At 41.1% G+C, this 122,196-nt stretch overlaps 3 protein-coding genes across 9 annotated transcripts in view; all 3 read left to right on the top strand.

Annotated features, from left to right (window-relative positions):
- The window catches only part of trip12 (thyroid hormone receptor interactor 12), a 37,673-nt gene extending 35,518 nt beyond the window's left edge, over positions 1–2,155 (top strand). For all 7 annotated transcript variants that reach the window (XM_061681130.1, XM_061681136.1, XM_061681135.1 and 4 more), the window contains exons 39-42: positions 121–234; positions 305–399; positions 474–577; positions 690–2,155. In XM_061681130.1, the coding sequence (XP_061537114.1) occupies positions 121–234; positions 305–399; positions 474–577; positions 690–886 (510 nt within the window). In that variant the 3' untranslated portion in view covers positions 887–2,155. The remainder of the gene's footprint in view (positions 1–120; positions 235–304; positions 400–473; positions 578–689) is intronic.
- Positions 2,156–5,835: 3,680 nt separating this feature from the next.
- On the top strand, positions 5,836–41,158 carry dner (delta/notch-like EGF repeat containing). The gene is made up of 13 exons (XM_061682640.1): positions 5,836–6,274; positions 25,531–25,869; positions 25,958–26,052; positions 27,838–28,001; positions 29,118–29,266; positions 30,169–30,322; positions 30,979–31,092; positions 34,363–34,596; positions 37,738–37,860; positions 37,935–38,048; positions 38,455–38,586; positions 38,687–38,933; positions 40,152–41,158. The coding sequence occupies exons 1-13, from the start codon at positions 5,993–5,995 to the stop codon at positions 40,261–40,263; spliced, it is 2,259 nt and encodes a 752-aa protein (XP_061538624.1). The 5' UTR covers positions 5,836–5,992; the 3' UTR covers positions 40,264–41,158.
- A 1,085-nt stretch (positions 41,159–42,243) lies between these two features.
- pid1 (phosphotyrosine interaction domain containing 1) lies at positions 42,244–67,746 on the top strand. Its single transcript, XM_061681564.1, has 3 exons — positions 42,244–42,412; positions 53,141–53,287; positions 65,201–67,746. The coding sequence occupies exons 1-3, from the start codon at positions 42,383–42,385 to the stop codon at positions 65,699–65,701; spliced, it is 678 nt and encodes a 225-aa protein (XP_061537548.1). The 5' UTR covers positions 42,244–42,382; the 3' UTR covers positions 65,702–67,746.
- Positions 67,747–122,196: the final 54,450 nt, after the last annotated feature.

The raw sequence follows: 122,196 nt of genomic DNA on the forward strand, positions 1-122,196 counted from the left end.
GCTATGTTGTGCTGCATAACATTTACAGTTCTCCGTTACTGTTTGGGGGGAATTTGCTGTTTCGGGGATTCATTTTGCCTCCGTTTTGAACTAATCAAGCCTGCTTTTTCTGTCTGCTAGTTGGTGGTGTACTGGACTCTCAATGAAGGAGTATCAAGACAGTTTGAATCTTTTAGGGAAGGCTTTGAGTCAGTTTTCCCCCTTCATCACCTGCAGTATTTCTATCCAGAAGAGGTACACGCGCACACAGCGCTCTTCACTTTCACACTTACACATCTTTAACTGTGCTCGTCTCTTCCTGTAGCTTGACCAGTTGCTGTGCGGCAGTAAATCGGAGACGTGGGACGTCAAGACGTTGATGGAGTGCTGTCGGCCAGATCACGGCTACACACATGACAGGTGAACTTGAATCCATCCTGCTCATTGATTGTCCTAATGTTTGGGACTTAACATTTGACCACGTCACCCTACAGCCGGGCCGTGCGGTTCCTGTTTGAAGTGTTGAGCAGCTTCGATGCTGAGCAGCAGAGACTTTTTCTGCAGTTTGTCACGGGAAGCCCAAGACTCCCTGTTGGAGGTGAGTCGCCGCGCACACACATACACGTCCTCCTTGGGCTTCAGGGTCCATAAAATGAAGAAGCATGTCTGTACTGTCAGCACCAATCACTCGACCACACTGTATCACTCAGGTTTCCGCAGCCTGAACCCCCCTCTGACGATTGTGAGGAAGACATTTGAGTCTACGGAGAACCCAGATGAGTTCCTCCCTTCAGTTATGACCTGTGTCAACTACCTGAAGCTGCCTGACTACTCCAGCATTGAGATCATGCGAGAGAAACTGTTAACGGCAGCTCGCGAGGGCCAACAGTCGTTCCACCTTTCCTGATCTCTCCACATCTCACATTCAGATGCCTTCTTCAGCGACTGAAATCATGACTTCCCTTCTAAGTTTTTTTTGTAATCACACACATTAAGGCTTCATGTACAGCCTTCTTGTTAGAGAAGCAGCTTGCAGAAAAAACTTTAAATATATATTTGCTGCCCCAACTCTCAAAAAATATTTAAAAGAAATAAAAAAAAAAATAGAAAGGTGTTCCATGACACAGATGTTAAAACAAGAGTTAAACCTATATCAGTAGTTGAGTAATGTTAAAAATGAAAACATCTGGGTGATATTTTAAATTGCATTGCTGTGTGATATTTAAAAAAAAAAAAAAAAAAAAAAAAAGAAAAGAAAAAAAGGAAAAAAAAAAAGGGACATCTCCTCTCCAAAGTGGACAATGGGGGTGCGAGTGGAGGGTGGGGAGGGTCCATCAAGCAAGCTAGGTTTACTTTAGCTCCAAAGATCATTTGTACAGACAAATTTGCAGACTTTGCTCATTCTATACATTTGATGGAATAGCTCTTTGTTTCCTCCATTTGTCTATTTGCATTTCTTCCTTATTTTGTTGCCACCCCAGCCCCATTGTTTCCAAGCCGTTTGTGTGCACGTTGACTCTTGGTCAGCTTCCCTTCCCGTTCGTCCTCGCTTAAATCGCAGTTGGTTGAATGTGGGTAGTGATGACCGCATATTACCATTTTCTCCTCCCTACTTAAGTTGGATTGTATTCTGGCCTCCACCTTTACAGAGAGCTTCAGCTCAGATAAAAAATTGTTACCAATGTGTTGAGCTGGTTCAGGTTTTGCTCTTATTTTGCTAGCGTTAGCGTCTTCATGTCGGGCCCTACCAGATTTGTAGGGTTATCTCGAGCAACCCTCAACACAAAATGTAGCTGGGCACAAAATTTTGACTGGTCTCATTTTATTGTTTAATGGCCAGATAGCATTTCAAGTTCATTTATGGAGTTCAATTTATATGCAGTTTCACACCCTGTTTGAGGTGAGAATGTCTGCGTTTCTTCTTTTTTTTTTTTTTTTTTTTTTTTTTTTTTTAATTTTCTATATGGTCTTTATTTCTTGCTGTAGGTATTTTTTTTTCTTGCACTGCTGGCTTGGAAACAAAAACTGGTGTTCACCTGCAGTCCGTGGCCAGGGGAGGGCGCCACACTACTTTCCTGGCCCAATCGTTCATGTGCTGGTTTCTAAGATCTGCAATAATTTACCGCATCAGGTTCATGTTTTTACCTGAACATAAATAAAGTAACTGTTTGACTCATGTTTGGTCATTGCGTCTGTTTGTTCTTCCTGCTCTTGCCTTATTGTGTTAGTGGAGCCTCCACAGTCAAAATGCCCTGAAAGTGGGACAAGTCAACCAACATTTTCTGGGAAAGACTGACTATTGCCATGGAGGGTGAACAGTTAGGAACAATGTCGAATGAGTGTTGTGAAAATATTGCCAATAAAGTGCACATTTTTACTGGCCAACCATGTTTCTATTAGACCAGGGAGGGCCAATATATACGACCCAGACTTTTTTAGTCCTACCTACTGAGCATCTTGTGATTTTTGCCCCCCCCCCCCCCCCCCCAATAAATTTGGTTGGTCAAAATGTCTACATTATCTAATTTAATAATTGATCAAATTGTTTCTTGGGAAAATGGTCAAATGAGAGAGAGATGACACAAAGCTGATTAAGCCTGTCAGCTCCTCTAACATCGTGCTGTTTTAGTTTTTTAATTTAGTGTCTACCGTATACATGCCTCCGCTTGCCCAGTTCGTGGTTTGCAGCAAATGACTGCACTGAAATGGAGCACTTTTCCGGGCAATATGAGTGGAGCGCGGTTGTAAAAAAAAAAAAAAAAAGCTCACTAAAAATATTATTTTGCGTTTCTGTAGCATAAAAATAAACACAGTAATTGCTGTGTAAACGAAAACACAAAACTGTGCCAGCAGCTGTGTTGGAGGTCACGAGCACCACCCACTACTCCTCTAGTCCTTACTGCTATGTTTTTATTGCTTTTGTGTGTAAGTTAACTTGCTAGTGACCCAGCGATATGGTTTGCGAGAACTTTGATCCACTTGATTAGAACGTTGAGCGTCGTAACGCTGCTGCCGTCATATCGAAGCGACGGACCGCTTTGTTGTAATGCTGGATTCCAGCAGTAGGGGGCACCAAATATCGAGGATTACAATTTTAACACTAAAGGCTTTTAAAACAAGTGGGAATATAATACCACAGTTTAGGCGTAAATTCTTGAACAAAATACAGTAAGAACCACATATTAGGCCAAACAAGTGAAGAAGAAGTCAAGAATTCTGACCGAGATGAACGCGGCCATCCTGCTAACACCAACGAGCTGGTATGCCGAATTTGTAAAGAGTCGCGGTTGTGCTGGAGCCTATCCCAGCTATCTTCGGGCGGGAGGGGGGGGGGACCCTAAACTGGTCGCCAACCAATCGCAGGGCACATACAAACAAGCAACCATTCGCACTCACATTCACACCTAAGGGCAATTTTTAATCTTCAATCAACCTACCATACATGTTTTGGGGATGTGGGAGGAAACCGGAGTACCTCCGGGAGTACCCGGAGAAAACCCACATAGGCACAGAGAGAACATGCAAACTCCACACAGGCGGGGCCGGGATTTGAACCCCGGTCATCAGAACTGTGAGGCAGATGTGCTAACCAGTCGTGCACCGTGCCGCTTGTAATTGTTCTTAAAGCGGATGTACTTGAATTATTAATATCTAATATCACTATATCAGTGGCATAAAAAATATGAACAATGCTATCGTTTGTCGTGATAGGTTTTGGGAAACTATATTGTCTGAAAAAAATCTAATCATATATTGAGAGAGCAATGATAACACAAAAATATTGTACAGTGTAAAAAATTTAGTAACAACTGTAATAAAAATCTGTACGATAGTGGAACAGCGAAGTAAGAACCGTGATGTAGCGTAGGATTACCGTATCTGTATTCCATGATGATAAATTGCAGGGACTCATTGTTCCCGGGTTGGGTCTCATTGTTTCCAGACATGTGCATCCTGGGACACATATAGTTTCAAGTGTAAAATGATCTATGTAAATGTGGAATATCTCCTGAAGAAAATGAATCAAGTTAAACATATTTTTTCTGGAGAGAACTTGTGTTTGGTACAAAAGAGCAAATGATAAACAATATTTTATGGACAGATGAAACAAAAACACAGCTTTTTAGCAATGCACACAAACAGTATGTTTAGAGATGGCGCCATGAAGGCTTTAAGGAAAAGAACACCCTGCCAACAGTCAAGCATGGTGGAGGATCCATAATGCTCTGGAGCTGCTTTGCAGCATCTGGTACTGCAGGCCTTCACTGTAAAATTGCGGCATCGAGTATTGGCGGCCTTGACTGTATCGCAGATATTATGATATAAGAAAATTATCAAGAGATTTTAGAGCTAAATGTCTTACCCTATGTAAGTAAACTTGGTTTGGGGAGAGGATCATGGGTCCTCCAGCAAGACAAAGACCCAAAGCACACATCCAAAAGCCTGATCTCAATCAATTTGAAAATCTTTGGGGGGAGCTGAAATCTGCCATTTGGGGGAAAAGAACCCTGCATATGTTCAAGAGCTTGAACAAAGTGCAAAGGAAGAGTGGGAGAAAATTCCACCTGAGAAGTACAAAAAGGTTATAAATGGACACACGAAACATTTTGAGGCTGTCATCGCTGCCAAAGGGTGTGTAAGCAAATATTAAGGAGGGATGCCAAAATTGCTGCACATGCTATTTTCAGTTTTTGTTTTTCTTTGAAATGGTAATATCTGTGGCACGGTGGACGACTGGTTAGAGCGTCAGCCTCACAGTTTTGAGGACCTGGGTTCAATCCCCGGCCCCACCTGTGTGGAGTTTACATGTTCTTACCGTGCCTGCGTGGGTTTTCTCTGGGCACTCCGGTTTCCTCCCACATCCCAAAAACATGCATTAATTGGAGACTCTAAATTGCCCGTAGGTGTGAATGTGAGTGCGAATGGTTGTTTGTTTGTATGTGCCCTCCGATTGGCTGGCAACCAGTTCAGGGTGTACCCCACCTCCTGCCCGATGACAGTTGGGATAGGCTCCAGCACGCCCACGACCCTTGTGAGGAGAAGCGGCTCAGAAAATGGATGGATGGATGATTTGAATTAAATTGAAAAAAAACATTTTTTTATTTGTTTAAATGTAATTTCTTTGGACCTCCAAATAAAAGATGAAATGAAGGGGTGCCAATAATGGTGAGCACGACTGCATCTCATTTTTAGAGGTGCAACGATTAATCGACAAGTAATTGATTATCAAACTGATAATTATTTTGATCGTCTATGAATTGTTTCGAGAGCTTGTTTAGCTTAAAATTGTGCAAATACGCAGAGTTTCAGCCTCTCAACAGGAAATAATAATTATATGTATTGTAATAATAAATCAGATTGATTATTTTGTGTTTCATCCAAAAAAAAGACATTTGCAAACATCTTTTACTTTGGAAAACAATTGTCAAAATGTTTGCCTATTTTCTGACATGTTACAGACCAAACCAGTAACTGGATCATAATCAGTTTATGTTTGTACATTTTCTGCACTCACTTTGAAATAAGCTTCTGTTTTAATGTTCTTTGAATTCAGGGATGGAATTTCTGAAATGTGGTTTTGAATCCGATTAATTAATTAATAAAAAAAATTATCGACGGATTAATCGATGATTAAAATAATAGTTGCAGCCCTACTCATTTTCTCCTCTAACCCTCCTTGGAAGGCGGCCTCCAATCAGAGCTTACGCTTAATGAGAAGGGAATTCGTCACTGTGACTTTATGCCAAGAGAGGGACTGTGAATGTGAACGGAGGGGGTGGGGTGCGAGTGTGGGTGCTCGTGACGTCACTGACTCAGACACAGTAGAGAGCAGAGCGCCCACCCTCTTCCTCTCCATCTGTTCTCCTCCTGCATCCCGACCTTCTCAGTCAGCCGGCTTTCGCTGTTGCCTGACTGAGCCCAGCAGAGGCTCCACATTCGGGCAGCGAGCCTCTTCACACACTTTCGGCAGAGCCAACACTTACTAGAAGACCAGACGAGTACGAGCATCAGGATGAGCTCGAGATTCACGCCTCCCCCGTTCCTCCTCCTTCTTCTCCCCTCGCTCCTGAACTGCGGCACCGGCGCCGTCCCCTCCCCGTTCCAGCTGGCCCCGGACACCCCGGCCCCGGCCGAGCCCACGCCGACCCGGGCCGCGCCTCGGCCGGACCCGTGCGAAGGACGACCCTGTCTCAACGTGGGCTTCTGCCTGGCCCTCCCGTCTCCAGGCAGGCCAGAGGACACCTGGGAGTACACCTGCGTGTGCAGTCAGGGCTTCACTGGACGTAACTGTGAGGTCAGTCCCTAACTTGTCTTCATTTCGGCGGAAAGCAATGGTGAAGAATGCTGAAGTTTTTGGTGGAATCAGACAAAATAGAATAATTTTGCCTTTCTTATTAGAAGAGCTCGTCTCACTTACCAGGTGTTCTAAGTAATCAATTATAACACAGGGGTGTAAAACTCACATTGTTATAGTTTCCCACAGAGTGCCACAAGCTTATGACTAAATATCATATATATGTAGCCTATAATCCACATATTATGCACTGTATATATACGCAATTGGCCTTGCATTGCAGTGGTGTTATATAATTATTTTTTAACAACAAATTGAATTTAAAATCAGAAGTCATGAGTAAAAAGCAAATATTTAATTATTCAACTGTTATTCAATTTATGTTAAGGGGTGTAGTGGGAAAAAACGTGTGTAATATTTGTAAAAAGTGAAGAAAAACAAAATTTTTAGTACAGATTTCCTGCGCAAATGAAAAGACAAATAATTTTAACAGGAAAATTGAAGTGGAACTTTTATTTACTGGTAGTTTAGTGGGCCCCAAAAAAATGATGTGGTGGGCCAGATCTGGCTCCCGTGCCTTGGGTTTGACACCTGTGAAGTATAGCCTTCTTGAAGCTCTCTAGTTGATATGCAATATCAGCGATACTAAGAGTATTACGAATGCAGTATTTCATTATGTTTTGTCCTGAGCATAATAACACAAACGTACTGTTTTGAACAAGATTCTGTTATTGGGATAAACGTACATCCATCCAGCGGGTGCTTTGCAAAATGTGCATTTGTGCTGTAGAACGGGATAGCTTTTTTTTAGCGGGAGCATGTGGCATTACTGAGACGTGGAGGCAAGGGCAGCGTTGCTGTGGCAACAGGAGGGAAGAGCGGTAGCACACATGCACACGCGGAGTTTGTGGGTCTATGCGTTTGTGTGCGTGGAAAGACAATTTGCATCGTGTCAATGTGCGCACTGGTTTGAATTGTTTCACATTAGAGAGAATAAGCCAACAAATTATATTTTAAAACACCCAGAGTAACCAGATAATGCCAAAATGGTTATGTTACAGCCAATGAAACACTCTTCGTACTGTTTCTGCTTTTCCTTTCAGTTATTTATTCCTCTACTTTCTTCATTTTTACATTTCCTTGTCAGTGTAATGCATTTGAAAAAAATCTAGCAGCAGATATGGCACTGGATGTGGCATTGTGTTTCCCAGCAATGGAAATATACATATACATCTCGAGCAGTTTTCACAGAGAAGCAGGAGTCTATGCAGGCTTTCTTATCATGAGAGGAGGACTACATCCAAAATTGTCAGCCTGTCGCGCACAAGATGCCGTTGGAGTGTCTTTACCACTGAATGATGTGTACTACATCCGAGGACACAATTGTCCAAACCTATTGTTGTCATCGAGGTCCTCTTCTGAATTGCCGCTGTCCACTCGAGCTCGCGGTGAACGGCTGCAGTGAGTGCAATACAGTAGTCAGCTGTGTCTATGAGTCATGCCGAGGCCAAAGAGAGGATCCAAGAGCAGCACAGAGGATGAGTCTGCTGCAGCATGACGGAGGGGAAGCTGCAAGGGGAATGGGTGAACTTTAGCTGACTCACCAACAGGTGGCAGCCATAAGCCCCCCTTCGGATTTCCTTGAGCTACTGCATGCGACATCTTGTTTTATTGGAAGGTGTCCGCATGCTTGTCTATATTGAGAACCAGCAAAATGGTGTATTTAACAAAGGAGCCCACGACAAGTTTCTCAAGATTTAATTGGCCGTGTTTATGTGACCTGGAAGTTTGACAAGACTATCAATCAACCAAGACATATACACAACAACAACAGCTAATAACCGTTAGCTACAGTACAGTCAAATCAGTATGGTAGCTAACGTTAGCAATACATCTAAGGGTTATTAGCTGCTAAATTGTTGATAAACTGTGGACCTGTGCGGTTCTAACATGTTACTAGCATAATGTTCCAACATCACTTCTTCCTAGTACACCATCGACAACGTATATGATAGATACTTACACTTCCCTAAGGCGATCGTAAATTGAATCTTGCATTCTTGTCGCTGGCTCTGCTCAGTGTGACGCAAAAAAAAAAAAAAAAAAAAAATTTGCTTAAAATGACGCATTCCTCATAAAGCCCGGCCACCCGAGAGGTTTGTGACAAAAAGAAAATGCAAAAAAAGTCAGGCAACGCACGCACAAAGATTGGAAGTGTGCACAAAACCATGAAGCCCACATGCGAATATCATCATCTTCTTTTCCTTTGGGCTTGTCCCGTTAGGGGTCACCACAGCGCGTCATCCTTTTCCATGAAAGCCTATCTCCTGCATCCTCCTCTCGAACACCAACTGCCATCATGTCTTCCCTCACGACATCCATCAACCTTCTCTTTGGTCTTCCTCGAGCTCTCTTGCCTGGCAGCTCCATCCTCATCATCCTTCTTCCAATATACTCACTATTTCTCCTCTGGACGTGTCCAAACCATCGAAGTCTGCTCTCTCTAACTTTGTCTCCAAAACATCGAACCTCGGCTGTCCCTCTGATGAGCTCATTTCTAATTTTATCCAACCTGGTCACTCCAAGAGCGAACCTCAACATCTTCATTTCCGCCACCTCCAGCTCTGCTTCCTGTTGTCTCTTCAGTGCCACTGTCTCTAATCCATACATCATGGCTGGCCTCACTACTGTTTTGTAAACTTTGCCCTTCATCCTAGCAGGGACTCTTCTGTCACATAACACACCTGACACCTTCCTCCACCCGTTCCAACCTGCTTGGACCCGTTTCTTCACTTCCTGACCACACTCACCATTGCTCTGGACGGTTGACCCCAAGTATTTAAAGTGCTCCACCCTTGCTATCGCTTCTCCCTGTAGCCTCATTCTTCCCCCACCAGCCCTCTCATTCATGCACATATATTCTGTTTTACTTCGGCTAATCTTCATTCCTCTTCTTTCCAGTAGCATGCCTCCATCTTTCTAACTGTTCCTCCAGCTGCTCCCTGCTTTCACTGCAGATCACAATGTCATCTGCAAACATCATGGTCCACGGGGATTCCAGTCTAACCTCATCTGTCAGCCTATCCATCACCACTGCAAAAAGGAAGGGGCTCAGGGCTGATCCCTGATGCAGTCCCACGTCCACCTTAAATTCTTCTGTCACACCTACAGAACACCTCACCGCTGTTCTGCCGCCCTCGTACATGTCCTGTATTATTCTAAAATACTTCTCTGCCACTCCAGACTTCCGCATGCAGTACCACAGTTCCTCTCTGGGTACTCTGTCATAGGCTTTCTCTAGATCTACAAAGACACAATGTAGCTCCTTCTTACCTTGTCTGTATTTTTCCATCAACATCCTCAAGGCAAATAATGCATCTGTGGTACTCTTTCTAGGCATGAAACCATACTGTTGCTCGCAAATACTCACTTCTGTCCTGAGTCTAGCCTCCACTACTCTTTCCCATAACTTCATTGTGTGGCTCATCAACTTTATTCCTCTATAGTTCTCACAGCTCTGCACATCACCTTTGTTCTTAAAAATGGGCACCAGTACACTTTTCCTCCATTCCTCAGGCATCTTCTCACGCACTAGAATTCTATTGAACAAGCTGGTCAAAAACTTCACAGCCACCTCTCCTAGATGCTTCCATACCTCCACAGGAATGTCATCAGGACCAACTGCCTTTCCATTTTTCATCCTCTTTAATGCCTTTCTAACTTCCCCCTTACTAATCATTGCCACTTCCTGGTCCACCACACTTACCTCTTCTACTCTCCCTTCTCTATCATTTTCCTCATTCATCAACTCCTCGAAGTATTCTTTCCATCTAGCAAGCACACTGCTGGCACCAGTCAACATATTTCCATCTCTATCCTTAATCACCCTAACCTGCTGCACATCCTTCCCATCTCTATCCCTCTGTCTGCCCAGCCTGTATAGATCCTTTTCTCCTTCTTTAGTGTCCAACCTGCCATACATGTCATCATATGCCTCTTGTTTGGCCTTTGCCACCTCTACCTTTGCCCTGTGTCGCATCTCAATGTATTCCTTTCGCCTCTCCTCGGTCCTCTCAGTGTCCCACTTCTTCTTAGCTAACCTTTTTCCTTGTATGATTTCCTGTACTGTGAGGTTCCACCACCAAGTCTCCTTCTCTCCTTTCCTGCCAGAAGATACACCAAGTACTCTCCTGCCTGCTTCTCTGATCACCTTGGCTGCAGCGGTCCAGTCTTCTGGAAGCTCCTGCCGTCCACCGAGAGCCTGTATCACCTCTTCCCGAAAAGCTGCACAACACTCGTCCTGTCTCAGCTTCCACCACATGGTTCTCTTCTCTGCCTTTGTCTTCCTAATTTTCCTCCCCACCACCAGAGTCATCTTACACACCACCATCCTATGCTGTCTAGCCACACTCTCCCCTACCACTACCTTACAGTTGGTAACCTCCTTTAGATTACATCGTCTGCACAAGATGTAATCCACCTGCGTGCTTCTACCTCCGCTCTTGTAGGTCACCCTATGTTCGTGCCTCTTCTGGAAAAAAGTGTTCACTACAGCCATTTGCATCCTTGTTGCAAAGTCTACCACCATCTGTCCCTCCAAGTTCCTTTCCTGGATGCCGTACTTACCCATCATTTCTTCATCACCCCTATTACCTTCACCAACATGTCCATTAGAATCTGCACCAATTACGACTCTCTCTCTCTCTCTCTCTCTGGGATGCTCAGAACTACTTCGTCTAGCTCCTTCCAGAATTTCTCTTTCACCTCTAGGTCATATCCTACCTGTGGGGCATAGCCACTAATCACATTACACATAACACCCTCAATTTCAAATTTCAGCCTCATCACTCGATCTGATACTCTTTTCACTTCCAAGACATTCTTAGCCAACTCTTCTTTTAAAATAACCCCGACTCCATTTTTCTTCCCATCTACACCATGGTAAAATAATTTAAACCCCGCCCCTAAACTTCTAGCCTTACTGCCTTTCCACCTGGTCTCCTGGACACACAATATATCAACCTTTCTCCTAATCATCATGTCAACCAACTCCCGAGATTTTCCTGTCATAGTCCCAACATTCAAAGTCCCCACATTCAGTTCTAGGCTCTGTATTTTCCTCTTCTCTTTCTGCCGAAGAACCCGCTTTCCACCTCCTCTTCTTCTTTGACTTCGACCCACAGTAGCTGAATTTCCAACGGCGCCCCGCAGGTTGACGGCGCCGGTGGCGGACGTTGTTAACCCGGGCCACGACCGATCCGGCATGGAATTCTTTGGATGAACGCTCATATTTGTTTGGCAAGGTTTTAAGCCGGATGCCCTTCCTGACGCAACCCTCTGCATTTATCCGGGCTTGGGACCGGCCTACAGTTTGCACTGACTTGTGCCACCCATAGGGCTGCATTATGCGAATATCATCATCACGAGCGAAAAACATTTTCATTGCAAGTAATAACATCCATTTTTTTCGCTTGAATTAGATGATATCTCTCAGTGTCTTATTTTTTGCTCGCAATTCAATAAGTCTTGTTTGATCGTCTTGTTTTTTTGTTTGTGATTTATCAAGTTTTTGGCGAATTCTTTTTGGCACAGATCGGATTCCATAGATTACCAGTTGCAAATGGAAAGCACGTTACATAGATTGAGAACATTTGCTGTCAACCTGTTCCCATAAAGCAAGTGAATACCTGTTGTCCGCTGCTGTAACATGATGCAACAACATCTATCCCGGTTTTATTGCGATTGAGCTCACAGCCAACACAGACCTCAAGTCGAGCTCAAGGGGAATCATTGATTTTTTTGACTCCCTCACCTCGCTTTCTATTCCTCTGCTTGTTCCTTCACCATGGAAACTGGAACAGCAGTCAATTGAGATTTGCTGAATGACCTGATTGGAAGAGCACCGTGCTGCTTTGCATCAGCTCTCCTCTGATTGATGGATGGTTCAATGAGGGAGGAAAAAAAAGATCTAAAAAAAAAAAAAAAAAAGAGAGAAACTAAATATGTCGGTCGGAAAATACATCTCCAAAATTGCACACAACTTTGGAATTGGCAGGGCTGTCAGATAATTTTGTGAATCCTCAGTTTGTCGAGTGTCGAATAATTATAGTTGCATTATCCCTACATTGATCATTAAAGTAAAGATGATTGTGTTTGGCCTTAGCCATTGTATTGTGGAGCATTTCATAGCGTGCAGGCATGACAGTGTTTGTCTTGAACGTCCTTTTTGTTTTATCATCAGACCTAGTGTCAACTGTTTTAATGTCAATTTCCATGTTTGTTTTCTGGTTTTAGCGATGTCTTGTTGTTGGGTGTTCACAGCTACCAGACCTTCTCTGTCCTCAGTCTCCATCTTATTAATTATAAAAATGACATGATAGACGGTCTGACGACATTGGAGCCCTCCATCTTGAATCGAGTCCAGGGAGCTGTCGCAACGTCATACGTTCATTTTTCATTATGAGAACTGTGGCTTATTGCAAAAATGTCCAACTGGACACTATTTAAAGTCACGTTTAATCTCTAATGTTATTAATATCTCCTTTGCTCATCGTGTTTTGTACTGGGATTCATAATTTTGGGTAAAATGTGTCTTGCTGAGAGCTGGAGCAAGAAAGTGTTCAATATAAATTGTGTGATTTACATTACAAAAAGCACAGTACCTTTTGGCCAGTGGCCACATCATCACGACAGGGTGCATTTTTTTTTTCTAGAGTTAAATTATTAATTGACTGCTTTACAAGTGCTGCTATATAAGAAATATTCTCATAAAACAGAAAAAACACTTTGGTCCTAAACCACTGCAAATTAAAACCTCAAAAATAAACATTGAGTTAAATACATGCGCATAGACCACCACAATATGTCCAACTGAACTTTTGTTTTTTCATGCATCCCACATAGATGACAATTTGTGATCATCCCTTCATCCCCGTTCTCACACGCACAGCAGCATGATTGCCTTTCTGTTGGATTTGCGGTAGATTTTTTAAATACATTTTATACTGAATCACATTCTACTGTGCAGGTGTACCAAATAGTCTGACCACTACGCGCGTGCGCACACGCGCGCTGTGTCCTATTAAGCGGAGCTCACAGTCCTGTTGTCTCTTTGAAATATCTCGCTTGTTAGTGAGTGGACTAAGACTATTGAATAAGAAAAATACTACCGGTATATACATCACTCTGTGGGACCCGTTGACTTTTTATAACAAGGGGATGTGTCTTCGGTGCTTGCTTTACTACACAAACCTTTTTTCCCCCACACAAAACAAAGGTCAAGAACAAACTAGCTAGGGGTATATAATAAAAAAGAAAAACAGATATTAATATATCTTTTTTTTCTGAGAATGTGTAACAGTGTTGCATTGGTTTGCGTGACACACGGCATGACAGCTCAAAACAGTGGAGAAATATGAAAAATAAAACCGAGGACTTGCATAGGTCTACCCATGGCCAATTAGTGTGATGATGTCATTTCTGATGAGTCATATTGCTCACTTTTTTTTCCACTTCCTCGCTAAAATGTAACCGTGTTGCACGTTAAGAGACACAACTTCAGAGCATAATTACTACAATTTTAAATGTCTGTGATAAAACAAAATGTCACAATTACAAAGAAGACATATCATCAAAGTCATACAAAAAAGCAAATTTCAAACTTATTTTACATTTGGATATGTAAGTTGGTCATCATGAGGGAAGGACAAGAGAAATAGAAAATGCATGGGCGGAAACATTTTCAACTGTGGTACAGTGGTGGTTCGGCATTCACAAATTCGGTTTTTGGGGGCAGGAACCGTGAGTGGCTGAAGGCCGAAGCCATGTCTAATATAGAAATAGTGCTTTGGTGCCCTCTGGTGGCATCCTGGTGCCAAGCAACTTTGTTAAACAGGGGAGGAGCTTCATTTAGTCAGGTCAGTCAACTTTTCTGTAATAGGGAAAAAAAAGTGCATCTCGCGGCATCTGTATTTCAATTTCTCACAGATGGTTCAATGTATACAGAATACATGGTTTCTTTGTAAGAAAAAGCAAAGTGAGGCAACCACAGGTGGTGTGATAAAAGTGATACCTGTTGTTTATAACCCTGGCGGTACCATTGAGAGAGCATCTGCGTTCCAGGGAGTAAAAAAACACCGCTTTGAGCTCTCATTGCAATTACTGTTGCGCCGTTGTATGTGTTAGCTTTATAGAGGAGCGAGCTGCTGGATAATCATTTCCATTTCCCACATCAGCTGGCCTTTTTATCTTTAAGAAGTTCAGGAGGAGGAGGAGGGCTTGGTTTGATAGTTCTAATGCATATACAGATCCAGTGCGGCAAACACAAACACTTTATGTTCCTATACTTTATTAAAATAAGAGTTCCAAAGTCATGATGGTGTTGCACTGGAGAGCACAGGTTGTATTGTTGCTGTGGTGACCACATATCACCTACTTTAGTGCTTTTTAATATATCAATTTATGTTAGCACTAGCATCATTTAGCATTTCTATTCTATTCATTAGTGTTTTTTTTTTTAGTACACAGTTGTATTCGGTTCAGACATTAAAACATGGAACAAAGTGACATTTACCTCAAAGCACTGTTGCACCAGATTACATTTTCACATAGCCACAAGCCCGCCTGACATGTTTGCGCCTCATTACAGCTCACATCGCATTATGACCATGTTCCTAAAAATAAATGGCTAGTTTATTTTCTTAACATTAAATAGTACACGGTATAACATCTAATATTTCATGGATAATGTAAAAACAATGACTTCTTGGTATTTGTTGTCATGTTTCATCTTGTTTTTTGTTTTTTTTCTGTTCCCAGTCCGGAAAATTCAGTTAAATCAGCTGCTGCAGCCCAGCATTATTAATTTTTAAAACAACGCAGGCCCAAGGCATAAGCAAACTAAACCCTACTTGGCACCCCGCAACCACTAAGGGCCCCCTAAGAGCAATTAACAGTCAACAGCTGCTCTGCGTAATTAGAAAGAACAGAATAACAATTAAGGTACATGTTTGGATTAAGGTAATTTATTCATATTTATTTTCCAACCAAAGCTTTTGTACATTTTTACCTAGTTTTAAGACCCAATTATTCAACTTGATGTCTGCTTTAAAAAAACTCACTTTATTTCGGGTACCTCTGCTCAGTTATTTATTGATATTTATATAAGTACTAACTTGACATTTTGTTTTTATTGTAAGCTTTTAAGTATTTTTTACAAATTGTTTTTTTCATATTCCTGCTATATTAAAAAAAAAAAAAATTAATAATGTGATGATTTTTTTTTTTGTCCAGTAAATGCTCAATATACTGGTTTAGTTTTGTTACTTGTAGTAGGCCTATATGATATGCAGTATCCCATGTAGTGCTACCTTTTGAGATAAACAACAACATACATATTGGTAAAGCCATGTCAGGCTGATAATATGTGAAGAACACTGCCACGCCTGCACAACGAGTTTATAGTAGGTGTATGAGTAATCAATTAATATTTTTGGCAAAACAAAAGAGGGCACCACAATCCAATTTTGCCAAAATATGCCATATTTATACATCTGCACGTTTTATCTGCTTCACTCATTGTGAAGGAAGCAGGTTGTCCTCTTGCATCCTGGATGAAGGAAGCCATCATGTTAAATATGCAGTTTACCAATCAATTTGTTACACCACTAACACCTGAAAGACAAAAAAAAGTGCACACAAAGGCACTACATATTTTATACACCTTCAAGCAAATAATAATAATAAATTAACCTGCATGTTTCAAGGTAAACAGTTTTTGTTATTGTATTTGTTTTCCTTCTATTGGTATTGTAAGTATATAATAATTTGTGTAGTGCTATAGAAAGATAGAATAGTCTTCGCTTGCAGTAATGACCTTATATCAACATGTCTTGTTTTTGCTACTGTCAACATACTGCAAATTTGTGGATTAGTAAGTGTGTTTTGAGATGTTGTTGTTGTGAAAATTCCTTTTCATCTCTAGCTTTTTTTTGCAGATTCTTGCAAGTTTTATGTGGTATTTGGAATTTTTCATCATTCCATTGGATAAAGACAGAGCTGTTTGAAAAAAGAAATGGTTTCTCAGTAGCCGATGTCTCCAGTGGGCTTGTTTTCAGATTCACCGCTTGTCTGTAAAGTCGATCTTACAGTATATTACTTTAATGAAGCCAAGTGGGAGACAGGCCAGCACACTATGGGATGGTGGTGCACTGCTTTGTGTCCCTCATATCTCTCTGCTGCAGAGAATAAATGCCAGCTAAATCCATCAAATCCCTTTAGGACCAACAGAGCAGCTCCGGCGGAGAGGCAAGCGACGAGTTGTCTTCAGCTGCAGGCGCTGCTGGAGACACAGCGATTAGCTCGTTTTAACATCTGCGCTTACGTGGGAAGAAGTCTGTTGGGGGTTGGGTTGGAAATGTACTTATCAGAAAGTGCAGAGATCCAGTATGAGGTTTTGGTAAAAAGCAACGTAAGCGAAAAACAAAACAGACACTGAAAATTATGTAACAACATAAAATATACAATATCAGAAAGGTATCCGAGACATTAAGGTGAAGGCCCTGTGGTCGTCCATCCATCCATTTTCTATATCCCTTTTCCGAATGGGTCACGAGTGAGATGGAGCCTATCGGAGCTGACTTTGGAAAGAGGTGGAGTACACCCTGTAATGGTAGGAACCAAAACGGTGATGAAAAATATAAAGTCACTCATAAATGTTTGAACTACCATCGTGGATGACATCTCATGAGACCTTAGTGTACCTTACAAGACCTCATAGGATCTATCTATCTATCGATCTATCTGTCTATTCCTGTGGTAACCTCTGATGGTAAGTCACACCAGCAATCCAATAAAACTTAACTCATGAGAATAAAAAAATGTTAAAAGAAAAAAAATGCAACAAATAAAAGCATCTGCTTCCTGACCAGTCGTTGCACTCCGCCTTCGACAATCAAGATTATCGTTTTTATATTTTGTAATCAACAGTGGTAGTTTTGCACGTGTATGAGTTAAAATGTTACTTAACCACTGCTTGCACATGTAATTAGTTTTTTTTTTAGATAACAATCCTCAGTCTGAACTTAGTCAGTTTTACATATTTTTTTTCAAATCTTTACTAGTAATTTGTGTGTCCTCACGTGGGTCTATTTTCACAAATGATTGACCAGTCTAAAGTGTTATTGGAAAGTTAATGCAAAGTTAATGTCTCACCAAACATGCTGTTTATTTGGTTTCCTGAAACGTGATGGTTTTGAAAATGCAAGCATTCCGCCCGACGCCCGCATTATTCTTCAAAATAGCAGAGACAAGCTTGCCTAACACCCAAATTCAGTTGCAACTTGGTAGTTAAGTGCTTACTGAAAATTCATGGATGCTTAAGTTCTTTCTCATTTATTTGTTTTAATTTCACACCAACCACACACAGCTGTGCTTGCGCATCCCGGGCACACATTGTGTGGTCGAGTCACAAACACAAACTCAGCGTTGACCTTTAATTGAACATTTTGCACCTCTTCAGGCACCAAGCTGTTGCATGAGAGTCACGGTGCGCGTCCAGTGGACCCTTACGTTATGAGGCCCAATTAGACGCAGCATGCCCCTGTTCTCCTTCCAAGATCTCCATGGCAACAGACTGATGACCAGCTCTGAGCCAAAAGATCAACATGTGGGGAATACATAACACTAAACAGAAAGTGTCAGAGCATGTCACCTTGTGCTGGAGAAAAACAAAGGATATGTCCATGTTTTCCACACGGGCTCGTCAGCAAGTCTGCTTCTTTTTATGATTCCGTTTTCCTCAGAAATGTTCCTTCATTCGTTCAGAATGAAGGAATGCCTGTGATTGCCTGACTGCTTAATGAGCAGCTATTAAGAGAGGAGATGGTTTCTTATTACGTTTTGCCTGACAAAGGTTGAACAGGATGTTCCACTCTCCCTAGTGTGTGCCTGAGACTAACTCAAAGTGGCAGCAGGAGCGTCATCGGACCCATTTTTAGCCGGTGAACGATTGTTTCTAATCTCAATGCATGCCATAAAGCAAATGTGAAAAATATACGAAAGATCTTTGATTTTGCTCCAAAACACTTTTTCCTCCTTAAGCCAGCATGCATTGAGTCACATCAGATCACATCTTTTCTCTCCATGAGGATTTTCAGTCGTCTGTTGCGAGTGACATCTGAGTCTGTCTCACACTGTAATGTCCGCTTTTTAATTCCGCCTCAAATAATCCATCCATCCATTTTCTATACTGCTTGTCCTCAAGAGGGTCAGCTGGAGCTAGTTTGAGTTTCTCTTCTCCTCTTGACAGAACATTCTTTTGTATTTTTTCATCCCAAATTCTTGACTGGTTAGAACAGAAATTTAGCATGACGTTTTATCCGCATCTCTGAGTTGCTTTTTGAAGTCGTAAGGGCTTATTTCTCTGTGCAGAGTGTACCGAACACTGAGCATTGTCCCATCCATGGTGCTTATTTGTGATAAAGTCACAGAAAAAAACATACACGCAATCTTCCCAAGCTTCACGAAAATAGCATTGCTAGTAATATTAAGCGTTAGCCACAGGTGCTACGTTGGTATGACTTCATAATGTAGTGTTACAATAACACCCGGTTTCAAATAATATTTTTGGGAATGATGTCATTAAGGGCCAGCGCTCTGGCCATGTGAGGACGAATTTGAAATCTGATTGGTTAAAGAAACAGTCCCAATGCTAATGTAGGAAAATTTACATCGGCCAGCGCTGCTGATTCTGAAGAACCCGTGCAGATGAGTGTGACGTGGAAGAAACTGATTCAATTTTATTTATTGGAAATAATAGAATTTTAGTATGTAAATGTCACTCAGTGCTATTGATAGTGTTTAGACCAGCAGAGAGAATCTGGCTGGCCCTGACCACTGACCACAGCCTGTGATTGACTTGCGACCAATCCAGGGTGTGCCCCGCCTCTCGCCCAATGTCAGCTGTGACAGACTGCAGTGCTATAGAAAATGGATGGTCGGACGTTAATGCAGTGTGAAGATAGTAAAACCTGTCGTGTTTCATGCGTACGTCTTTGTAGCACTTAGCAAAAGTATGTCAGGCTTCTTATCTCCACAGCAACAGAGGCGCTATTCGAGACCCAGTTAGTAAAGAAAAAGCGCAGCCACTGAGTGTTCTGTACAGAACATAGACGCATCATGTAGACAGATGAGGCTGCATATGGGAGATGTGGCACCATGTTATTTATCTGCATCCACTCCAAGAGCATTTTCGAACAGAACAGTGTTTGTCTCCATGTGTTATGTAAAAAAAAAAAAAAAATTCTAACAAGTTTATCCAAAGCCGTACAGCAGCAACAGTGTCCAACAGTCCCTCGGTTTTATACTTAGAGCCGGAGTGTCACACTCGTCTTCATTATGGGCCACATCGTGGTTACGGTTTCCCCCTCAGAGGCCTGTTATGACTGAAACCATATACAGCGGAACACCGATGTTCGCGGGAGATAGGGACAGGGACAGAAATCCATGGATTATTGATAAAAACATGTTTAACCCAAAATATTCTTGAATAAGCAGGGATAAACCACCAGTATGTGTTTTTCAGGTTGGCTCCACGGGTGCCAAACTGCGACTATATGGGGGTCCACTGTAATTGTATACATAATCGTCTCATATAATTACAAATACACAAGAAATGGATGGATAACTAGTTTTGAAATCAGAAGCTAATAAATCGATTGTTCAACTACTATTCAATTTGTTTTAAAAGGAGGATTGGTAACAAAAAAATGGTTGTAATATCTCTTCTCAGGATCATGGATGCACGTGATTTTGCTTTCACGGCCCACATAAAATGACGCAGTGGGCCAGATCTGGTCCCCCGGGCCTTGGGTTTTTACATCTGTGACTTAGCGGGTATGAGTAGAGGCTCGCACACAACACATCAATCACTCTCCTATCACTTAGTATGCTCTTTGCATCCTTCCACCCCTCATTATCTCCCATCAATGTTCCCATGTTAATTTGAGCATTTGGCATAGCGGTGTGCTAGTAGTTGTCCTGTTTATTGCTCGTTTGTTCGACGACAGCTCAGGGACCTTGCTGGAGCACTTTTAAGCGTCCGCTGCCTGTGTACTAAATTATGAATGACACATCCAAAGACATGAAAACACTAAGCAAAGTTGAAAAGACAAGAAACAGCTTCTCGAGCATGTTCGTTCCTGTTATCGCTGAACTGCTGCCTCATTACCATTTACTCATGCTTCGAGGCAAGCTTGAAACCCATCAAGGTGCTCCGGCATGTTTATGTGAGCTCTACGGAAGCAGATGTTTATTTTTTATTTTTATTTTTTAAAAAAAAAGGAGTTACTCCTTGAAGCCACTGGGCCAGAAGGCGAAGGAGTTAGCGAGGGAAGGGATGATGGATGCTTTGAAGTGCAAAAGATTCTTTAAATAGACACAAACATTAAAGGCTTGCAGACAAAAACACTCTTTTCTGTCCGGGCAGAACACAAGCATTGCACTGGGTTACTGTATGGTACCAAAATGACGATGAATATAAAGCAGATGGTGGCAGATTAAGGAGGAACGTTTTAGAAAAGGATGACTGTGTATTTATTGTTGGATTCATTTCTGCATGGGAGTCGTTTTGGGAGCCAACTGTTATTTATCGTCTCTTGGATTTAAATCATGTAATAGCTTGTTAAAACAGTTAAAACAGTTGGATATTTGAAGCTTTTGCAGTCACGTCTCCTGCCAAAGGAAGCCATATTTAAGGGTCACATAGCAAAGCTGTTTATTGGCGCACTTGGCCGCAGTAAATAATGTGCAGTTAGAAGAAGCATGAATTGTTCTATTCTGCGCCATTTTAACATGCCAAGTACCAGTAGCACATGTGGCGTCTTTGCCTTCTGTGCTGTGGAATAACAAAATATCGCAAATTATTTGCTGAACTTTGTCTATTTTGCAGGTTCGCTGCTTTTTCTGCCACTCGGCATCGGGGGAAACAAAAGAAGTGTGAGACACTATCACCTCCGCCAAGCACAAAACCGTATGGATGAGAAGTACTGTTTTAATCACAGAGGATAGGAAGCAGATTAGTGACTGATTTCAATTCAAAATGTCTGTAGTTTGTTGTAGAATTGAACTTAATACACCGGACCCTACAAAATCAAACTCCAGCAAATTGCTACAATTTCAACCATAATTGTGTGGAAAAATAAGGTCAAAGGTCCGACAAGATTTGGAGTTCAAACCGTGATTTCACGCGAGACATCGGCAAATCTTCTTCATTGTTTGATTTTCTTTGTATTGGAAGACGGCGGTCCAATACACTGCCTAACACTTTTAATAATGTGCATTCAGTCTCTATAAATATTTGAAATCAGTCACCAACTCTTGACTGAGATAGAAACGGTGTAAATTGAGTGATGAATTTTTGTATGTGTGTGCGTGTGTGTGTGTGTGTGTGTGTGTGTGTGTGGACAAAAGGGATGGCACTGCATCACAACGCGTTTATTGCTGCCCGGTTTTCTAACTGACAGACGTAATAAATCATTTTATGATGAATGTGGGCCTGAAATACTGTCAGGATATTGCCTGAATTGTAAACCTTCAAACCAATATATTACACGACCGCAGAATACTGATGAAAAAAAGAAGAGAACTCTATTTTCTCTTTAAAAAGTTAACTTCACAGTTCCCTCATTGACAGAGATGAATATCACTTATATCTCATTTACTGCCAGTCCTCCATGTTAACATGGATTTTTTTTTTTTATTCAATGGGCGTCAATGGCAGTGAATGAACTGTTTTTTTTGTTGTTGTTGCTTATTTGACTTAACTACGGCCCCAAAACATTTTATTCTATTTGAATATATTATGAGAAACAAAACTTTTCTTTTGTTTTCCTTGATGAGTGTGGCAAAGATCATGCTTCCGTGTATGCTTGCATTGGTTCTCACTACGGTTTCAGTGCTTCACATTCAGGGTTTAAACCTCATAAGAGCACAAATGACAACATTGAGGGATTATTTCCGAGAATGATTTTGGCGCTGTTATGAATTAAATATTTTGTTAGAGCTGAATTACAGGAAACTCATAATGCAGTGTGCATTTCGGATGTAAATTACTACTGGCAATATGAAAATTGAATTAACATAATCTAACAAATGCCTCACTGATTGATTATGTAATTGCAGCGCATTTGTTGTAATCACCTAGTTCTTAAATTAAATAAATCAAATTATTAGGAGTAGAATTCGAAACTAGCTGTTGTCGACAATCTTTGCATTTATTGATAATTAACCCTTATTGGGTCCCTTTAACGACATTATACAAATCTATATTATACATTATTATTATTATTATTATTATTATTATTATTGTGACTGACCAAGATAATTAAGGATCATGTTCTTGTTTTGATTAAGAAAAGCAAGAAAAAACCCAAACAAAACAACTATGTATTTTATAATTGGGATAAGCTAACTATCTGTCCATCAGGGACAGAAATCAGTTTCACTTTTTTGTTATAGTCACACCAAAAACAGCAGAAAAGGAAAACGCATTTTGTAATATCTGATATTTGAAACAATGACTGAACAGACAACACAAAACAATAAATTGAACGCATTAGTTCAGTGAGCACATTTCAACCTTTGTTGGTTTGCCTCAGGCAAAGTGTGGCTCATTAATCTGATAATATATCTTATTATTGTAGTATTACATGGTGCTCCGTCATGGTCGCGTTGGCTGCACACATTTTTAATTTTTTTTTAATTGTGTGACAACATTTTACATTTTACATGACATTTTCGGCAGATGATAATATAACTTTTTAAAGTTACAGTTGCTGTAGGTTAATTCAAACTTCAGTAAATATCAATAAAAATAAATCATTAAACAATTTGAAGTAGATGTTCACCAATAAAATTATATTAATGTTAGTTATGGTTCATATGTAGACCAATTTTTTTTATTTTTTATTAAGCCATCATAAAAGTTATTCTTAATTTTATTGCGTGCAGAATAGATTTCATTCAGCAAATATACAGCCAGCAAGTCTATTAGGCCAATTTCGGGCCAGACACGTTTGTTTAATCCAGCGAGTCTCTATTCTTGTGGAGGGGTAATGGTATAGTCAAGCGGAAATGGTAACAAATAGTGGTTGCAAGTCAATTACTTCACAAAGTGGTGTTCAATCCCTCACTAAGAACATTGTTTATTTTTAAGTTGCTCAAGGTATCACTGCTTTCTCCAATTAGCATTCAACTTCCTGCCAGCAAGGCTAATCTATGCAGTCTCATTATAGCTTTATCCATACTGTGCCCTTAGGGATGGCAGAAACTTTACAATTATATTTGCAGTGTGTTTGGGAATAGAATAGAACAAACCTGTATTTTGAAATTTTGGTTTTTCGTCAGCAAAGGAAGAGGACAGTATCAACACAAAAGAGTATTAAACACACACACACACACACACACAAAAAGACACACATACATATTACATTTACAGCACAAGTCAATAAGGCTGAGCAGAAGAAGTAGCAGCAGAGTATGTGGCACTCAACTGTAGTAGGAAATATTATACAGTACATGAATAAATAGATGCTATGTTTCTGAATGTGAGTGAATGTGAGTAGTAGGAGAAATAGTCAGCATCATTGTAAAGTATGGAGCAAAAAACAAAAACTATACATGCATAAATAAATAGTCTTGACAGTATATAAAGCAAATGAAAATAAAAAAATAAAGGCAACATTAACAACAGTTGAAAGACAGGTATATATGACTAACAATTTATGAAGAGAATATTATTCTATTGGATACTAAATATGTTTGAACAAAAGCAACATGAATAGGCAGCGGCATTGTATGTAAACACTACACATGTATAAACAAAATTATACATTCACTCCATTTGTATACGGTGTTGTGATAAATTTATTATAAGACGTACATGAAAGTTTTCATGTATCGTTTGCGGGGGGGGGGGGGGGGGGGGGGAAATCCATGTTTTGTTTCTAATGTGTTTTGAACGTTCCTCAAAATGGATAACAAGGTTACGTTCACATCTCTTTCTATCTGTTCCTCATCACACCACATGCGGTGAGATCTAAGTAGCGTTTTTAAATCCACACCACACACACGCACATGAAAAATAGAAATAAATATTGAAAAATGTTTAGTATAGTTGTCAATTTCATTTAAAAAAAAAAAACCTTGGTTTTGTCATACGAGTGTCCAGAAAAGGCCCCTCTGACAGCGACCTCTGTTTGACCTAGTTTTGTATCCACGTTGTCCATATTTGGCTAAGGCCACACCCCCTTTCCTCTGATTGGTTGCCTCCGTGTAGAAGACCAACATGTGAGAGCGCGCTGACTCGGGAACGGAAAGGGAAGGCGGAGCTCTTCACCAGTGACGTAGATAAGCTTGAGAAATCCGAATGATCTGATTTCACGCCTCTATGTAGAAAACCTTTGTCCTCTTTTCACCTTCAACATCTAAACAAGAATATTTTCCTTTAAATGTACTTCAATATTGATGAAGAAAAACAGCATGATGGCTGTCAGGAGGCATCTTTCTCATTGCGCTGTGTGTGTGTGTTTGTGTAATCCCCCATTACTTGACATGTGATTCAGCCAGTAGCCCCAATTGTTATCATCTGTTGGAACACCATAAACATTGAAATCAAGTGAGATTAAAAGGAAAAGAAGAAAAAAAATTCACAAATTGATGGGAGTCAGCGAATAACACCAGTGGTCACCCAACATATTATATGTAATGCTTCATTTATATGCTGTTCAGACTTCAGAGTCACGGACTGGTTTATTCACATCATTCAAATTTGTGTGAATCTCAAAGTAAATGATGCACGCCATGGGTAGTATGCACTTGCCAGTGCAATGAGGTGATAGTAAGAAAACGCAAATCAGAGCGTATACAAAATGAGTAGAATAAAATAAGTAGCTATATGATTTTCTTTCAGTTTTGCTCTGTTTTGTCTTTTCTTGCTGTCTGTTGTTTTGTAGCAGCTTTATAACATCGGGGAGCATAATGAACCGTGACAGACTGGACCACAAGCACTTTTGTTCTTTGCTGTTTTTAGGGAACACTTTTCCAGTCAACCTACTGTATAAATATAAAAATATACTATTTCAACTTTTATTGGAAATACTGACCAAATGTACAGCTCGGTAGGCAAAGTGATGGAAGCTGAAGATGATGTTTTTGTTCTGCCTCTCACCAACAATTCTATTTATTCCCCCTAATTTCAGTTTTTCACAGACCCGTGTTCCAGCAGTCCCTGTCTCCATGGAAACTGCAGCCTGCGCAACGGAGAAGAAGGGGGAGGGCCGGCTTACACCTGTGAATGTAGCGAAGGCTACGAGGGCCCGAGGTGCGATCAAATCGCACTGGGTGCGGCTGAATGGGAAGCTGTCTCACCATCCGCTCCTGAACTGGCCACCCCCGTAACCTCCACAACTTCAGCCGCCACGCAGCCACCACAAACAAGCAGCGTGTCCGCCAGCACGACACCGGCAACCCCCACCTTGCTGCCGTGGCAACCCAAAACTGGTCAGCGGCTTCTGATAGTGCCGTGGGAGGCGGACAGGGTGAGACAAATTGCACGGGCAATTACTAGGTCGTCCTTAACTTGAGGGTCTATAAACACATCATTATCTGGTCTTGTTTGTGATTTAGGTGACCGAGGGTCTGCACTGTGTGAGCCCAGAGCTGTGCGAGTTGTCAGCAACACTGACTTTATCTCTGGAGGTGCCAGAGGAAACGGCTGTGAAGTAAGAGTGACTTCAAGTAGCTTTTCAGCTCGTCCTTCTATCCTAATTTGTACTTTATATGACCCCCTGTACCTCATAATGTGTTCGTCAGGTACGTCAGCATACTACAATTTACAGTGGTTACATCCTCTGTATATGTATGACAGTCTGGATATTTCCTATATACTTAATAAAGATTTTATGAGGTGACACTTTGAGCCCGGAACGATCTCTTACTGAAAACTTCGACCTTGGAGGTTCCACTGTATTTACTCATGCAGCAGTATCCCATCTTTTCAGCATGCACGCTCAGAAACAGCATTACATCCCTGTAAGTTCAATAAATTATGCGGAAGAGTCAAGGAGATGTCCTTGATGTTGCCTCTCATTACAGATAGTGAGCCAGTTCATGGTTGGAGACGGGGAGCTATGAAGTAAAAGTTAATCAGCTGAGACTGCTTTGTTTTTGTCCAATGCGGTTCAGTGCAATTCCAGTTAGATGAATTGACTCTTTTTTTTTTTTTTTTTTTTTTTTTTTTAGGGTGAAGGTTAGATCTAAACTCTTCACGGTATACTGTATATTCAATTAGATTCTGTGTTATTCACATATACTTTGCTCGAATTAGTTATTTCAAGTTTTTAGTTGGTGTGGGTTTTGCAGGACTTGTTCCAATAGAAACCGATTGTATGATTGTATGACTGATTGCAAAGATTTGGATTCAGGTTCATGGATCATGTATGTAATGGCGTGTCATTGTGACAGTTTACTTTGTATTAGTAGCGGCAAGATGTCAGTCAGATCTGCTCCTAACAAATGAGGGCAAACGGACAACGCACGCTTGAGTTCACTTCTTTGCTTTAGAATAGAATATTAATTTTAGAATTTAGAATAGTAATGTTTATCTTCAACTTAAAAGTCACAAAACTCACATCTTGGTGATGTAAAGTGTCACTCGTGTCACTCTCCACTTTACTGCATCGCTATACTCGGCTGACACTGACAGCAGTGCTACTGCTACTGGCAAGAGCATCATTTTACAGTATTACATTTTTACAAGGCATGAAGTTGAATCAATAAGTCAATATTCTACTGTGATTGAAGGTTTTTCTTTTTACAATTCTATCGTAAAATAAAGATTTATTCGTCATATCAATTCTTCATAACATTTAGGCCGGCCTACAGGAAAGAGATGTTTATTTGTTGGCCATATCCAATATTGTAGAATAATTTATTTCTTGTGTTTAGGTAATAATGCTGAAGATAAAACACAAAATCACAGGCTAAATCACAATGTCAATATTTGTTTAAAATATCGCAATTAAGAGTATTTTCCCATTTCTTTCAGCCCCACTCCTGATTGATGACTATATCGTTATAATTGGCCCCACATCGTTAAAGCTCATCGGCTTCCCAGTGACGAGGACTAGCTAAGTGTGGCGAAAGCTTTAGCCACATAAACGCACGTGATGTTGTGGCTAACTACAAACAAGCGTGACTAGGAGATTTCTATACTGTTTAGCCACATTGGCGTCGAGGTTTCATGACCGAGTGCCAACCCTGTCATGCCATGCATATGCACTGTACATATACTGTTTTTGACTTGAGCAAATTAGGTATATAGAATATACTGTATCATAAATTGATACCATGTGTGGACTGTTCGACTATATTAGTTTGTGAATACAATTGCTACACACTTTTGATGAAATCCATTATATGCTTTCATTGAACATGCCAAACGGCTCAAACCTGTACTATTTCCTTTTTCTATAAATCGCTCACAAAACGTACTCCTGCTCCAACAGGCTGGTGGTGAGCGCTGGTGGAGCTCCAGCGCTGTGGCGTGTGAATGAAGAAGGCTTCCTGCGTTCTTCCTTTGTAAATGGGTCGGAGATGTGGTTCATGCAGTCCTCCAATGGGCTGGTGGTGCCTGACCACGCGTTGCCTCTGGGACAAAACTACTTCCTCAGTAAGATGCTCCTATCACTTCAACTTAAAAAAGAGAAAAGGCATTGATGTAGTAGAAATGGGTGACGTATACAATGTCCAACAACTACCTGACCCAAAATAGCTCATGAATTGGCTTAACCAGCATTCACATGAGTGGCACAAGATAATATGTAACACTGCAGCAAGGCAAAAAAAAACTGTGCACTATTCTAGTGAAAGATTAGCTGACCTCTCTGTGTTCTACAGAGAGTACCTGATGCTGTTCCACAAGACAGCCTGTCTGCTGACCTTCATGTCTGATCATTGTGACAGCACAGCCTTGGTTTTGCCTGACAGATAACATGGGATTAAATGGACATGCTTAATTAAGAGGGGAGGGGAAGATTGAAGGTCAAGTTAGAGGACACATATGCAGCCACATAGCTGGATGGAGGAGGCGTGCGCAAATGACCAAATTAATGGTTTAATATCAATTCAAACGTGCATCATCGAGGCGTGACTGTACTCAACCTCACACACAAGCACGTTGAGTGGAGAAAAATGTGCAAAGTCAGCAAAGAGGGAGCCGCAATGACATTGCATTTCGGTCTCTTGTCATTGTATTCGATTTGTCTGCTCGAGTGAGCTGCTGTGACTGTACACTTTAGACACTGTAATCTGGATTGGCAATCATTAAATCGGAAGCAGAGCGCAACTACGCTCTAATTGGTCGAAGCTCGCGTCGTATTCGTTCCGTCATTGGTGTTCTCACAGCTGATTGGCTGTAAAAACGACACTGATGTTCACGAAGGGGCTATTTTTATCCAAGTGCCTGAGTAGCCGTCAGTAGTGATTGAAGAAACTGTAAGACATGTTCTCAACTTAAATGCTCTGAAAGAGATAAGGTACACACTCTATTTCGGGCGTACAGAGACAACTAGTTATGCAGGAGTTTCTGTATATACTGTACATTAGGGGTGTCCAAACTATTCCCACTGAGGGTCACGTTTAAAAAAATTGAAAGGATGCAGGGCCACTTTGATATGATTCATCCAGCCATCCATTTTCTTTACCGCTTATCCTCACACCTTTTGTTTATTAAGAAAGCTTCAACAAATCTGATGTAGTATGTGACGACAGTATTTCTCCATGGTAGGTGTGATCCAGGTGGGTGCCCCCACAGCACCAGAGGTCACCCTTCGTCTCAACCTGACGGTGAAAGCTAGCAGCTGCGTGGAGCCTGGCAGCAGCTTCAGTGACCCCCAGTGCTCGGGTAAAGGCAAATGTGTCACACAGCCCTCTGAGGTAAGACATGAGAAATATAATGTTAAGATTTAGACTGTCTTTAAAATGCATTGTTTTATTGTATTGTTGTTTTATTTTATCGTCGGCAGCAGGGTGGCGTAGTAGCGAGCATGTCGGCCTCACATTCAAGAGGGTCTGTGTTTGAATCTCGGCTCATGTAGTCCCCATGCTTTGCGTGCGTTTTCCTCCGGTTCTCCGGCTTCCTCCCACATTCCAAAAACGTGCATGCTTGGTTCATGGAAGAATGTAAATTGTCCATCTCTGTGAATGTGAGTGTGAATTGTTGATTGTCAAAATGTGCCCTGCAATTGGCTAGTGACCAGTCCAGGGTGCACCACGCTTCTCGGCCAAAGTCAGCCGGGATCGGCTGCAGTTACCTGCAGTTCGAATATGGGCAAGCATTAGAGAAAACGGTTGGATGAAAAAATTGCGGCGGCACGGTGGGCGACTTCAATCCCCGGCCACGCCTGTGTGGAGTTTGCATGTTCTCCCCGTGCCTGCGTGGGTTTTCTCCAGGCACTCCGGTTTCTTCCCACATCCCAAAAACATGCATTAATTGGAGACTCTAAATTGCCTGTAGGCATGACTGTGAGTGTGAATGGTTAAAAAGTAACTAAACTACAACTAAAAAGTTGCGCCGATGCTCTTCTTGGATATTTTTTTTCTCTCTGCCCCTGACTGATTTCGGCTGATAGCAATATTTATCATACCCTGCGTGAGACAGATCCGCCCCTAAAATGAGCCGAGTTCACATTGTCAAGAAATATGCTGCAAAAATACAGTATGTCTGTAGTTCTTGATCTTTGGGGTAAAAGCATGCTGCAGACATGTTATTAAGCCACCTGGGAAATTATTTTAGAATTAATTAATTCAATTTTCTCAAATGTGTTCCATGTTTACAGAGCACCTTCTTTTGCGAGTGTGATGACAGCTACACCGGAATCTTCTGTGAGGAATTTGATGCCTGTCACCACCGCCCTTGTCGTAACAATGCCACCTGCGCTGATGTTCGGCAGGGAGGCGAAGGACACAACTTCACTTGTACCTGTCAAGCAGGTGTGCGCGCGTGTGTGTGTGTTCCTTTTAGGCTGATGTTTAGCATCGTGAGACATGTCTATCGTCAAAAGACGATATAGACCTGTATTATATGACAAATTGACTAAACCAAGGACTAAAAGAACAGCGCGCTTTGCTGAAGCATTGATCTTATCATTCCGGTATATCATATATATGGTATACATTCCTTTTACTAGTGCATAATGCTTCTATTTATTACTCGAATGGGCAGAATCAAAATTTCCCATTTAATTTAATGAGTGCCAAACATTATATCCACTGTAATGGCAGTATTAGAAACCTTAGTGTCATGCAAAAGCATCAATTTCAATAATTCACCATGCAAACTTAACTATTAGTACCTCTTTTAAATATGAGTAGCTGGCTTTGTTAACACTACACTAACCTGAAGGTAATTTTTAGCAGCAATACCAGCTCTTGGTATTTAACTCAAAACTTTTTGATGCCGTGTACACTGACCTAAAATAACATTGATGATTTCTTTTCTCATTGTTGTCATATGTTGTTATCAATGTCAGCATCATGCTAATAACTAAATCTCATAAATCAGGAAGTGTTGATTCGTTTTGAGTTACTTCGACAAGTATCTTTTCAAGGCTTGCAGTCAATTGCTGAGCTGACTGTATGTCTATTAGGTTACGAAGGGGAACGCTGCCAATTACTGGTAAACCACTGCCTCTCTGAGCCCTGTGAGAATGGAGCCACTTGCTCCAGCAGCTTGGCCGGGCCTCATTGCTTCTGTCCTGAAGGTAACCTGCACTGTTGCATGCAAAAATGTGTGTTTTTGACACGTTATGTGAGCCAAAACAATGGGTGAAAGAATGCAATTGTAACTTGTTGTTACTCTGCATTCTGACTACTGTTGAAAAGCCTACAAGGTACCTAAAGCAGCGTATACGCATACGGATTTTTAAACTCTTTTTTAAATGTGAGTGACCACACATGTGATGAGGGGAAGAAAAAACAAAAAACAAAACAAAACAAACAACAACAAAACTTTATCTCTGTGTGTAGTACCACGACTCACCTGTGAGGGGCAGCATAGTGCCACAATGCATCCAAACTGCCAGGAAGTACAAAGAAGAAGAAGAATAGTAGTAGTAGTTGAAGAAATATAGTAGAAGGTGAACTACAGGTAATTGTTAGCTTGTGTGGTAGCTACTTTCATTTTCTTCTCCTTGTCATCTTTATTGTGATGAATGACTGAGACATATACAACATCCATCCATCCATCCATTTTCTGAGCCGCTTCTCCTCACTAGGGTCGCGGGCGCGCTGGAGCCTATCCCAGCTGTCATCGGGCAGGAGGCGGGGTACACCCTGAACTGGTTGCCAGCCAATCGCAGGGCACATAGGAACAAACAACCATTCGCACTCACAGTCATGCCTACGGGCAATTTAGAGTCTCCAATTCATGCATGTTTTTGGGATGTGGGAGGAAACCGGAGTGCCCGGAGAAAACCCACGCAGGCACGGGGAGGACATGCAAACTCCACACAGGCGGGGCAGGGGATTGAACCCGGGTCCTCAGAACTGTGAGGCTGACGCTCTAACCAGTCGCCCAACGTGCCGCCAGATATAAACACACTCAACACAAATTTACGATTGTCGACCACGACTGTTTTCTTAGCAGGTCAGGGGGGGACAAACATCCTAACACGCGCCACACCACAGCATCATTGCTCAGGATAATCTTTCAGAGACAGCTTTTGCTGACTTTCATTGCAAGGGAGGGGAAAACCTCAAATTTGGACTGATTGTCGCTATGTGTGTACCCCGTTTAACACTCAGAAGTGCTCCCCAGTATTAGAAAGCTAACAATGATCCCGTTTTTGATAGTGTGATAGTGTGCATTGAATATTACTCTTCACCAGCAGCTCTTTCTTTTGTGAAATTAAGAAATATTAATTTTTCTTAAAGATGCTCCGCTGTTCCAGCAAGTATGTGCTGCATAACTGTGCCACTGAGATACTTCATTTAAACCTCCTTCCTCCATCCTAATTAGAATCCATACCCTCAACGACCTGCATCAGGCTCTCTGAGGAAATCTGTGACAGCAAACCTTCTGCCGAAACAGCACTTCTGAAGAACACACTGTGATGTGATTAATGCTCAACTCGATAATGAGACGCACGCATTCGAATACGTAATAAGACAGTGTAGTTGACCATTTCAAAGTGTTTCATTCCAACCATAAGTTGTTTTGGGTCGGTTCGGGTTCTGATTAATTCATGCGATGCTCTGAGAAACAAGGCTGCACCTCTTTCATGCAGAGAAATTCAGTATATAGCTTTGAAAGGTGATTTACGATTTGATGAAGCCAAAACTAACCAACACATCACTAAATCCTTATTTTATTTTAGTTAGATTAGTTCACTCAAATTGTTATTAGATTTTTTTCCCCTACAGTTGGATAACTGTAAAGCAGTGTTTCCCACCCGTTATTGAGCCAAGGCACGTATTTTAAATGATAAAAATCTCACAGCCAGAGGTGGGACCAAGTCATCGCTTTGCAAATCACAAGTTAAGTCTCAAGTCTTTGCCCTCAAGTCCCAAGTCGAGAGAGGTAAGTCACAAACACACAAGTCATCGCGACTCTGCAGTGCTCATTTTACGACGGGTAGTTTTGTAAACTTTCACGAGAGACAACATGGCTTCTTGGGTAACTTGATACTAGCGAATGGGGCAGTGCCAACAGTCAAACTACCTGGGCTTCCTCCTACCGTCTCGCTGTCGTCAGGTGCCATGTTCGGCTGTGACATTACGTCACCAACAACGAGGGTAAGTTGGCTCGTGTGCTTATGTTTATGCTTACAGTCCACAATAACCATTCAATTTTGAAGTTAAGGCTCCTAACGTGATTTTATATCGTATAAGCTCTTACCCCCTCAGTATGTTTGATTCCTTTTGGCGCCTCCATTCGACACGCTCACAGCATCTGAGACCTGAGAGGTGGCCCTTATTTTTCAAGTTTTAAAACCTGATTTTATCTAATTAGCTATTCATTCAAATTTGGCAGGCTTGTTAACATTACTCTTCTCTGTGGTGTGTCGAATTTACATGCCATTTTTTGGGGCCTGCTACGTGCCACTTCCTTCCATCGTACCTATACTTACATGGACAAAAGACCAAATGTGTGTCACTATGATGATGATGATGATGATGATGCCTCCAGTCAGAACCAGTAGGGCGGGGGAGTGAACGGGCCAGCTATATTTAATCTGTTAATGTCATTTAATATAGGTCGGTTCGGCTGCCAGCAGCAGGAAGACACACAATATTCTGTGCTCTTGTCACAATGAGTGCATGCTACGCCTTTTTCAGCTATGCAACCTACAGATTGAGTACTGTCGAAGGAAGTTCATCTCAAAGTGGTGAGAAAATAGCTCACTTGGAACAACGAAGGCAGAAGGAGGAACACAAGGGATTAAAGCACTTTATTCAACAGCTTCTGTGTGTGCGCGTGTGGGCTGTGTGTTGGTAGTCGTATAGAAATAAGAAAAAGAGAGCTGGGTTATGAATTGTGAGGTTGACAGAGCATAGACAAAGGAGAAGGATGGGGTTTGCCTGACCGAAAATAGGACGCTTCTTTTGGATCCTGCAAATTTCTCTTGCCATTGTTTTGGTCAATGATAAAAAAAAAATATCGTATTGTAAAATTGTATTATCATATGAGTGTATATTGACAATATAATTACATTACATTATCTGGAAAACCCCAATTAAGGCCACTAATATTAGGTATGCACCAAAGTGGTTCATTGAGCTAGCAAAACAAATCAATAAACATAAAGGCTGTAGAAAAACAGCTAAAATGTGACTGCAAATGTTTGCTATGGGACTGTTTAAATGTAAACCTTATCAATAAATGTTTGCTTTGTATGTGTATGATAATGTACATATTTTCAGTTCTTGATGCAAGTTGTCACATAATTATTTGTTGTCGAAAAAGAAAAAGATGCAATTTTGCCTCCTGTTCCTCTTTGGAACCTGCTCTTTCCCTCAACCCTTTACTGCAGGATATCAGGGGGCCACATGTGAGCAGCAGGTGGATCCGTGTGCTTCTCGGCCTTGCCACAACAACGGAACGTGCTACTCTCAGGGTCCCAGCCCTCTGGGCTTCGGCTGCAGCTGCACATCGGGTTTCACCGGCCCCACGTGCGCCCAGTTGGTGGATTTCTGCGCTTTGAACCCGTGTGCCCACGGAGTATGTCGCAGCGCGGGCAACAGCTACAGGTGTCTTTGCATCCCAGGTGAGATGCACTCTCAGTATCACATGCACATGATGCCCTTTCGTAGTAGCTTCTTTTTGGCAACTGTCAATTACCATCTCAGCTCACAATCAACCTAACATGCAAGTATTTTGGAATGATTGTCTTCTCAATTAAATTTATAACCAACATGAAGCTTAGTTCCTGTTTGACCAGGTATCGGTTAGCTAAACTGTGAAGGTAATGTACCTTCGCTGTCTTTTTGAGTTTCGTAGTGACGACTCGTGACTGATGAGGTTACAGTAGATGTATTTGTGTCTCTTATTTGCGAGTTGCAAACCTTGCATGTTTCCCATTCTGTGTTTTTGCCCCCCCCCCCCATTTTTATAAAAACAAAACAACAACAAAACTTAAATCCCAACGTAAGAATCTTCTTTCTTCATGAGGTTACCTCTGCACTTCGCCTCATAGCACATTGGTGAGTTGCCAGGTTTGTGGACGCCACACAAAAAAATAACATTTCTGTCAAAAGCAAGTGCTTAGTAATCTTGAAAATTCAGATTTTTTTGGTTGCTTTTTTTTCATGAATACCAAGTCAAAGTCAAGTCGATTCTTTCACAAGTTTAAGCAAAGCAAGTCGCAAGTTCTAAAATCGACGACTCGAGTATGACTTGAGTGATGTGACTTAAGTACCCCCCACTCTGACAATGGCTTTACCTGGGAGTTGAGGTATGCAGGGTTACTCGCAACACGGCCTATATGTAATTGTTCAAATTCTTCAACTAAGTCCTTCATATTTTACCTTGTTGTTCTTTTGACCTTCTTTATCTTCCAGCCGTTTACCTCACCTCATTTCTCTGTTGTCTGGGTGAAGCGGCCTTACAAAGATGCGCGTGTGTGTGTATGCGCGTGTGTTTGTGCATGTGTGTGTGTGCGCCTGTCCATGTGTGGTAATTCATTGTGCAGGTCTATTGCTGGTTGAGTAGAATTGTGACCATGCAATCAAATGCTAGTCTACTATGATGGGTAAAACTGGTGATTCGAAATTAGCATGCCCGATATCACGGGGAACACACAAGCATGGCAACAAACGCACGCACGCGCACACACGCATACACGCAGACACACACACACGTCTGAGGTACATGCTGTCCGGATTGTATCTATGGTTGCGATGTTGCTAATGTGGATCACCTATGTGGAAGGATCCATCCTCGACTTTCCTGTAATCCATCAGGTAATCAATGACATGCAGCCCCCAAGCTTCCCCTCTGAAAGTACAACCCCAATTCCAATGAAGTTGGGACATTGTGTTTAACATAAATTAAAACAGAATACAATGGCTTTCAAATCATGTTCAACCTATATTTAATTGAATACACTACAAAGACAAGATATTTAATGTTCAAACTGATAAACTTGATTGTTTTTAGCAAACAATCATTAACATAGAATTTTATGGCTGCAACACGTTCCAGAAAAGCTGGGACAGGGTCATGTTTACCACTGTGTTACATCACCTTTTCTTTTAACAACATACAATAAACATTTGGGAACTGAGGACACTAATTGTTGAAGCTTTGTAGGTGGAATTCTTTCCCATTCTTGCTCGATGTACAGTTTCAGCTGTTCAACAGTTCGGGGTCTCTGTTGTCGTATTTTACGCTTCATAATGCGCCACACATTTCCAATGGGAGACAGGTCTGGACTGCAGGCAGGCCAGTGTAGTACCCGCACTCTTTTGCGACGAAGCCACGATGTTATAACACGTGCAGAATGGGGTTTGGCATTGTCTTGCTGAAATAAGCAGGGGCGTCCATGAAAAAGACGTTGCTTGGATGGCAGCATATGTTTCTCCAAAACCTGTACCTTTCAGCATTAATGGTGCCTTCACAGATGTGTAAGTTACCCATGCCGTTGGCACTAACACAGCCCCATACCATCACAGATGCTGGCTTTTGAACTTTGCGTCCATAACAGTCCGGATGGTTCTTTTCCTCTTTGGCCCGGAGGACACAACGTCCACAATTTCCAAAAACAATTTGAAATGTGGACTCGTCGGACCACAGAACACTTTTTCACTTTTCATCAGTCCATCTTAGATGAGGTCGGACCCAGAGAAGCCGGCGTCGTTTCTCGGTGTTGTTGATAAATGGCTTTTGCTTTGCATAGTAGAGTTTCAAGTTGCACTTACGGATGTAGCGCCGAACTGTATTGACTGACATTGGTTTTCTGAAGTGTTCCTGAGCCCATGTGGTGATACACATTTACACATTGATGTCGGTTTTTGATGCAGTGCCGCCTGAGGGATCGAAGGTCACCGGCATTCAATGTTGGTTTTCGGCCTTGCCACATACATGCAGTGATTTCTCCAGATTCTCTGAACCTTTTGATGATATTATGGACCGTAGATGATGAAATCCCTAAATTCCTTGCAATTGTACGTTGAGGAACATTGTCCTTAAACTGTTCGACTATTTTCTCACACACTTTTTCACAAAGAGGTGAACCTCGCCCCATCTTTGCTTGTGAAAGAGAATTCAGGGAAGCTCCTTTGATACCCAATCATGGCAACCAGCTGTTCCAAATTAACCTGTTCACCTGTGGGATGTTCCAAACAGGTGTTTGATGAGCATTTGTCAATTTTCTCAGTCTTTTTTGCCACTTTCCCAGCTTTATTGGAACTTGTTGCAGCCATAAAATTTCAAGTTAATGATTATTTGCTCAAAATAATTAAGTTTATAAGTTTGAACATTAAATATCTTGTCTTTGTAGTGTGTTCAATTAAATATAGGTTGAACATGATTTTAAAATCATTGTATTCTGTTTTTATTTGTTTAACGCAGCGTCCCAACTTCATTGGAATTGGGGTTGTACAAAGTCTTCAAAAGACAATTGACATTTCACTGGCATTTAAGTGAAATGACTCAAGAGGCCCTAACTGGGTTCCTCATTAATTCAGCCCCTTCCCCAAAAATATGTTCGTCATCACCCGGAGAGGATTGCACAAACCTTCAGGGGCAGTATCCACTAATTGGAAACGGATTAAAATAATGTGTATTGCTTCATTTTAGACAGTCGTATGCTTCTAACTTTATGGGAACTGTTTGGGGAAGGCTATTTTTAGAACTTAAGAGCCCAAATTTAAGACAGAGTGTTGTTTTTTATTTGTGTCCTATAAAGGCTACCACGGCTTGTACTGTGAGGAGGAGTACAATGAGTGTCTGTCTGCGCCCTGCCAGAATTATGCCACCTGCCGGGACCTCATCAATGCCTACGAGTGTGTCTGCACACCACAGTTTGAAGGTATGCCATTACACATGATTGATTTTATTCCACGAAAAGCGTCACACTAATTCTTTATTTGTGTGTTTGTGAAGGTAGACACTGTGAAATTTACAAGGACCCGTGTCTGAAGATGCACTGCCTCAATGGAGGTCACTGCGAGAGTGCAGGACTGAATGCTTCCTGCACCTGCCCACCTGGATACATGGGTGAGTACTGCTACTGATTGGTATTAGCTAGAAATTGTGGGTAAAACAAAACCCTACAAATTAGTATTTTGTATTAATGTTTGAAATATTGATAGATTGATTTTTAGGTAATTTGATAACATTTTCTTTAGTTGAGCCCAAGACTAAATGCTTTTTAAGCTCTGAGCAAAGATGTCAATGCCATAGTGATGGTTAAATACGGTCAATAAATATAATGGGATAAAAGTAAAAAGTCCTCAATAATGTTCCTAAGCACCCAGTAAAATGAGGAATGCTCAAGTTTGGTCCAATTGTCGGTATGTGTGTACCTTTCTTATGTGTTTACTTCAAAGAGACAATTAATAAAAAATGACTTTCCTTGATAAGAAAATAGAAATATGAAAACAGCAACTTTCAATCCATCCAGGGGAGCGGTGTGAGGTCGACATCAACGAGTGTGAGAGCAACCCTTGTCATCACGGGGGCACTTGTATTGACCAATCACACGGCTACACCTGTCACTGCCACCCTGGGTGGGTGGGGCCTGGCTGTGAGATCCGTAAGTCAGCCTGTCCCCACATTTTTTTTTACAAATCAAGTATTATGTAAATAAAAATAAAAAAACAGACACACGTTAAACGTGTGTGTGTGTTTTCCAGACCTGCAATGGAAGCCGCCGCACTCGGAGGAAACTCTGACCAACATGCCCCGCCACTCCCTTTATATCATCATTGGAGCGTTGTGTGTGGCCTTCGTCCTCATGCTCATCATCCTCATCGTGGGCATCTGTCGCATCAGCCGCATCGAGTACCAGGGCTCGTCGCGACACGCCTACCAGGAGTTTTACAACTGCCGCAGCATCGACAGCGAGTTCAGCAACGCCATCGCATCCATCCGCCACGCCAGGCCAGTCTTTGCGCTTTAGCCACTTTAGCGACTGAATTGGAAAAGTGTGGTGCAATTGATGAATGGAATGTACAATCAATGAACAACAAAGCTTCTGAATTCTCAGCTGCCTGAGGTCCCTTGCCCTGCTTCTATTTGATAGTTTTATGAATCAGTTGTTGGCAAACGAGGGATTATTTTTGTTTATTTATTTATTTATTTTTAACAGAGGTGGATATTCCGACATAGTTTCAACAAAGCTCCTGAAGCCCGAAGTGGTAGGTCAGCAAGAGGCGGAGGGGGTGTGCTGGTGACTGGCGGTAGTGACACCTCGCTGGTCACGGATTGGTTGTTTTTTTTCGTCGGGCGCAGTGCCTCCTTAAAAATCAGATTAGAGGAAGATGGAGCCAAAAACAATAATAATATTCAGATCATTTTACGAATGTACAACTGTTAGGTCAGTTGCACAGGGCGGCCATGGCCTAGTTGGTAGAGCGGGTCGTCTGGTCACTGAAGGGTCGGTGGTTTGAATCCCGGCTCTGACTGTCTGCTGCCGAAGTGTCCTCGGGGAAAACCCTGAACCTTAAAATTTCCTCCAGGTCAGTGTTGTAAATGAGAAACTGTTCTCAATTCCCTTACCCGATTAACCAAGAAATAAAGACTGACAGTTATGACAAAAAGTGTTTATTTTGGTAACATTTTTAATTGCAAACTCTCCCTTTTAGCTAACATGCATGTTTTTGGAATGTGGAAGTCGGACCATCTCGGAGACGAGAAGTCCATAGCCGCGATTTGAACCCTGAACCTCAGCAACGTGAGGCAGACATGCTAACCACTATCCACCATGCTCCCCTGTTGCCATTTTATTATTTCAATTTGTTGTCAACTTAGCGGGTGTGTGTGTGTATGGCTTTGTATCTCAATAAGTTCCATTTGCAGTTTAAGGATTTCACAGTTTATCTGTTTACCATGACTGGTATCCTTCTGTGGTGGAATCACAAAAGCTTTTTTGGCACCCCCCCCCCCCCCCCAAAAAAAACCACACTGCTCACAAAGCTGAAGTCTTGCACGAAAATGTATTGGTTACACATGGTCAAACTCCAAGCTCACTGTGAGTTTGAACAACCTTTTGTTACCATATTGCCTCAATCCCAGAACAAACTGAAGATGGTCTCCATGGCAACACTGCCTGTGATGATATAATATATAATATTGATTTTTTTTTTCTTCTTCTTCCAGATTTGGCAAGAAGTCTCGGCCTGCCATGTATGATGCCACTCCTATCAGCTATGAAGACTACAGTCCTGATGACAAACCTTTGGTTACACTCATTAAAACGAAGGATTTGTAAAACATCGTTGCGCCCACGTACACGCACACACAGGCTTATATCGGGAAAAGTCAGTCTGAATGTAAAATGTGAGGAAAAAAAAGATCCCAAAATATATGATCTGTAGTTTAAAAAGAACAACTATGGAATTTGATACATCTATTTTCCTGTTAATGTTCATGCTAAGGTTTTATTGTAGCATAAGCGCAGCACTGGCACAGTATACTGATGAGGGCCAAGAGTGCCAATAACCTCTAGTACAAAATAGTGATGCCTGCTCACAACTATCTGTCTGCTGTCAGGGCCTGCAAACCTGACAACAGTCAGCCAGATCAGTGCAGGAAATAGAAGTCACTGCATAGGCTGAATATTTTTATATCTAAAGTCAATTCTGCGGTAGGTTGCCTTACTTCGTGCATGGTTATTAGATTTGATGTCCATCCCTTTCGTTGGTTGCTATTTCCCCTGCAGATGTATTACTCTGTAAAGATTGTGCCAATTATTCTTTCGTGGTTGGTAGACAAATACATAGGCCTACATGTGTAAGAATATTAGTCACACACGATTTAAGGGAGATTTTTGTTTCTTTTAGTAATACCTATTGTCTTTGTTCCTTACATGCAAGTTTCTCATCAGTGTATTAATTGTCGAGAATGTGCATTTGCTAGAGTACTGTGACCCTACCATCCTGCTTGTGTGTACTTTCGTGAACTGTAGGGTAGACGGTTGGTATGATTGTAAGAGCACAGTTTTTTTTCAGTGTACCTGTTCCTGTTATGGAACACTAACTCCCACCAAGTATCGATCGTACAGAATGCTTCTTTGCTGCAACGACTTGTAGATGTGGATTAAACATGTTACTTATATTACCTACGTTAAATTATGTAAAGATTAAAAGTGAACCATATTCGTCAAACCTGATGTCTTGAGTCACCTGTCACACACCAAAAAAAAGAAGAATAGTTTTTACATTCACTGAAGCTTTTTGCAAGTGAACTTCATGGTTTACTTTTGCATATGTGAGGACAAGGCTACTGGTTAATGTGAATATGAAATTAGTCAGATAACAACTTTGAATGTTGACGTGAATGTCTACATCTTCTATTTCCCAAGGTCGTGCACACCAGACACAACAGTTGGTTGTGGGAAAGACCTTTTATGGAGCGTTAGTCATGGGAACGGCCTCAGCGACCTCAGGCTTGGTCCAGATGTTCCCTGTGTAAACGGCCTTTTCTGTGGGACTCAGCCCACATTTGAAGAAAATTCAAATACTGTATGTTGTCCTGACCTCCGAGTTGTTGTTTGATGCATCCACAAAATGTAGAAATTATGAAAAGTGAAGATCTCGGATCATACTTAAACTGAAGGAATAGTAGGCTACCTGTTTTGATCACTTGGCACAAAGGGGAAAAATGCATACAAAAGAGTTTTCTTCTATTATTAACTTGCATAATAATTGTACTGAGAAGAAGAAGAAGAAGAAAAAACAGTGGACACGCAATCAAAACATCTCACTGACTTGCAAAAAAATGCTCAGTTAATTAATGATACCATTTGAAAAAATACACCAGAATTGTAGCCCATGTGTTTTTTTTTAATGTCGTGGTTTAGGTTGGGACAAAACAAAACTCATTTTCCACGTAAAATATACTGTAACTAACAACATCAAACAATTCTCTCAAATAAGGTGAACGTTGAAAGTGCCTTTTTTGACAAAGTAAGGAGTACAATGTCCAAATAATTGTTTTCAAATGTGAAGAGTGAAAGTAAAATGTGTCTGGTAAATAAACACTCAAAGTAGGCACAATCTACTTATGTACAGTAACTACTTATTCTTATTTCGTTACGTCTAACCACTGATAATCAGGTAAAGAAAAACAGCACAACTGACACACACACATAAGAAGCGTGGAATTTCCGGAGGTCTTTGGACGCAGCACTGCGAGGCGACATAAGAGACGAGCGGCGACTGCCACCTGCTGGCCAAGGACGCAACTGCCGTCAGGCGGAGCAACACATCGTTGGTCGCCGACTGGTCCAGGCTGAAGGAGGGCAGACAGGCGAGCAGATGTGAATCGGGCTACGACCAGAGAACAAGCTGTCGTCAAGACGGAGAGGAGAGCCTTTCATAACCGCTAATATGTGGCAACCAGCGTCTGAGCGACTGCAGGTAGGACATGGCGGCCGGTGAGGCGTTTACTGTCGACAAGGAGCCCAAACATGAAGATTGTGCTGTCTTTTTTTTAATGTAGGCTGATTCCCGTTGTGATGTGTGTGTGTATGCTGGTTTCTTCCTGCACTTTGACTTGCTACATATGTTTTAAACGACTCCATGAGTATCGACAGCCACCTTTAAAACGTTTAAAATGAGTCCAAAATGACCAAATTGTCACCCGCCCCCCTCCCAACTCGCCGCTTCTACGTCTTTGTATTTGGTGATACGTTTACGTGCAGCTACTCACAGTTCGCAAAAATGTGCACGTAGTTTATCCACGACGAAACCCACGCTGAATGTCCTACCCCCCCCCCCCCCCCCCCCCAATACAAACATTTCAGCGATTCCTAAAATAGTCATATTGGTACACAAAGCTTTATTATTATCCCCCCCCCCCCCCCCCCCCTCAAATGAACGTTATAACCTCAAGTGTGCAAACATGGGCCTTTCAACCTCAAAACGCCAGATGGATGTTTTTCATTCCTGTGTGAAACGGCAGAGAGGTGCCTGTGTAGGAAATGTAAAAAAAAAAAAAAAAAAAAATGCTCGTTAATGACACGTCGTTTGATAAGCGGGGGCCTTTCTTCGCGTCTCCTGCAGACATAATGCTCTCCAGATGTGGCCCTGTCGACTGGCTGCCAAGTCAACTTGCACAATCCTCTCTTCTGCCCATACATCAGCAAGATACAATGACGAATTATTAAGAGTTCCGTTTTCTTTTTAAAAAAATGATATATTTCAGAGTGAGCTGCACTGTGTGGCCGTTGTAAATGACACCATTATGCACATCTCCTATCATCCCTAATTTATTAATCGGCCCTCGAAATGGTTACACAACTAACCAGACATGCGTCGCCTAGCAACCGCATTCTTCTATAACTTCACGGGCTGTCATGTTTATGATGAAATCATCTTTTCTTGAGTTTAGAAACTGTGTGGACCTATTTTAAATGTTAATATTATCATGTCAAATTGTTAAAATGAGCTAATATTAACGATGGCTGTCGAAAAAAAGAGACCACTGCAAAATTTACTTTTTGATAATGTTGACATTTATACAGTAGTTATATGTTTGAGTAAAATGAACATTTTTGTTTTAGCACATCTATGAAACTCAAGGCCCAGGGGCCAGGTGCGGCCCGCCACTTCATTTTATGTGGCCCGCGAAAGCAAATCATGTGCGACTATGTCATGTTTCTTGCAAAAAATCTGTTCCAGAGTTGCTGATTGTCTTCACTTTTCATAACATTAATATTTTGCTTTGACCAGTAAGTAAAGATTTGAGATCCAAGAGCTAGATGATGGCAGCTCCACTCACTTCAAAACAAGCAGCGGTTTAGTAGATAGTGAACACTTCTTTAAAAAAAAAAAAAAAAAAGAAGAGGCTTCAAGCTGTTTATTGTCACTCCCAGTTGAAGTTTATGGTCAAATTTAACATAGAACAAAGAAAATTATAAGTTGTGTCTTTAAAATAACCACATCACTTTGAAAGTCTGCTAGCTTAATGCTAACACACAATGCAAAACGCCATAGACGGGCTAACAAAAAAAGGATATTTTTGAAATCAAAGAGCCAATGTTTGTGTTAACAGGACAAAATTAATGTTTTAAAAAGTTGCAGGTCACTGTAAATAAGTGTAATTTCCCCCATAATAATCCAAATCGATATACCGCATTTTGAAAAAGGGCTCTCCAAAATTTCTTGGACACCATTTGAGGAACTATGGTACTGCAGATTCTTTCATTATGGCCTCCTTTCTAAAACATGCTTATATAGCGGTAGCAGTGCTAAATACAAAGTTATGCAGCGTTTCCAATTAAGAGCATCTAAAGAAGGGAAGAACCATTAGACCCACATTATAACTAGGTGCAGTAGCAGGCTCTTGCCTGTTGTGTACCCATGGCGATAGCCCTAGTTACATTGGTATCTTTCACATCGGTTTAGTCAGGGTTGATGGGGATTTCTGCAGAACCATCAAGTAGCTGGTTGGTCTCGATTTATTTAGATCGTTTAGTCTTTTTTTCCCGTTTTCATTCGCTATGACGTACATCTATATTCTAACTGGCTTTGCTCCTCTGTTGCCAAGGCAACATCTGATTTCTTGCTGCATAACAGTCTCATGTTTAAGCAAGAAAAAGAGATAGATAGCGACAGCAGGGACAGGGTGAAGAGATGCAGGTTGTGGCAAGAGTTTCTGAGAAAAGACAGAAAACTGTTACAGGATCCATCAAAGTCAGCATGTTGGAGTACCGGTATTTATTAATCTTTTGGATTTCCCTCCATTTTCTTTATCTTTGAAAAAAAAAAATTAAAATCATCATCCTCCTGCCATCCTACACTAACTAATCTTGGCACAAGTGCACACTCGGATGAACACAAAAACACACAGACAATGTTCTTTTTTGAAAAGCCCTGTGGCGAGCAAGCGTGTATTTTTCTGTGTCAGCAACTCTTTCTTTAGCCTTGGTTTCCACGTTTTGACATGTAACTATGTGTGACTCTTGACAAACAGGCCTTTGCTGAGAAAAAACAAACATAGCTCAACTGATTGGTTTCTATTGTCACCTGCCTTTGCTTTTTATTTTGTACGTATGCGTCCTTGTCTTTATTTGCCCATCAATTGTGTATGTTGTCGTTATATTGAAAAGGATTTAAAACAGTAACAAAATGGGATGCCACTATACACATGCAGCTGCAGTGTCCCTATAAATAAAAACATATGTTCACATTGGGTCATTGGCAAAGCATCTGTCAATGCTGCTAATCCATCTCTAATTTTCTCCACATGATGATGCATCAGAAAGAAAAAAGAACCTTGAGTTAAAGATTTTGGTCAGCTCTTTACTCTGTGTCTTCAGTATGGTGTGACATGACATAGTATTTGCAAAAATAACCTCAAAGCATGAAACTTAATCAGTCATAATTTGTGGTATTTTGTTCTCATTGTTAAATGGTTCTGAAATACCGGTAGTCTGTTCTGCAGCACTTTTTGGCACCGTTTTGTTGTGATACCGACTAGACACACACCAACATTACGGAGGAATACAAGTTGTCTGTCCGTCCATTCATCTAGCTCCTATACCGCATATCCTCACTAGGGTCGCGGGTGTGCTCATCTGACTTCAGACTGGTTACCAGCCAATTGTAGGGCAACCCTTGACACTCACATTCACACCTGAGGACAATTTAGAGTCTTCAATGTACCTAACACGCATAGTTTTGGAAGAAAATCCACAGGGAGAACATCCAAACTCCACAGGAAGGCCGGGTCCCGGATTCAAACCCCCAACCTCAGAACCTTGAGGCTGATGTGCTAAAAACTCAGCCGACGTGCCTTGTCAAAGGCGTCTTCTGCTCGTATTGTGTTGTTAGTGGGGCTACAGTAGTTTTAGTACTATCTTATAGTCCAAAAATGGAGGGATTCATAGCCCTATTATGAAAATGTGGAGATAGAAAAACATTACTGGTTCCCACTATTTATTTATTATTATTATTAGGTGTTCCGGGCACGTCCCACCGGGAGGAGACCCTGGGGATGACCCAGGACACGCTGGAGAGACTACGTCTCTCTGCTGGCCTGGGAACGCCTTGGGATCCCCCCGGAAGAGATGGATGAAGTGGCTGGGGAAAAGGGAAGTCTGGGCGTCCCTGCTAAAGCTACTGCCCCCGTGACCCGACCTCGGATAAGCGGTAGAAGATGGTTGGATGGATGGACTATTATTATTATTATGTTCTTTTCTTTTTTTTTTTTTTAGGCCCTTACTAATATCCCAAATAACAGGTGTTCACTCTTAACAGATTGTGCGCACTGTTGACAACAGGTGTCAATGTGGTGTATACCGATGTATTTTAAAAGAGGGTTATGCGCTGTAGGTTAGACTGATGGTTTTCACCATGGAACATTTTGGAGCGGACCGCAAGTGCAATATAAAGTTTGAAGTGATGGAATGATGAGCCTCCAATGATGTGAGAATTGGGATAAAGTTGATCTCCCTCAGTTTTCAATGTATTTCCTCTTGTAAAATGTCCTAGGAACAGGCAGATTGTGACACTGTCAATTCCTCCCCTGCAACAGACTGCAGGAGAGCATCCTTCCATCCTCCCATCCATGGGTAACTTTTCCCTCATAATGGGTAGCTCTGTCCTTCTCTACCTCTAAATATTTTTGTTTGCTCAGGCTGGTGAAGAACTGACGATTGTAGAAATAGCACGACCAAGAACATGATGGTGCTAGCTAGTCAGTCGCACAGATTGGATCTGATCAGGCTCGTGTGTCCAACGCAGTGTATTGAAACTGCAACTGACGATTATTTTGACAATTGATGAATCTGTCAATCATTTTTTAATTCATTGTTAAATCGGATAAAACAATCTTTTTTTATTTATTTTTTATTTCCATCACTTTATTCAAAAACAGGACAATTCAAACTGAATTGATCATGATTCAGTTCATGGTTTGGTCCGTAACCTGTCAGAAAATAGGCCAAAATGTTGACCATTGTTTTTCCCAAGAAAAATCAGATGCAAATGCAAATGTCCTTTTTTGATTAAACACAAAGATAATCATTATGCTCTCATGGATGATTACAGAAATCAGAGAATATTAACGGTTGAGAGGCTGAAATTCCAAAGATTTGGACAGTTTTAAGTGAAACCATATCTCTAAACTCTTGATCGATGATCAAAATAAATGTTGAATAGTTTGATAATCGATTAGTTGTTGCTTAATTGGCTAATATTTGCACCTCTACAGTGTATATAAGTGGGGTGACGATAGGTGCTTAGTGGAACATCATAGTAGCAAAGTAGCTCTCCAATGAAATAAGCAACATTGCGCTATGGCACAGTTCTACATGCTGACATAGTGACATTATCCGTAAACTACAACAGCTGCTTAAATTCCTGCACATTCCTCCATAACACAGAAGTGACAATTCTCTGTTAACCAGTCAAAAGACGGCTACATGTCGAGTGTCACCCTACAGAAACCAATCACATCCATAAATACATTTTCGAACGTGCTTGTCCTCATTAGAGGCACATATAGACAAACAACCATTCACTCACATTTACACCTATTGACAACTTAGAGTCATCTGTTAACCTGGAAGCATGTTTTTGAAATTTTTGAGTACCCGCACAATGCAGGCATGGGGAAAACGTGCAAACTCCACACTGAACCCAGAAGCTCTTGAGACGCTAACTTCTGTTCCACCGTGCTGCCCAAATAGTGACGTGCAATAGCAGTACTGCAAAAACGTACCTCAACAAAAAGCCTGCTTAAAAGTGGGACAGTGTGGGTCGGATGTTTCGGAAGCCTTTAGATAAGGAAACCGACCGAACAAAACTAAAACCAAACTGCTTGGTGGAAATGAGGCTTTTGTGTCTACTCTTGCAGCCACGCATGATATTATAGACTAACCCGGCAAGAATTTAGCGTAAGTGCAAGTGTGTAAGATTCATATGCAACTATTGTAAACAGGCACAGTTTAAGGATGAACCAGCCAAAAACCTGAACCAGATTTTCTTATTTTCTTACGTTTGGGAGCATGGAAGCACTATTTTCAGTAAAACTGTTTGTTACAGTGACCACAGCATATTCACTCATATTGAGTGAATGTGGTAGAGGTGGATTACAACCCCATGCTTCTAACCTTGAGATCGACCTGGGAAACTCTTTCCTCTACTGTCCCGTTCCCTGAGGGGGATAAAGGATAAACCTACCATCTGTTACTGTTAAAGTCATCACTGCAGGAGGCAGAAGAAAATACTCTGAAAGATTGCATGCCTGTTCCTTCCTTGAAGAATGTCATCCGAGTTCAGTGTCTGCATTTTAGGTGAATAATTTCCTTTACTAGTATGCATTCCTATGTTCGTAGACATCTTTGAAACAATACTTGTCTTGTTGACTCTTTGATCTCACAAGTCAGCCAAAATGGTCTCACACCACTTAGCTTGTTTGCTGCTTTAGAAAAAAATATTCTGAGCCAAATAGCGTGGGGTATAATTTATTAGGAGTTTGGACTCCAGGATAAAAAATATAGGCTTAGTCATAAAACATGATTAATGGAATTTTCTGAAAAGGCACATGGTTTGGCACTTCAAAGCCTAAATTAATCTTTCCTAATTCCAAAGATTCACACAAATCATTTGAACACAGGCAGCAGTTAAGTCAGTGTGAAAAGTCAAGCATCATTTGCATCAGTGATGGCAGACATTAATGTGATGTGGTAATAGATTAACAGTGTTTGATGGCTAAACTTGAAAGACGACGAACCCATTTGAATAAATACCGTAATTTCTCGTGTATAATGTGCATTCCGCCCCCGCCCCCCCCCCCCCCCCCAAAACAAAATATCTAAAGTTGATAGAGCGCATTAAACATAGGTATAAGGAAAATGAAAAAAAAAATTGTGTAAATGTATACCAGTACCCAGGGGGGGTTGTGAAAAGGTGCACTTTCATTCCAGTATGATATGTAATGTCTAACGTTACAAATGTGTATATATATATTTTCGCCGGTCACCCCATCCATGAAATTCAAAATATTGGAGATTTTGTTCTTGATATGTTCAGATGGGAATATAATTAGAGATGTCCACATAAATTAGGGTGACGAATGGTCGCAACTTTGTGACATTAAGCAACGTTAAGCTTTTTTACATTGAAGCATGGACTGTCCCGACATGAACGATAAGGAAATGCGGTGTGCATTATGCATAGGAAGAAGGGTTTTCCTGATTTTTGGGGTCGATTTTGGGGGTGCGAATTATAGCGACTCCAGAGCATATTATTCATGACAAATTATGATAATACATACAACAACAAAAAGTACATAATACATAAATTAGATTTGACCGTTGAAAATAGTTGGCTGGATCTTCTCATTGATAATCTTATACTGACTGCGTGAAGTCATTGTGTAAGATTTTGGATAACTTCATTTCTATTCAGACTCCCATTCCAGTAAAAAAAAAAAAAGGGTAAACTGAGCTGAATGGGACCTGTAAATGTTGGGCACGTTTCCGAAAGACACGACAGCCAATAAATCCATGTACGGATGGAGGACCACAGAAAACCCAGAGTTTGGGCCACCTTTGGAGTTTTGGACTCAATTTACAGTTGTGAAATATTGTTAAGCTTCTCCCAGTAGATTTCTCAGGGATATACAGTGTTGAGTAAATTAGATTTGGGATCACATTTTCATTTTACAGTGACACTTTGATCAGTGTGGATTAGGCACCTGAAACGAATTCAGATTACACAAAATAGTTGCTGAAATGCAAATCTCAAAACAGAGCTTTTGTGTTTTCTAATCCTGGCTGAGGTTTCTGAGGTTTCCTTGTGACGCCAGCCATTGTGTATTGTAGCGTGCAGACGAGACCCTTGTCTCGCAACCAGTCCCGCGCTGGTCTGACAATGGAGTCTGTCACTAACTCCAAGTCTGAATCGAAAAGAGAATCAATAACTGTCATCACTTGATGAGGGGACATTGGGGATATGAGAAATGCAGTTAAACAAAGTCAAAATATGATGAATACAATTCAGAGTGGCCCTCCACTCATGCCTTTTGCTCCAGGTAGGGGGTGGGCAATCTCTCCTCCCTTCAGTCCGTGCCCGGCTCGACCGCAGGAATGTGAGCCGCTGTCAGGAAGCTGTAAAGTGCTGACGCGGAGGTCAGCAAGCATTTACACACATGTGGATTTACTTTCACAACTTTGTCAACTTTTTTCTCCTTTTCCTCCATCTGCTCCTTGCACTTCTTTTTTTCTTGCTGTTATGACACGCGAACTTCCTTTATGTTTTTTTGTTTTTTTTTAAAAAAAAAGGTCATTGCACGGTGAATGTGGCTTTGGCCCTAGCACTGGTCACAGGATTAGGCATATTGTTTTTTGTTATGAGGTGGTAAAAGTGCTAAGAGCAATTCCTACTTTAGCAGATAAATACACATATTTGTACCTGATCTCATGATTTGTTTGAGTGTAACCACCACTCACAGCATTGACTGCTTGTAGTGTTAGCATTCAGTAAGTTACCTGTATATAGTATCATCATTGGTTGGTTGACCAATGGCACATATGGTACAATGCACCAAAACCTTTAAAGATATTCAAATGATAGTGTTGGCATTTCCAACCAACTAATAGAAATGGTTGATGCCAGCTAACATGTGTTGACAGCCTTTGCTCTATGCATTTTCTTTGCATTGTGCACATTCAACAGAATTAGTCTTGAGTGAACAAAATAAAAAATTACGGGTATAGGTGGTGTTTTTTTCTGATACTTTCTCAGTTAATAAAAATAAAAGAAATAATAATCAATACTGGTATATCCATTGATTCATGAATCAATTCATTAATGGTTTAATTGCAGAAACTGTTATGGCCGCCTTTGTCCCAAGTTCTCAAACCAATTCTGGCGGAGTGTTAGTTAGCTCACTCTACAGTCATTGTGAATAACACCTCATAGGATAGATCATTCTTTTGGTGCAATAGTTACTCCCCTAAGGTCTGTGCAGCTGTTTCAAAATACTTGATTTAGCAGGGCCAATATATAGTGTAGGTCACACTGCAAAAACTACAGCCAAAGACTCACAGATGTACTGTACCTTCCATTGGCAGACAACTGACAGTTGGCTTGGTGCGGGACCTGTCTGAACCAGCTCAATATTGTATATTAGCGCAGTATGTTAATTTTTGTTGACATAGTTTTTTTGTGAGGATTATTAAAGAAACGGAATACAGAAACATTTCAAGTAAAATTTGAGTTTCTTGGCAAGCCTTTGTTGTTCCCCTGAGAAAGATTGACTTTCTCAGGGGTTTCTCAGGGAACGGTTTTCGCCGAGCTTTTACCAACAACCTGCTCAAGTTGTGTTGCCTTCAAATGAGGTCCTTCAAGATGTTATTGTTGTTTTTGATAAGAGGCAGGATTATGCAAAAAATACTTAATCAAAGGGTGGGGCAAGAACCTATTACATTTTGGTGCGACGCTGGATAAAGATGGAGGTGTTTTTATGTTGCAACAGTTCCCTTGATTTCACTTAATAATTCATGAATTTGAATGCCAATAATCAGTGTGTTCAATCAATTAGTGATCCAAATGAGGCTTTCGGAAAAGTTCTGCACTCAAGTGAGTGCCATTCTATTCTGGATTAAGCTTTACAGATTTTTCATCTTCTATTTTTTGTAGTATCGGTTTATTTTCTTATTTGACTTGTTGCTCTGACCATTTCAAGAAATAATTTCCACGAAGAACAGACACGGGGCCTGTGCCATTTAGTTGGGCCTGGCCTCAGGAAACCGTCTGGAGGAGCAGAAAAAGGCAGCTTGCCTGTTGTATTTTTACCGCATGTGCAGCACTCGCTTTATCTGTTCTTCATGTTCCACTTTCTGTTGCAAAAGCCTCCAATCTGCTAATGTTGTGCAGTGGACATTCGGAACCTGCCCAGAATTCATTCCAGGAGGCACCTTGACCCCTGATTTGTTGTCAGAAGTAAGAAATTATAGAAGTTGACTAACATTTTAAACTAACATTTTATGTGAGTGCAACTACAACAACAAAACAAACAAACACCATAACTGTTGTTAAAGTTATAACATGATGCAGCTTTCGTTATCCATCCTTTTTAGTTTTGTTGTCCTGACCATTTTCCTCTTGGCCTTATCATCACAGGAACACAAAAAAGTTTGTTTTTGATCAGATGATGATTTGAGCTCTGGATGGATAGATAGGTTAGACTGAAATCCCCGTCGACCGTGATGTTTGCAGATGACATTGTGATCTGCAGTGAAAGCAGGGAGCAGATGGAGGAACAGTTAGAAAGGTGGAGGCATGCACTCGAAAGGAGAGGAATGAAGATTAGCCGAAGTAAGACAGAATATATGTGCATGAATGAGAGGGGTGGTGGGGGAAGAGTGAGGCTACAGGGAGAAGAGATAGCAAGGGTGGAGAACTTTAAATACTTGGGGTCAACCGTCCAGAGCAATGGTGAGTGTGGTCAGGAAGTGAAGAAACGGGTCCAAGCAGGTTAGAACGGGTGGAGGAAGGTGTCAGGTGTGTTATGTGACATCCTCTGCTAGGATGAAGGGAAAAGTTTACAACAGTGGTGAGGCCAGCCATGATGTACGGATTAGAGACAGTGGCACTGAAGAGACAACAGGAAGCAGAGTTGGAGGTGGCGGAAACGAAGATGTTGAGGTTCGCTCTCGGAGTGACCAGGTTGGATAAAATTAGAAAGGAGCTCATCAGAGGGACGGCCAAGGTTTGATGTTTTTGAGACAAAGTTAGAGAGAGCAGACTTCGATGGTTTGGATACATCCAGAGGAAAGATAGTGAGTATATTGGTAGAAGGATGATGAGGATGGAGCTGCCAGGCAATCGAGTTCGAGGAAGACCAAAGAGAAGGTTGATGGGATGTTGGTGTTAGAGAGCAGGATGCAGGAGATAGGCTTGCATGGAAAAGGATGAAACGCTGTGGCGACCCCGCAGGGGACAAAAGAAGATTTGAGTTCTTGATTCTTGTCCTTGAAAATTTGAATTTCAAGTTTTTAAACCATGTAACCATGAACAGGGTCAACTGTGTTATTGGTTATATTTATTTGGCCTCTTGTTGGGTGGCAAAGAGTTGTCTAGTACACACTGAAAGTTTTTAAAAAGCCTAACCTTTTCCCTCTTTCTGATCAGCACTTTCAGAGCATGCTGAAGACTAAGCTGAATGTGCTGACGCTGAGAAAGGAGCCGTTGCCCACGGTGATCTTCCATGAGCCCGAGGCCATTGAACTTTGCTCCACCACACCGCTTACGAAGAACAAAACCCATGCTGGATACAAGGTAAAATCACATGAAACCTTATAATCGCCAAATCCAGTCTTTTCCCTGAATACTAAATCTATAATAGTATTACTCCAGTCATAATCCAACTTTTCTTCTGGACACACTCGTTCTATTCATTTCCACAATGTACTTTATCAAACCTGCTACTATACCTGGCTATTACAGTCTGATAATTTAACATGCTTTAATGTTGAAATATTTGTTCTTGCAGTGTAGACACAGTGCTCCACGCAAGTGACTCTGACACAAAGACGCATATGAACAAATACTTCTTAGCAATTTAGAGGCCAAAATAGACTTCAAACAACATTACCTCAAACTTCCTTAAATTCAAATGTGGACATGAAGTGAAAGTCAGCAGGAAAGCGCTTGACATGCACCGCACACACTTACTAATGAATGTACACAGACTGTCATTGTGATTTTAAGTCTGTGAAAATATTGCTTCAAATCAGATATGGATTTTTAAAAAACATATATTCTGAAAATCCGCAGTAGAAACCTTTTTGTGTCGTGACTTCACAAAGTAGTTTGCTTCCATTTTTAGTCCAAATTCGGACTCCAAAACACGATGGCCCAAACTACTTCAGAAATGAAAGAGATGTGAATCTTCACCGTAATTCTTCATTATTCTTCATTACTTCAGCTGGCTGCACCTGCACATTGTATTGGACCTGTTATGTATATAATTTGGCAACTGCTGTTTTTTTAAACGGCGGCACGGTGGTCGACTGGTGAGAGCGTCTGCCTCACAGTTCTGAGGACCGGGGTTCAATCCCCAGCCCCGCCTGTGTGGAGTTTGCATGTTCTCCCCGGGCACTCCGGTTTCCTCCCACATCCCTAGTGAGGAGAAGCGGCTCAGAAAATGGATGGATGGACGGATGTTTTTTCACACTTGCTGCTTTATTCGCTTTGTCAGCAAGTGTAATTATTGACGATATTTTCCCGACAGCCTCCCTTTCTCAGACTGCAGAGCAGAGTCGACTTGGTTTTTGAGTGAGTAGGTGACCGGCGGCGACTTGTTCCTGTTGGCCACTTTAGCTCTTCTACATAGGCACTAATGTTATCAGTGTTAAAGGGCAGGATTATTATTTGGCACTTTTAACACTCAAAGTCAGTGTTATTCATTGACGTAATGTGTCAAATATGCCATTATTTATACCCAAATTCAAATAATGTTTTTAATAAGCAGAACTTTGATGTCGCAAAGTCATGGTAGTGTGCACATTGTATCACATAGTTGGCTCTCATTGCCATGAAAGAAGATAAATATTGACGTGTCGCCTAGGTGAAGGCTGAACATAGCTGGACTTGATAGCCTCGTGTGAATCCCAACATCCACTTGTAGCCTCTGAGCTCACGGCTCTTTCCAGCATTGTAGAGGATGCCAAGCCACGTTGCCGTGGATACCACTACCACTATTTAGCAGAGCACCAGTCACATAAAAGTAATCTCTCCCATCTGTTTGCGAAACCTCCTAAAATGCGAACTGGTCTTCCTCACCGCCTTCATCTGTTGGCAGGTGTAACATCCTGTCTGAGTCACTACCTGCCTGTCTGCATATCTGTCTGCCCATCTGCCAGAGTGTCTCCACTTCCAGACATTATTGAAATGAGAGAAAACTGAAGAAACAATAGCGGCTTTGCTCTCCACGCCGTCCGCCCTGCTGACATTTATACGCTACAGTACAATATGACACCATTTATTATCCTGACAGTGTTTTATATTCTCTCTTATGCCTCCTTCATCCCCTCCTCCTCCACTTAGTTCCCTTCGAGCCCGCAGTGTCAGTTTGCAAACAGAAAGGCTGGCTGAAGACTGCTGACACGATGCCAAAGCTAACAGCTAGCATCGATCAAATGCCACCTCTCATCTGGCTCGCTGCTGTTAAAGCAGTCCACTTCACATCCATTGAGACACACTGTGATCCTTGTCACTTTGCAGCTATGTGAGAGTTGCAGTCAGAAACTAAGAGTAATATAGACCAGTTTGATTTGGTCAAATGTTTTTTTTTTTTTTACTCCTTTAATTGTCAAACTTGGTTTGATTGATTTGCATTACTCTCGACTTTGTGTCTGAAGTATAAATAGGCTGAATGAAACATACATTCAGTGGTCACTGCAGTATGCACATATCTGTGTCACTGTGCCACATAAATCTGTCAATGGCAGCTCCAGTTCTTCCATGGAAACGTCTGGTTTAGTTGCCCATTCAGAATGTACAATCCTGATTTGGCTTGTATTGGCGTCATGTATTGACCAGTTGTGATAGATGTGTTAGCTATTATTATTATCAATTAATTCACCAAAGGAGCGCCACAACAACGTTAAATGGCAAGTATGGTGAATTTTATGACTTTTTATTACACGCAAAAAAAAAACAAGAACACTTTGTATTTAAAAGACATGCTTTGTGTCCAGATCCACCCTTTCAGTACCAGAGTCCCAATGGTAGCTTGGCAAGAAGTGATGCTCTCCAGTTAGTTTGTTATTTTGGTAACTTTCACATTTTTGACAATGAAATAAATTACAAGCTAAACTAAACCATACTGGACCGCTTGGTGGGGATGTGGTTTACCACCGCACATTGCCAACAGCCTTCCAATGAAACATCAATCAACTTGTTCAACATTTTCATCCATTCCACGGAGGATAGGCCTGCTCACTGACCTGAGGTTCTGGACAAAATAGATTTTGGAATCACAAGATGCAGTATCCTGATTGAGAGTGTCACTCTACTTGAGTGACATTTGGAAGTGGAAATAATTGTCATACCTCAAAAAGACTCATCGTCATTTGACTGTTAAGCAGCTGATTTTATACCACTCTTAGCCATCAGCTTGGAGCCTGCTGTTGCTGCCATTTTCTACTTGACATTCTGATTCCATTCACTGAGCTGGACAAACAATTATCTGTAGTTCACAGGACAAACGGTGATGGCATGCAGCTGATTAATGGCCTCATAGATTGGGGGTGAAATAATTACAGCTCACAATATCTTAAAGATAGAATAGCCCCAAAAAAAATGCACTTTTGAGCATTAGGTTCCTTGTGTGTAATAAATTATGCAACAAACTATTTGTCCACAAACGTTAAAGATGCAAACAAGAAATGTGTATATGTCTTTACCTGGTCACCAATCAACTTACCTAGAAACTACACACAAATTTGTGGGTTAGACCAAAATGTATCTATAGAGTAAAGACATTATGGAGGGTACCATTACTGGAATAGTATATAGATTCCCTATGCTATAGCTGACTGTATTTAAGATGTGTATATAAAAGCTTCTTTCATTTAGACTGAGTTACGACTGATTTGACCTAAACCAAAACACTCAGACTAAGCTTTGCTCTTCACACATACACTCTATTCAATGTGCGCGCACACACACACACACACACACACGTAAACACACATACATGCAAACACACACCGCTCACATTGCTCTTCCTTCTTTGCATACCTTGGCAAGTGGAGCCAGCTGTGCTGTGCTGATTCAATAAGTTTACAGGAATGTTAACAACCTCCTCAGGAATGCTGCATTCCCAAGCCGTGGATTCCCAGTCATGTAGGGGGATCCAGACAGGGGCCTTCTGAGGGAAAATGTCAAGATCACCTTAGTCTCTGACAGTGCAACATTTGTGTTGTGACCTTTTCGTACACTGGTTGTGCCAATTTTCCTTTAAGATATCCAATTAGCAGTTTATCTTAGGCTGTTTAAACAGTATACATGTCACTTTGGTCTTGTGTCTGAAGTGGTCATTGCAATTCTAGCGATGCAGTCTGCCACCTTCATGTACAGTAGCTACAGTTAGTTTTTCTTGACCTTCTGTATGATGTTTGGTGACACCAACACTGCTAGCTGCTGTCAGAAAAAAAGAGAGCTGATTTCAAAATATTTCTGTACTGGTACATTCCATTGTTAAAAATTTTATTGGTTACGAAATAGTTGACTAACTGTCCATAATATAAAATTTTTGGACAATGGGAAGAAACCAACAGGCTTTATCACAACAAATATTTCCTTCTTACAATCAAGGAAATATAAAACATATGTGACTTTATATTACCATAACCATTTTGCCTGTGTGAAATAATCAGCAGTTAAAGCTTTAGTATGTAACTGTTGGCGCACCCCCCAAGCTCGGATTCTGCATCACAACAAAAGAACAGATCCGTCGCTTCAATATGACGGAGGCAATGCGTGTTATGCCCCTTATATGTGATTCTACAACATTTTGAAGGACATGAGTAATTTCCATGCTGTCATAGCCGTGCTGTCATGTGCAGTGCCGGGCCAGTGCGGGAAATGAGTAAGGCATTCACTAAATACGAATAAAAAAAATAAGATACTGACAAATACAGCAAAATGTTAGAGAAGCTGAATGGCTTAATCAGCATTGTGTCATCTCCTCTCATAGTGGCTTGGGTGAAATTGCCTCTTTTTTTTTTTTTTTTTTATAACAGAAAAGTTGGGGATTATAGCTTTAAGGCGCCAACCAACACATTTGTGTTTCAAGACTTTCAACACGTGTACTCTGTACATTCCCTTTTGGAAAAACATACATGATAATAAAATAATGATAAAGTATCAGATACTCTTGACACTGAATAGTTGTTTGTTCTCTGGCCACTGTGTGTGAAATTGCCATTGCTGAAACATCCTTCAAATTGTAGCATGTTCCCAGATTTGATCCTATACATGGTTTTGTCAAAATCTCCTACCTCCATTTTCTCATCTCAGTCCTTTTTCGCTCCTCTGCTGTGTGCACAAGCCTCTCTTCAGGGTCAAGTATTTGCTCATTGGTTCCCAAACCTCACCTTTCCCCCCCCCCATCATTTCCTCTGTTCCTTCTCCACTGATAACTGAAACAGCTGTGCTGCACCTTCCATGCCTTTGCAAAAGGCCAAAATGTTCCTGTCTCTCCTCCTCCCAGCCAGCTCACAGGACTCCGGATGTTTGCTTTGTCTCCCTCTGTGTATCCGTTGCTTTCTTGTCATACTTTGCATTTGTCATCATCATCTTCACTTTCCATCTTGAAATAACAACCTTCACTCACTGTCCTTCCTGCCCTGCATCTGAATCTGCCTGTATGGTCTTTGTCCATTATTACTAAATAAATAGTTATTTCTCCTCATATTTCATGTGGTCTCTGGAAATGTGAGTATTGAAAAAATTAGAGGATTTCTAGTTCATTTGAACTGTGACAAGGATGAACTGTCATAACTAGTGCTCGGACCCGCACCCTGAAACCCCATTTGCTGTTCGCATTGACAGAAACGAATGACTATAGCAAATCACGATCGAATCGTTACTTGTTGTACTATTCTGAAATTATAGTCCAACAAATGAAAAGTCCAATTAAAATATTTGATAACTATCTGTTGAACCGGTAAGAGAGTACACTGGCACATTTTGACTGTTGCGTTTTAGCTGCCGTGTCTCCGTACAGAAAAGTTTTTGTTTTTAGTTTAAAATGGCTTACTTTAACCAGGATCCCTCGCTGTACCTTGGCTACAGGTAGAATCTGGAGTCTGTTTTCCTCTCATCAATACCATAAATCCTCGTGAAGAGGAGCAAGCTGTCTCCTTTACAGCTAACCTGCTGGCTACTTAGTCTGCTGGCTAGCTAGCCTCTTTAGTCATCTTTCAAACTCTGTTGAATAAATGCTTTCCCATTCAATCTGCAGTGGTCGCCCTCTTCAGCAATGGCTCCTTTGCAGCTTCCATTGTGGCACGTCTATGTTATCTGTGCAGCTCATTGGAGAGCTAGCCTAAATGCAAGTGGAGACCCCTTTTTTTATGGAGATCTCAGTGAAACTACAATGTGTACATGTGCAGAAGCGATGCATATTAAGTCAAAATGGCGGCGGTCGTAAAACAATGGAAGCGGCAGCATTGCAGCACTTGTCAGAATAATAAAGTAAGAAGTATGTTATTCTTTGAGTTGTTTTTATTCAAATGTGAAGGTTCTTATTTGGGATTAGTTTTTTTCATGGGGATTCGTGAGTCAACATGAATCACCTGAATCAGAATCAGAATCATCTTTGTTTTCCAAGTATGTAAAAAAAAAAAAAAAAACAACAACAATGAATTTGTCTCCAATAGTTGGAGCCAAAATATACTTTTCGGACAGAAAAACACAATGCGGAGAGTCATTGAGCAATGAAAGGTTACCGGTAATGCTGATCCAATGATAACTGAAGAAGATGAATCACCTTCATTGTCATGAACATGCATGGATGCACACAAAAGTTGTTCTCTGCATTTTACCCATCACAGTGAACACACGCACTTGTTAGTAGAACACACTGGAGCAGGGGGCAACTGAAGCACCCGGGGAGCACTTCAGGGTATCAGTGTCTTGCTCAAGGACACCACAGCTGTGAGTCTGGGGGATGTTGGCAGATGGTCCGGTCAGGGTCTTGAACCTAGGTCCCCCATGGTGGCAGGTGATGATCTTAACCATTGGGCCACAACTGCCCCTGTGCAAATGATGCATAGTCCTCAAGCCAGTATCGGTCAACAACAGATATGCAAATAGTGCAGAGTGACGAGACTACTACAGCGAGTGCAGGAATAATATAGTAGTGTCTCAACAGAGATTTGCAAAATTGGCAGCATGTTACAACGGAATTGTAAGTCAACTGTTTAAGTGGTTGATGGCAAGAGGGAAGAAGCTGTTGGAATGGTGATCAGGATGTGGAGTTGTCCAAGACAATTTTGCATGCTCTTGTCTTAGTTCTGGCAGCATGCAAGTTCTCAAAGGTGAATAGGGGGGTACCGACGATTTTTTTTCGGCAGTCCTGACTGTCCATTGCAGTTGGAGTTTGTCCTTTTTTGTGGCCGCACCAAACCACATAATGGATGAACACGGGATTGATTCAATGACTGCTGTGTAGCACTGCCTCAACAGCTCCTGTGGCAGGCCGTGCTACCTCAGAAGCCGCAGGAAGTACATCCTCTGCTGGGCCTTTTTGAGGATGGCATTAATTGTTGGTCTCCCACTTCAGGTCCTGAGAGACTCTAGTTCACAGGAACTTGAAGGTCTCCACGATTGACACAGGGCAGTTGGACAGCGTGAGGAGCAGTGTGGGAAGGATGCTTCCTGAAGTCCACAATCATCTCTACAGTCTTGAGCCTGTTCAGCTCCATGTTGTGTCGGCCGCACCACAGCTCCAGCTGCTCAACTTCCTGTCAATACTAAGACTCGTCACTGTCTTTGATGAGACTGATGACTGTGGTCTTGTCTGCAAACCTCAGGAGTTTGACAGCTGGGTCCATTGAGGTGCAGTCGTTCGTGTAGAGTAAGAAGACTAGCACAGAGAGGACACATCCTTGGGGGGCCCTGGTGCTGATGGTGCATGTGGATGAGTAAGTGTCCCCCCAGCCTCACCTGTTGTGTCCTGCCCGTCAGGAGGATGTAAATCCACCGGCAGAAGGCAGGCGAGACGCTGAGCTGGAGAAGCTTGGAGGAGAGTAGTTTGGGAATGATGGTGTTGAACGCAGAGCTGAAGTCCACAAACAGGATCCTCGTGTAGGCCCCCACGGCGTCAAGGTGTTCTAGGATGAAGTGCAGTACCATGTTGACTGCGTCATCCGCAGACCTGTTTGCTTGATAGGCAAACTGCAGGGGGTCCAGCAGGGGTCGTGTGACGCTCTTGAGGTGGTCCAGCACGAGGCGTTCAAAGGACTTGATGACCACTGATGTCAGGGCGACTGGTCTGAATGACTACAGACCAGAGATTGCAGGTTTCTTGGGGACTGGGATGATGGTGGAGCATTTTAAACAGGATGGTACTTCACACAGTTCCAGAGATCTATTGAAGATCTGGATCCACAGAGACTTTAAGGCCGGATGGGGACACTGATTCGTTCGTAGCTCTAGTCATAACCATTATCAGTAATGACTCTGCTTTACATGCACGATTGCAGTTGCTGTATTCCATCCATCCATTTTCTGAGCCGCTTCTCCTCACGAGGGTCGCGGGCGTGCTGGAGCCTATCCCAGCTGTCATTGGGCAGCAGGCGGGGTACACCCTGAACTGGTTGGCAGCCAATCGCAGGGCACATAGAAACAAACAACCATTCGCACTCACAGTCATGCCTACGGGCAATTTAGAGTTTCCAATTAATGCATGTTTTTGGGATGTGGGAGAAAACCGGAGTGCCCGGAGAAAACCCACGCAGGCACGGGGAGAACATGCAAACTCCACACAGCTGGAGAAGCTTGGAGGAGAGTAGTTTGGGAATGTTGTTGTTTCAAATCTTAGCCCACGAGCCTCGCGGCCGGGGATTGAACCCCGGTCCTCAGAACTGTGAGGCTGACGCTCTAACCAGTCGTCTACCGTGCCGCCCAGTTGCTGTATTAGTTTATTTATTTATTTATTTTTTAAATATTGTGTCTATTTAATTCAATACAGATCGGTGATTCAATACAACAGTCATGTATAGTATATTGTGTTTTTGTATTTGTATTCAGTTTTTTCTTATTCCTCATTGTGTGTTGATCTATCAACAGTATCTTTCTGTCTGTCTGTCTGACTCTTTGTCTGTCTGTCCTTCCCTCAATCCAATAATCCATCTCTCTATTGTATTATGCTATGCCTGCTGGATATAAATAGTACAGTATTTGTTCCAATTTTATAATGAATTATGATGTATGTCTGTGATTTACGCTATATCATTGGAAGACAATTTTTTTTTAATGAAAAAAAGCAGACTGTAATGCCTGTTCTACAATGCATATCATTTAAGTTGACTGCAAGTCACAATGTACAATGTGAAATGGGTGGATCAATAAATGTATTCAATCGTCACAGTGTGCAATGTAACATTGAATTGTAGTTACAACTGAGTGAATTTAAAGTATGTGCCTGACCACAGTTTTTGAGTTACGATGGCCGATTTTCCCCGTAATTGCACATCTATTTTTGTTTTTGTTTTTTTTTTGTTTAAGAGAGAGAGAAAATACAAAAACACGACAGCAGAAGTACTGTATTTTTCCTGGTATGTCCACAGAAGGGATTGACTCGTTAGGTAGCGGCGCTGTGTATTAACATATAAACCATCCAATGATTGCATAAACACTGATTGGAAAAAGTTGTCAAACAGAAACAAACACCACAGAACAGAGGAAGAATTTATGCCAACTGAGTGTGAATACACGTCCATGCGCGCAAAGTCGAGGTGACATTTGTTTAGTTTCCTTGCCCCTCAAGGATGCCTGTTTTTCTGAACATGCTCCGTTTCTCATCCACTTTGCAGCGCTCAAGGCCCCCTTACCTCACAGTGTCTTCATGCTGTCTTGAAATCACATGCACTCAATGTTTTAACTAAGTTCGACTGTTGCAAACTGGAAACAATTAGCTAAATGAGGAAGTGCAAAACAGTATAGAGGATGTGAGGATAAATGAAGTGAAGAGGTGGGAGGTGATGTGTACACTGAAGAAACCAATATAAGCGAGAGTGGGAAAAGTTATGAGAACAGGAGGCAACAGAGGAGAAACACATGGAAAGTTGAAACAAATGGGAGGACTCTTTAGCTCGCTGAGATGATTTAAAGATGCATGCCTGGCCTTCAAACAATTGGAGGACTGCCGATGTGTGCTGGTTGGTGATGGATTTAGGGTATCAACTTTAGCCAGAACTTGTGATGAAAGCTGCAGTCAAGCGACTTTGTGGTTTGAATCACACAAACTCCTCCAGCAGAGGTTCCTGTTGTTTTTAACTCTGAATCATTTGCTTTTTCCGTTACGATTTGTAACTTCCTGACACACACACACACAGACACTTGGAAAGACTTGCACACAATAGCTGCTAAACTGTTTTCTTGACATGTTATGCATAGTACGACATAACGTGTCAAATATATTTAAACTAATTCCAATGATATTGCAATACTCTGCTGGACAATTTCCCTCAACACCTAAATTATGCTATTCATTTTAATCTGAAGTCTCATTATTTTTACACAGTATTTATTTTGGCCTCGACATAATATTTTGGAAGTATGTGGCACATTAGATAGCCTTTTCTTGTGCTTGTATTTTGAATGCCAACACAATGAAAAAAAGCAATGGTCGTACTATATTTTTTATAGTTTAGTTTTGGCTCTGCATTGTACCCTAATTTAGAAGATAGACTTCATTTTGACTCATAGTAAGTCGTGTGAATTCACTCATCTCAAACATTTCCCACCTACCTTTCGCCTGAATTAAGAATATTATTCATAAGGTAAATTAAGTGAAACGACCTCGAACAGAACCAACTGAGACACGGACCTGGTTCACATGAGAAAATGAGAGCAAATGTCTGGGGAAGACAACACCAACTGCATGTTTGACCTTCAACCCTGCAAATGAAAAGCTCAAATCAAACTGAAAAGCAGACAATCTGAATGAACTTTAAACAAGATATTCAATATCAAAATAAGAACCTAAGGAAATCAGCCCTCATCTGATCATTGGCTCTCTCATCATGGCTTCTCTGTCAACGCTGCTGGGCATGATTTATTTCATGTGGCCTTGAAAGCCTTTGGAGTGTCAATAAGGCAAATGATTGTCTTTTACCAATTTTGAGACATTGCATTGAGCTTTCACATTTGCTGTACAACTTTCAACTCATACATATACAAACTAACTGGCAGCGACTGCTAATCCACACATCCTTCTATAACGTTCAGTTCCTCCCTTGAAGGTAGATTTTTGTTTACCTGGAAAGTAGTGTAGTAGTTTCTGGCAAAGTATTATATGATGTTATTTATTTAGCAAATGGCTAAAGTACTATGTTTTAATCCAATCCTTGGGGTTAATGTATTCCTGCTGTCATGAATTTTCATACTTTCTGAGATTTTAAGTTAGTTTCTTCCTTGTTCATTGGTTGACAGAATCACACACCCAGCGACTGGCAGGTTGTTATAAATGCTTTCTTGAAAGATCCTATTCATTTTAAGACATGGTGGAGAAAAAGGGGTTTGCCCTGGCAGCGGCAGACTAAACATAACCTGTGAAAGCAGGAAAGCATGTTTTGAATAAAACCAGACACGGGTGTCTGCTCTCTTTCATACATGCTGTCAGTCTGACTTACAGTAGAATTGTTTTCTTAACATGGACATTTACTGATTTAAAAAAAAAATAAAGTAGGATAGCCTCTTGAGATGTCATCATCTTGTTTTTAAGGTGCTCCAAAATATGTAATATTTTTTTTTGTTTAAGGGAGAACAAAGACTTGCAGGTTTACGCCAGATGTCCATCCAAAGTATACAATTTCATCGTACAATACAGTAAAATTACATGTGCCATCTTAATATCCTCACATCATCTACAGCTATGTGTCAAATATGATACAATTTTGAAAGAGAGAAGTATCCCCCAGTTCCACTATAAACACAGACGGGAGTAAAAACTATTTGAATATTTGGCTCGTCAAAGGCTCCTCCTCTGTGTATTTTTATAAAGCCATAAAGAGTAGTGTAGCAAAAGGGCACAAGTGAGCCATTATTGCTGGGCTGTTCTCAGACTGGCTGAATTAACTATCTCAATCTCCTCAGTCTGTTGCGGTCCTGGTATGCGGTGTTGTTTTTTATGTTATTCTATGGAGGCTGTTTCAACCAGTGTCGAGCAAAATACCTTTTCTCTCTGGGTATGAGCATAGACGGCCTTCCATCTGCGAAGGGATTTTCGTATTTTAAGTTACTTTACCTTAAGTTGATCTATTTAGCGTCTTCCGTAACCTCTTTATGCCTTCAATATTCATACTGGCTTCCGGAGACTTGCAGCAGTTTGAGTTTGTTTGTCAAGCCTCCCAAGATGTCTATGTGATTACATCTGGTTTAAAAAAATGCATTTTTGTCATCTTCTTGAAAATGATTAGTCTTATTAATGCAAAGTAATTTTGTTTCCTGCAGGTAACCTACCTGGGCAAGGTTACTATTTCTGGGACCAACTTCTTGTCTGGCTGCACAGAGTCAGCAGTGGTTGGTCTGGTGGAGCATCGTGCTCTCACTCACCAGCAGGGTTCATGCCCCCCTGGCAGCTCTCTACTGGAGATACGGCCCTTCCAGGTACGTCTCCACCACCTGGATGGGCACGGGGAGGCCTCAGTAACCATGGACACCTACCAGGTGGCACGGATTGCATATTGCACAGCCGATCACAGTATCCGACCCAACGTCTTTGCCTGGATCTACCGGGAAATCAACGATGACCTGACCTTCCAGATGGACTGCCACGCCGTGGAGTGTGAGAGCAAGCTGGAGGCTAAGAAGCTAGCGCACTCAATGATGGAGGCTTTCCGCAAGACTTTCCATAGCATGCGCTGCGATGGCCGCATCCACAAGAGTGGCTCTTCGGATGAGTTTGCTGAGGATTCATCTATTCCAGAAGACTCAACCCCAGACGATGGTTGAACCGACGCTGATTGAACCTCCTGATCCCCATTCTTACAAAACAAGGGGTGAAGGGAAAGACGGACAGATTAGCTGCTATCTCACATTATCCCCTTTTGCGTTCATTCTGACCATTAGCAGACGCTAAGAATCAACTCAACTGGTATAGTAATACTTCAAAGATTTATTGTCCAATGAAAAAGCTCCCTTTAGGTCTTTGTGGGTGAAGTCATGCTGAAGAGATTGTCCAGATATTTACATTACCATTCTCCACAAGGGTCAGTCTTGCACCCAGCAGAGGCACTTGTCTGTGGTTGTTAAAGCTTTTCTATCTATGCAACCACAAACTACAATGCCTGATCTTCAGACCTGGTCTCAAGAAAGCCTATTATTACTAGGTAGGGACACAGCAGAAATAGGCCTTTGACTATTTTGGGCCGCAATCCAGAGTTTATAAGACTGTTGGAGCGCATTGATTCTATGTGCTTGCATAATGACTAGAAAACCTTCATCTTTGATAAAAGCAAACAAGGGTACACCTGAGTATCACCATATCATCTTCATGGTACCGTCTGCAGCTCCCCCAAACTACAGGTATTTACTCATATGGTACTTACAGTAGGTATGTCAGTACATGTAGGACATCCACAGAAACGTAGGTAGATGATCTCAATAGGCTGATAGCTGGAGCTTGTCTCTGAGATGTTAATCATTTATGTCAGATTTTTTTTTTTTTAAATACCAAATTTCAGGCTTAACAGTGCCTGTCAGATTATGTGCCTCAATTTCATCTGCATTTGTTTTGTCTAGGACCTGATTAGTACATGTGGCTGAATGTGTGTGCCATCTTACTTTGTTTATCTCTGTGGTTAGAGATGATTGTGTACAGTACACAAGTGCTTGTAGCCTGTGTAAAGTAGAAAAGGATAGATGCAAGAGTAAAATTAAAAGGATACTGTGTGAACAGTTTGAGGTGAGGACTTCCAGCGGGCAGTCGAGCAAGGTACTGTGACAAATTGTGGCCCTGTATGAGTCTTACCATGCAACCAACTGGCCTTCAGAGATAACTGCTCAGGTCTCCTGGCCTCTGAATGTTTGAAGAGTCCAAAAGACTGCTTCTTCACACCACAGTCCCCTACGAGTTCCTAATGCCATCAGAGACAGCTCTAATGGAGCGACAAAAGACAAAATGCCTGTTTAAAGCTACCCACCTCCAGGACTGACAGGCATCAGAGCTGTATGCTACTCTTCTTTTGTTGGGACTGTGACTGTATTGAACAGAAGATCGGTGGATTTGGTCCTCCCACCATGGATTTCAACAGAATGATAACAGATTTGTTACACATCCTCACAAGCACCCTGGAAACAGGACCTGGCTCAGGCAAGGCTCCCACAAACGGTTGGGTGAATCAAGGCTAACATGCACACACTCAGCCATACATCAAATTCTTCATACTGTATGACATGCACATTGCATTGAGCTCACACTTAATAAGCTCATGTAAATAAAATGTATCACTTTCCAAATATTACAGCATAAATGTTGATAAATATTTTAAATGAATAAAAGCTGAGAAATATTGTACGATAAAGAAAGTGTTATAAAGCCTACTGTGAATCATAAGTGGAGAGCCTGATATAAGTGGTTTGTGGGTGCGTGTGTAAGTGTGTGTGCGCGTGCGTGTGTGTTCGCCCGTGTTAGATGAGATTGAATGGTTGGAAGAGATGTGTGCAGAATCGAGGGGGAGAAAACTAGACATGTCTGAAAGCTCCGACTTGCTTTAAATGTTTAAAAAAATGTTACTTAAGTGTTTTCTATAGTGTCTGCAAAGATCAAGAAACAGTTGCATATAAAGCATTTACAAAGACCTGTCGTGTGATGGTGACTTTCTGATTCATTGTTTTTCTTTTTTAACTCCGCTTGGTGTGAAGTGGATTAGTAGATACCCTTGTTGTGGTTGTCATGGTTTGGGTTGTGTTGAGTTTTGGTCCATGTTTGTCGTGTGCTCATTTAGTTATTGTGTCCACTCGTTCTCGTCAATCTACCTTGTGTCGACCAATCAGCTCTCTCCAGCCACTCGTGTCTTGTCCAGGTGTTCCTCGTTGTCTCGTCAATCTGTTTGTATTGAGTTCCCTGGTTTCTTTCAGTTCATTGTCATTGCAGTATGTCATTGTGATATGTCATTATCCCTGTCTGTTCTACATCTTATTCACCAGTCATAGTTTGTTTCTCGTTTTAGGTTTATTCAAGTGTTTCTTCGTTACTTTGGTTATCTGTTGTGGGACTTTGTTTAGTTTGCTTTATCCATGTTCCTTTTTTTGGGGGGGGAATTAAATAATTTTTTGAGACTCCTGCCTTGCCTCCCTGCATTTGGGTCCTACACGTTTTTGCTTTGCCTTCCTCGCCTTCGAAAACCCCAACCATGACAGAATGAACCGACCAAAACGGGACCCAGCGGGAAGAACACGGCGTCACCCTGGATGCCACCAGTCTGCCTCCCAGCGCCCTCAGCCTGCCAACCATAACTACCCTCCTCCAGTAAGCCCTATTGTTCCTTCTTCTCTGTCCTTTTCACCAGTGTCCTCACTTTTCCTTTTCCCTACCATTTTACCTCCACGTGTTTTTTTTTTTTTTTAGATTCAGATTATTCTGATTGTGAAGATGGCCCGATTTAGTTAACCTCCTTTTCCGATTCTGACTCCGCCAACGATTTTGATTTTTCCCCATTCCTTCCTGAGTTTTTCCCGTCCTAGTCAGTTTTTGGCACGTCTCCCCTTTTCCAAGCCCAAGTCCCCTCCCTCTGACCTTTACTTGGGCACCCGTTTGGCCATCTATCCAGGACCACCGCGTGGTGGCCAATGGATTTGCCCAAGTAAGAGTCAAATTTTGTCCTCCTGTTTTTTTCTCCCTGTTCCTAAGTCACTTAACTTTTCACCAGTTCCCACACCTTGTTCCATGCCTCCAATTAAGTCACGTCCATCCAAACCTGCCACCTTGTTCCATACCACCCGTTTTTCCTCAGTCACCTTCCCGAGTCCCTGTGCACTCTGCCCCTCGTACCCTCTACTCCCAAACCTCAATGGCGGCAGGCTGAGAAAGCGACTGCAGACCCCGTTCCGGCGCCTCGGCAGCTGCGCCAGGCTCCTGCTCCAGCGGCGCTCGTCTAGCGCCCGCCACCAGACCCTATTGCCTGGCCCCTGGGTTACCATTGGGTTCGGCATCATGGCCATCCGCCTGAATGGCCCTGTGAAGACTGTGGTGCTTGGCGTCCTAGCCGACTTCCTGAACTGTCCAGCCAAGCACCTCACCTTGGGTGGCCTGGACGGCCACCAGACTGACCTGAGGGGTGGTTTCTGAACCCCCCTCCTGACCCCCTTCCACCCACCCGGGATTGGTGACTTTTTAGTTGTCTTTTGGGGATCGTCTGGGATCCGTTCCTTCAGAGGGGGGTACTGTCATTGTGTGTGTTTTGGTTTGGATTGTGTTTAGTTTTGTTCAATGTTTTCCAGTGTTCCATGTTTGTCGTGTGCTCATTTAGTTATTGTGTCCCTGTTCTTGTCTACCTTGTCGACCAATCAGCTCTCTCCAGCCACTCGTGTCTTATCCAGATGTTCCTCGTTGTCTCGTCAATCTGTTTGTATTTAGTTCCCTGGTTTCTTTCAGTTCTTGTCTGTCCATTGTCATTGTGGTGTGTCATTGTCCCTGTCTGTTCCACAGCTTACTCACCAGTCATAGTTTGTTTCCTGTTTTAGGTTTATTAAAGTGTTACTTTGGTTATCTGTTGTGGGACTCCTTCGAAAACCCCAACCGTGACAGTGGTGGGGAGAATGACAACAATCTGTTCCCTTATAGAAGAAGCCAATATTCTGCAAAATTTGATGTACAATGTCAAGTCACTGATCAGCATCTGGCACATACAATTTGCATAATAACCGCATCTGATTCAATTTGAATTTACTGTTATGTTTGCATATACAGTAGTTAAGCCCTGAGCTTTTATGATTTTCTTTCTCGATCGATAACCCCAAACTTTTATCTTTGGGAAGTGAAAAGAATAATCTCTTTGGTTTATACTTGAGCACTAAAGAATATTCAAATGTATTTTATCCTATACTCTCACCATATATATTTTTGGGTTTTTTGTTGTTTTGTGAAAGCTCTTTGAAAGTACCTTTCAAATCCATTGTGTTGGTCTATCAAAAAACTAATTGTCCAAATATTTTTGGGTTTAACTGCATATAAGAACCATATGTCATTGTCAGTGAATGAATGCTATGTGATGTGCTGGAGCAGGGAAGTTAATGACCAAGTTCAACCGTGACCAGATTTTGGCCCCTCATGTCATTTATATGTAGCATTCATTCATAAACTGCTACTAATTTGGGTTCATTGGATGTTAGTTTCATTACATTGCAACAGGGATTTTTTGTTAAGGGATACAGTAATTTCCTATCTTTAGGAGGGACCAATTAACGTCTACGAGGTGTTCGTTGTCAATTTGTTTAGCCAGGTGTCTATCTTCTAATAACAGGCAATCAAAGTAAAGTGGAGTGACGAACATTGACCTATCTTCTTTTCCTTTCGGCTTGTCCCTTTAGGGGTCGCCACAGCGCGTCATCCTTTTCCATGTTAGCCTATCTCCTGCATCCTCTTCTTGAACACCAACTGCCCTCATGTCTTCCCTCACGACATCCATCAACCTTCTCTTTGGTCTTCCTCTCGCTCTCTTGCCTGGCAGTTCTATCCTCATCATCCTTCTACCAATATCCTCACTGTTTCTCCTCTGGACGTGACCAAACCATCGAAGTCTGCTCTCTCTAACTTTGTCTCCAAAACATCGAACCTCTGCTGTCCCTCTTATGAGCTCATTTCTAATTTTACCCAACCTGGTCACTCCGAGAGCAAACCTCAACATCTTCATTTCCGCCACCTCCAGCTCTGCTTCCTGTTGTCTCTTCAGTGCCACTGTCTCTAATCCATACATCATGGCTGGCCTCACCACTGTTTTATAAACTTTGCCCTTCATCCGAGCAGAGACTCTTCTGTCATATAACACACCTGACACCTTCCTCCACCCGTTCCAACCTGCTTTGACCAGTTTCTTCACTTCCTGACCACACTCACCATTGTTCTGGACGGTTGACCCCAAGTATTTAAAGTCCTCCACCCTTGCTATCTCGTCTCCCTGTAGCCTCACTCTTCCCCCACCACCCATCTCATTCATGCACATATATTCTGTCTTACTTGGGCTAATCTTCATTCCTCTGCTTTCCAGTCTATGCCTCCATCTTTCTAACTGTTCCTCCATCTGCTCCCTGCTTTCACTGCAGATCACAATGTCATCTGCAAACATCATGGTCCACGGGGATACCAGTCTAACTTCATCTGTCAGTCTATCCATCACCACTGCAAACAGGAAGGGGCTCAGGGCTGATCCCTGATGCAGTCCCAAGTCCACCTTAAATTCGTCTGTCACACCTACAGCACACCTCACCGCTGTTCTGCTGCCCTCGTACATGTCCTGTATTATTCTAATATACTTCTCTGCCACTGCAGACTTCCGCATGCAGTACCACAGTTCCTCTCTGGGTACTCTGTCATAGGCTTTCTCTAGATCTACAAAGACACAATGTAGCTCCTTCTGACGTTCTCTGTACTTTTCCATCAACATCCTCAAGGCAAATAATGCATCTGTGGTACTCTTTCTAGGCATGAAACCATACTGTTGCTCGCAAATACTCACTTCTGTCCTGAGTCTAGCCTCCACTACTCTTTCCCACAACTTCATTGTGTGGCTCATCAACTTTATTCCTCTGTAGTTCCCACAGCTCTGCACATCACCCTTGTTCTTAAAAATGGGCACCAGTACGCTTTTGCTCCATTCCTCAGGCATCTTCTCACGCGCTAGAATTTTATTGAACAACCTGGTCAAAAACTCCACAGCCACCTCTCCTAGGTGCTTCCATACCTCCACGGGAATGTCATCAGGACCAACTGCCTTTCCATTTTTCATCCTCTTTAATGCCTTTCTAACTTACCCCTTACTAATCATTCCCACTTCCTGGTCCACCACACTTGCCTCTTCTCCCTCATTTTCCTCATTCATCAACTCCTTGAAGTATTCTTTCCATCTATCTAGCACACTACTTGCACCAGTCAACATATTTCCATCTCTATCCTTAATCACCCTAACCTGCTGCACATCCTTCCCATCTCTATCCCTCTGTCTGCCCAGCCTGTATAGATCCTTTTCTCCTTCTTTAGTGTCCAACCTGCCATACTTGTCATCATATGCCTCTTGTTTGGCCTTTGCCACCTCTACCTTTGCCCTGTGTCGCATCGCAATGTATTCCTTTCCTCTGTCCACAACACTCATCCTGTCTCAGCTTCCACCACATGGTTCTCGGCTCTGCCTTTGTCTTCCTAATCTTCCTCCCCACCACCAGAGTCATTTTACACACCACCATCCTATGCTGTCTAGCCACACTCTCCCCTACCACAATTTTACAGTCGGTAACCTCCTTCAGATTACATCGTCTGCACAAGATGTAATCCGCCTGCGTGCTTCTACCTCTGCTCTTGTAGGTCACCCTATGCTCGTGCCTCTTCTGGAAAAAAGTGTTCACTACAGCCATTTGCATCCTTGTTGCAAAGTCTACCACCATCTGTCCCTCCAGGTTCCTTTCCTGGATGCCGTACTTACCCTTCACTTCTTCATCACCCCTATTTCCTTCTCCAACATGTCCATTACAATCTGCACCAATTACGACTCTCTCTCTGTCTGGGATGCTCAGAACTACTTCGTCTAGCTCCTTCCAGAATTTCTCTTTCACCTCTAGGTCACAGCCTACCTGTGGGGCATAGCCACTATAATCACATTATACATAAGACCCTCAATTTCATGTTTCAGCCTCATCACTCGATCTGATACTCTTTTCACTTCCAAAACATTCTGAGCCAACTTTTCTTTTAAAATCTCTACTCCATTTCTCTTCCCATCAACACCATGGTAAAATAATTTAAACCCTACCCCTAAACTTCGAGCCTTTCCACCTGGACTCATGGACACACAATATATCAACCTTTCTCCTAATCATCATGTCAACCAACTCCCGAGATTTTCCTGTCATAGTCCCAACATTCAAAGTCCCCACATTCAGTTCTAGGCTCTGTGCTTTCCTCTTCTCTTTCTGCCGAAGAACTCTCTTTCCACCTCTTCTTCTTCTTATTCGACTTCGACCCACAGTAGCTGAATTTCCAACAGTGCCCTGCAGGTTGACGGCGCCGGTGGTGGACGTTGTTAACCCGGGCCACGACCGATCCGGTATGGAATTCTTTGGATGAACGCTCATATTTGTTTGGCAAAGTTTTAAGCCGGATGCCCTTCCTGACGCAACCCTCTGCGGGCTTGGAACCGGCCTACAGTTTGCACTGGCTTGTGCCCCCCATAGGGATGCATTGCAATCAAAGTAAAGTGGAGTGACGAACATTGACCTATCAGACTCCTAATTGGGCGGGGTCAAAATACCGCGAAGACAAAGAAAAATTGTATCAAGGTGATGCGGGAAGAAGTAGGAGTGGCACGAAGGCTACGTTAGGGAAATTAGTTATTTTAATATTTTTCCTGCCTAATTGTTATAAATAAGTGTACATAATTGTATAAGAATTTGTCTTGCCGATGTTTTATATGAATGTGATTTAATTGACTGTGTTGAGTACATGTTAACATAATGTGCTATAGGATTTGACTATAAGTAGTAATGTGATAAGATTAAAAGAAATAAAAATAACAGTCTGTTAAAATGCAGAGTCTGGTTGGAATGGCCACTTCAATCACAGTAAGAATTAAAAAAATCGGATAATGGGTTCCAGAGAAATTTTGCTTTTTGAATGAACAGGAAAAAAAACCTGCCTTTTTGGGGAACGCTTTTGTGTGACATCACCTATTGAAAATCTGGTCAAAACAGTTTAACTTCTTTTTTTTTTTACTCAACATATCTATGAAAACATTCACACTCGAATGTAATTTGCCATGATGAATTTGAATTTGAGCTCATTGCTTATAAATATATATTTAAAGTCCCTAATCAGCATACATTGACCGAACGTTTGCCAAAAGGGATGGTCTATATTTATTTCAAAAGGAAAATAATGAAGCTAAGCTATTCAGATGTGAACATAATATTTGAACCCATAATGTACTTTTGAAAATACAGAAATTTTAGAAAATGTTCCATTGGTTTTCATGATAACGGGTTTTGCAGTAGAATGATGTGGTTTCACGAGTAATGCGATTTCTCAGGAAATGGGATGCATTGGGCTGAAACTTGGAGAATATATTTTAGGTGTTTGAAGTTCTCATTTAATGTTTTTGAGAAAATTCCACCAAGATGGGGCCCCACTCGTCACGTTGCTACTGTAAGTGTACGCATGGGGTTTAAAGCTCGCATAACAGTACATAGCTATTTATACAGCTGGCCTGGCCTCTCTGCATCCTAGCCCGAGTCATAAGCCTTGGGTGGTAAGTACATGGAGATCCCATAGTTATATTTTATTAGCCATCACCAATTCACCTCCCATGCAAAGGTGTCAAACTGGTAAAGATGGGTGTCACAACCATGCTGTATTAAAATGGAATTGTGTGAGGGGGCTATATAGACATAACCACTTCAGGTGGTCTGAGTGCCCTGCCTAGCTCACAATCATAATCCCATGGTGTTTCCCAGTCCATTATGTTTTAGGGTAAAGTCAGTCAGTTTAGTCAACACTGTGAGGCTGTTACTCATTCCTTCCATTCCATCATTTTATTGTGTTGTTGATGTTGTCGTCTGCCAGAGTGCGACAGCCCCTCTCTTTCAAAGCGGCCACATCAATAGCTAAATAACAAGCTGCTTGCTGCCTTTATGGCTGGCCATCATTTTGCAGTTTAACAGCAGCAGAGAATTGGAGGCAAAATGGATGCGGGCGTGATCATGTCCGTCCAAGGAAAACACTGCCCCCTTCTGGCAACCTGTGCAAATGTATCTAGTGGGCTCTCTTGAACACTGGCTGGCTTCATTGGGTTGACAGTACGGAGAGATCAAGAGAGATGTTCTGCCTTTACAAAGATCATAATCAGTTACGATCGAGACTGTCAATTCCACACCGTATCAGTATGTAATTGTGGTATTAGTTTTCAGGGTGTAGAACTGTGCTAAATAAGCAAAAAAACAAACAAAAAAACCCATTAACTATGATGCAGTGCAGTTCTAACTGTATACCACTGCAAATTACAACCACAATAATAAACTCGCACTGTAATTCTTCAAAATAATTAATATAACATTTCAGTTATTGCCTCTCTCCAGACTGAGCCAACAACACACATTGGCTTTTTAGATAGCAAGTAATTCAATATCTAAAAGCATCTGATGTGTTTATGTAGAGGTCAGGCAGAAAATTGACTTTCATTACATTCTTTGCTCATTTTGGCAACTAATATGAGAGAGACAAAAACATAGACTCGATTAAACGTGATGCATTAATCTTCATTTAACAGAGCAAAGTGGTTGCAATGTTCTGTAAAAAAAAAATAAAAAAAAAATTGTGCATCAATCGCAAGTACAGTAGATAATTTGAGCACAATAACAGAGGTTTTATAATTCCCAGTCAACAAAACCTTGTGTTGCAACTTCCTTTTTATATTCCCCTTTACACCGTACGATCGGCCTCCACTGTGCCCCTCTGTCGAGCTGACCCATTTCCAGCATCAGCACAGGGGGCCCCAGAAAGAGGCCACCCGACCGACGCCTGCGTATCTGCCTCTCCACTGAGGCGTCAGTCAGCTCACAATACAACTCTGTTACAGCTCCAGCAAGACGCTCTTCCCTCCCACACAGTCTCAGAAAAATCCTTCCTTCCTTCTGGTCAAAGGCCAAAAGTCTTTAAGGCCCAGTTGGGAATGAGAGTAGTTTAATTGACTGTCTCACTCCCTATCTTAGCTTTCGCCTACTCCTCAAGGTTGAGTAGTGGGCCCACACTCTTTTAAGTGATGAAATGACATATAGTTCTGTGTGTGTAGCGTGTAAACTGGACTCAAAAAGATTTTCTCTTTCAGTCTTTGCTGAAAAACAAAACGGACTTACTGGAGTGCAATGGCATTTTTGTCTTCTTCAAAAGAGCTAGTACTGAACATGTAAACTCACAATGCTGACACATGCTGGAGGTCATAAAATCATAATTAAAAAAAAAAAAACGTTGTTTATCCCAGAGAAAGGCAACCTTGGCTTTTTGCTTTCTGACAAGTGAAGTATTTCCTGTGATCATAAGCAGATCTCCACTCTTACTTCCTGTGTATCCAATAATAATAATACAAAGCCTGTCGCACCACTTTATCTAGCCCAGTAAAGCAATTAAAGTGTTCACTCCGTTTCTTGCTCAATGGGTTTGATCTTTTCATGCATTTCTTCCCCTCCTCCCCCACTTTTAATAGATATTACTTTTTATTTACAACAAATCCCTTCACATGAAGTGAGCTATTGCTATACACTTAATATTGGTGTGCCACAATTTTCCATAACTTCTGATTTCAAATTCAGTTCATTATGTGTAACAATCAATTGTTTATATGAAATATGTTGAAGTGACTGTACATTTATACGGTTTTCATTGTCATAAGAGCCCTCTGACGAAAACCATAACTATGATGTTGCCCATGACCAAAATGAGCTTAAAACCCAGTAGTACAGTGGTTAGTACTGTATTCATAGTGCAAAATGTATCAGGGGTTGAATCTGTCCTGTCTTTCTTTCTTTGCATGTTGTACCTGTTTTTTTTTTTTTTTTTTTTTTTTTTTTTTTTGCCGCCTCCAACATTCCTAAAACATGCATGTTCGGTTTATTGACATATTAAATTGTGTGAGTATCAATCCAATCCATCAATTTCAGGTTCTGTGTTCAGGTTCACAGCGTTGGGGAAAACGCAGAATTGCTTCAGAGATACTCATGAGGAAGAAAAAACATACAGCTTGCTCAAAAAAAAAAAAAAAAAAAGAAAGAGGGCAAGTGAAATGTGAAGACGGCTTATGTGGTTGAACATCTTGTATACAGATGTTCATAAGACATTGGGGTTATCCACTTTTGTCATGTTTGGCTGGCTGGTCCAAAAAGCAAACACATGGCCACACACATCCCCACGTCTGTGGAGGGGGGAACAAAAACCTTTCACAAAAAAACCAAAAACAAAACTATGAGACTTCATAGTTGATGTGAAGACATACTGTTTGTCCACTTGGTGTCATCATAGCACAGCATGTTGAAGCCTTTCTGACTCAAGAAATGTACACTTATTTTGGTGAGAGGTGCACAAAATGGAAGAAGACATGCCTATCAAAAGTATAACCATGACCTTTGTCTTGCTTTCCCAATCCTTCACAATTGTGGCATTCCTGTTGGTATATGAGACATGAATATATAATCAAGGATAATATGCAAATGCCAAAATCTTTGCCAAAGCACAAAGATTTGGTCACAGTATGGAAGAGACATGGGAAAGTCAAAACAGTCCATTCCGTGATGCTAGTTGACTTCGAAGTTATTCTCCATCCATCCATTTTCTAACGCTTATCCGAGGTCGGGTCGCAGGGGCAGTAGCTTTAGCAGGGACGCCCAGACTTCCCTCTCCACAGCCACTTCATCCAGCTCTTCCGGGGGGATCCCGAGGCGTACCCAGGCCAGACGAAATACGTAGTCTCTCCAGCGTGTCCTGGATCGTCCCCGGGGTCTCCTCCCGGTGGGACGTGCCCGTAACACCTCACCGGTGAGGCGTCCAGATGCCCCAGCCACCTCATCTGGCTCTACTCTGAGATCCTCCCGGATGACCGAGCTTCTCACCCTATCTCTAAGGGAGAGCCCGGACAACCTGCGGAGGAAACTCATTTCGGCCGCTTGTATCCGGGATCTTGTTCTTTCGGTCACGACCCACAGCTCGTGACCATAGGTGAGGGTAGAAACGTAGATCGACCGTTAAATCGAGAGCTGTCAATCTCCCGTTCCATTCTTCCCTCACTCGCGAACGAAACCCCAAGATACTTGAACTCCTCCACTTGGGGCAGGATCTCTCATCCCCGACCCGGAGAGGGCACGCCACCCTTTTCCGACTGAGGACCATGGTCTCAGATTTGGAGGTGCTGATTCTCATCCCAGCCGCTTCACACTCGGCTGCGAACCGCCCCGGTGAGAGTTGGAGATCACGGCTTGATGAAGCCAACAGAACCACATCGTCTGCAAAAAGCAGAGATGCAATACCGAGGCCACCAAACCGGACCCCCTCTACGCCTCGGCTGCACCTCGAAATTCTGTCCATAAAAGTTATGAAGAGAATCGGTGACAAAGGGCAGCCTTGGCGGAGTCCAACCCTCACCGGGAACGAGTCCGACTTACTGCCGGATATGCGGACCCAAACTCTGACTCCGGTCGTACAAAGTTATTCTGTTTCCCCCCAAAAAATTCCCATAAATTAAGTTAATTTGTTCTGGGCTTCAACTCTCACTATCATAAAACCTACAAACAATGTTTTGAGACAAAAATTAACATTCTTAACTGTCATGCACATATATTTGACCAATGTAATATGAAGACAAAAGTAAAATCTATGTTGGCTCAAATTTATTTGCACACCTAATTCATCAGTGGAACATCGTGGAGTTTGGTCTGTGTTAGAGATGAAATTGTATGAACATTTCATATCAGAATAATAATGATGAAAATGATCACAGTTATCCAGAATGATCACAATACAATATTGGAGGCTTTGTAATTATCCATCCAGCCATTCTCAATACCGCTTATACTGTTCACGTCTATTTTATGTGACCTTTGGCTAGAGGTTGCACTGTATGTTTTTGTTAACGCTCAAAGTCGGGACTCTCATGTGTGGTGGAATTTGTTTCAATCAATGCATCTTTGTGTTTTTATGGATTTGAAAAAAATATGTTGTTGTTTTTTTGTTGACTTTGTTGGAATTTGGTAGCAACATTTTGGAATATTATCTTATATTAATTATTGTAAAGTGAGGTCAATGAAGGCGCTCAATGCTGCCCTGATAAAACCTTGTACGCGTTTTAAGATGTCACATCTTTAATTATGCGAACATTTCCTTTCAATCTGTAGCACATAGTCTATCCTGCAGCCAGACAAATAGATTTATGAGAAAAGGGAACCAATGAGTCAAGGAACGTTTTTCCATTGTCAGTTGGTGCCACAATTAAAAAAATAGAAATGAGTCATAAGGATTGAATAAAAATGAAATGCATGTGTGCAAAGACACAAAGTTGAAATGATCACAGGTTGTGTAACCTTTAAACAGAATATCTGACCTCTTTAGTTTTCTTTAGTTTGAGGGCCATTCACCACACACACTCAAACAATAAAAATGTAGGAGACCGCCTGTCCTGATTTGCCTCAAAACCATGCAGATTCAAGAAGTGCTTTAATGTCGACTCGCTTTCAGTCAACTGCACCTTTTTATACCCAGACCACTAGATTTCTCGAAGAAGTCAGAAACTAATCAAGCATCAAAACGCTCGACTTATAGTGTGGCGCCCTATGTGGTCTCGATAAGAGTATGAAAGGGGTGAGCAAAGCATGTGCTTCCGTCTGGAGCCTCTCAATCCTCACAAACACTCCTGCAAATTCACTTGAGCAAAGTCATTTCATTTGGAGGAAGTCAAAAATGTTAAAGTTCCTCCTTTGCCTCCAGTCTAGAGAGCATCGTGTCGATCCCGTGCTCGCGCTGATAGCGTGAAGAGAAATCACGCGTAGCTGCTGGCTTCGAAGGAGATAGCTAAACGTGGTGGAAAGAGATATACAGAAAGAAACCCACAAGCAAATATTTCCAAAAGATAAGTTAACATGTCCCCCGGAGACGCATTATGATTGGATGCGTTACACAGTAAAATGTAGGTTTGGCATCAAAAGATGTGAGCTCAAAATTTCGTCTTTTATTACCAGGCCTTTACATCTGCGGATGATACCCAACTTAGAATACAATATTATTTGCAATTGAACTCCATTTAGGTGAGCAACAGTATTGAAACACAGACAACAGAGTGAAGACTGAATATTTAGTTGCAAGCTGCATCAAGCCTGTGAACAGCTGACATTATTAAACTTGCATTCTACTTTTGGGAGGCTTTTCCAGGCTTTCACCGCAGTTTTTCAGTTCTTAGTTTTGGCGAGTTACTCCCATCAGTCTCCGGAGCAGGTAAAATACGTTCTCTATCAATCTGGAGATTGACTTGCCTAATCTAAAACCTCCACTTTCACAAATGAGCTTGTATGTTTAACATCATGAACACATCCTCCCCCCCACCCCCCCACCCCTCAAGGCTTGAGCTTTTGATCAGTTAAATTAGCCAGTGGTGGGTGGGTTCCCTCTGGGGTCCACAGAAGCCTCAATAACATCCCAAAAAGATTTTTGTGTGGTGAATTTCCAGGTCTGTAAAACATCCTCATACGGCTGACAAGCGTAGGAGCAAAGAATACTTCGAGACACAGGCTACATTTGGGCTAAATTAGGTTTATTGAACTTGCCTTTGTGTCGTAACAGCTGTTTTCAACGTCAGATTCGTTAAAAAGCACCCCAAAAATTCTCGGGTCACAAGCCTATAAAATCTGATACCTGTGGGTGTACTCTTAAGGAGCGCCCCACAGCCTCACTGAGTTGGTTTGAATAGCAAGCTACTCCCCTTTACCTATCGTCGGCGTCACGTTTGTCCACAAAGTTGGCTCTCTGTCCATGAATCAGCCGTACACCCAATGGCGCCACAGAGAATGGCGATGTTATCTTGATGTTACCATGGCAGTCAATCTCCCTAATGCATTCAAACAAATCCTAATCGAAATTGGCAGCAGGTATTGATTTGTTTCCACGATTCAAAATGCGAAATACATTTCAAAAGAGGAGCATGTCATGGAAGAATCATCATTTCATTCGACCGGAGATGATTCCCTGATCACATCAAACTAAGCTCCATGCGCATAAGCAGATTCAAACAAAATGAACCCAGGCAATTTTATTATTTTAATCAGATACAAAGTAACCACAGTGCATTCAAATACAATGGAGCTACTAATTAACCTTCTCCCAGGCTGATTCCTTCAAAATGTCATTGGAAGAATGCATGTGCCTTTTTGTTGACAATGTTCATGCCGTTGAATATACCATCACAAAAAAAGTGACAAGGCAATAGCAATAGCAGAGTGTGAAGTCTTGCCGTACTCTTTCAGCTTGGTCGACGACGAAAATGCTCACGCCAAGTGGTAACAACACTCAAGTCCTCCACTTGCACCCTTGGCCCCATACTAACCCTCCTTGAAAGGGACGTTTTAACTTGGTGCCTAAGGACAGCCTTACATCTTTTAATCGCTTGACTCGGCGAGGAGTATTCCCCAGTGGATTTAAAACCACGCTCGGGCAGGCTCTGAAAAAAATAAAATAAAAATGGCCTTGACATATTCCAATACATTTGCTCACATGAAAAAATGGATGGGTTCATACAAAAAAATGCTATCTTGTAAATTGCATATCCAATCTAGATGTTAATACCTGCAAATATAAGACGAAGTCTTGGTCTGTCTCTTGACTCAAATGTATTTTTTGATTTCAGTCTAAATAAAAGAAATTCGAGCGAGATATACAGTATGGTGTAAGTTAAAAGGAAGAAGATTTGGAACAAGGGTTTGAAACGTCTCAGCATCGCATCGCAGGCTAGTCGGTTACATTAGATTTGATTGATGAAAGGCCCCAGACAGGCTTACACAACACTCCCGTGTTAAAAAAAATAAAGAAATGACAAAGGGGCACCTTGTGCATCACGGTCAAAAGGGCAGCTGGCCGGGCACCTAAAGCCACACCCCCCCATCTGCACATCGCTGATACTGTGTATATATGTGTGTGTGTGTGTGTGTGTGTCGAGGATCCCTTGGAAGTCGATCTCAACAAAATTACACAAACAGCTTTTTTTTTTTCTTTTTTTTTTTTTTTTTTGAATCGTTGACACTAGTTTGTTTAAAGTGCATGAGGAGTTGTGTCCTGTGTGTCCTTCAAAAACATGGACATATTTAACTCGGTTAATAGTGTCGCAAACGCGTACGGTTGTGGGATAAGCGGCAGGATGAGAGACGCACCAGGGCTCCTTCAACAAAGCAGAGTGAACTTTACTGCCCTATACTATATGCCCTATACTGTACAATATCACACAAGTGAGTGAGTCAGCCTATTAATTTGGGGGTTTTAAATGACATGCAGCAACATAGTATAATATCACAAACTTTGAGGAAGTTGATTTTTTGTGAAAAAATGCACAAAATGAGATCCTGCACATAATGTTGGTTTGCTGTTCAGCAGTTTTGTGCCATCTTTGAATGGTAATTTTTAAGCACTAGAGCCCTTTGCACTGCTTTTAACCCTTTGTTGTTGGAGAGTGGATCTTTCATACATGCATTTGACCTTTAATTATATTAAGACACTGTGATGTTTATTAGTTCAATTAAAAACTATCCATCCATCCATCCATCCATTTTCTGAGCCGCTTCTCCTCACTCGGGCCGCGGGCGTGCTGGAGCCTATCCCAGCTATCTTCGGGCAGGAGGCGGGGTACACCCTGAACTGGTTGCCAGCCAATCGCAGGGCACATACAAACAAACAAACAACCATTCGCACTCACATTCACGCCTACGGGCAATTTAGATTCCGCAATTAACCTACCATGCATGTTTTTGGGATGTGGGATTGAACCCCAGCCCTCAGAACTGTGAGGCAGACGGTCTAACCAGTCGTGCACCGTGCCGCCCAATTTAATATTATAATGATCATTTAAAGTTTGATACATTTATTCAGGTCCTGGGCTGGAATAGCAGTTGGCAGGTGACTATGCAATACAAATGTTGTCAGAAAGACAATAATTTATGAGATAATAGTTTAGTAATTCACAGGAAACATTTTCCAGTTTATACAGTAAATGTGGAACAACCTAATAGTCATATTTCTGGACTCTATTTTGAGAAACATGCTGTATGTTTGGCAGCTCTATATAACACATATAACACGCAGCTCTATATAACACTATATAACGCTTGGACAATGTTGGATCACTTTACTAAATATCACCACATAAATTTAAACTGGATTTAAAATGATCATCCCCTCAACTGCCTACTTATGAACGGTACATGGTCTCTAATTGCTGTGGAATGGTGTGGCACGTTAAACTGTGTTTTAAGCATTGATTATTTTGTTTCTCCTAGCATTTTGACAACAGCAACAAAAAAATAAAAAAATAAAAAGCTTCTCCACATTTTTTTTTTTTTTGCCTGCCTTCAATACAGCTAAAATCCTTCACATTTTAAAATGCAGCATTCTTGTTCAACCCCGTCATCATCAGGCACTCTTTGTCCCTCATTTGGCTATGATCAGTTTTCTTTTCTTTTTTTCTTTTTTTTCACACAGCAGCAACAAAAGCATGGAGACAGTAGTTAGATTCTGATTGCATTTTTTACATTTTGTAATGCGGCGGCATTTTGAGCAGCAGCTGAGAATCTTTGATGCTCACAACCCCCAGCTGCTCTGAGCATATGTAACAGTTGGGACTAGCTTGAGGTCATCAGCAGTATGTGCGACTGTGCTTAACCTTCCTCCACTCGCTCTCTCACCCCAAATGTTCCCACAGTGGATTCCATTCAAGACAAATGTAGAGACCCGGTTAAAAGATTACCACTCTCGTAATCCACAACAGGTAACATGACCAGAAAATATGAGGAAAACACCTCAATCACTCATTGTGATCACTGTGATTAGTTCAAAATCAATAAGCATACTGCGGTGGCCCAAGAATCAAATTAAATGTATTGATCTTTGTGTTTTTTTCCCCCTGTTTGTTTCATGACTACATCTTTCATAATCAAAATAGTTTTAACATCCTAACATTAAATGCTTGTTTTGTTGAACTCAACTCAGCCCAACAACAACAACAACATAATTAATCCATTTTCGATACACTTGGGGTTACAAGGTAACGGATCCTACTCGAGTTGACTTTGGATGAGAGTTTGGGGGTACAACCTGCACTGGTGACCAGTCAGTCATGGAGGCAACCATTCACACTCTAATTCACTCTCAACAAGGGTTCTAACAGATATAAATCCAAATTGTGACATGCTATCACTGATAATAATAATAATAAATATATACATAACAGGCGACACGGTGGACGACTGGTTACAGCGTCTGCCTCACAGTTCTGAGGACCGGGGTTCAATCCCCAACCCCCTCCTGTGTGGAGTTTGCATGTTCTCCCCGTGCCTGCGTGGGTTTTCTCCGGGCACTCCGGTTTCCTCCCACATCCCAAAAACATGCATTAATTAAATGTGGATGTTAATTGAAAAACTCTAAATTGCCCCTAGGTGTGAATGTGAGTGCAAATGGTTGTCTGAGTTACCTTGTGCCTAAAGTGTCTGATTTTTCACTGTTTTGAAGCTTTCATATACTTGGCGATTCTTTTTTCATTTGAATTTGGCAGGCTTTTTAACAACACTTATGGCGGTGTATCAAATTCAGATCACGTTTTTATTTTCACTTCACAGACTTTAAATACTGCAAAGGTCTTAGTAGTCCTGTTGGGCCTAAAAAAAAAAAAAAAAAAAAAAAGACCACCATGCCCTTAAAAAACAATGCTGTGACACACAACACCTTACAGTTTAATGCAACTTACTTTCTAGTGGGGTGTTGCTGCTTAGCACCCAGTCTACACAGCAGGGATTAGGCACACCAAGACATACACACAGACGCACAAGCCCACTACCCTAAGCATCAGTGTGAGGGAAATGCAATCGAAGCAGCAAGTGAGCAAGAACAGGAACAATTTACAGAGGCCCAACATGAAGCAGTCTAAGCCAGACTCCCCGCAAAGGAAATGGTTTTGCGCCTCATGATGGTCGGTCGATCCGTTCGAGAGTAAAGATTTCCGCGCGACCGCGTCCTACTAAGCGATGTCTCCAATTCATTTAGTTTGCGATGCCCCACACATCGTCAATGCTGTTCATATGCCGTTGTGCTCACCGAAGTGTCTGGCGAGTGGAGTGACTCCGGCTTCGTGGCAGGAGTAGCGTGTGGGATACACATCCCGGCTGTTTAATCTTAATGATGTAACCTCATGATAACAGCAAGACGTCTGGCGAGGTCATACTTTAAAAGCGGATCCGATAAATAGGACGGGCTAAGACCCTGAATAGTTCTTAAAAACAGCAATGGATGCACTTTTGATTCTGAGCTATAACTCACCTAACTGTTTAAGTCCTGAGGATTCATTGGGTACTTTTCCTTTCACATGTAATGCTTCCTACAGTTTACAGAATTGGGTGTCATTTGGGAGAACACATTCACACTCAATTAGGACTTGACGAGTCAGATGTTTAGCAGGGAAATACTTCCTCCTCCTTTTCTGCCTGCTTTTTCTTTTGTGTTCGTTTGTTTATTTCTGTTTGTACTTTCCTCTGACTCTTTTGTCACATTGTGTTATTTAAATGACCTCCAGTGAGTTCATTTCCAAAGAGATTTTCTTTGGTCTAAATGACCTACATACAGTGAGTTCATTTTCAGAGATTTCCTTTGTTAGTTACCTTTTTCATAGGCTCCAGCTCCTCGTGACTCTTCACAGGATAAGTGCTAAAGAAGATGAATGAATTGTCATCATGTTGTGGCTGCTCAGAGTCAAATACAATACATGCACTCTACTTTTTTCCTGTTTGTTTTTTGTTGGAGACCAAACTGTGCTGACAGGCTCATTTCTATCAAAGCTGTGGGACCACCTGTCAGTGCAAATACATCAGATGTCAAAAATGTGAGTCAGAGGAGTGCACATGCTATTTTTCTAGAATTGCATTTATTTATTTATTTTTAATTTTTTTTTTTACAAATGGAATTGGCTTCTATCAATGGTTACCTAGGGCCGGACTTGATCTTGTATTGATTTTGAGATTATGAGACTGTTAATCTCAACAGAGCTGCTGCCCAAGCAGACAAACATGATTTTGAGACGCTTCAGTTCATCGACTTCGGCAAAAAAACATCCACATCACACCAATGCTTCGCAAATTGACATCCTCTGACTTTGGTGCTCAGGTTGAATTCTGAGGTGCCATTTATTTTACACTCAAACGCAATACTCAGCAGTAGGTGAGTGACGTTGCATGGATATGTCAATACAGTGTAATGTGAATTTCTACCGGTCCACTATTGGGGAGATTACAGTCTCGAGAGGCAACTGGGTTTATACTGGGCAATAATAATGATTCCTGGAGCTTCCGCAAACTGACACCTGACTGTCTTCCTTGTGAAGTCGACTATACATGAAGTAATATTACTCAATATCACACCATAAGGTGGCTTGTGAGACTTCCTTAATTCACCCCAAAGTTTGGGATTTTCTATTGAACTTCATTTTCATTGGATGAAGTATATGTATTAAGTCGTATTCTGTGAAGTAGAAATGCATATTTGTAAAGCTTCCACACATTTTATAAAATATAAATGAATTGCAAGCAAAATATTTGAGCTCGCTGACCTGATGGAGAGTTTTGGCTAATGTTAGCATTTAATAAAGCACATGCTGAACCTTCTTTTAGCAAGTCGACTGTGTATACTTTTAAAAAAATATATTCAGATTTCTGACAGTTAAATCAATTGAGATTTCACTCGGACAGAGTGGACATGTTACGATTGACAACATTCAACTACACATGAAAATGATGTTTATTCTGCAACTATCCACTGTTTCAGCCTCCATTGAAGAAAGACACAAAGCTGGTCTTAATGTTACTAAAAACCTTTGTGTTTTTTCCTTAAAGGGGCAGTTACCCCATAATGACAAGGTGGACAGCAATTTCAGTGACACATGTTCAACATGATTGTTAAAATAGACTATAAAGGATCAAAATGACTCATTCTATCAAAAACCTGCTGTGTACAATAATACCAGGGAAGCATAAAAAAAAAAAAAAAAAAAGATTTGGTATCATTTAACCACTTATTACACACATTGTAGTTAGCCTGGCAGTGTGTGGGATAAGCCAAAAATCCCATACATCCAATGACAAAAACCCAAAACAAACATACAATGAAGGAAACACATTTTTACAGACTTAGAATTGTACTGGTATGTGTGCAAATATTTGGCCACTTACATTAAGATTGCAGAGTATCATTATTGCGCTACATTTTCATGATGAGGACACCAAAGCACTTTATAGTGCTATTGACCCATATAAGTGGCAATAAGCCAAAGATGAGTGATGAAGTGCGATATTTATATACATTTGGAACAAATTTGCAGTAGTAGTGTAAAAAAAAAGTCTTTTTACAGTTCAGCATCAGGAACGTGTTTTTTCACAGCTATCGCTGTTTGTTGTACATATACATTCAAATGCAGAAAATGCATGGATGGATGTTTCGATATGTTGAAGGGGATTTAACTTTCATTTCCACACAATAATGGCAAATGGACAGTGAATCATTTTATGCTATTGTCATCTTATGACAATGTGTAGCAAGGTAAAATTGTTTCCATCATGCTCACGATGTCATCAAAGCAGCATTTACATGTTATGTTATAACCATCTCCATCGGTCAGTTTCTGGGCTAAATTAGCTACCTGAATCTGAGCTGCATGGATCAATCAGACTAATTTTATAAGAAATATACCTACAATCCGCCATCATTTGTGTCAAACATTAAGTCCCAAGGTTTTTGCACTTAGTTTATTCAAACAAAGTGGCATAATTATGTGAAAAAAAAATCCAAATAATCATAAAATAGAAAGGATTTTTATCAGCCAGCTAGGATAATCACCTTAAAAATACTGCTAATGTTTGCAGGAAAGTCAAATGTAATCTTACAACATACAATATAGGCTACATACCATCCCCTGCACAATATAAAAGATGTGGTCGCTTGTGCCGTAGTCCCATGATTTTTGTTTCTGCTTACATCTATATGGGTGATGTGGTTGCTTCTGTTCTTTTTGTGGCCCAGACACTGTGACTACTCTCAGGAGGTGCAAGGAACCATGTAGACAAGAGTGATAATGTGCCAAGTGTGAGGGTGTGTCTGTATGTGTGTGTGTTGGGGTGGCTGGGTGGGGGTGGGGGGGGGGGGGGGGCGGCTAAATGGATGACGAAGGGAAAGGAAAGAGCACGATAAGACCGGTGCGCGAGACGGATGTGAGTCTCTCGTGTCTGAGAAATCCGCCGGAGTAGAGAGACCGCGAGGAGAGGTGTCCCGCTAGTAATCCTGTTAGAGGGGCCAGATGAGGTTGACGTTGATGCTGCCACCTCTGAGGAGATTTTGCTCCATGCTTGTCAAAAGGTCTGCAACACGCCTTAGATTTCCGCTAATTGAATCCTTTTTCACTTTCACAGTCGACCTGTTTCTTCTGTGCTTGTGTTACCCCGGTAATTTACTTTAAAATTAAGTCAATTTGTTGGTTTCATCACTTCAGCGTACAGTATGGCTGGAGAAAAACAAGCAAAAAGCTTGGAACTAGGCTACATTATGTTTGAAAAGATATTTAAAAAAAATCCTAGATTCACTGATTGGTTGGTTCCTTTCTTGGCCCTATATATATTTTTTTTTTATCCAATATTTAAATGAAAACAAATTCTGTTCCATTCCATAAGAACACTTTGAACTTTCACCAAAATGGATCATCGCTGCACATTGTGTTGTTATCAACTGGAGCATTTCCCTATGTATTTTATTATTGTAAAAGGACAGCAAGCTACTCTTGTACATGGCTGCGCCCATGGATTTAAAGAGCAAATATGTTACGATGATAATTTACACAGCGACTAACCGTTGAACTCATCCAGAGTGGATCAAGAAAATAGAAGCAGACATGCAGCAGTTCACTCCCCTTCTGCCCAGAAATAAGAAACACCAACCAAAAGTCAGTAGCAGCACGAAAACATGTCTATCAAGTTGTACCCGGGGATATGAGTTCATGGAACATTAGGGTAAATGGAGTGTTGTTTTGGTAATTGGTTTCCATACCTCATTTCTCTCTATTTGTCTTTTCACCATTCTGTCCGCGCTTAAAGGGTGTGTCTGTGTGTGCAACACTGCCGAAGGGATGGTTTCTGAGAAAATACTAATTTTGTGAGTTGGCACTATCCCTTAGTATCAAGATAAATCTATTTCCAAAAGAAGCTGGTGTTGGAGCCTGCATGGACCCCATCAGTGTATGTTTTGGGATGACTGTGGCCTTATCATAGCCAGCCGAGGAGCCCCTGGATCCCCTGGCTCATCACCAGGAAGCAGATTACCTTCTTCCTGAATCTTGTCTTTGTTTCCTGACGCACAGAGGGGCTTGCAGTGATGAAAGTGTTGGGAAGTCAAATCTTTCTGAAAAAGATCCACTTGGAGCCAAGCCTTGAATGATTTATTGTCTTAGTGCTGATGGATAGCCTCGTTTCTCGGAAACTACCGGAACATGACTTATGTGCACAGTTCATAAATGTTAGGATTGCATCTTTTTCTATTGATTTTTTTCAATTTGTGCTGAATTAAAATAGATTTCAGGTGTATGCAGAAAACCAGGCCAGAAATGTGCGCGCACGCCACTTTTAATTCCAAAACTGTGGCTTATACAAACAGACTTGTGACAACGTCTGATCCTAACCCTTTCGAAGGCATTGTGACCCAGTGACTTAAATGGAAATGTCATAAAATGAAACCAAATGAATCACAAACATTTATTTCAGTTTCATGTCAAACAAAGAAACCATTGACCTGCATCATCCCTAACGGGATGGATCCTTTGTGCTCATATACAAGCAATCCAATTTTATTTGTTACAGCCTACAGGCTAAGTATGATATCGCAGTCTAGAATGTAAGCCTACCTTTGATTTGCATGATTATCTTTAGTGAGGTGAGAGGGAATGAATGTGCTGTTTGACCTTTTGTGAGTATGGCTGTTAAATTCTATCCTGTGGTCTGGTGAATGCTCAATAATTCCTTCTGACTAAGATGGCCTTCTTAATCCATTTATTATTATTTTATGGAACATTGCATCATTGCACTTGGGCCCAAGATAAAGCCATTTTTCAAAGCCCGACCCTCTCGACCTGTCGCAGTTGATCTTCAATAGAATAGTTCAAATCCTTTCCAACTTTGGTGTTTTGCACTTTTGTTTGGTGTTTTGCACTTTGGTCCTTCACCATACCCGCCCCATGTCAAAGTGCCACTAGTGATATGCGGGCTTCCTCTTGTGCAAAGTACAGCCTGTGGGCCATATCTGGTCCAGCCACAGTCTCTAACCCGCAGTCTCGCATCTGCAGTCTTTTATCACAGATGTTAGGAAATTACACAGTTTGTTATGAAATGGTATGAGAAAGACACAGGTGAAGTGGCAGGTCCCTCAGAATTGCAGACGAAATAAATAACAGTATTCTACGGTCCATTTGTTCTTTTACAAAGAGTCTTTGCCTAGAATAGGATTTTTAATCTGCCTCGTTGGAGTGTGCATTGTCTCCTTGTGACTGACTGCTTCCAAAATATATGGCTTGAGGAAAGGTCGTGGCCTCTAGGCTGACATCAAATTGCTTTGAGGAGGGGTGGGAGTCTTGTGGGAGTCTGGTTAAGATTGTCTTGTGCCACAATTCATCCCCCCCCCCCCCCCCCCCCATCATCTTGTCTCTTTTTACTTTCCCTCTTTGAGAGGCTTCTGACTATACTGTAATATCGTGTTCAACTGTAAATGATGTGGAGATGCTTGACCGTGCTCATCTGATGTTATTTTTAATAGTGAAACTCTAAGATGCAACTCCTGCCGTTACTCTGAATTGATTCAGAAATAATAAGAAGCTCATTTTCATTTTCTTGAAACTGATAACGCTAATATTTAAACAAATATTCAAATTGTCTATGATTGAAATCAGTGTTTAATGCTACATCTTTTTCTTTTCAATATTGAGGTAATAATATGGAAGTATTCCCCCCCTCCCCCCCACAAAAAAAATAAAAATCAATAACTGCAAATATATGCATTGTCTAATTAGTGGATGGATGGAAGTTGGATGGATTAGTTGTGTGTTCCTTCATGAATTCTTTAGCTCACTGCTCAACTGCATGCTGCCGTTCATTAATATGCACTGTGGAACTACAGTATGCGTGGTGGAAAAAAGACCAGAGCCGCAGCAATTTCATTTCCTAAGCAAAGCCTTTGAGCAGTTCATTTCAAATGCCCTCCGACCACAACTCAATCTGAATTGCATTTGGATGAAGAAAGTGTCAAGAGAAAAAGAAAAACGGGACGGTCGATTTGCCATCAGTTAAATGCCAAAAATGACACAGTAACACTGAAAAAAATAAAATGTCATGAATACCTGATTTCCCCTCCAGTGTGTATTCAATCTCTATAAACAGTGGGTCAATCTTTCCCTTCAGTCTGGGGTCGCAATGCCACTGGTATCCCTCATATTTTTGTTTGCTGCCTTGGCCCTACCCAACGAGCTCCACTCGTTACATGTGATTGTATGCAATGAACTTTGTCAGCTCTGCACAAATAGCTGTGTAAAAATAAGACCACGAATGAGAGCGCATCTAGGAAAGGTTGTCAGGTTGTTTTCAAATTTATGTGGCTCCAGTTAAGAGTGGGAATAAAAATGGCAAATTCAAAATGACAATAAAAGTTTCCAGCTTCGTGGTGACCCTCAATAGGCTAAATGGTAGACAGAAAAAAAATGGATGGATGGATGATAGATGATCAATGCAGGGCTCTCGTTTGATGTGCGTGCCGCATTTGAGATGCGCAAAAATGAGCAGGCACGCATAAATTAAGATCAATCTGCGATCAAACGCTATGGATTATACTGCCGTGGTGCTGGAAATCCGTCGTATGAATTTATGTTGGGACCCTCCCACACTCCCTCTGATGAGCCGCGTGCGTGCAAGCTTTTCAATGCGGGCACAAAGTACTCAAAGCTAATCTTTCTGACGACGAGCCGGTAGCTGTACAGTTACGCAAAGTTGAGCGGCATACATTTTGGATGCATGCCAGGTGAACGCGGGCATGCTGCTCACACCAACAAGCTGGCATGTCGAATTTGTATGAAGTCGCAAAGAAAGACAACGCAATTTAAAATCTCAATGTGACAAAATCCATTCTTCAGCTGGGTTGACAGCCAATCACAGGGCACATATAAACAAACGACCACTCACACTCACCTTCACCGCTATGGACAATTTAGTCTTCGGTGAACCTACCATGCATGTTTTTTTTGGGGATGTGGGTGGAAACCGGAGTCCTCGGAGAAAACCCACGTAGGCACGGGGGAGAACATGCCAACTCCACACAGGAAAGACACAAAGAATCGATTTACCACAACGCAGTTTCTCTTCATAACAGTGACTGAAGATAATTCTGTTTCAGAAGCAAAAACAAATTACTCCACTTTCTGCCAAGGCCCGATTCGTGAACATATCACATTAATGATCCTCAAGTAACTGCTTTAAAAATTGTCATATTACGGCACTACATATTTCTCGATGCGGATGTGGAGATATACTCAGTGCAGGGATGTATCGATTCTTGTGGTATACAGGGCCGTGGCCCCACCCCAAAATCCAGAAAAATACCTTATCTCTAACAGGAAGCTGTTACATCAGCAGTTTTTCAAAATAGCTACATTATATCAACAATATTTAATTGCTTGATGGATTGCTTTCATCGTGTTTAATACATTGCAGTTGAGGATTTCAAAGTCGAATTTGCATTCTTCCATTTTACTGTATGCGCCCCTCGGAGGAAAATGTTTGGAAGATCCTGGCCCATCAAATAATTACGAATAATATCTGGCGATTTACACTAAACCTGAAAATGAGTAATATTTTGCACACCCAATTGCAAGCTTTGGCCCTTTTAGTTTGCTGCGCTTAACAGACTAACTCGCCACACAACAACAGCGGTGATAGTGGGGAACTGCGCAGACTGAGCTGTTTGCGTTTGACGGGCAAGCTGATTCACATGGAAGCGTAAAGGAGAGAGTTTGTGGAATCAATGACCTTTAATTAAACGGATATGGCGAGTGAACAATGCAATAGATCACTCGAGCTGCTCCTCCATCTGAAGATAAACCAATCACCTTGTCTGGTATGCAGGTCAAGCAGAGCGGAGGGTGACTTTATCTGTTTCTGTGCGCGTGCACACACACACACACACACACACACACTGCAGCTTAATGGAAAGTGCTTGTACAATCCATTAAAAGATTGAGCCTCATGCACAACAAAGAGACATGCAACTTAAGTGTAAAACAAGAAAGAGATCATTTTGGAAAATGAAGTCCTTGCTATACAGTTTGATTGGTCACAGAATCTGATGAATGGCAGCTAATCAGTGCTCCGTGATGGAACTTGAACACGACAAGTGACTCATTTTAAACGTAGAGAAAAGTCACCCTTTTGTGCCCCCTTGTTTCTTGAGCCATTTTCTTGACTCTCTAATTGGATCCATTTGAATTGTATATTTTGGACTATCTGTCTCAACCTGAAGCTCTCCACTTTTATGTTTCCCAATACTGTCTAATAATAGCAGGTAGCAGCAGAGAACAATTACCACCTGCCACTGTTGTCAGTCAGCAAAGGAAATGCCATATCGTTATTGTTCCGTATTCAGACTGTTCTCTGAACGCGAGTAGGGGGTTGTATGAGTGCTCGGGAGAATATAGCAAAATAAAATATGGTGAAAGGTCAAAATTGTCTTTTCTGGCTCCCGGTTGATTTGCCTCCTCACTCAGGAATTGAGAAAACAACAAACGTTGCTCGAGTGACTCACTATGCTTTAAAAGGCGATTAAACTCCATCTTTCCCACTCTCCCCACCCGGCAAGTAATGGGGCTAGCTCCCTACAGATCCAGGACATGGTCATGAAATGACCTGTGGTGAGGCCATCATCTCTTTTAGGTGGAAGGAGGCCATATATTAATATTAAGATGGAAATCTTCTAGTTTGCCATCATGTTGTTTTTGAAAACATCTTTCTAAAATAGAGGCAATATTGTGCTAATGTGCAAGCAGCAGGTGCATCTCTTGACCATTACTTATTATCCCCATGAGAGTCCTACAGTATATATGGGATAGCAGCTACACTGAATGACTATTGAGTACTTTCAAAGCGATCAGCGTCCTCAAAGGCAGAGATACCCTGCAGACTGCTTATTTCACGGCCCATGTGCATAGTTTGACCGAAGCCCTCAGGAGTGAAGAGTCTAATGTTATGTGCAGCTGCCTCCTTCGTCGACTGTAAACTAGGGCCCTGTTTGCGTGTATATATATATATTTTTTTTTTTCACGGGGACACATTTCAAATTTGACAGCAAAAGAAAAAAAACAAACCAAAAAAAAAAACCTCAATGTGTTGACAATTTCATGTTTGTTGTATTGCCACCGATGTAGTTTCGCATTGTGTGACCCTTCGACATACCGTTGTACTTTTGTCCGCAACGCGTTTTTGTCATTAGGGTTACACTTGTAGCTATAACAGCTTCAACTCTTGTGAGAAGGCTTTCAACAAGGTTTAGGAGTGAGTTTATGGGAATTCTTGCCCATTCTTCCAGGAGCATATTTGTGAGGTCACACACCGATGTTGGACGAGAAGGCCTGGCTCGCTGTCCCCTCGAAATCAACCTGAAGGTGTTCTAACGGGTTGAGGGCAGTCCAGTCAAGTTCATCCATACCAAATTCTCTCATCCATTTCTTTATGGATCTTTCTTTGTGCACCGGTGCACAGACATGTTGGAACAGGAACGGGTAATCCCTAAACTGTCTGTCCAAAATCTGTTGTGTTTCTTTCACTGGAGCTCAGGGGCTGATATTTTGGATATTTTTAACTTTGTGGGAACAGTTTGTGGAGGCACGGTGGACGACTGGTTAGAGCGTCAGCCTCACACTTCTGAGGACCAGGGTTCAATCCCCCTGCCCCGCCTGTGTGGAGTTTGCATGTTCTCCCCGTGCCTGCGTGGGTTTTCTCCGGGCACTCCGGTTTCCTCCCACATCCCAAAAACGTGCATTAATTGGAGACTCTACAATTGCCCGTAGGTGTGACTGTGAGTGCGAATGGCTGTTTGTTTGTATGTGCCCTGCGATTGGCTGGCAACCAGTTCAGGGTGTACCCCGCCTCCTGCCCGATGACAGCTGGGATAGGCTCCAGCAAGCCCGTGACCCTAGTGAGGAAAAGCGGCTCAGAAAATGGATGGATGGATGGAACAGTTTGTAGATGGCTCCTTCCTGTCATACTAAACCTTATCGATTAAGAATGGAATGTCATTTAAATTCATATCTGAGTCAAGGCAGGTGAGTGAATCCTGCTGACAATATACTGTATTGTGTGTGTGTGTGTGTATATATATATTAAGGCTGTAACGATACACCAAAGTCGCTTTTTAATAAGTATCACGATTTCAAACCGTTTGTCCAAAGTTTGATACATGATTTGATTTGTTGACTGGGGGGGTGAAAAAAAAAAATAAAAAGAAGAGATTGCGATTAAAAAAAAAAGTCTATTTGTTTAGGACACTTAGTTATACTTGATTGTAAAACAAATAAAAATAAAAAATAGACTCCAGTCTGTGGCGCAAACCAGAAATAAAATAACTACAAATTTTTAACCTAAGAAACTTTGCTCTCACAAAATAAAATAGCTACCGTTTAAAATATATTAAGAATCAAATGACACTGTGGTGTTTTGGAAACAAACTTGCTGTCTGTGTCACAAACTGCAACAACATAAACATTTAGTTAGCAACAAAGCAGACTTCCTCTCTGCTGCAAACCAGAAAGGAATTTTTCAAACTGGGCCATGTAGGTTTGGATTTTTTTTCTCCCTTAATAATTAAAACCATTTAAAAACCGCATTTTGCATTTACTTGTGTTGTCGTTGACAAATGTTTGAATTTGTTTGATGATGGGAGACATTTAAGTATGACAAATGTGCAAAAAAAAACCGAATCAGCAAGGGGGCAAACCATTTTTCATACCACTGTGTGTGTGTGTGTATATATATATATATATTGTAAACAATTTTATTTAATGATTGTTTATTCACTGCTCATGATGCAGGGGAGGTTCTGCCTCCTGACCGCACATCCGTGGTTGGAGGTCAAGCTCATTATTAGAGCTGTTTGTCACACTTATCAGCATTCAGCCTCACAATTGTTTCGCCATCAGCAACCTTTTTGAAAACCAAAACAACCCTCTTGATTGTAAATGTTCTTTACACCCATTTAACCTTTCTTATATGAAGTGTACAGCTCATCCTTACAAATGATAGTGTGAGGAGTTGGGGTTGAACTGTCTCTGTAGAAATGAAAATGTCAGGTTTCTATGAGATGACTGCAGAGTGCCAGTGGCGTGATACGCATCTGTGAGCTACATATATTTTTTTTACATTCTTACTTCATGAACACCAGTGCAAAAAGGTGAAGACAACAAACCACTTCTTGTCGTACTGCTATGATTATGACTGCTTGCATTATCGAGCTTATGGTGTATATTCTTATATCGTCATCTTCTTCTCACCCCTGGCTGAGTCCTTTTGGAATAAGTGTGCAATAGCACAAAACGCCAAAGAAAACCACAGTTAAACCTTTGATGCTCCCTAAATTAAGGCCTCAAGAAGTAACTGACTTAAGCCGTTTAAAGTATATATATATATATATATATATATATATAAATTTATTTATTTATTTATTTGTATTTTTTGGGCCACTTTAGAGTCATCCTGTTTTTGGTCAAATTCCAAACTTCAGTGGCATTTGACTTTCCAACGTATATTCCAATTATTTTAACAAACACCCAAATTCACCTAACCTGCAATCATTATTTTAGTGGAAAATTGATTGGAATGAAAATAAATTCTGTCTGCACTTGTAAAATTGTTGTACCATTCTTATCAAGTAGAGTATTTAAATAAAAGTCTACTTCTGATAAAAGCTTTCATGCTACGCTCTTCAGGTTTGACATTTAAAAACCACAATTAAACCGCGCCCATTAATGCCTCACCTCTATCCCCTCCAAAGATGCTAATTGCGCCAGAATTTTGTTTCTTTTGTTTACCAGCCAATCATCTTGGCTGATGGGTTTTCTGGATTGGAAACACACATTTCCACAAATTCTTCCACCTCACAAGGTCACAATGTGCGACCCCAAATTAGGTACATTTCGTCTAACTATTGACTATTACTTTATTTCTGACAGTCACATTAGCCAGGAAGTGTTTTATTCTACATCTCATCTTAGCACTTGAAATGTAAAGTCATTTGCTTCGTAACATGAGGGCAACCCTTCATTGGTAACTGAGTGTTTCATAAATCAACTTTTTTGAAGGTCTTGTGGCGCAGACTTAGTTGGGCAGCAGGTCATATGTAAGGACCTTGGCTTCGGAAAAAGGATGGTCACACAGTTCCAGTCCTGTTGCGGCCCAAATACAATTGCAGCTGCTTGTTAGAGAGATGCCAGTCTGCTTCCTGACTACAGTGGACGTGCTTTTGAGCACAAACACCCTAAGACTCATCTCAGGAACATCTCTCATGCATGTCTGCTTATACAGTGTGAATTTCCCCTTGAGGGATCAGAATCACATAAGTAAAAGCATGAAAACACGAAGTAGTTAGGTAGGGCAGAAATGACATGTTGTTATTATTATTATTAGTGAGCAACTTAAATTTAAATATCAGCAAAATCTAAAAATCCGAATAAAGCATTTAACTATTGTTTTATAGTTAGACAAAATATAGTGACTGTATTGTATTTGAATGCTGTATGGCTTTTATGAGTATATAAAATTACTGGACACTATTTTCAGTTCAGTCTGTCTCACTGAATTAAATCTTATAATGAAACAGGTTGATTTGTTATTGTCTGATGTCGAACAAGCTAAAGTATTGGAATTAATAATGTGACATAATGTACCTGTGACACCGTGTTTTGTTGACTGTTGTGATTGTGTAACATAATTAATTTTGCCATGTTTACGGAGTGTACATGCTGGGGAGGACGTGTTTGAGCCGATTTAATCAGTTTTTTTTTTTTTTTTTTTTTTTTAGCCCCCGCAATCTGTTAATTACACTAATTGTCTCATACTTGAAACAAAAAAATAAATAAATGCAGCATAAAGTAAATGGATTTTATCTCCCGACATGTTCCACATGAAATAATGTGTTTCAATATAGTAGACAAACGTGAATGTGTACCTATGTTCTACCATTGTAATGGTTCATTTTGGCTGCATCATTCATTATACTGCATATCCTGTGCAGGTTCACAGGAAGATGGTATCAGTCCCAGCTGACATTGAACGACCTATTGCTTTTTATTTTCCTTTTTTTTTTTTTTTTTTTTTTTTTTTTTTTTTTTTTTTTACTGCCTGAAATGGAAATAGTATGTGAGAAGTGCTGTGCAGGTAAACCATGGTCACATGGTCTTTAAATTAATTCATTTCCACTTTGCTTTCACCTCTAGGGTGGCGTATGTTCGGAGAGAAGGAACAGGAATTTAATCTTAGCATATGCTTCATTTTGAAATTAACTGTAATTGGCTTCTATTTCCATATTGAGACGCTTACTGGGACTAACTTTATTCCACGAGGAGCAGAGTAGACAGATGGTGTGGTGTCCTTCACTCTCTTTGCATCTGTCAAGCTCTGTCTGCCTGCCCGTCTGTCTTCAGTGCATTTTGAACATAAACAGGTCGGGTCAGACCATGCTAAAATGTGGTGACGAGTGAATCATTGGGTTCTCAGGAGAATGTGATTTGAATAATTATTTTTGTTTTTGTTTTTAAATGTTTTTTGTTTGTTTGTTTTTGTTTTTTCATGTCCTGCTCAGCTGTTAGGTCAAGCAGAACAGTATTTATTGAACATTTTAGTCAGATAGAACAAAGTTTTAAAGGGGAGTGACAGACAAAACAAAAGGGAGAGACAATGAAAAGATAACTAAATAATATAATATAGGAAGAGAGGACAACAAAAGGCAGGTCACTCGCTGTAAGGAAGATGGGGAATGTAAGTCATTACAAGCCCAGTACAATGACACATTAGATGGGAGTGGTCTATGGGGCTGTAGTGCCACACCCTGTGAAGGAAGGACAGGACAATAAAGGACAGGACTAGACTGGACAAGTACAGGAGGGAAGCATGAATATGTGTTAAATGTGATCACTTTTGGCCCCCAGTGAAGGAAACGAGTGAAGGGTTATTCTGTTGTGCATGATTTCTACAAAAGGAATGCAAAGAATGATTAGTTTAATCTCTACAAAAGATTTCTTTATTACTTATCATGTTCAGCATCACAGGGAAGCTGAAGCCTTTCCCAGGTGAGAGGTGGGGTACACCGGTCAAGTTGAAGATCGCGGCTTGATGAACACATCAGAAACACATAATGTGCAAAAAGCAAAGATGCAATACTGAAGCCACCAAACCGGACCCCCTCAATCCCTCTCGAAATTCTGTCTAAAATGGTTATGAACAGAATTGGTGACAAGCCTTGGCGGAGTCCAACCCTTACTGGAAATAAATCCTACTTACTGCCGGCAATACAGACCAAAACTCTCACAATGGACGTTCAGGGACCAAACATCTCGTGTCAGGGTTCCCGTATACCATACTCCTGGAGCACCCCGCAAAGCTTCCGCAAGGTACACGGTCCAATGCCTTCTCCAAGTCCGCAAAGCACATGTTGACTGCTTGGGTGAACCCCCATGCTGATGGTGTTAAGCTGGTTCACTGTTCCACGGCCAGGACGAAAACCACACTCCTAAATTTGAGATTTGATTTACCAAAGCCCTTTCCTCTTTGGTGCCCCTGAATAGACCTTACCAGGCAGACTGAGGACAGTGATGCACCTGTAGTTGGAACACACCGTCCGGTCCTCCTTCTTAAAAAGGGGGACAACCACCCCAGTCTGCCAATCTAGAAGCACTGTCCCCAATGTCCAGAGAGGTGACATTCGACATCCCTAGCTGTAGCTGGGGATTGGACCACAAATGTCTCCAGACTCCCTACCTATGGCCGCGACCTAGCTTAATATGCACCCAAACCCCTTCTCCCCTTCCACAAGTGGCGAGCGTATGGAAAGGGGGACCCACGTTAACTCTTTTGGCTTTGCCTCAAGGCTGTTGTCCCACCACCAGGCACTTGCCATCAACTACCTCTCGGCCAGGCTCCAAAGGGGGACCCTTGGTGACCCATGAGGGAAAAGGTCTTCCATAAAAAGTGTTCATTATAGAGGGTTTCTGATCCAAGCTTCGCTGGTTCCTCACCTTGGACCTGTTTGCCCTAGATGACCCTGCCACAGGAAAAAAGCCCAAGACAATTTAGCTTCTTGGATCAGTGGGACACACAAACCCTCTCCACCACAATAAGGTGAGATCTCAGGGAGGAGAGCTACAGTGCTGAATAAAAAATACTATATTACATATTTGGACAAATACAGTATTTTGCAGGCTACTTTCTAATTCACGGATCCATCTATTTAAAAGAATTTCATAGGCTTACATGCCACAAGAAGTTTCATGGGAATTATTTGTGTCGTTTTTTTTTTTTTTTTTTTTTTTTAATTTTTAAATTTTTAAATTTTTAAATTTTTTAAATTTTTAATCAAACATGATTCAACCTGACCCAAAGTCACCTCAATAGAGTAGGAAGGCTTTATTCGCACCAAAACAGAATGCTTTTAATTGCCCCTGCAGGAATGGTAAAGCTTTATTGGTATCTGTGATCAGAACTCTATAATCTTTACAATTATCTCCTTCTCTACTAGTTTAATGTCATTAGTTATTGTGAAAATTGTGACGTTAATAAAAGATCGCAATAACAGTGACTTAATGGAAACATCTTTTTGGTTGGATGTAACAGACCCTGAGGACAAGCGATATTGAAAATGGATAGATGTTGCTGAGCTAAGGCCTTTCACAATGTTAACATATAATGCTTTATTACTATGCTAAGGGTCTGTTTGCAAATGTGATGGTGCAGCACTAGGTTTAATAGCGTTTTAAAAGAAATCTTACTCTTCAGAGGCGCTAAAGATGGCTAATTTGTGATCTGTCGTGGAACCCACTTTCTTCAATAACCCCGTTTGAAACCGTATGCTACGTGTCAAAAGCAAATAATTAATATTATGGTGAATAATCATGCCATTTCATCTGTTAGCATGAGCGAATGATGCCTTTTTTTTTTTTTTTTTTTAAAGACAGGTGATTATCCATTAGGGTCTTCTTTCCGGCTCATCCTAATATTGACAGGTTTGAAATAATAGCCAAAAGAGAAAGCGAGAGAATGAACAAGGTTGCCCAACAGGGAGTGTAACTAAATACAGTAGTCACATTTCGATACCATTTATACATTTCATCACAAACAGGAATGTTAGCCACGTAGCTGATACTTCAGTTGTCTCATGTTCACGTCTCTGCTTTGCTCTCAGTCGCTCAGCCTTTTATAAAGCCTATTTCATCCTCCCATACGCCCACAAAGCCCTCTTTCATCTAACGTCATCTCTGCCAACCCTAATTATGTCTTTTAATTACATATTATTTACAGACCAAATAGATTTGATCTCCCGAGACCTTGCTTTTGAGCTTTGTATAAAGACATGAGGAGAAAAAAAAACATTGCACACATTCCTACCAAATTTTCTCAGTATAGATTAAGATCCTGAACGTGACATCATACATGCAGAGCATCAAGAACACACACACAAGACATATCCATCCATCCATTTTCTTTACCGCTTACCATAACGTGCATAATGCAGGCGGGGTAAAAATACAACTAAGGCTATTTGGTTTGGCTCCGCTCAGGCATAAAGCTGGCTGACATGATTTACTGCCATACAAATGCACATTTAAAAAAAAGGTAATGTTGAGCTTTTGTCAAACGAGTGATTTATGACGCTGACATGGCTTTGACCTTTACAGGGGGTTTGTTTTGATCATGTGACGTCTTTTTTTTCTTTATTTTTTTTACCTGTCCTGTTCAGCTGCATGGCCATACAGAATGGTGGATCTCTATGCCGTTTCTGCTGGAACAGTTTTGCTGTGCAGCAGGGGAGTTTGAAATACTCCCTCTGCTTATTTTTTATTCTTTTAATTTTATTTTATTTATTCCGATGTTTATTGAAAATGCAGTCAGATAGAAAAAAGGTTTTATGGGACAGACAGAGGGAAAGAACCGACGAGGGGAATAGGGCTGCGAACCAAAGCAGAACAATAATTAGACAGTCTAGATTGTTGACCACAAGTAAGTACAGTGGGATGTTTTTTATAGTGTCTAAACCTGTGAGTTGATATCTTAATATAACCTGTGTTATTATTAGTGGTCCCAGCACAAGCAATTAAAGCCTAGTAATAAGAAGGCCTCACTTAAACCAAACACCAACTTACGTTAAGGTGCCATCACTTTATGCGCAGGTGTGTTTTTTTTTTTAGAGTGTCCTGCTATTTCAAACGTGAGTATCCTGGGGGAACAGAACTAATACATACTCCAGTCACCTCACAACAGGAGACAGAGGCCTATCGATTTGTGGCTAATGCTAATGTATGGTTTTTACTAGCGTTCCTCAGATTTCACACACTGTGGTCTAGGTCATTTATAGAACAGGCCTAGACAGTCACGGCGCCATGGATCTTTTCTTCCCCATGAAACAAGATATCATTGGCCTAATAGCATAGCTGCCAAAGTCATATTTTAATGTTTTTGGAAAGCAAGGAAACATGTTTTTTTATTTGACAGTCACCTCCACCAAATAGCGGACTCTCTCTAACACATTATATGGGACATTATCGTACCATGTCTGCCACAGATCGGGTTACGAGTGAAATCACGACCAATTACAGTGCTGTGCATAATGACTGACACGGGGACCGTCCAACGACTCCATGAACAGTGAGTTAAAAGATGATAAATGGCGGTAGTCAAACTGTGACGCAAACAGAAGTGCCACAACACCAAGGAAGAATCCATGCAAACTGCGGTATTGAAATTCCAAACATCTGGTCAGCCAAATCTATCCTCACAAATGCAATGGTGAGGCTTCTGGACTAATACAGTACTCCGACCCGCAGACTCCAGAAGACTACATGCATGGATCTATTTTTCTGTAGCTTGCGGCTCAATACCATATTTCAGGCATAACAGTTAAAGGGGAAAAAAAAAAAAAAAAAAAAAAGATCATTTTGCAGTAAAGTGGCTATGCCTCGTCCTGTAATGCAAGTATTTGCCTCGTCTGTTATGTTTAGTTAATAGTGGAAGAATATTTGTCTTTAGAATTTTATGAGACATATTTGACACAGCGGCACGTTGGCCGACTGGTTAGAGCGTCAGCCTCACAGTTCTGAGGACCTGGGTTCAATCCCCGGCCCCGCCTGTGTGGAGTTTGCATGTTCTCCCCGTGCCTGTGTGGGCTTTCTCCGGGCACTCCGGGTTCCTCCCACATCCCAAAAACATGCATTAATTGGAGACTCTAAATTGCCCGTAGGCGTGACTGTGAGTGCGAATGGTTGTAGGTTTCTATGTGCCCTGCGATTGGCTGGCAACTAGTTCAGGGTGTACCCCGCCTCCTGCCCGATGACAGCTGGGATAGGCTCCAGCACGCCCACGACCCTAGTGAAGAGAAGCGGCTCAGAAAATGGATGGATGGATATTTGACACATTTTGGAAAACTGTATTTTCTGCCGCGAGCACACACAGATAAGCAGACAAAAGTGAATCAATTGCCTGTAGTGTCAATCTGTAAACAGTAGTTCATGTTTGCATAGTAAAGAAAAGGATGACCTCAAATAAGACAAACTCTAGATCAGAGAGATGGGACCTTCCGCTGTACTGCTCTAACCTTGTCAAAGATGATAACACTTGGCACTCCAATTTGTCTTTGTTACAGCCATTGCTCTGTCCTGTCTTGTTAGGTTGACTGGACAGACTAGCATCTGATTAATGCTGCAGCAATCCCTGCTCATTACTCTGAAAATGTACCTCATCAGGTTGATTGTTATTATATTCTTCCACCAAGAAAGATGTTCAAATCATGTGCTGGATGGGCTCTCCAGGAAAAGGCTTTCAAAATCGACCAATGTTCTCCTCTTTTGCCAACCGCTACAGTACGTCAATGACCCAATGAACAATAAAGAAGATGCATTGTTCAAAAACAGCCTTTGAAAGCGTGATATGTTTTGTGTCGGAACTGCATATGGGGCGGAGGCATACCAAATATGGATACATATTACACCCCCAAATGATAACCTTTCAGGCACAAAATCATGTTATTTTCCGAATAAAAAGCACCTTGAGCTTGACCTTGAAGGCGACGATAAATGTTTCACTGTTTCACTGGAGGTCCAGTTCTGCTCCTAGGAGTTCTGCTCCTAATCTTAATATTTCGGATAAGTCCGAACCTGACATAGTATCTCACTAACCTATGCTAACAGTGTTGATAAATAATAATAATAATCACAGTCAATATTTGGATTAAAATTAGTAGCAGGCCATAAATATATAACAAAAACAAAAAACAAGTAAGGCGTTTACTCAGCCCGTCTTTTGGTGCCGTCAGACCACATATTTTGATACGACTGGGCAAATTAGCTCATTGCGGCCGTTTGCAAACGCGAAACGTCGTGTTTTGGTACCGTCGTAAACCAAGGATCCCGTGTAATGTGAATGTGCTTGTGAATGACTGAGCAATTCAGGGACGCTCCTTTTCTACCCAATAATGGCACCCACCTGTTCCCAATGAGCCTGTTCACCTGTGGGATGTTCCAAATAGGTGTTTGATGAGCTTTATTGCCACCTGTCCCAGCTTTTTTGGAACGTGTTGCTGCCATAAAATTTCAAGTTAATGATTATTTGCTGAAAACAATAAAGTTGATCAGTTTGAACATTATTGTCTTTTGAGTGTATTCAATTAAATATAGGTTGAACATGATTTGCATATCATTGTATTCTGTTGTTATTTATGTTTAACACAACTTCCCAACTTCATTGGAATTGGGGTTGCACAACAATCGCGTATCTTGTGGTGGCTGTAGTTGGCTTACCTTATTGAACAAATTGAGTTATCACCTGCCTGCTGTCCTGTTTTCTGTGGCTTTGTTGCACCACTTTCACATGTTACGTTTGGTATACTTATCGGTGCTGTGCAATATTTGGCGTGTTCTCTCTTTCGTGACAGCCATGGAAGAGGTCGAGACTGTCTAATGGCTTTTGGCAGGGCAGAAAATTGATCAAGCAGCAGATCTAATGCTTGAAGCTAGAAGACACTCAGTGCCAATTTTGCACTTGATCACATTAGAGCACCCAAACCAAAGCACAGGTGCATACTTTGAAAAGCACATTATTGCACCCTGGTTAAAAATATACCAGCATGTTGACTGCTTAAATATCACATGCTGGAGTTGATCAAATGATTTAAATAATCTCTCATACTGACAATATGATCTGAGCTGTAGAATTTGAGGCACTAGTCGGATGAAATACTTTTATAGGGATGTCGGTAAATAAGTCTGACTTTGTAATTTTATTCATTGGTAGGTCCAGGGTCACATACTTAGTTATTACTTGTACCAATTAGGACATTTTATTCCCATGGACCTATAATCAACCCAAAATAATTAAGGAAATTACACGCAAAACTTTCCTAGCGTCAAACCTTTGACGGCAGTCATGCATGATGTGATGTGATCTCTTGGCCTACCTCACAAGAGCTCGTTTCAACAAACATCAACGAGGAACTGATTTAAACTCATCCAATCAACGTGGATCCCTGTTACTGGGCCAGCGTTTTGACGAGACTGAATTATTTTTTTTTTATATATATCAATCCAAATTAGCCCTCAGTTTCACAAGCATGAAAGGATCAACTCTGGCAATGTGATATTTTTTTTTTCTGTTGGTTTTGTAAAAAATATACTGAAAGATGAGCCTCAAGGGGCAGCATGTCAGTACAAGAAGAGGAAGTTGACACTGCTTGTTAAACCCAAGCCTGCTCATGAGCCAGTTCTACTCTGTGCAATAAATGAATCCTTTTGATCAGAAAACAGGCTTTTTGAAATAATGAAATATAGGAATGATTTCTGTAGGACGTGAGCGCTTGTTCAGCTTTCTCCTGGCAGATCCTACATATGATGAACATTGTCTGCCTATTTTGTCAGAATTTTCACATCATTAGGTTTCATCCTCACTGGAAAACCCAATACAGGATTTGTTCGGCATAAAAATCAATACACGACTATTCCGATAATTCTACTGTCGTAGTATTTTTTTTGTGCGATATCCTTATATTGCATGATATACAGTACTTTTGTCTATTACTCTTTGCTCCGTCTATTATTTTAAATGTATTTTCCCTCCTCGAACGAGCCTTCATTGCCTTCTACTCTCCCCTACAGGCAATTAAGTGATGTCACACATTAGTATAGATTTGCTTGAGCTTTTTCTTTTGCCGTATAAGTAATGATTTCGCTTCTGTTTTTTTTTTTTTTTTTTTTTTTTTTGTCTCTCGCACCTCTTACCGCTCTCTATCAAAACACCTTTCTCACCGGACACTTTCTCATTTTAGCACCGAGCCAATTTAATGCGTCGTGATTTTATCGTCTCAATGTTCACATCATTAACGCTCACGAGAATTTAAATGTGCGGCAGAAGGCTGGTAAATGTAGCATTAAACTCTCTGGTTAATTGATATGAAAACGAGGTACAGTACTTAAATTCAAGTACCTCAGCGTTTCATCTCCTCTTAGGTCCACTTGCTAGTCAATGTTTAAATATTCAATGAAGCAGATAAAAGGTGCACATCTGTTTAAGAGATGAAAGCAATATATAGTGCATATCAAAAATGTATATACGTCGTGCTTCAAAAGTTAAAAGTTGTTTAAATTAATCAACTCAATATAATATAAAATAATGAAACACTTCTTTCATTTGATCTCAATATGCTTATCAGACTATAAAATGTCCCCATTTTTATTTGTTATATTTTACATTTTATTCAACTGGTGTGTCGAAGTAATTAGTTGATTTACTCTTTATTTTACCAAAACACAAATTGAATTCTAAACTGAAATACTCCTTCATTAATGTAATTAGTTACGAGGGAAAGTAATTATTGCGTTACTTTTTTAGTTTCAAGCGGCTTATTCTTCTGCAACCACTAAAAGCGTTAAACTTGCAGGTAATTTCAGAGAGTATCTGACCTCTTAATATTAATTGGCTCTATTAATGTTAATTTGCATACACTAGCACAGCACACTACCAAAATAACTGAAATCCCAAGGTTTGCAAGCTACAGTAGATTATTACAGGAAAAAAAATTGTATTTTCATTAACATTGTGTAGCATACATCAGTGTGACATAGTTGAGCTGATTTTATGTTGTTGTAGCATTTTCTGTAAGTTGCATAATTAGCTGGTTTGAATTAGCAGATCCCCCTCATTCTTAGAAAACGACAAGAGAGAAATAAACCTGTGTAAGAGTTACAAATAACCTACCATCTTGCAAATGAGTAATTGCGCTTTCAATCTTCAAAATTTCCTTGATTATTTTTTTTTGATCAAATGTAACGTTAGACTCAAAATGCAAAAGAACCTTATGGTATTTGGATGTGAAGGTACTGCTGCAGAAGGAGAAGACTGAAACGTATAATTTAGTAGTTTCAGAAGCGGACGAGATGAAGAAGAAAATCAAGACAACAAGAGCACAACATGAGTTTTTGTCGTTTTGGAAAATTGTGAGGGATGTTGTTTCAACACTCACTGTTCTCAGTAAAAGTAACAAGATATCAAAATTGACATTTACTGTGTCTTTTGACATGACAGCACGATTCAGTTCGGGGGGCTCCTGGAAACCGACGGTTTTGGAGATATGAAGATTCTGCCCGACACCAGCGACATGTCATTTTGGTTTACTGTTCAATTAAGTGGATGCAGAGTGTGACAGAAAGTACTTTAGTGGCTGATAGCATAAGACCTTGGCCGTGCTTTCTGTTTGAGAGTAATAGAGATGAGGGCATTAGGCGGACCTGATAACATTCAAAACAAGCCCTAGACGAACCAACCATTATTATGATTAGAAAGCGAGGAACTGTACAATGATGCATAAGGAGCACTTGGAGAAATCCAGCAAGGATCAACTCAACAATGATACAAATATACCATCCATCCATTTTCTTTACCGCTTATCCTCACTTGGGTCGCAGGCTGCTGGAGCCTATCCCAGCTATCAAGGAAATAACATCTAGGCCATGTTCTCCATGAGAAATTGTGAAAACAAAAACACATCTGTGTTCTGCAGCAGCGCTAGGAAAGACTATAAATCGAAGGTTTCTCTCCAGTGCTTAAGTGACTCACAGTGACCAGAACTGATCAGATCAGGTTGTGCTAAACAGACCAATGCCTACGTGCAGCACACATACAATACTGTACAACACCGCATTACCGTTATACCATACCTGTGTCAAGTGCATTTGTATTTGTCTGTATACACATTGACTAAAAGGCTAGAGGATGTATTTGGTGTGTTTGATGGAGGTCCTCACGCTCACACCCATGTGCACACACATAGACTCAGAAGCGTCCGGTGTTTCCATTTGAGTCACCTCGAACCATCTCCCGCTGGGCACTGCAGTCGCACCTGACAGGCCACATCAAGCACAGAGACACTCACCCAGCAGGCTATCTACACATACATTCCATTACAAATAAACTAGTACTTGACTGTGTGTGTGTGTGTGTGTGTGTGTGTGTGTGTGTGTGTGTGTGTCCATGTCCGTGTGTTTGAGTGAATATTTTTGGCCGGAGATATATGTCATAAACATGGCATTTATAACAGGATGTGGGAGAAAGGGAGAATAAAAAAAAATTATGTATATTGCTATTATATTATGTATGGTCCTTAGGTGCTATGTGTGTTGGAAAAGGTCCAGGTCCGGTGTCTCAAAAGCTATAGTTCAACTACAAAGTACAAGTGCTCCCCTTCAAAATAATCCCCCTGAAGTCTAAGACACTTTCCCAGCATTCTCTGCTACGTCTTCATGTAATCCTGGAAGGATTCTCCGTTGTCACAGCCATCTTGATGTCGTCCAAATCTTCAACAGGTCACCTTGATCTTGGAAAAGAGGGTGAGGGAAATTAGCCAGGTTAAGGATGAGTTGGGAGGTTGCTCCAGCACAGCAATGTCCTTCTTGGCCAGGAACTGTCAGATGCTCAGGGTATTGTGAGCAGGTGCATTGTGAGGGCAAGGCAGCCACAAGATGTCCTGCCACAACTCTCAGCTCTTCTTGCGCACTGGATGAAGCAAACACAGCAGGATCTCTTTGTCGAAGTGATGGCTCCTCATCTGGACCACACTGAAGGGGAAAACTTGAAGTTTGGCTTTAAAATCTATTTTTGTGACACACCTCATAAAATGAACACTCGAAAGATTACAAGAGAGTCGAGTCATCAAGTCATGAAAAAAAATAGTCGACCTCGGTGACATTCTGAATTAGTTTCTAGCCAGTATCGCGTTCTCCAGACATTGCACAGTGTGACAGAGTTGCCGTGAGTTGCCGGTCACATCTTGGCCGTTTGCAGTCAGTAAAAGTGAAAGTAACACCGAGCCAGCAGGAGCATTAGCTCAGCAGCGTCTGTGCCTCCTTCCCGCTGGCTGAGTAGGGCTGGGAGTGAAGCACAAGTGGGAGATGAGATAAGGTAGCAGTGTGACACAAAATAAGAGACAAAGAAGCATAAAGGGCCACTTGTGTGTCACGATGCTAGCAAATGATCTGTCGTTGTATTGTTCCTAATTAGGGCTGTCAAACGATGAGTTTTTTAAATCACTTTTTATCGCATTAGGCAAATTTGGGCAAGTTGATGCCAAGCGAAGCTATGCAGCAAAGCTTCTGTACAACAGCGGCAACCAGACTTTGCCTTAAATACGACGTTACATACAAATGTGTTCCAAATCTGTCCACCTGGCCTGACTGAGGGAATATACTATATTTGATTGACAACTTTTAATTTCAGCCAACACAAAAGATTGAATGAAAGTCCACAAGTCTCTTGACGCATACAAGTGTCACTCATTCAATTGTTGACTGGGAAATGTTCAAACGGCGTGACCATTTGGTGACGACACGGCGAACGCTCCCATACCGTTTTTGCTTCGAGATGCTATTTTAAACTTGTTGTGCTTCGATGAAAAGAGAGTTCAACGCGGCACTATATGCAAAGCACCTTTGTTTTTTTCCCCGAAAGTCCCAATTGCACTGCCGTACGCATTGACCTGATCACTGACCTCATAGCAACCTGCGCCGCAGTTAAGGTAAAGGGGCACGTGTGATCAAAATTGTGTGATAAATCTGAGTTAATACATGGTTAATGAGATAATTTTCTTTTTTTGTGATTAATCATGGGTTAATGCTTTATTTTTCACAGCCCTACTCCTAATCCAGAATGGCACATGCGAGCATGACAGCCCACACACATGCCCAAATGCTCCTGTATCTTTGATGAATCAGCACATTTTCATTGTGGCAGCTGCCAGATTGATGTTTTTGTGAGTCAAGCCATCTCTGTCGTGATCCTATTATTCTCTCACTGACATTACTGTACAGCAGTGTTTTCCAACTTTGATTGAGCACTTATTTTATAAAACCTCAAAGCACACAACCAAACAAACAAAAAAAAGGGGGATACACAGGTTATGTACTTTCTGACACCTTAATTTGAAATTAAATCCATCGCTTATCCTGGTTGCTGATTTCGGGCAAAAGGCAAACTGCACCCTGAACTGGTCACCAGTGAATCGCAGGGCACATATAGTCGTAGACAACCATTCACACCGTCACTGAGTGGGAATTGAACCCACGTTGCCCGCACCTAAGTCAGGCGAGCGTACCACTACACCACCAGCGACTCGAAATTCATGTAAATCGCCCCCATCGCTATTTGCACTGACATTAACGAAATCATTACTCCTTGTACTATTCAGAAATAAAGATTGTTTTTCCAGGAAATGAAAAATCAAATTGATTTGAAAAGTATGGACAAAGTGTGCAGAATTATTAGGCAAGTCTCATTTTCGAGGATTATTTTTATTAATTACCAATCACAGTGCTTTAGGTAATCCAAAATGTTAATAAACCTCAAACACGAGCCACCTGGTCAATCAAGAGTCACTCTCATTTCATATTATAAGTCCATCCATCCATCCATCCATCCATCCAATCTCTGAGCCGCTTTTCCTCATGAGGGTCGCGGGCGTACTGGAGCCTATCCCAGCTATCATCGGGCAGGAGGCGGGGTACACCCTGAACTGGTCGCCAGCCAATTGCAGGACACATACAAACAAACAACCATTCTACACACATTCACACCTACGGGCAATTTAGAGTTGTCAATTACCTAAGTCCATACAACCTTTGAGAAATCTTCAGTTTATGTGTCTTGTTCAGTGATGGTCTTTTTTCAGCTTTTCTTGCTCACATTTGATCTGACCTCGCTGTCATTCAAGCATAACCTGTCATCCCTGATTTGGCCGAGAGATCAAAAAGCTCCCCCAGGCAGTGCTTCAATTTCTTAAAAACTTTGCCTGCGTTACCTAACGTTCCTCTGCAAATAAATATGTGCCTCCTCACAGCAGGCCCATATTCCACATCAGTGCACAATAAAGCCAGAAGCAGTGGTGCCTATGGGTAGAGAGCGAGCACATAGTAATGGATGGTAAATGTCAGTGCATCTACTCCCCCCCCCCCCCCCCCCTCCAACTATCGTTGATCCATCTTTTTCCCCATCTCTTGACTTCTTGTTCCATTGTTGTTTTGTGCAGTCTTGTTTTAATGCCACACTTGGGCAGTACTCTACGGAATTGTGTCATTTGCTTGCAAAGTGTGTGTATTGCTACTTTGTCTACACACACGATATTGCTGCACCAGCATTCAGTACGGTTACTGTAATTGTCAAATGAAAAGTCTAATGAAAACCAAGTATGTGCAGTATACTTAAAGAATATGTGCATTATACTAATTTAAAATTCTTCCCATGTGTCTTAATAACATGTCTGTAACATTTTTTTTGTCAAAATACCCCAAGAATCAAGAAATACATTACACACTACACCCAATTTTTTAAAGACTAATTTAACCTGTTTTGAGGGGGCGGTCCTGTCTCATGAAAATGAAAGACTATTAAGTCTACCTGCGCTACTGCTGAACCGATGCTGAATACGACTGTTGTTCCCATGAAGACTGGGGGCAGAGATAGAAGACTGAACAAGACAAGCTGCTGAAATGAGCAATGCACACATGGCATGCATATGAAAATTGGAGGCAGGGGAAGTGAGATGAGGATAACGGCGAAATGAGGGTTCTCAAACATAATCTAGATTAAACTGTTGAGTCTGCCATGTTTACAGAGCAGGGAGCTCTATCATGACAAACAATTCACTGTCAATTACTTGCAGTTAACATATGCAATAAACCCACAGTTTTCATCTTCTAATTACTCGTTGGCACCATCAATTCAGAGGTAAAATGAGTGTTACTTTGAGAAGTCTCTTGGCTCTCTACTTCAGAGAGCCAAGGGACCCATCTTTAGCCCAAGTAGCACAAAAATGACCTGAAGGGCAACCTTGTTTATTCTCCAGCACTGAGCTGCCATCCTGAATTTCTCAGTACCTCAGGGATGCTCACCATTGCAGCAGCCTAAAAACCAAAGTTCTCTCCCTCAACCTATCAAAACCTATTGCAATACCCCTCAGACCATAGGCATATTTTAGCATTTGTAGAACTACATGGGAAGAGCTTGAAGTTGACAGACATTTCATCATCCCTTTCAAATAATGTTCTTTTGTTTCTTGACATTAATGCGCTCAGAGCTTTATGGGTTAGAAGGTTTTTTATTTCAATTTCAATTCAAAATGTTTGGACAGAATCATTCTGATCCAGCTGGAGAGTCTTCAGAGATTTTCTCCAGTAGCTTAACTGTAGAGCGTTGCAATAATCAAGCCTAAAGTGAAAAAACACTGACCTTGATATTAGTTAAAACATCACACATGATGTCAATGGTTTGAAAGCTTGTATTCAGTGAACTGTCCTTGAGAAAAATATGTAAGAAATAATAGCACCGAGCAAATCTATTTTCCTTTTGTAATTATAGCAATCATATATTTGTTACCACCTCAAAGTATGATGCATTGATGTAACAATAGTGGTCTGAGCACAGAGCTCTGCGGGACACCATGACTAACTTTCTACCAAAAGAGTGTCCTCACTGCTAGTATTTATAGTATTGTAAGGCTACGTTCACACTGCAGGTCAATTGATTTTTTTCCCCATACAACTATATGACATGTCTCTGATTTTCTTCATATCAAAGTGAACAGTACAATTACAAATTCGACCTGGGCCTCTTTCGTATGTGGCTATAAATCAGGTAACCAAAACGAAAACCATTACAATTGTTCAGCAAAGTGAAAAGCAATGGCGGCTGAAGGAGCAGAAAACAGTCAGTGGTGAAAAGAAAGATGCTTTAGAACCCAGAACAGAGATGTGCAGTGTATATATTGTACTCAAGTAGGAGTACTTGAGTACAATGCTATTTCAGAATAATATGACTCAAGTAAAAGTAAAAATTAGTTCCATTCACATGAGAAGTCGCATTTGTTTTTGTAATGTGAGCAACTACATAAAAAGATGGTATTTAACCAAAAAAACAAATTGAGCATCATGGCACATAGTGTGAACGTAGGCTAAAAGACAAGTTGAGCTTAAACCGGCCAATTAAAACATTCCATTCAAGGTAATAGCATATGATGGTGGTGAATAGTTTCGAATAATGAATAAGGTTATCCTCATTTGTAACCCCAGCGATTAACACATCAACCCTGCCCCCCATGCTATGCATGTGTTAAAGCATACTTATTATCATTAATGATTCCTGCTCTCATCACCAGTCCAGATGTCTTGTTATGCCATTTCAGCTTAACACCTCAGACACGGTTTGAGTCTGTCACAGCTGTCGTGTGAAAGCGAGTGACGTGAATAAACACGTGTCACTATGGTAGCAAAGTGGTTCATCAACCTTGTATGACATTGACATTTGCTTTGCTGGTATGTAAATGTGCTGTCTGAAGCAGGAGAATCGTATCCTCTATGTACGGTCATCAAAAGGTACTATGTATTGTGCTCCACCATTGGACTTCATTTTCCATCACATTTTAGTCTTTGTTCCTTCAGTATTTGTGGCTATGATTGAACATGAGCAAGCATACATTTGAGATGGCTGAAATGTGCACCATATCAAGTGTGTCATGAGCAAAATTGGCTTTTTCAGAATCAAACCTCAATAATTCATCACGTTTTCTTATTTCAATGAGGAATGCATACTTTGTGACAAACAAACAGAAGTGAGGATAGCATACTTTGTGGACAAACAAAGAAATGTGATCGAACTGACCAAAGATGTATGCAATAGCATGATAGAAATCTATTAAATCTATGACCTGTTGTAACTGCAAGGAATTACAGAGATTCCACATTTGTTACTCTCTCAAAGTGGGAGATAATGCTATCAGCACGTTCTTCCTTTGTACAGTATCTATTAAAAAGTTATGAACAGAGATCAAGGAAACGCCATGCTTGCTCACTGCAGCAGCCAAAAACAAAACAAAAAACAAAAAAAAAACAGGTTGTTGCATACATTATATGCAATTGTTACAGTGAAATATCGACTTAATTTTTGAACTCCTCCTTTAAAAAAAAAACTTCTGATTTTAGTCAGGGTCATTTGCCAGGTGAAGCTTTTGTAGTGTTTTCAAAGGCTCCTCTTGTTTATTCTAGGGCCAGAGTTAATTGATGAGGAACCTTTAATTAAAAATGAAAAATGAAGCACCGCGTACTGCTACTCTGCTGAATTACACGTACCCTTATCTTAAGTTAACATCAAATAATAATGCAATACGAGCGAGAAAAATATCAATATGTCAGCTACCCATCATTAATTGACATACACCATCTTAATGCATTTTGCATATCTTTATTTACACTGTTATATATTTCACAGTCACATATAAAAAACTCAAGTAATACCTACTGAAAATAGAAAAAGGACCTAAATATTTGTTTGTAGTTTTATTGCTTGTATTGTAATTGTTTGTAGCCATTGTAGAACACATTTGGTTTGCTTGGCACATGAAATGCAATTTAAGAATAAAAATTGATTGACTGATTGATTGATTGATTGAGCATGCCCAAGAGCAAACTACCAAAACCCTCTTTTGGGCCCGGAATGCTGGAGACCTCCAGTATGTCACAAAGTTGTTGATCTTAGGAGTCTAATAAAAATATTAGAAACAAATTAGAATATGACTTAGTGCAATTCTTCACCACAGAAAACTACACAAAGACAATATATGAAATTATGGACAAGCAATGCATTGTTTCGGCATGATCATTGATATATATATATATATATATATATATATATATATATACATATATATTTAATATAATCTAATTCTATCTATAAAACTGGATTTTAAACCTCTCAAATCTCAATCACACATTTTATTGTCTTCTTTCTGCATGTGTTGCCAATCAAATATGAGTAACCCACAATGCACTTTGTTGATGAAAACCAGGTAGCTAGGTCTCAGGCTGTTAAACGCATAATGAACCATACAAAAGGATATTTTCTTTGAGGACACAAGAAAAACCTGTTTTGAGCATTTTGTGCAATTAGAGGAGGCACCTGAGCATGTAAGCAGCAAAAATATGCAGTTATGATCTGGGGGAGTGGAATGCAGTGGCAGGGACCCCTGACACACAGGGAACAACATGTTACCTGCAGACACATTGCTTAAATTTTTCGTCAGGGATGTGGGGATACCATAAATGTGATGTGTTTAAGAGAAGAGACAAAATTGAAGATATTTAAGTTGACTACAAATAAACATGAGGCTTGAATGCGTTATCATTTGGTAATAAAACCCAAACCTCCATTGTACAACATCACTCCCTCCTGTGTGAGACCGAGCACTCTGATTGCCATTCTTTCTTGATAAATTATATACCTAAAAAAATTACCGTAAATAATACTAAGAACTAACCAATGCATGTGATACAGTTTTGCACTTCACGTGTATATCCATATACCACAATGACCAGAAACGTTGCCAGAAAGTTGCAGGGGTCAAAATACGACAACCATACAGTACTGTGTAAGTGAATGAAATTGCACTGGTAAAATTATAAACCTTTGTCAAAATAATCAAATAATAGGTTGAGGTTGCAAAGCGGGCCACTTCCCTCCTTTTGTATAAGTACTAAAATTATTGTGGGCAGAACTAGAGGCAGGAGAACTTTTGCATTTTTGACTTTTTGACTCTTGGACAGACTCTTCCACGCTACATTTCTGGGAATTTTGTCAACACAGGAATATAGGATGTGTTGTACACAATGCAGTGCAAATGAGTGTATTTATTTACTGTGTTAGCCCTGCTGCGCTTTGAACTGCTTAAATCTGCAATTCAACCACCAAAGATTTCAAATGTCTTTCAGGTGAAGAACGTGAAGAAACACAATGCTGTCTTCACTGTACAGTTAGTCAATGTTTTTATGACACATTTCTAAATCGGAGCAAGTCAAACGGCTCCGTAGTGTAAAAAAGATCATCAACACCACCGCTTTTACTATGTGGTAGCTGCATGGATGATGATGTGGTATGTCACATAATAGTTTAGCATTTCACGTTCATGATTAGAAGACATTTAAATGTAATTGCAAACAGTAAAAAGAACCTCCGTCTAAAAGAACTCTTTCAAAGTTAGTTTCACATGCAGAATGCCATTGTTCTTGTTTGTTTTTTTCCAGCCAGCCTGAGCTTTCCATTTCTTTCATGATTAAAACAAACAAACAAAAACGGCAAAGGTCATTACAGCCACACATGGTGTCCCATTTTTTTTTTCACTCCCTTTTAACATCTGTCTCGAGTGTGGGGGTGATTACAATGCGTAATAGTTGCAATCTATCACTGTGGCCTAGCTAGTCAGGTTAGGGAGTGAGGGAAAGGAAAATGAATGGAAAAGCAGTTTTGCATGGGACAGCTCGGACTGAGAGAAGCTCATGATGTACCAGTGGGGGTGGGGAATCGGGGCGGGGGGCACCAGGTCTCTGAGAACAACTCTCAGTCTGCAACAGCTTTGATGCACCAGCAGTACGGCTTGCTGAACAGGTGCCACAAGCGCACGCTCCAGCAGTAAAGTGAGTTGGACATATGGTGTGAAGAGAGGGGCATGTGTGTTGTTATCTCATATTAGAGGAAGAAGTGAGGTGGAGGAGCAGATGTTTGCAGGTGATTGTGCATCTACAAGTCATTTATTCGCCTTGTCAGATCAAGTCCCATTGATATTCATAAAACATTTAAGCAAAGCTGCCATATTTACAGCGGAATTAAGGAGCAAGGGAGTGCTTTTGGAGTTACTGCTTACACGGACCCTAGTTTTATACAAATTATGAGGCCTTAAAGTAAAAATAAATCAACATTCAGCTGTATTGCCCCTTTTTGGAGGTGTGTGGGGGGGGTCACCACAGAGAAAGCCAGACGACATGCATGCATTCAAGGGGGGAGGTCAGAGTGACTGGCCAAGGAGTGATGGTGCTCTTGAGCTGAGTTTGGTGCTTTGCTTATAGAATTGGATCCATAACCCAGCTTGATTCAAATTAAGGTTGAATTCATTCCATGTACACAAAGCATTTAAATGGCAAAAACCTTAACCTTTCCTTGCAAAATATACACATGAACAGCTTGGTGCAGATGTTTTGATACGCTTCAGTGGAGTGTTCAAAGGCATGGAGGTGAAGGCCAAAATGTGAAAAATCGGCGCTGAAAATTCAAATTTTGTCATTTGGAGCAGACAGAAGTTGGGCAGCAGGTAGGTCCAAAATGTCATTTAATAAATGACACCCTATTAGTGCAGCACGCCTTTATTTTCAGGGGCTAAATAATATTTGGATGATTGACATAATTGTACCTGCTATCATACTCAATATCTGGATGAAAATCCTTTGGAATCCAGTGACTAAATGAAATCAGAGTTCATGAACGTTGCAATCTGGTGGAAAAGTGTTTGCGTCTTGAATGTGGCAGCCATTCATTTTCTATATCGCTTGTCGTCATTAGGGCCTTGGGTGAGCTGGATCTTATCCCAGCATTGGGCGAGAGGCGGGATACACCCTGGACTGGAAAAACAAAATTTCGAACTCACATTCACACCTATGGCCAGTTGAAAGTCTTCAATTTACTTAACATGCATGTTTTTGAAATGTGGGAGAAAGACAAAGTATCCAGTGAAAATGCACACACAAGAACACTCACATCAGAGAACATGCAAACGCCACACGAGAAGGTCGTATCACGTGCTAGCCGCATGCGCCATCTTCCCTCCCCTGGCAAACTAGCGGAGAGGAAAAATATGATGTAATCAAACATACTTCAAGTGCATAAAGGATAATCACATTATTTTAAATCGTCGTGAGATTAACTGGTGGGGTGGGGGACATTACACTGGTTGCCTGTACAAGAAAATAGTTACCAGTATATGCACTTGCCTTTTTTGAAACCTGATTAAATTTGTGATAGTTGTGCCTAATGCTACCTCAGTTCTGTTGGTGTAATTGACAGTTCTTTCTGGTTATATCTGTATGAACATTATCAAGCAATTTCGGGCGTTTTTGTACATCGACCAATCGGAGGGCATGGGGCTTCGAACAGCAGGTGTAAATCACCAATGATTTTTTTGGGGGGCCATTTTCTGGTATTTTCCGTCTCCATCTCTTGTTCTCTCTGCATGGATTCGCCCATGATGGCGCAGAACAATGCTAATTACCCTGCGCCTGCCAAACGAGGTGTGCCTAGCTTTTCTGTCTCTTCAAGTGTCTCAGTGTAGCAAGAAAAGCATATTTAAAAAAGAGCTAAAGAAAAGGAGAATATTTTCGTTATTTTGCAACAACACTAAGATGTAATATAACCTATCTATACAATTTATATAGCAGCCATTCTATTCTATTTCTAGCTACTTGTATGTTGGACTTTTGAGTATTTGAATTTAAAACAAGGAATAAGTTCATGCTCAGATTTCTTTTACAAAAAAAGAAAAGTATGGATTTTTGTTCTTCTTTTTTTTTTTTTTTTTTTTTAGCAGAGGAGCGAAAAGAATGAATTTGGCTGCGCAATCTGATTGTGGGAAGTGAGAAATGCTCTGTTCTGAGTGTTGTGCCAATATTTCATCTCTGATTTTACCCCGAGGGTCAAGGAAACTATTTGGAGTAGCAGATCAGAAATAGTGTACGTGTATTGGCGCGTCTCCATCCAAGTGGTGATATTTTGTTCTTGCCAGATCAGTGGGATGTTGAAAATATCCTAATTTCACAGCTTGTTCACTTACTACACCGTGACATGTGACATCTTACATTTTTGGACTGTGCTCATCACAGAGCAATAGCGAAGTGACAAAAAGATAGGACTCACCATCTGTTCTGGGACACAGCTGTCTCCACCAATCTCACCAACGGTTGAGGTGAGTAACAGTCCCCTAATGATCAATAGTTAGGCTTTACTGATAACATTTCAGTCATATTATACACATACAATGGCATTAGAGCTTATAAAAATGCATTTCCAGTTGTGTTTTGGCCATGCATGAGCACTTTTCACAAGCTTTAAATCTCTGGGATTTTGAAATCTGTGATTCCAATCACAGAGTCAACATGTATTGCTCCTTTCTCTGCCATGGGTTTCTAATTACGTCTAGCCTACTGCATGCTCTGACTGTCAGTGTTGGGACGATTAGCAGACAATGGCAATGTAGTTAGCTATTATTACAAATGACCCTGTTGAAAATGTAACAGTGGTGTAACTGTTCCATTTACCATACTTTTTCAAAGTCATTCTAAACAAAAAGTGGATTCAAACCATATCGCAATATTTTGGAATTAACATTTGTTCTTTACACAAATAAACTGATGACAAAATGCGATGGACTGTAAATAAATACATAATAAAAATATGTTCGTTGTATTATATGTATACAGTATATAGACATATACTTACGTATGTGTACAGCATTTGGAAAACATACCATTTTGACCTAATGACAAATGTGCACAATTTAGCTTCATATGACAAACCAGATAAGTGAATGTTCCATAAAAGCCCAAAATTATAAAGATGAAATTATTCAAAAGTCAAAGTACTTTTACGTGTTCAAAAGTGTAAGTATGAGTAATCGACTAGACCTCAACCCTTATGGAAGAAGCTATGATTGGTTGTGATGTCCTGTGATTCAGAGCGTAAATAGTATAGTATGCTAAACACATAACACCAGTCAAACAAATGTTATTTACAGTTTTCTTTTACATTATTTGGGCCTGGTTGATACTAGACATATTTATCTTTTTTTTTTTTTTTTTTTTATGTATTCTGGGAATTCTGTGGATGATCGTAATGCTGTCCAAATAAAGTCAATTAAATTCAATTTTAGATTTGAAGTGTGATTGTTTGGCCAAAATACATGTTCTGGCAAAGCATATCAGGAGAGAGAGAAAGAGACATATTTTATAGCAATTCAATTTTTATTGTAATCTTAAAAACTATAAAACATTGATTGCCTGGTTGTTGGGTGTCATTTTTGTTAAAATAGATAAAAACTGAAGGGAAAAAAACAGCAAAAGTAGTGTAACATTAAAATTCAGAGAGAGTAATATTACAATATAACTAATCAGAAGTACTATTTCTGCTAATGAACTGGATTTTCTGGAGCGTAACTAGTTGCCAAAATCTGTGTATGCGTTGCCAACACATCATCTGGTGAACATTTCAGGAAAGAACACATGCCATATGAATGTGTTTCTCATATGTAGATTGGGATTTTTCTTCTGAGCTTTATCGTTATTGTTATTATTGATAGCACTCTTATTATTATGTCTGAATTCCTATTCAATTAATATTGCTCTTGTATTGGATCTCTTCCACTTGTGTAGGTGTACTTGGCCAAGTGTCCACACACTTGAGTAGATGCGGCACGGCTGTAAGCCTCGGAGGTTTGGTACACTGTTGTGTGCGTATCGAGGGAGATACGTGGTGTGGTTGTAGACCACAGGGCGCCAGAGTGTTTCTCCCACAGCCATCTGTCTGAGCATCTCTGCAGACACGGTGGCTCAGAGAACATTCAGTGCTGTAATATGAGGCCGTTATAAGCTCTCCGGCCACGTAAAGTGTCATTGCAGTTTAAGATACAATTTTGCACAATGGATTCATTGCAGCCCCAAAGTAATATCATGCTTTAACTTTTCCAATCAATCAAGATGTAATATCCTTTGGGGAAACATAAACATCCATTTAAATGATGTCAATTGTTAAAAGAGGGTCGGAAACATTTTAAACTACTCAATCTGTCTGAATGAAAGTAATTTGATCATGATTTGTTTCCTGCCGACTGCTGGAGGGCAATACTGGCGCACAGTAAAAGACAACCACGATCAGACTGGCAATTCTGCTATCCCAAACGGGTGAGACATACGTGCCACATCAACTCATTGACCACAAGGGCAATGCTGCCGCCATGTAAAATCAGAGGTCTTGAGGTGAAAGATGGTGCTCATTTTATTAGCTGATTCTTGACGATCCATTTTGATGCTGAAATCATGTCTCAGAGAATGTACAGTAATTGGTAGTAAAGGTGCTCAATGTCTTGATAGCTGTAGCATTAAAATGTTGAGGAACTCGTCCTTGTCGAGCTTGAATTTAGAAAGTGTCTCTGTAAATATGAGAAAACTGGCATACACTTGAAAATTTCTGCTTCTGGCAGCATAGTACCGTAACGGTTAGCACGTCTGCCTCACAGTTGAGAGGTTCTGGATTGGAATCTCGGCTTTCAACTTCCTTGTGGAGTTTTCATGTTTGGCTTCCTCTGGCAGAAGTTTGCCTGTTTGGCTTCCTTTGGGTTAACTGAAGACTAAACTGCCCGTGTGCGAACGTGCGCATATGTATAGTATATGGTTGTTTGTCTGTGCATGTCCTACTGGGGACCAGGGCAGGGTGTAAACCGCCTCCGGACCAAAGTCATCTGTCAGGCTATTAGCTCACCTTTAACCCTAATAAGGATCAAGATGCAGTACCTATAGGAAAGTCTAGTTTACAATTTTGCAATAGTTTAATTTAATGGGCATTTTTCAAAATATTCTTCATTTACGCAATCTGTAGTTGACTGCGTATATCTGAGCTGTTGCAATGGCAGATATCGATTTGTATCGTATTTTTATTCACAATTGGAAGAGGCCTGATTCCTACCTGAGGATATCAGGTTTCGTGTGTTTTTTTTTTTTTTTTTTTTTTTTTTCCCTTATGCTGCCATGACTTACTGTTTATCAAAATTGTACCACATGGGGAAAATAAATACATCTGAA

The sequence above is a fragment of the Phycodurus eques genome, chromosome 7 (genome assembly GCF_024500275.1).
Source record: "Phycodurus eques isolate BA_2022a chromosome 7, UOR_Pequ_1.1, whole genome shotgun sequence".
NCBI classification, from domain to species: domain Eukaryota; kingdom Metazoa; phylum Chordata; class Actinopteri; order Syngnathiformes; family Syngnathidae; genus Phycodurus; species Phycodurus eques.

What these genes read in the sequence shown, in the direction of transcription:
- dner (XM_061682640.1), top strand. Translation starts at nt 5,993, where the DNA reads ATGAGCTCGAGATTCACGCCTCCCCCGTTCCTCCTCCTTCTTCTCCCC. An exon ending in CAGGTGTCTTTGCATCCCAG is followed by an intron (nt 34,597 to 37,737) that starts GTGAGATGCACT and finishes TGTCCTATAAAG; the next exon opens with GCTACCACGGCTTGTACTGT. An exon ending in GGGGCCTGGCTGTGAGATCC is followed by an intron (nt 38,587 to 38,686) that starts GTAAGTCAGCCT and finishes TGTGTTTTCCAG; the next exon opens with ACCTGCAATGGAAGCCGCCG.
- pid1 (XM_061681564.1), top strand. Translation starts at nt 42,383, where the DNA reads ATGTGGCAACCAGCGTCTGAGCGACTGCAG. An exon ending in CAGCGTCTGAGCGACTGCAG is followed by an intron (nt 42,413 to 53,140) that starts GTAGGACATGGC and finishes CTTTCTGATCAG; the next exon opens with CACTTTCAGAGCATGCTGAA. An exon ending in AAACCCATGCTGGATACAAG is followed by an intron (nt 53,288 to 65,200) that starts GTAAAATCACAT and finishes TGTTTCCTGCAG; the next exon opens with GTAACCTACCTGGGCAAGGT.